The sequence below is a fragment of the Leptidea sinapis genome, chromosome Z, assembly GCF_905404315.1.
Source record: "Leptidea sinapis chromosome Z, ilLepSina1.1, whole genome shotgun sequence".
Classification (NCBI taxonomy): Eukaryota; Metazoa; Arthropoda; class Insecta; order Lepidoptera; family Pieridae; genus Leptidea; species Leptidea sinapis.
In genome coordinates, this window is record NC_066312.1 from 19984508 (window position 1) to 20128686 (window position 144179).

Genomic DNA, 144179 nt, shown 5'->3' on the forward strand with positions numbered 1-144179 from the left:
ATTGGGGAATAAAAGTTTAAGATTACTGGATCCTTGATTTGAGATATTTCTCGTAAGAAGTATAGCATAAAAAAACCGCGTGGTGTCGTGGGACACCGGATAGGAACGAAGTTCCTTATTATAAAAATATTAATATAACTGATTTATTTAAAAAAATAGGCAGTTTCCACTAGATTCCACTGTCAAATAAAAAAAAGTGTGTGTATTACTATGCATGCTATGCGCGCAAGAAGTAATACTTCTTTGGTGTAACAAAACAAATCTTTAAATTTATTTATTCGTCGTGCTATTCTACTATCAGGTCACGTGTCCTGACGTGAGTATAACATTTTACACTTAGCTTAGCTCTTTGAGAAACGCAATTAGGTGTCGATATTTCACCATCTTTCCATACAGTATTGATCGCAGTCATAACTCTTACTTACATTTATAAAATAAACAATGAGAACAAAGAAATACAAGTATATCTATCGCCTTAGGGAGAGTCTACGCTAACGACAAAATCCCAAGAAAAGTGCTCAACGCCATATATAATATACATAGGAAGAGACAGCGGGAAGCGACTTTCTTATATACTATATAGTGATAATATAACTATTATATTATAATAGCATAACAAAACTATTACGACTAAATATAAATTATTATGTGTACTAAAAATTTATGTTTATCATTACGTACATATAAGTGAAAAAATTTAATCTATCACGCCTCTAACTTCGTCTCCCAGAAGGATACGCAGCGGTTACGAACCTCCATTAGTCACGATTCTGACATTATATTTCCCAGGCTTATTTCAATTTTATTCAGCATCTCCTTCATTCTAAGTATTTCTTTCCTAGTCCCCTTAAAGTATATCTCTAATCCAATACGCACTTTAACAGTGGGGGGTTCCTTTGCACAGTATGCCGGCTAGATTATGGGTACCACAACGGCGCCTTTTCTGCCGTTAAGCAGTAATGTGTAAACAATACTGTGTTTCGGTCTGAAGGGCCGGGCACCGTAGTTGTGAAATAGCTGGGCAAATGAGACTTAACATCTTATGTCTCAAGGTGACGAGCGAAGTTGTAGTGCCTTTCAGAATTGTTGATTTTCAAGAATCCTGAGAGGCACTGCATTGTAATGGGCAGGGCGTATCAATTACCATCAGCTAAACGTCCTGCTCATCTCGTCATTATTGTCATATAAAAGAGTCTCATCTACATCAGCACTATATAATATATTATGTAGAGTCAGTCCGTTATCATTGATTCTCGTTTGGGACTCTCTTCACCTTCTACAGCATGATATATCATAGTGGTTTTTTGATGAAGCTATCAAGTTTCATCATCACGTCCGCAGTCATGTTTATATGCAGACTAACATCCGCGTCACTAAATATCAACATGTTTTACATTCAAAAACAGCGCGTTTCGCATAAATGTTTTTGAAGAAATATTCTACCGCCTGAAGTATTCACGAAATGAAACGACTTAGTGACCTTTGAGATTAGAGCATTTTCTTACCTCTGGTGTTTTAAAACAACACATATTATTTAATCGCCCATCATCCCTCAAATCCTCAATCAATCAAAAAGTATTTTGATTACATTATAATAATAAAACATAGTTTATAAGATTTAACAAATAATAGCTTTGGTAAATGTAATTTATATTAGTGTCTAAATAAATACATATAAGTAGGTTAGTGGGGCGACCCATGTTTGGGTGAGTACTTCAACTGTTTGTCACTTGTCAGAACTAATGAGTGTTTTGTAGTGGAGGAAAATTAATTGTAAGAAAATAACAGAGCGTTATCGAAAACAAAGCTAAAGATAAATCTCAAACAAAGCATAAATTATTATGTGTATGTATTAAAATATGGATATGTAATTTGTGTAATCACAAAATCCTTAGATTTGTTTTTAATATTCGCTGAGCTTCATTAACTGTGTGCGTATGTAAATAGGGTTATATTTAGTAATTTTATTTAAAGATAATGAGAAGGTCTTAAGGTATAAGTAACGCCTATTAATATTGATTTTTTCCCGTGTTACGTCAGCGTGGATTACCACCCTAATGGTCGAGTTTTAATAATTTATGTTCGTACAAATTTTCAATCTGTAAAATCGATAAAGAACGAATACATTGCTCATTTAATTATTTTCAGTAAAAATGTGAAACATACATAATTATACTATTGACAATTGCTATCACTCGATTTATAATATAAAATCATAAATATGATAACTTTATACATACACGTATAATTATCAATAATGTTCAAATTTTCAGTAATTTTCAAAGAAATTTTTTGCACTTTTTATTCAATCCATCGGTAGAGCGAACTCAACTCTACACTGGAGGGAATAAGGAATAAATTTAAAGAATTATACTGCGCACAGTGTATCCATGTGGGGAACTTAGGGATTTAAACGAAAGCTTGTTTCGTGAGCAGCCACTAGCCAGCCAGCAGTCTCTCGCAGCTCTCATCGAGTCACGTCGTTTTACAATCAATATTTGCCTTAACTGCACGTAAACATTTTACGACTGTTAAAAACTTTTACTGGAACGCATCCCAGATGATTGAAATACATGTATATAAGAGTGAAGTGCCCTATTTATAAATTTGAATGTTATATTCGTAATATAAAGATTCTATGGCTTGACAAAATATCTTCCCGCGGTTTCGTAAACGTGATTACAAGGTCGGCGATTGCGTCGAGATCTGAGACATTTTGGCAAAGGTGCGGTAACGGTGTCTGTAGAGTCGAAGAACGGACGCGTATGAGTGGAGAGCTATCATCGTCTTGAAGTTTTAGGTCTCGAGAGACTCGTGAGTGGCTTTCCATGCTGAGAATATTATGATAGTGTTATGGATTATCAATGTGTCGTTGTCTACACGATCATCAATATTGAACCACCGAAAGTCGCTTCACAGGTTGATTATAGAGATGGCTGCATTGACTGGATTAAAAATAAAATTAAAGGGTATGGTTATTATTTTCATTTAATTTAAATTATTCAATGTGAAATTATATAGCTTCCTGTGTATTGTATATTGCGCATAATGATTATTGATATTACTACTATATAGTTCTAGTATTATATTTCCTTTAACAATAAATTAATAAATCATTTGTGAAATAAAACTAATAAATTTTATATTGTAGTTATCATAAAAATAAGTACTTATGCTGTAATTAATTTCATAGTTTAGCATAATTGTTTTCTTTATAAAGACCTCATTGCATTGAGTAAATTTACTTTTACCATAAGCTAACAAATATTAATATTGTCTAACTGAAATTTGCGTAGCTTAACAAAGTTTATTCAATTACTACATAAACCACTCGTATATTTACTTTGAGACAATCTTATTTTACTTAATACACATACCATTAATAATAATAATAATAATAACTATTGAAAAATTTAAAAAATAATTTCATACACTGAGAAAAAGTGATGAGACGAGAATAATGTTTACCTGAATTCAAGTGACACGCCCAGCAGTGTCGCTCAAATAACTTGAAAATCTCAATATGCTGAGTGGCGTCTAAATTCCGCTTGTTACTTAGAGAGATAAGATAACTCTCACCATCCCAGTAATTTCATAAGCTACGGGGCTCTTCAAAACGAAACAATACATGCACATTAAGCTGGGGATACACATGCCCCTAGCTTGCACACTAGCATACCAGCTCCTTGCACATGCCAGCTACTGTAATGTGCATACGCTAACTGGTTGCCTGTAACTGGCATACATGTCGCTCACAACTTTTGATTTACTTGCATACCCATTGAGAGAGGGGCCCCGGGGGTTGCCAAACCGGCACGTGTATCCGATGCGACAGTTACGGGCATACCAGTAGCTGACTCATTGATTTTGTTAAATTTACTTAGATTTTATAAATTACTTAAGAAGAGGTACGGGTTCACTCACGAACTGTCCTGTGTATACGCAATGTTATTACTGGCATGCAAGCGCATATCTTGCATCATGCCAACTACTTTTCTGATTTACTGGCTTGTGTATCCCCGCCTTTACTGCTTCATGACAAACAAAAGCCGCTGCTATAGTACACACACATCCGGCATGTAGCGCAAAGAAAATAATTTTAATTAATATTTATACCACAGATGGATACTTACGTACTAATGATTGTACTATCGACTAAATTACCCACCTTAATGTCATTTTCCTACCTAAAGAAAGGATAATCTTTATTATCTCTATCTCTATTTTATTAGACACTGATACACCAATTGTCAACAATATTTTTAGTACAATTATATCTGCAACCTAACTGTTTTTATGATTTAAAAAGAATTATCTGCAAATTAAACACATCTAGTAAATTATTTATATAATTTTATATTATATTAATAATATTCTGCCTCGTACTAAGATTTTCTATTTTACTTACGTTTTTATATTTTTTATATTATTAAATTCTAAACGGGCTTTAGTAAATTTAATGTCTCATGGAAAATAGTTAATACAAGCAAGTGTATCTAAAAATATAACTGATCATGATGTAATAACCAATAAGTGCTGAACTTTTATGAGTGTTAATGAAGTTTTATCGTCAATATAAATAAACGTAACCTTCCACTATTTCTGTTATTTTTCCAATAGAAGAGATTAAAATAGACAGATATAGCGACTTGCTCAAGCTTCGCGTAATTTCCCTCTCTTTTCATATTTTAAACCTACAAAATTATCCCTTTGATAAATTTAAAGTTCTCCGCTTTAATATTAAACGGTTCATCGTAACAAGCTTGGCCACAAAATATTAAATTCATATTTTACCTTTTATTCTTGTCTATGGATAAAACTTTCAGCGCTTACTGCTCAGGTTAAGCCCTCCGGTAAACTAATTCGCCAAGAGTTAATGAGCTGATTTTTATTGCACTTTTATTATAAAACTGTTGTTTATTAGTGTTATAAATATAATTTTATTACATCATTTTGATGTAAGTACAACTACTATTAGCTAGCTAAATAACTACAAGCATGCATTGCATGACATGACATTGTATTACAAACATGTCATGCAATGAAATGCTAAAAATAAAAATAAAGTAAGATCTACAGTATGAGAGTGGCTTTTAAAATAAAGCTATGATGAAACTGAGAAAATTATCAATTCAAAATTAATATAACATTATATATTTAATTATGTATATTTACTTATAACTATTTGCTTTATCTATTACTTACTATTTAATTTTATAAAGTTTCTTATTATAAGATAGGTATACTTTAAAGTCAGATTAATATTGTTTTAGTTGTCAGTTTTAGTTCAATTTCATTCATTATTAACATGAAATAAAATAACATAGCAGTCGGTAATCACTGGTTGGCTCTACACATGGTTTCCTAGTGAGCCATCCAGACGAATTTAATACATTAAAAAAAATAGAAAAAACAGAAACAAAGAGGGACCCTCTTTGTATGGAATTATAATTAATAATAAATCAATGAAAAAAAAAAAATGAAACGCCGGACAAATTTTATTCATTGATGTATATATTATGAACGTTTCAGGACAGTGATGATTAGACGCTCACACTCCGAATTACGTAATCCTATATAAACTAATTTCTCTAATTATATAATCTCATTATATACTAAAATATAACATACAAAACCATTTAAAAGAAAAATTCTTAGGGCGTTCCGAGCATCGAAAGTCGGCTCAAATCAACTCAAGGAAGCGCAAACACTCAAAGCAAACCTTAACAGAGTAACAATAATAAATATTGTAATAAATTTTTACTTCATAAATATAGAACAAAAAAGTTTCATTTGATAATAATAATTAAATTTCTTGGTGATATATTTACTACTGTCGCGGAGTCATAAAATTGATTTGATGATGCACACCATTTGTTTTACATAAAAGTAACTTTATAGGAACTCAAAATTTTAGTGACCTTGTATGATCAGAAAAAGCAAATAGCAAGTGATTAAAAGCTTTATCATGTGATATGAGGTAGTTTTAACAATTAATGTAAGGATAATTACACCATTTATATTATTAAGAAACCATAAATGAATAAGAAATATATTCCTCAATTTTATGTTAGTGTTTTGTTTGTTGCTGTGATTGTAATTTTCTTAAAATCCACATGTTTCCTATTTGATAAATACTAACACTCTAAGTATTTCGAAGTTGGATTTATTTGGACAACATCAAACGCTTCAAAGATTAAAACGCGTGTTGATCATTTGTTTATATTTTCAGGGCGGTAGCAGTATATCTTCAATCATTGAAGCTTACTCCAAACAATGGTTTTATTCATGGAAACTTGGCATGCCTCTACTATAGACAAGGTTTCATAGATCTTGCCATAGAAACATATAGACGAGCAATTGAATTACATCCTAACTTCCCAGATGCCTACTGTAATCTAGCTAATGCTCTAAAAGAGAAGGGCCTCGTTAAAGATGCAGAAGATTGCTATAATAAAGCTTTGAATTTATGCCCATCTCACGTTGATTCATTAAACAATCTTGGTAATGTTAAAAGAGAACAAGGTAAAATTGAAGAAGCTACTAAATTGTATATGAAAGCGTTAGAAGTATATCCTAATTTTGCTGTGAGTCATAATAATCTTGCGTCTCTGTTACAGCAGCAAGGTTAGTAAGCATCTATTTCTATTTAATGAATATATTTTTTTATACATTGTTATTTTTTACCCATTCTTAAAACTGAACATTCAATTTCAATTTTAATTACCAAGTGATAATTGTGAAAAATGTAATTATAACTAATCATGCGAATATATAAATAGCCATTGCAAAATGTAACTTTTTTTTATAATATTTATTTAAAAAACAATATAGTTATAGCTTGCAATATAATAACATAACCGTGTTCGTCAGAGCATTAATCGGACACATGAAAGATACCAGAAGATAATAAATCATCTTATGAATGAGATACACTTCATCTTATATTTATAATAAATTATTACCCATTTTCAAAGTTGTTTAAATAATTGCAGGCAAGCATCATGAAGCTTTATTGCACTATCAACAAGCCATAAATAATCAACCAACATTCGCAGATGCCTATAGTAATATGGGTAATACATTAAGAGAGCTACAAGATGTTTCGGGTGCTCTTGTTTGCTTTAAGAAGGCTATCGAAATAAATCCTTTATTTGCTGATGCGCACTGTAATTTGGCAAGTATATATAAAGATATGGGCAATATTATTGATGCTATATCATCATATAAAGATGCACTCTTGATTCGAGCTGATTTTCCTGATGCCTTTTGTAACTTAGCCCATTGCCTTCAAGTTGTTTGTGATTGGGTTGGTTATGAGCAACGTATGAGTAAAATTATATCTATAATAGAAAATCAATTGCATAGCGAAAAATTACCGTCCGTTCATCCACATCATTCCATTTTGTATCCATTTTCTAATAAGACACGCAAAGAAATTGCAACTCGTCACGCTAATTTGTACCTTGAAAAAGTAAATTCCCTAAAAGGATTGAATTTTAGACACTTCAAAGAAAAATATGAGCGTCTACGAGTGGGATATGTAAGTAGTGACTTTGGTAATCACCCAACATCACATTTGATGCAATCGGTTCCAGGCTTACATAATCGTATGAAGTTTGAAATATTTTGTTATGCTTTAAATCCAAGCGATGATTCAACATTCCGGAGTAAAATAAATAATGATTCAGAACATTTCGAAGACTTGTCTCTTATTAAATGTAATGGTGAAGCAGCGGAATTAATTAATAATGATGGAATTCAAATACTAGTTAATATGAACGGTTATACTAAGGGTGCCAGAAATGAAATTTTTGCGTTACGTCCTGCACCCATTCAAGTAATGTGGTTAGGCTATCCTAGTACGAGCGGAGCAACTTATTTGGATTATATTATTTGTGATCAAATATCGTGTCCAATGGGTACTGAGAGAGACTTTAGTGAGAAATTTGCTTATATGCCATATACGTATTTTGTTGGAGACCACAAACAAATGTTTCCGCATTTGAAAAAAAAATATACACTGAGGACCAATAATGGTAATATTAATGAAACTGCAGCATTAATTAACTGCATACATGAATTAGATGGTATATTTACCGTAACTGAAGAAGACAAGAAAATCATTTATAATAATTGTGAACCGTTAAGTATTATTTCAAGATACATAGACATTCCTGAGTGTGTTATAAAAGCTCTGAATGATGAGAAACAGATAGAGGTAAGTGAACTAACTTTCGCTGTCATTAATTGTAGCTACTTGAGTTTCACTTAACTGTGTTGCTAAAAATTACCCATGTAGTTTACGTCAATGTTTGTTTAAATCAAATAATTTATAATATTATTCTATACACAAATATTATTATAGTGTATCAATTTATAACAGAAAGAAAAGTCAAAATATGTAATCTGTAACTACATGTTACTTTAAATTGTGGTGTTGATTATTAATCTATTGAAATTAATTTATTAAAATATCTACCACCAGATATTATTTGTATTACAATACGTACACCAGACGTGTATAGTACGTAAGTAATGTGCGATGTTCAAAGTCAAACTCAAACTTTATTCAATCGGGCTTACACTAAGCACTTTTGAATAGTCACTATAAATATTTCTTTTGAATTTACTGAATCTACCATATTATTAGGCACGAAAATAGTAGAGCTCGTGCGAAGAACATACAAGTAACTCAACAGCCACTCTTTCTTCAATCAATAGAGTATTTTACAATAGCTGCTATATACAAAACAGATTAGTTTGTAAGGTGCTGGATCCAAAACATGAATTGTGTTCACAATTAAATCCGTTTTAAATATTATAAAATATTTCATAAAACATATAAAAAAGAAAATGTAAAAATATAAATCATCTAATACTGGACGCATCAATCAATCTTTAGAGCTTGAATTCATTTTTTGTGTAAGGATGCTTTGTGAACATGATGGTAGTGATCACCGTCATAATACACTGATTTTTGTTTACTATAACAGGTCGACTTGGCAAGACAAGCTACTGCTTGAACGGGTACTCCCGTTCACGAGTTGACGGGTGGAGCAACCATCGTTCCCTTTGCACACATTTGAGGGAAAGAGACGACTCGGCTGCCATCTTACGGCCATTTTCAATAACGTATCTCTAGAGTCGGATACAGTCATTAATGTCACCGTTTAATGACAGGATCTTATCTATCCATAGTTATGTCCAATATAGTTATACGCCCGTTTTCAATACCCTATCTACCCTTAGTTTAACTTAGGGATACATTGCTGTCACCATTTAATGACAAGATCTTTTCTATCCATAGTTATGTCCAATATACTTATAGTCGAATGCTATCTGTCAATAGGTTATTGTAATGTAAGTAAGCGTTAAAGGATGGATTTGTCTACCTCTAGTTAGTTAAACTAAAGATAGATAGGTTGTTGAAATCGGCCGTAAGTCCAATGCTTTATGTCGACAGGTTATTGAAATGTAAGTAAGCGGAAAAGGATAGATTTGTCTACCCCTAGTAAGTTAAACTAAGGATAGATAGGTTATTGAAAACGGCCGTTAGTGAGCATGACGAACGAATGTTCTAGCATTACACATGATGTTCTCAGTTCTGTTTCAAATACACAGTTCACTGCTATATTATACACATCACACATGTAAACTACACAATCAATGTGCTCCACGGTAAGAATCTTAATAGTTTTACTAAATTTTCGTTTATGTTTATAGATGGAGTTCAGAGAGACGCGTATTTTAAACGGCCTTACAATGATGTGTTATAATGAAAAAATAGCGTCTGGCGAGGAAATATGCGATAGTGCAGTCTTAACAACAAGAGCACAATACGGCCTGCCCGATGATGCTGTAATCTATTGTAATTTTAACCAGCTTTACAAAACAGATCCCGGAATAATGAAGGTGTGGGTGAATATTCTGCAACAAGTCCCGAACAGCATATTATGGCTTCTAAATTTCCCAACGGCTGGTGAACCGAATATACATAATTTTACACAAAGTTTAGGTACTTTGGTAACTAATTATACATTATGATTTATTAAAAGCTTATAGTGCTTTTTATGCTTTATATTTAATTTAATCTTTACTTTTATAAATTTGGTTTGTTAAAGGATTACCAGCTGGTCGTATTATATTTTCAAAGATAGCGTGTAAGGAAGAGCATGTTCGTCGAGGTCAGTTAGCCGATATATGCCTAGATACGCCGCTTTGTAACGGGCACACCACTACAATGGATATTCTTTGGGCTGGAACACCTGTAGTCACACTTCCTGGGAATACTTTGGCTTCGAGGTATAAAAAAAAAACTTTTTTGAAGATATACTTCCTTAGGCACGTTATTACAAAATGATAAGGGTGAAATTTTAAGATGCGTACATCACTGTAACACAAAAGTAACATGTTAAAGTTGGTTATTAAAATATGTCTTTCTCGTAACTTTGGTACTTCATTCTGACTTGCGCTAAATAACTTATAAAGTTTTACAGTGAATAAAGATTTTTTTTTAATTTGAATTTAACTTGTTGAAGTTTTGTATGTTAAGGCTTTGTTGATAGGAAAAGGCATATTATGATTAATTTTGACAATTTATTACGGGAAAGATATCATTCACCAAAACTAAATAGGGCCTCAGCGTCTTAAACAGGGAATATTTTCCTGCCGCCGAATTCCACCTTCGCACGACACGCCACAAGTTAGGATATCATCCTCACCATCTGGATGTGCGGTCCTCCACAGTGCGGTTTTCAAGGAGCTTTCTTCCACGTACTACAAAGCTGTGGAATGAGCTTCCTTGTGCGGTGTTTCCGGGACGATACGACATGGGTACCTTCAAAAAAAGCGCGTACACCTTCCTTAAAGGCCGGCAACGCTCCTGTGATTCCTCTGGTGTTGCAAGAGATTGTGGGCGGCGGTGATCACTTAACAACAGGTGACCCGTACGCTCGTTTGTCCTCCTATTGCATAAAAAAAAATATATCTTTTATAATTTTTATCTGAATTAACAAACATAACGTACCCCAAACTACTACATAGCAATTTATTCAATACTCAATTTAACTAAATGGCTTAAGGACACCGTTGGCTATTTCTTTTTAGTAATTTTTTTCAATTCTTAAATTCAATGTGTAGCGTTGCTATCCGTCTGATTAACTGCTGTAGCCAGATCGCTAACATTTTATAATATAGAATCAATGATATTATAGTACTTTTAAATATCATTGTATAATTATGTAAATATTTGAAAGAAATAGTAAAGTTAAAAAATAATATTATTTCAAAATTTCAAAGGACAATATTTCTAGGTGGACATATAATTCAGTTTGTTTTATAATTATATTTATGAATTAAGTTATGATCAAGAGTATTTTTAATCTCAATAAGTGTTCAAGATTTTACCTGTGCAAAAATATGGAGTCTTTTTAATTTGAATAAATTTTTACTAATTTTATCCACTGTAAATACAATTTACCACGCAAAATTAAAGCAGTGAATATGGACTGCATAATTTAAGTTTTAAAATAATCTTATAAGTGTAACATAATTTTGCATAACGTAAAATTATTACGCGTGTGAAGTACTCGATGGTAAGTGTAATTTATGTAACCAACGGATTTTCACGAGCGCTTCTAGATTTTACACATAATCACGGCTGCCTACTATTGAAGTGGCTAAAAATTGAGAACATCCACTTGCCTCTATCTTAAAGTCATTTCCTGACTTTTTTTCTATTCACGTAAATACTTTCAGACAGACATATTTACTACTCGTTCATTTGAAATAGAAAATGATCAACGATTAGATTCACATTAACTAGTATCGAAGTATTGCTTTAGAAAGCCACATGATGACGATCTTTCGTTGATCTTCTTTACAAGCTCAAACCATTGCTTACATCTGAGATAGGAAGACGTAAATAATACTTACGCCAAAATAACGTCAAATTTGCCGTTGCATTTCTGTAAAATTGCAACGGTATTCTGGTCAGGAATATCAAAAATCTTTTAAACTTGCCCTGTGGGTAGTAGAGTAAAACTTTCTCGTTAAAAGTAAACACCTTATTATTCCATTCTGAGGACTTCCTCAATTTAGTTCTACAGATCTATATAATCTAATAATATTTTGTTTTTTAAAACCATGGAAATATACTGAATGCTTGTCTTAACTGTATAATGCAAATAAATATATTGATAAAAAACCACTAAAAGAGATTGAATGTAAAATAATTCATTTATATTATAAATCATCATTGAATTTATAATCGTTCCAGAGTTGCTGCATCACAGCTTATGTCATTAAATTGCCCCGAGTTAATAGCAAGAGACAGAAATCAATACGAGGAAATTGCAGTACAATTAGGCTGTGACACACAATAGTAAGTAATTAAACACGTTATGGTGCCTTTACACTTAACTATTGCATTCATAATCTTAAAAATTATTTTATATTATATTACATTGATTGATATAATTTTTAATTTTTGCTTTGAATTAAGCTTTATGGGTTGTTTTTAAATTTTCTTAGTAACAAAAAAGGAAACAGAACTAAGACTTTATACTATAAGTAAGCAATTTATTATAAAAAAACTGACTTCAAAATCAGAAATGAAATAACTAAAAATTTTATTTAATGTACCTCTTAGGTAAAGGTTTGTAACCTTTACCTTAAATATTAATAAAATACTATTATTTATATGTGCTACCTATTGATAGGTTTTAAGTCGGTGCCAAGCCCTAAACAAAATAAAACTTAATATAAAAATAAAGCTTTCTTATTGTAATTATTAAGGTTGACTGGCCACGCTTCTCTGTCCGCTTGGGTTGTTTTGTTCTAGACGAAGCTACGCCGCTCAAAGTTACGCGTGGCGAGTGTAGGTACCTACTATTACATTGGGCTTGGCACCGACTTCAAAGCTATCAATATGTACCAATAACGTGATCTGAGACAGTCTCTTGATTTACTTTTCTTAAGTCTTCTCACTACTTCTTCATAAAAATTCAGTATTTTAAAAGAAATATTTATGGTTAATATTCAAAAGCGCATAGTTTAAGGCTAATTGAATAAAGCTTATTTGAATTTGACTTTGGCATATAGGGACTGTAAGTATTTTGATGGAGCCTCTCTCTTCGACTGTTATTACAACTAAGAAGACTTAATTATGTTAAAGCCAGAATTCGCTGAAATCCTAGAAGGAAACAAAACATTTTATCCCAAGAAAATAAGAAGATTCACGCTAGGACTCCTTCGTCTTTCACCAAATCATCATCAGATGAATCAGGAACATGGATTTACAGGACATGCCCTAAATATTGATTTATGTTTAAAAGAGTGCTGTTTTTATGGGTAATGGTACGAAAGTATGGTACTAAACTGAACGGATGTTTCTATAAATGGTTAATTCTAATACATTAATTCACGATTGTAGATTCCATAAAACAGAGCAAGGCTTTCCTTTCTTACTATAAATAAAATATTTGTCTGCAGATTGTCATTGTTAACATCAGGGTATTTTTTCGATGCTACAATTATTATTAAGAGGATAAAAATTAAAATTAATTTTACTTTACAGTCGTGAGTACATTAGAGCTAAAGTATCTAATGCACGTTTAGAGAGTACACTTTTCGATACTAAGCAGTACGTCCAGAGCTTGGAATCCGTATACGAGAAAATGTGGGAACAGCACCAAACTGGGAGAAGTCAACAGCACATAACAGCATTTTCATCATACGTAAGTATGCATGGATGAGAATAACCTACTACCTACCTACTGCATCAACGTTCTGTCTACAAAACTATGATGTGGCGTACCGAGTAAGTATATCTGAAGCACTTAGAAATACGCACGCCTCATTTGATTTCTGGTTTTAGGAAGTGCTATTTCCCTTTGAACTTACAATATAAATAAGACGAATAATTTGGGTATAGTTTTGAATAGTTAGATTCGAACACTCTATACAAAAGTGTACAAACATTTCGCGGGAACGTAACATTACGAACGTAACTTAATTTGCCGTACGCCAAATTAAGTAGATAATATGCACCATACTGGACACAATTTGTTTTACTTTACTGTCGCGTGCTGCACTAAATATAATCAGGTTTAAAAATGCGATGAATCCATTAGCAAGTATACAAATTAATATATGAATGTTACTGTTTATCAAAATTTTTAAAATAGCTGTATTTTACCCACAACACACCAGTTTAGCCCACAACAATGGTTCTTGCACTGCAGAATCTCGTAATCTTTCTTGTCTTATAATATATATCAAAAGTCACTCTACACCGTTTTAGTTTTTGAGGTATCATATTTTATGTATCCATGATTATTTAGTTCTTAAAATAATTCCCACGTATTTTCAGGATAATGAAAACAAAACAGTACAATTTTTATGCGGCTCTTACATTGTTTACTAAAAACTTCATGGTACAGATGATGTAAATACTGCGTAATAAGAGGCGGCACTGTCTAAGTAAAAATTGAAAATTAGTTTAGCATGAAACGTGCAGTCATTTGGCATACGTTTGAAATAGTAGTAATTACAGTTTCGCGATTGGCCACGAAGTATAATCCGGCTATGTTTGAAAGCAAAATGTTGCTTAAAACGTAGTGGCTATCTCCTTTTTACAAGATAATAGCCGTCATCTGACAATCTATCAATGACTGCATATTTCATACGATCGAGTGAATCGCTTTTTACTTATAGAGTTTGGCTAGATTGCTTGGCACCAGATTGTTTTTAAATCTACGCTCTACTATAATACCTCAGATTATTAATAACCGCCAGCTTTTTATAATAAGAGACCAGTCCATTATTAACCATCAATACATCATTCAGCAAATTTGATCAGCTGGCGATCTTCTTTAATTATACTTTACTCGTAGATAATGAGATGAGATTTATTAATATGTTAAGAATTTTGTTATTTGTTAACTTTTTTCTTCTTAGTTAAAACCATATTTTTTTGTTTCAGGTCCATTAACATTATCAATTAATGTAAAGTAATCATCACCTTATGAAAGAATTAAAAATAATGACTATGAAGAAATATTTTATATTTTATATTATTGTGATTGTGAAAAAAAAATATGATAACAATTTGCTTTTTTATTATTTCCTTTGTATACATCGTTCTGATTTTTAAAAGGGTCATAATATTTTATATTTAACTGATTCAGTTCATGTAGATTAGTTAATCTTATATTTATTAGAATAATTAATAAATCTCTAGTTCACCTGATAGTTAGCTGTCTCTAAGCATTACTAATTTTGATGTCCACGCTGAAAAGGAGAAATTGACAGAGCGACACCGAAATAATTTTACATCAGGACAGTTTAAAGTACACAATTGAAATTATTTTTTCAATTACAGCCAAAATAAACTAAGTGAATAAGTTGTCATAACCATCTTCAGTTATAAATTTCCAAGGGCAAAGCTTACATGTGGCCGCTATGATGACCAATATTTTTAAATAAAAACAGAAAACACTGTGTCGCTTCGTAGAGCAGAATAAGTGAAAATTTGTTAAATCCATAATGCCGAAGTGACATTGACCATTGACATGACCAGTCATCGTAGAGGGACAAGAATACGACTAAACGACGCAAAATCAGGCGGTTCGAAGGCGCTTAGTCAATTTCTCCTTTCAAGTGTCGGTATACAAATTTCTTGACATACTCATGGAAATTATGAAGTTAGCCATGCCATATTATCCTTAAAACACCGCGGAAGAATGTTTATTCCATTGTTAGCAACTTCATTCAATACCTACAGATTGTTACGTGTAATAGACGTGATGAAGCGACATCTATGCAACTGTTGATTGCATAGAGATGTCGAAGCTCCCCGTACCATTCACAGAGAACGTCAACAGAGCACGCCATACAGTTTTCTGTCCTAACTGCAAAATATCAGCTATTGACATCCAATATCGCGGTGTCATCGACGGGGCCATTTCCAAAGTTATCCAGAGTCAAAGTTTAAGAGAAAATGGGACAATGGTAGACAAATTTATCCATCAGGTAACCTCTCAAGTATTACTACAATAAAATTGGGGCCATTTTCTTGCCTTAGAAGAAGAAGAAGTGTATGGTGAATGGTGTTCAATTGAGTGTACGCTTATATGTTGGTCGTATTATTATAGCATAACCAAGATGGCGGCTTTATACTTTCAAACTCATATTTCACAAACACCGCTACAATATATACCGTATATTCCGTCATAAAGTATTCATAAAGGAACCTTGATGTTGAGAAACAAATTTGTTTTTGCAAACATAGTTGCTTACAAAGATGTATGTTGATTTTTCTTTTTACCAACTAGAATGTTCGACAACATTCAAGACTTATATAAGAATATATTACAGAAAATAATACATACGTAAGTATCCATCCCACAGAGTATCGATTTGTTACTACATACATAGTTGAGATGTGCTTGTACCTACACGGACGTATGACGTGAAGAGGCGAGAGCGGGGCTGCAGCCGGCGCGCGGGGGGATATCGATTCCAAAAACAACATTAAGTTGTAGAAGAATAATGGTTTTTAGTTAAGTATTATAACTCTGTTGAGTTCAGACACAGTGGTCGAATCTGATTTGTGGGCATGCGTCCCCACTCTTATCAAGTAGAGTTTCGAACGCGGAGCATCTGAGCGTCGCTGAACAAATCGTTGGTCGGATATCTAATTGGATTTCTCAAAGCGACTTTTAACACAGCTATATTATAATATATAATATCAAAAATATAGTTATGTTATATTTTAATATATTTTTTCCAAATTATATTTTATCGACGTTTGATGCATGTGCGGAATTGTAAGGTAACACCTTCGGTTTGGGTCATCACATACTTTCCGCAATTGTATCGAAATGTACCATTATGAGTCAGTTGTTTTAGTTCCGAATTCTGAATCATAACATTAATTGCTTTATTAAGCACAAATTTAATATAGTTCATTCATTAGCCTGGTTTCATAATGTGTAATCTAAATTAAAATTAATTTAGCCAACAATTTTTTAAATTATATCCAACTTATTCCGGCGATCTTGATTAGAATAGTCGTTCATCTTGTGGGGACCCTACCAACGGTACGTCTCCCGATTCGTGGTCACCATTCGAGGACTTTACTACCCCAATGACCATCTGTCCGTCGAGGTCGTATGTGGGCAGCGCAGGACCGATCGTCATGGCGATCTTTGGGAGAGACCTTTGTACAGTGGACGTCTTCCGGCTGGAACGATGATGATGATAATCAACCTATCTATATCGAGCCTCCAATACAATCATCAACTGCCTTAACATTAAAATAAAACGACAATTTACGTTTAGATATATTTAATTGATAACGTGTTAATGAAGTGGAATATTGTCTGTATACTAAAATTTTACAATGATTTATTTAAATCATTATGAAATTTCATTATACCAATAATAGACATTAGGAAGAAAGTTTCAGTATAACCATCTGTATGTAGGTAAGAAAACTAATAGCTCTAAGGCTTACAGTTCATTTCTTAATTTGTATCCACATCTCCATTGCAATATTTAATAAAAAAATGCCGTAGTGCATAATTATTGAATTATATATGATATCTGCTTTATTTCGATTTGGAAGCACTTAATATTGCAAAAATATTGCAAGTAGGAGATATGAATAATCAAATCTGTAATTTTCCTATTTTTACTAATACAAATAATATCATTTTAACAAATATATCTTCCACCCTGTTTGAAGGTTTCCGTACCCGAATTATTACAATAATAATTGCAATCTTCAATAATTATTAAGACTGCCCCGAATATGTTCAACTATTTCTCTCACCATTGCATAATCCGTAATAACTACACAAGTACTGTAATGTGACAGTGTATTCCTTTTGACTTTTTAATAACAAGTAATAAAACCCACGGTGGCTATTTTTTATATTTGCATGGCTAGTATGCACATTAGAAAAAAACTCTCGTCTCACAGAGAGTTGTAATGTTTGAAAAATCTTATTTGATGGTACGGAAACCTTCGAGTGCGAGTTTGACTCACACTTGGCCAAATTTTAGATAGTCAAAAAATTTAACAAGTTAAAACAAATTGAAATAAGAAAATTTGCCTCCCTCCTTCCAATTAGTTGAAGCAATAATATTTAATTAAAAGGCATAATTATTTATAACAACGAAATATATTGTATTATTTTTTATTTGCATTTGAAGTAAAATGTACCAAATTAAGTATGCACCTAAAATTAATTACAACACGAGATTGATGTATTGTTTTTAATAATTCTATGTAAATAATATATTATGAAAGTCAGCCGAGTATCCACAATTTTTTTCAAAATCGTTATTTATATAAGCTTGGTATGTGATAATTTTACATAAGTAGGATTAAAAATTTATCGATTTCCTTAAAGTACCGACATACTTGCTTTTGGCATTTGGAATGGTTCAACGCAAGGCCAAAGTGTAACAATTAGATTTTATACAGTGAGTCAACTCCGCGTAAAGAGACAGAGTAAAGAAAGAGAGGCAACCCCGCCCACCCGCGACGTCCTAGGTCGTACCGGCTCGGTGTATTGCGTACCAGTACTTATAGCCTAAACACATGATCTGATTTGGTACCATATTCTATCGTATGTCGCATTGTCCATCGCACAAAATTATTATCATTGACGCAGACGTCAATAGTAATAATGTACTTACTAAGTACGACGCCAGGCCAATAGGTGCGAGGCGCTCACCGGACTGGCCGCACCAACTCGACCATGTGTTTAGGCTGTAAGGGATGTCACGTTAACGAAATCAGTTGTATGTTTTTCTCTACATGTGCCTGCAAACGTATTGAAATTATTTTTATTAAAACAGTTATCCTTTGGTTTATATGTGAATACCACAGTCTACTTGTTTCAGAATGCTCTGTGTTAAGCATGTTTGTATTTATTTTATATATTTTTGTAACTTTTTAATGTCAAAATAAATTAACGCTAAACAAATACCATTTAAATAGGGTTGTAGGAATTATTCAAACAGCTCAATCAAGATGTATTAATATCCTATTTTAAGTAAAAGCAAATGTTTAGTTTCGACAATAAAAAAAACACTCTCTCTAAATACCTATTCGTATTAAATAATAATAATTCAAAATTATATTTGTTATAAAATAATGTTCTTTGAACAGTAATAAATAGAAATATATATTAGTGTACTAACTAATTATTTTTAACAAAGCAACAACTATGATTCAACGAATTATATAAAATCCATCCTTTAACATAAATTTAACATAATTAGTAATATAAATACTTATTTAAAAAGATAAATTATTCTTATTAGTATAACAATTCTTATGCAACAAGTATTTGTACTAAAACTAAAGTAACATAATAGTGGACAATAATACCTAAAATCATTACCAATATTCTCGTGCGTAAAATTTTAAAATAGTTTAAAAATTATCTCATATAATTAAATACTACATCTTTAAAACGCTTTTAACTCCTTCAAGGGGAAATAAACTACGTTAAATCCAATAAAGCAAATATTTTTTTTTATTAAATAAAATTATAACAGTCGGTGTTGACAAAGTATATTTTTCTACTCTTACAATTTATACTTTATACATAATAATGTTTAAAATTTATATTAATTTATTCACTATTGACTATATTATATAGTTACGATAAGAATTTAAGCTGAAATATACCGATGAATATTATGATTCATTCGGATATTGAAATACTACTCATATTTTGTGCATACACAGCAGTCATTTTTTATCCATATGTTAATGTCATTTTATCCTAGTAATAAAGTCCACATTGAAATGTGCAAATATCAATATGGTGTCAATTATAACTTAAACAACTACGTTATATTTTAGTAGGTTCTTATGAACTATTTACTACATATTTTAGAATATCTTTTCAAAGACGAATCATCTAGGAAACGCCATTTAATATATACCTACTAATAATTGCGATCTTAATTTAACGCTAGGTAAAGTTAAGGATATCGAAGGATAGAAAAGTATATTTTCTTTTAAGAACTTGGCTTATTCGCGAACTCTTTCATACCAAAGTAAATGGTAATAAAAGTACAAATTCATCCAAAGTCCATTTACGTAAACGTCAACATTTTTTCAATCTGTTTTACACATCGGTTTTTGCCTTGCTTCGGCTTTTGTAATTTTTTTCTTTGCTTCGATAGGTCTCTGGTAGAACACCACATGATGAAAAATATACAGTATTCATTAAGCTCTTAAAGTGGATAGTAATATGCACTTCATTAAGAATACCAGATTATAGAATCTTGGTACAAATAGGTACATAATCTGAATAAATTAAAAAATCGCTCCATAGGAAGATCCATCACGTAGGTTAAATAAATTATTAAGAGTTGATAAAAGTTTAAGAAGGATATTTTACTTTGGATAATACAATAATTATATATTATATGCTTTTTAAATGTATTTATTACTCATTTTGTAAAATTACATAATAAAGTTAATGTAATATAGTTTTACTTGTGAGCCTCGATACAAAGAGAGTTAGGCCACGTCCACATCAGAGAATAATGACGAACGAAAACCAGACAAATTATTGCCCTTTATTATTATAATAACTAGCTCAATTTTTAATTTAAATTTAAAAAATACTAATGTCAAGATAATATCGCGATTCCTCGTATTTAACGAAAATATACTTTTCGTTTGATTAGCGGCTTACCTATTCTGAAAGTGAACTCAATTATTTGAAAATGTAACTCAGATATTTAAAAGGGACCAGAAAGCAAAAGTTATGTAGAGACAAGTTATTAGTGAAATATTCTAAAGTTTGAGATCAATAAAAAAGAGTTCGTATACTTAAAAATTCGTAGACGGAAACAGACTAACAATTTTATAGAAGAGTGAGAGAAAAACGTGCGTTTATGTGGGATGTAAGTATTAGCCATATTGTGAACACACAAAAGTTGTTCTTCACGATACTATGTAATAATTAATCTAAGTTATACATTTCCTAATTTTTCCCTACTGGTAATTTATTATAAACGGTCTATTCGAGAAGCGTAAGTTATCTATGGTTATATTTTAATAAATTCAAAAGTTTCATCAAAAATGACTAGTAATTACACAATTAATACAAACTAATCAAGATTTACTTATATTCTGACTAGATAGGATAGTCAACATACTACACTTAAAATATTAAATTTACTTATTTATACACATCCATATCAATTCTTTTATGAAACTTACAATTTCGATCTTTTAATATCAATTTTTCCAACTCAGATAATATTAATTACAGTGTTCTTATAACAATGTTTAATCTTTAACCTTTTAGAGTGAGATGTTACCGTTGAATCATGAATGCATGAATTCAATTTATTTTCCATTATTGGTAATATTTTACATTTACTTTTTCGACTTACTCGTTCATGGCATTCACTATTTGACTTTTGAGTATTTTTGTTGCATTACTTTACATGAAATTAATTACTTGTAGTTGAAATGATTTGTAAGACGATGATTATGTAAATGTTGATTTAAAGAGTGGCAAGAAGCCAATTCTTCTCATTAGCTCAACTCAATTAACGAAATGGCGGTAAATTCATTAAGGAAAAAAAATTACATTCATAAGTGTAATTTCCGTGACCTACGTGAATAATGTGATTTTGATTTAATTATTAATGTCCTATTGAGGCTAAGATACTCCATGACTCGGATTAAAATTTTGAATTTGAGACTGTCCAAGAGTAATGTGTCTAGAGGCAACTCTGTTATATCATTTCTACATACAACTTTATATAAGCATTTGTAATTAAACATTTACAGCCAGTTTGACAAATAAAAGTGAACACAGAAGAATATTTATATGGGAATTAATACAAATGATATTGTAAAGGTGCGTACAAATTACATTGAAAAATAGCTCGAATGTGCCGCGGGTGAACCGCTCGCTGTCGGTTTTTGAAATCGCATCCGGACCGTTTGTAGTTTTAGTGAATTGGTTCGCGTGGCGAATACGTAAAAATGAACAATTGACAATTTAATTGACTCTTTTGGTACTCGAAAAAGGTATTGAAAGGCTAGTATAGGAGTCTTCATGTGCCAGAAATCTAAAAGTTATTACTAATTTGGCTTACAATATTGGACTGATCTAGCTGCCGCTGGCTGTTCAAGCTGGATCGCCTGCCGCGCAAGGCAGTGGCTTTAATTCAATTTATACTAACATATTGGTTAGCGCGGCAAATGAACTTCAACTAGGGTCGCGCCGCTGCCGCACGTAAGTTGAACGCACCCTAACAGTATCAAAAATTTTCAGATATATAATGTGATTTACTTCTGGTACGTCTAGACAGAACCTAATAGATAGCTCATGTTGAAGGGTGCTTTTATTTGAGACAATGATAAAGTGTTTTGCGGAAGAACATCATACAAATACTATAATTATTATACAATCACCATCACAGAGGACGAAGTTGCAGGATTTCGTCAGTATAAACGATTTTTCACATTTCAAATAGTATTTCATTATCAAATAATACTTAAAAATGCAATATTAATATTGAAAATATATTGATATTATTGTTATCTGAGGTTGGAAAAATTGAGGTTAAGCCAATTTACGGTCCATACATTCCTTAACGTGACGTTATATCATGAGGACATGATAAAGTTCCCATTCTGATCCACTTTTGCATTTTTTTATGTCAACCGTAAGACGTAGTGTCTCAAAATTTATCGCAATCAAACTCTGAAGTGCCCCTCAGTCTTTTTTATTTAAAAATAGTTTTTCATAAACTTATTAAGTCTTTTCAAAAAATAAAGTTTTAATGCCCATTTTATATCCCGTATGTATGTTTGTACCAAGAGTTAAATTATAGACGACCATAAAAAAAATCACAATATATTGAAACAGAATTTAAGGTATACGAGCTTGTTTACACAAACATACCAAACCAATACAAAGTAAATAAAAAAAATACTTGTGCGATTTATTATTTAAATCTAAACGCTTTCATGTTAAAGAAAGAAATGACTCCTTTTCCAACAAATAAATATATATTTTGTCACTAAACACTACCTAGAATATTCAAATGTGTTTTATTGAATAAATATTTTCTTTTTTAAAACATAACCCTTAATAAATTAATGCATTGCATCTTGCATTTAATACACTATTATTACTAAACAGTTTATTGATTGTAACTATTATATTAACTCTAACTCTAGACGATTTGTAAACGCCAATATATAATTAATATCTCATAGAGACGCACGATTGATAAGTATTGAACGATTTTCTAGCACTGACTAAGATATCGTACGACGCGCACTAACAACTATGTTAGTAGTGTACTACAATATTTACTTACTAAATTATTGATTTTTCGGTGTATATATGGGGCAGTGATGTTTACTATATTAATATTTATAAGTCGTAGCTGAAGAATGGAGCTCTGCGTTTCAGATAACGGAGGACAACAGACGCTGTTAACAGGGATTAATATTTATTCATTCATGGCATCTATATAAATCAGAAAACTAGAACCAAGAATGAATTCCCTGTAAGAACAACGAATCTAATGCTCAATCGCACCTAACTACATAAAACATTATATAGTGTTAGCGATAAACATAAAACTATTTCTATTGAAGCATTGCGCCTTACTACTGTGCAATATCTATTCTAACTGAACACAACTAAGAAAATGACTTAGGAGCAATGCATTTTAGCATTAAAGGTAGCAATAATTGTAATTATTTCCATGAATAAAGCGATTACTAAATCTTAGTCTAAATTTCTTCTAATCCACGATATCCACGAATATATGTTTGTGTTGATTTAAAACGTGATTATTACATACATATAAATTATGAGTAAGAAGTCATAGCGTGCCTATTGAAAATAAAAACAATGGCTTTATAAGTGCGAACACTCAAAAGCAAAATTTGTTATTATTTTAAAATAAAACCTCTTGGTATTTTGGAACAAGACATAGAAGAACAATGTTAAGGAAAATGTATTTGAATAACGTCGTCTACTTCCTGCTAGAGAAAAAATGTTGAAGTATCATTGATATTGGTGTTAAGATAAACCGTATTGTTAAGAGTGAAGTGAATAAGCTCATAGAGCTCTTCAAATCCTTTTTGAATTTTAAATTTACAAGCGATATTTATAAAATTTACTTGAGCTTCAACGTTATTATTAATCATTCTAGAATTATTTACAAAAAACCTAACGTTTTGCTGAGTTCACTTCTTAATAACGTTTAATAATTGCAATAATTTGTAGACTATTCTGGAATGTAGAAAAGCATATGGAATAACGAAGCTAGTAAGCGATTTAATTGATTATTCTATTATCATGCTTTCATTTTTCTTTCATGCATGCCAAGTTATAAAATAATTAAACAAGACATTTTTTTAATTAGAATTATCATCTATTGATGTAATGATATTAATTGAAATGATAAAAAATTGATCAACATGCATTGAAAGAAAAAGCCTAAAATATTGCAACGTTCTTTGAAAATAATTCGCAAAACGGTACAAAGCTATGATATTTAGTAAGTTATATTACGTTATATGAAATACAGTAATAACTAAAAAATAATGACAACTACAATAACTAAAAATAATCTACATTTATATTACAAAAAAAGAGAAAAGACCATAATAAACTAAATCTTCATACAATAAGGAAAACAATTGTTTCGAAACATTCTATGCAGGAAAAAGTTGAGCATTAGAATAACACAATTTTGATAATAGTGATTTAAATCCACTTATTTTACTTTGCAATCACATTTTTAAACCTTTAAATGTATTAAAATTTTATATTGTTAATAGATATTAATACTTCCCAAAACTAGTTACATTCCCTTTCACAGATTTTTGTTACTTTACTTAGATTTGAGCATCTGATAATTTATCAGAAACTTTACCACAATAATTTAACTGCCTTTATGTCACGTTCAAACATTTAACATGTTAAGCACACGGTTTAAAATTAAATGCATTATATTTTTTTTAATAACGGCACTAAGTTAAAATTTGTAAATTTCAAAGATTACATATACATTTTTAGTGGTTGAGACTTCCCAGTAAGTTGTCTTAGGACACTTGTATTGGGAATATCTCGCAACTTCCTTAGCGGATATTAGAGATATTGACCAAGTAAAATATGCGGATTTAATGTAAACCCTCTATTTATCTTCTTCCAGAAGCACCAAATCATCAGCCACGACGTCAGAAACATGAAGGTAAATGATCCAGTACATGAGGTTGAAGCAGACGAAGCAGACAGGAAATACGATCCGAGAATACTTGTCGATATCCGATGGAGTCATGCCCAGCAACTTGCTGATATCCTGAAACAAAAAGTGTCGTCTATGACATTTAAAACGACTTATAAAGGAAAAATTTGCATAAAGTCGCAAAATGCCACATAAAATTGAACACGAATAAGTGTTAAATGAATAAAACAACACGACAGAAATCACTGGAATAAAGGCATGTTCATTCGCTCAATAAATCCAATTAACGCTCGCAAAATGCACGGCAGGTGATTAATTGTTACAGTTATTAAATTTCACACGAGAATAAATTACCTTTCCTGGTTGGAGAAGTTGTGGGGGCGGCACTGGAGGCTCCTCCTCAGCGTTTCGACCACCATTCAACGTATTTTCCAGAATAGCACCTTTGGAGTGAGCCTTAGGGTCATGAACCTTAAATCGAACTTCCTGAAATATAAATAAGTTTCCGTAAATAATATTTCAATATAACATTTCAATGCACAATGTGTTAACAGTGAAAATACAAATACTCTGCATCAAGGAATAAAAGCAACGGAGTAGGCTTTGAATATTATTTTATAACTTTACATTGGGACCGGCTCATGCAAAGTCACAAAGGCGCAGGGGTACGTTGAAGTGTATGGTTATTTCAAGTTCAGGTTCATAATTTAATTTTAAGTTTAAGTTGAAGAGCAAATATGGAAATTCTAATGAAAATTAGTAATTTTATTGTAAAGAATATGGTCGGAAAATTAAAAAGACACCTTAAAATAAGTGGTTTTAATTTAAAATAACCGACCCCTCGTAGCACAATAGTTTTTTTGCATTTTTGAGATACACACCGCGAGTGCAAATTATCTTATTTTTAATTTAAATACAATAAAACATTTTTAATTTGAATTATTCAGGTGATGAGAAAACATAATCAACATATCGATTGGTTATTCGTGAATTGGTTAATAATTATGTGCCTTGGGATATAACATAAATAAAATTAGTAGAAATTATAATATTATGTATACATGTTTTCCGTTTTTCTTAAAATTGTTTATGAAGTCACATATTATTTTATTGTTCTTATTGCTTGTTACCTAATCTCTATAGTTACCAATGAATCTATTTAATTTATTGCAAAGAGAGATTTGAAATTTTGAAAGTAATGTTCTAAATCCAATTGATTAAATTACATAAAATTTCCAGTGTATTGTAATATATTGCACATATTATTATTATTCCTATTCGTGTAAAAGCCATTTTGATTAAAATAATAAATGAATTTGTTTGTTACGCTTTAACGCTTAGCCAGTGAACCGAATCATGGAAAAATTATAAAAACCTCACACATAAACACACACACACACACACACACACACATTTTATCAAGTTAAACAAAATTCTTACCGACTGACGAAAAATTGGTTTATAATATAATATGCTGACAGATTTACTCAGGCACCCGATATATTTGGGCAATTCAAAGGAACATTTCTTAATTATGAACTGGTCGCCATCAAGTATTTAAAATACATCAAACAAACAGGTTAAATATATAATATATTTGTTCATTTTCGCTATTCAATTTAAAAGGTAGTATTTTCAAGTATTTTTTTATATTATACTCGATAAATGTGTCCTACATCAACAAATACATTTTAGTTAATTATATACTGATATCTATTTTTTCACTAATTATATTTATATTATTATTATTAAAAATTTATTTAAATAAGCGTTAAATCAATAATAACGTGATGGAGTTATAGGGGTACTTATTTAATTTAATTTGTTCATTACAGATCAGCTGATTTTTACCTTAAAAATTTAAATATTTAATGAATGATAAAATAAAAACTATTAGACAATTACCATTTGAATGAATTTTTTTGTATTCTTTTGTTACTCATTTTATTTATATTTAAATATGTTTCAAATAAAGTAACATATTTAATAGCTACTATTTATTAAGATCAGTTTTATTAGAATTCTGAAATGTGTTTTTAGTCAAACGACTTAGGTCCTGCGGGCCTACCATAAACTCTTATTCGATTATTGCCAACCTAAAATGAACTGCTTTGCTATGTACCACGACGTAATTTGAGCTATCTAATTTAGGTTGACGTCAAATCAAGTGATAAAATCGCAATAATGTCAATTGAATGTCAAAAATGATATCAATTGAATCGCAAACTGATTTAGTTCGTTCATTCATTCGTACCATGAGGTAATATTTCCATCTAAACTGGACAGCTTATAACCAAAAGAGCGATTCGAAAAAAGTTGGTACTTCCTTATGGTAAAGTGAATCGTGTTGTTAATAACTTTGAAAAATTACCGGTGTTTTTTTTACATTTGAGTCGGTTCGATTCCCAGATTAGGCAAGATATTTTTGGAAAATCTTTGAATGCAGAATTACTAACTTTTAAAAATAACATAAAATCTTCTTTCAGTAAAATACTCTATCTACGATATTTAAGGTACTTTCCCTTCATGTCCCATAACTTTGGGACATCCTGTATATGTACATATGAATAATATACTTACCGATGGTCTTCCAAGTTGACATCTACCAAGAGTGTTCATTTTAGTAAGCGTGTGTGTATCAACGGGTGGGCATTCAGGTGGAAGCTTTTTCTCTGACGCAATTTTTTGAATTGTCATAAATCTTTGTTTACGCATCTGAATCCTTTTGGCCATGTAACCCACCGTTGCGTATTCTGAAAGAAATAATGTATGTATACTGTAACCATTATCTTCCAAAAGAGTCTCTATACTTATAACATATAAGTATTTTGCATTATAAGTTTTTTTAATAATAATCGCAAATGCAGTGCCTAAAATACGTAGGAATAATTAATGTTAATAGAAATCAATTTGCAGAGCTTGGTATACATACCCAACAGACTGGCGAATACCATCACAAAACAGGTTCCCAGGTATACATCAATAGATTTCACATATGAAATCTTAGGCAACGCAGCGTTTGTTGATGACATTAAGGTGGTCATCGTCAATACAGTAGTGACACCTAAAGCAACACGCGCAGGTGTCGCGTTACGATTTAACCAAAACGACACCCATGATATTATAACAATCAGGCCAGAAGGAATGTAGATCTGAATCAAATAATACCCCATCGAACGTACAAATTGTATTTCACAGGCGAGTCTGGAATAATTTCCTGTAAAATATTAACAATGTTATTATTCAGTTCGTCAAGTGTTAAAAATAACAGTTACATTATTTTATAAATGTTAACGTTTTCAATTAACTTGGTACTGATTGACAACACCTCCATTATAGTTAATTTGCATTACAAAAGTGTTTCAAGTGCAATTATACAAAAGCAGGACGTGAACAGAATCGTGGTTATTTAACGTGTTTTAAGTGTAATTATATTGTTGTCTCATAGTGAACACGAATGTAAACATTTTCATTACATTTGAAAGTTTTCAATATTATCTTCATTAAATACCTGTTGTTAAAGAGATTTCCATAGCTCGTTGACGATGACCAAGCACCTTGAACTGCGGTAGGGACACTTCGCTGGATACACCCACTGAATTGGGTCCCTCATTCCATTTGTAACGGATGTCTCGCATTGTGTAGCCGACTGTGCGTAGCGGATAAATAAATAAAATGTCCCAGGCCCATTGCAATGGGTTTTTCAACACGAATGACTATTCGGTGGGGGCGAGAGTAGTCTCAGCTTCACGCGTTGCCGTGCGATTAGTGTTATGTATGTATAGCATGTGTGCTTGTGCCGCGGTATAGTACTTCTGCACACGGGCTGAGGGAGACGGGGTGAGTGCCGTAGCATAAATGGAAAATGCAAGGATAGCGGAAGAAGATAACAAATTACCTGTAGTCAATGTGACGACCGTTGCTCGTTGCCGATGTCCAAGCACCCGAAACTGTGGTAATTGAACTTCATTACTCATGCCGACGCTGGCCAGACCGTCCTTCCAATGATACCGTATGTCTCTCATTGTGTACCCGACTCCGGAGACATGCCAAACACACAAAACGCTATCACTTACGCTGAGAAGCATCGCGTATCCCACACGTTGCCGGCGACGATGGGACTTGCAGACGATTACTACGATTGAGCTGAATCGAGTTGTGTTTATGAACTCGAATCGGCTTGGTATGGATGATAGAAAAATATAAAACTATATAATATGTATTACTCTATGAGTTTAGATGATATACTACTTTTACAGGTGTACTTGGTAAAAGCTTACAATAAATACAGCATGCAAGTGCAGAGATGCAAACTTTCGACAGGAACATAATATGTTATGTGTTAATAAAAGTGCATGTGAAGTGATAATAGGAGTGCCAAGAGTGCAGAGAAATATTAGATTCACGATTATAGAGATTATGATAATGACTGCGACACGGCTTTCGGTGGTTCCGCAGAATTCGCTGGCAGTCGTACCCCGCCTCCATCGGCCCGCTCAGCGAAGTAGGCGTCGATGTCTCAAAACCAGTTATTCAGCTTGTGAGTACATAGGCTTACTATTAACGGGTCTGCCTTCTGCGGGTGCTGTATGCGAGAAGGAGACACCTCCAACATATTATTATGACAACACGGGGCAAAACACAGCGCGTGTCGACACTTAGTGGTACGGTCGTGCTCTCATGGTATCCCTTAATAGCATCTGTGATACATAAACGTGATCACAACACAACATTTAAAAATTGCACAGTGGTAGTTAAATGACTTCTGTGGTGAGAACACATTTTTTTTAGTAAATATATCATTTATTTTTCTATCATCTTAAATTGATTTTTAATATACACAAGCTAAATGTTTTGTAGTAAGAAATAAAAATCATTTAAATTGTTAAGTCATCAGAATATAGCAGCTTATATGAAAATATTATCAATACAATTTGATTATAACTATTTTGTATAAAATAATAACTAATAAAACTGTAATAGAATAGCAACTTGTTGTTAAATAAGCAAAAATTTATCTCATCCAAACTTTTGAAGATACTTACAACTCTCGATTTCAATATGGCAAAGCTGACGATCCATAGGAAAGTATTGCAAGTTCATTGGACAGGATGCTGTTATAGTTAATCTACAATGAAATAGGAATGATAGTTTAATATTAAATTAAATCAGCATGTGCTAATTGATCGACAATCTTCGATATTGTACCTGATACTTCTTGTAATAGATCCAGAATAATGAATACGTATAAACTCATTACTTGTAGTTGCTATGTGGAAATAAGATTGTTTTTCATTCACAAAAAATGTATCAGGAACCCAGATGTTCTTAATGAATTCGGAACCAACGGATAGTGTCTCTACTCCCGGCCTCTTTTTGTATGCTAGGCGCGGGTCAGTCCAGAACTGTCTGAAGTAGAAGTCCAACGTGAAGTCCTGAAAAAAATACAATAATGTAACGACCTCTGCAAACTTCTCTTATATGGTCAACGATTTTACAATTCGAAGATATGTATTTTCCAATAAAGTTGTATGGCATCTACATCGAGCTACTTTGCATGCTTCCGGTGTTTGGTAAAGCTGTTTCGTTTTTACATTGCTATGGTGAGAATAATGTTCTAAATATAAACAAGCTCTTTTACAATTACAACTACACCACGGTGTTTCGAACAAAAATTGTGTGCAGTCAAATGTAATAAGCGAGAATGTTTGAATGTCATGTGATAAAAGGAAACACAAATGATCTGTGTACAGTGGGGGGCTTTCATTTGTTGTTGATTGATAGGTAATGATGGGTCGATATTGGCGGAAGCTGGCACCCACGGCTCGATAAAACTTCTTTTAATAGAAGCTAGGAAGCCTATACGTACACAAATTGCAAAATAGTATTTAACGATAAAATCATTTTGTAAACATTCAAATCCGATCTAGTCACGTCTCAATGTGACCTTTGTTTGATTTGGTTTTCATTACAGTCATGTATTTATAAGGCATTCGTTTCCATAGAAATAAATATTAATTTTGTTCATATAAAATAAAATAGTATTTTACTAACGAAGCATTTGAAATAAAATCGAGCTTAAGACGAAAAATACCAGTTTTCCAATTTGGTGGAGAGCGTGAAAATTTACAATTACATTGGCAATATTCCAGGATAAACACAGATACATACACAACGAACTACAAACCGACGATAAACATTGGACAGTCATCGCAAATCCACAGGATACAAAATACGTGCCATTAAAATATCTTTAGTTTACTATTCAAAAATCTAATACACTTTGAGGTTACGACAATATTCCAAAATTGAGATTCATGCGATCAAGGTCTTCATATTAAATAATAAAATTTTATATTTAAGATTTTAATAAAATTGTTTCCAACTATGTGACGCGGGATCTAAATCTTGATCCCATGAAGTCAATATTTTTAACTTCATGCTGGATAAGCGTCATCTTTGGAATTACGAGTACTGCTAAACACATATTGTCGAGAAAAACGCATTGCTGTTCTTATTATGACGTCTTTTGTATCTATACAAATCTTGTTGTGCGAGAAGACGCGTAATAAGAAAGCAAACTGGCAGATCAGGGGACTTTCTGCTGGACAAAACGTAGACATGCTCGCAGCCTCGTGTCTAGGGCTGCTCGGTCGCGACGGCTCGCGGCCGCTGCGACCGAGACAAGCGTGAGCTGAGAGTGACGAGTACCATGAGCACTTCGGAGACGGAGCTGATAGAGAGCACATACATGGTGACGCCCACCTCCACTGGCGGACCTGCAATCAAGTCCAATTGTAAGTGACGCGCTCGCCTCGCGCCGTGAAAACCAAACCAAAAACTTTGACGAGTGACGTCAGAGGGGATGAGGTAGGCGCGAGGGGCACAAATGAATAGTTACAGGCACGATTACAACAAGCCAATGCAACCGCTAACTAGCAATTACATTAGGCCTTAACGCGATCGAACCGTGGACACGGGTGCTACAATGAACGGTAATGTTGGTGATAGACTAAAATGCGCAGTGTCATTAGTATTGTCTTGTAAACAAAATACCATTTTCACTTCAGAGAGAGAGCTGATGGAGAGCACGTACATGGTAACTCCCACTTCCACGGGTGGTCCTGAAAACGATAGATTTTCATAATGGTATTTTATGTAATCATTAAGCGTTAAGACCACATGCTTTACGATAAAAACTTGTTACTACAAGGTTTTTGATTTATTGTAACCACCTAGATGTTATAAAAATATCAAAGTTCAACATTTTATTATACATAATTAAGACGAGACAGATTTATTACTTCGTATATATATAGTATATCTTCTTGCAGTATAATATTATCATATTTTTTAGTATCCGTATTTTAATGACTTATTTATTGTTCAAAGACGATAGAGAATATTTCTGCGAAAACAAACAGTTATTAGTACTTATAATGTATTATTCTACAAACTTATCACTGATGTATGAGTAAAAAATATTAAAGATAATTTTGTATATAAAATAAACACACTACTTGCACGTACGAGTTAAAAAAAGGACTCCGTGTCACCGTACATAACAGTGTAGCACCAAAACAAGCCGGAAAACGTATAAATACATAGCCCCACGCTCACACTTACTCTAATACAAGCCGATCGGCCACCATTATGAGATTTGCCATCGTCTGAGACAGATCAGTATGCGTCGCAATAAAATATTTTAAAAATGCCGTCGTGCGTTGTGAAAAAGTGTAAAAACAATACTATAAAAGTATTTGTGGCCATATATGATTATTTATGGGAGAAAAAATGTGTAACTGGTATCCCCCGTAACCGCACACACAATCATAAAGGTGCTTCACTTGCTAATACTTGAAGTAATTTTAAAATATTTTATATTAAATCCTTCAGTTTAATCAGTATTTAATATGAAATCAATTATCTTTATCTGCTCCATTTTCGTTACTTCAACTCAAATTAACTCTTTTGTCAAAATGCCCTGCTATTTTCTAATTTTTAAATTAATTTGTCTCTGTAATAAAATCCGAAAAAAAAAGACTAAAAAACTTCAAAGTCAACAAACCCCGTTATGAGTATTCATGACAAATTATGTTTTTTTAGCCCAACATATAAACAAATACATATTTATTATAATGACATTTAATAAAACAAATTAAACTTAAATACATAAGAAAAAATTGGTAACTAACTATCTACCAAGGCAAAACAAAAGACAATGTGACCCTCATAAGATTTCACTATCCCAAAAATAAATCATTTACAACCAATAAATATTATTTTTATCACCTTTTATTTGTTATTTTTGTTTTATTTAGATTATATTATAACAATCAAAAAGTTTTAATACAAAACAAAGACCTATGTGGATCATCTATTTGCAACAAATTTTGCAATAACTATTATGATATTTATTAAATAGTATCGAACATAGGGCTACTCTATTAATGTGTATGAAAAAGGCTTAATACTCAACTGTAGACTTATAAAAGAGAAACAATCCACTAAACATTATTGAGATATAAATCTCAAATAAATAAGGGCAGCGATTTACTAGGTCCAAGTCAGCTCGATTTTTTCTGAGATCTTCCAGAATGTTAACATGTAGCCATTGATACCTATTCAAGACGATCCGGTATTCGCCTTAATTCGGGTGTAATCACTAATCAGCATGCGGTGCGAAAGCGGGGACAGAGCGATCGCGGAGCAGGCAGTCAGGGGAGAACTATCGAGCGAGGTGCTTGTGTCGCACGCGCATATAGGGAGCATCACGTTCTTATGACGTAATCGTAAATGCTATGTTAAGTAGCCCTACTTTTACGATTATAATGTTTGTTGATAATTATAATACTACTTGCTGTCGCGTACCATGTGACCGAGCTTGCCCCTTCATATATGAAAAAATTGTTCAAAATTAAGTAATTACCAAACTTTATTTATTAGAAAGAGAATCGAGTACTTAATACTTTCCTTAAATATCTTATATAACTCACCAGTCATGTTGTATAATCATCGAATTAGTTCACAGTAAATGTAAGGACCGTGAAGTGATAATTACTCATTATTATCTGCAAGCTTCAGTATGACCGATATGATTAAGGGATCTTCAAGCCAAGAGCATACTCTCACCTTAAAGGCCTGCAGTTAATATTTTGAACTCTGGTGTAGCGGATGTTCATGGGTGGTTTTCACTTTCTATTAGGTGAGCTACTAGCCTCCCCTGATATAATACGGTGTTTGCTTTCCTAAATCACATGAAAAAAATGAAAATTTCATCAAGCCAAGGCGAATAATATGTAATATACTCATTATTTTTCTTCTATATTCAAGAAGTATAAGCAATTAGCTATCACTACTCTTAAATCTTTAAAAATACGCAACGGATTTTGATTCGTTTTTTTTAAATATGTAAATATAGTGATTCAAGAGAAAGGTTTATGTACATGTATAATGATAATCTTAGAGGTTTCAAATGTGATATGCGATTCAAAATATATTCATTTTTTGCGCTTACATTGCAAACGCTGCAAACGCCAGCGCTCTGGCTGAACTCTACGAGATGGATGAAAATCATTTGCTACACTAGTATTGTACACAATCAAAACACCTTTTACTGCTATTTTAGTAAACTGTTAAATAAAATAGCTATTAAAAATCTCATGTCACAATACTAATTTCCATACTCTTTCAAAACGGCTTGATCAATTTTTATGAAATTTTATATCTATATTTGGTAGGTTGTCATATATACCCCAAAAAAAATATTGCAATTTTTTTATTAATTTATAAGGTGAAACAACCTTTTCAGGGTCTGCTATTATTCTAAAAAATGAGTGAATATAAATATTAAAATACTTGGTCCGCTGCCATCAGCTTGCACCCTATTTTTTTCGGAATCTTTTCTCAAGTACGTTTTATATTTTATTACCTCAATTAATGATACTATAATAATCTTGAATCTTACCACACGTTATATATATTATATATAGATATTTATGTCTAAAAGCTTTAAAAAGCACCAATTAAGAGCCTGGATTACTAAATCTTAAACAAACAATAACGTAACACGAAAAATTATATTAAAATAAATACCATGAATGTATAATTTCAAATGAAATGGTTGAACTACACGCCTTTGAATAATGAATTATACAAACATTTGGTTAAATTCAATAGGAAAGCGTGAATACAACGCTTAAGGGCTTAGTCATTTGACGCCCGCTTTTGATGCAGCATTTCTAACGTAAGCAATACTCTCTAAATAGCAAAATGTATCTGTATGGCGTTACTTATCGCAGTTGATGATAAACTAGAAATGCAATTTACAATTAAACAAACGGTTATTCTATGAAACTTTCGCTCACTTTGTTCTGTAAGTTTGCAATATTACATTTAGGTACATACATGGACATTGATCTTTACGTTTAGTCATTACGTCACAATAAACGCATTGTTTTAAATGGTCACAGATTGGTGTTATTAACTTGGTGGTGTACTAATTTCCGTTCGCCATCTAGAGAGTTACAACTACTCGGTTCATAACAATACTAATGGGGCATCAAGAAAATCTAGTAACTTTGATTGATATCATATTTAAAACGGTTCGCATACGATAACGACTTGCAATAAGGTTAGTTCCAAGCTTGGATAGAAGATTATTTTAAAAGATTTTTATTTCAATCCAGACGAGACTTTCAGGACGTTCAACTGATGGTAATTAATACGCCCTGCTCATTACAATGCAAAACCGCAAACATAGTTTAAAGGGATTCCAATGTAAGAGTAAGAATAATTTTATGATGCGAGGTTGTCTCATAGATATCTATCGAGACTCGAGGGTAGATAGATCACAAGGCGTGCATTAACAATCTTCTCATTGAATGTAATATATAGAATGATACTCATACCAGAAGAACAATTTCTAAAATCTAGTTTATGTGTCTATTTTTCAGACTAATACTTATTTGAAAAGTCGTGACGGTTTTAGACCGAGGTTTAGATGTTTTAGTTTTTCTTTTAACTAAAAGTATTTATATTTTAAGAAATAAATATGGTTTCTACGCAAATATTAAGCCGAGTCAATTTAAGGGCGGTCCTTATTGATAGGTTTTGCTGCGTTTTTCTGTGTCTCGGGGTTTAGCAAAATTGTGAGTTAACTGGAGAAGGGATGACAATACCCACGTGTTAAGCCATACTCCAGTGAAGTTGCACATTTGCCTTTAGGGAGAAATATATCATAAATATGTTACTAACCTCCATAATTTGGTCTTACTCTCTTATCGTAACTTATACTAAACGAATCTAGTATTGCAGATATATTCACATCGCCAAACATGCCACCACCGCCAGTGCCCCTGTAAAAAAACACTAACATTATTCATCTAATTTGTTTTAGTCATCAAATTCAAAACAGGAACCTTTACACTTCTTGATACAATGATAGATCACACTATAATTTAACTCTTTTTAAAGTAAGCATTCGGTAAAAGATAATATTTTATTGTCCAACAATTTTTTATCACATCTATTCGAAAAAAGCTAATCATATCATTGAAAACACTGATTTAGATAGCTCTTTAGATAGCGCTTAATACTTTTATTAAAAATTTAAACGTTTAAATTTTTTTTTATCACCAATGAGATCCATTACGACCATTGTTTTAACAATAACAATGAACCAAGCGTAAGCCAAATTAAAAAAAAAAAAACTTTGTGAATAAATAATATGAAGCGCGGAATGCATTCCACTGTCATTCTCAATTGTTTACTCAAATTCGGATTTCGCTTAGTTTTATAAGAAATGAGAGTGTTTTTCCTCAATAAGCAAAATTAGTGAATTATTTAAACTCCAGAGGACATTGTATCGGACGCTAAAATATTACCTGCAATAGATAATTTCATCCTAAGGAAAACGAGACATATTCAGAATTTTTTATCGCCGTGATAAGATAATGGAAATATAAAACCCTGATTCAATGTTTAGAACATAATATTATAATCTCGTTTTGAAAGAAAAAAAAATTGTGTAATATAATACAAAAACAATATATTTACGTGTTTCATTTAGTGCCTTAAATCATTTATTTCGGTCTGGACAATGGTTAGTGATACCTTTATTCATAACTCAATTTATCTTAGGTTGTTATTTATATAACTAATTTATATTTATAAGATTAAAAAATTCATTTCGATATTCATTGGTTTTATTCAGTTCTTAATTGATTACGTTGTTTGAAATATGAATCTGAATTAGGTGTTTCTTTGTGAAAGTTTAGTTACTTTTTTATTAATTTCATAGACTTATATACCTTACCCCAGCCACGTTTCACCGTGCCATTATATTGTTATCATAGATTTAACGTGATTGATATTATATTATATATTTATATTGGCACCTTACAAACTAATCTGTTTTGTCTCATATAGCCATTGTAATACCATATACTTACCCCCTTATTAATTTTTTTTTTATGGAATAGGAGGAATTTATTTATTTAATAGGACAAACGAGCGTACGGGTCACCTGTTGTTAAGTGATCACCGCCGCCCATACTCTCTTGCAACACCAGAGGAATCACAGGAGCGTTGCCGGCCTTTAAGGAAGGTGTACGCGCTTTTTTTGAAGGTACCCATGTCGTATCGTCCCGGAAACACCGCACAAGGAAGTTCATTCCACAGCTTCGTAGTACGTGGAAGAAAGCTCCTTGTAAACCGCACTGTGGAGGATCGCCACACATCCAGATGGTGAGGATGATATCCTAACTTGTGGCGTGTCGTACGAAGGTGGAATTCGGCGGCAGGAATTAGGTAAAACAGCTCTTCGGAACACTCCCCGTGATAAATTTGGTAGAAGACACACAATGAAGCGACGTCTCTACGCAACGCCAAGTGATCCAGCCGTTCACAGAGAACTGGGTCCCCGACAATTCGCGCTGCTTTGCGTTGCACGCGGTCAAATGGATCGAGCTGATACTGGGGTGCGCCAGACCAGAGATGACAGCAATACTCCATGTGTGGCCGGACCTGCGCTTTGTACAGCGCTAGAATGTGGGCCGGCTTGAAGTATTGCCGTGCTCTATTAATGACGCCCAGTTTCTTTGAAGCCAATTTGGTTTTGCCCTCCAGATGGCCACGGAATTGGCAATCGCTCGAGATTTCGAGACCCAGTATTCCAATACTAGGCGAGGCTTTTAGGGAAGTGTTGTCGAAGAGCGGTGATGCGACAAATGGGGTTTTTTTAGCGGTAAACGCGCAAACTTGAGTCTTCTGGGGGTTAAATTGGACAAGGTTCAATTTACCCCATTCCGCGACCTTCTCAAGAGAGGACTCGATAGAAGACACAAGTTTCTCCCGGCACTGGTCGACGATTTCCCGAGAGAGACGTGCATGGCCCGTGTATACGGCATCACCAGTGCTGTCATCTGCATAGCAATGAATGTTGGAGGTGTCCAACATATCATTGATATGCAGAAGAAACAGCGTAGGAGATAGCACACAGCCTTGGGGCACTCCAGCATTCACGGGCTTCGGGTTCGAGCAATGTCCGTCGACAACGACCTGTATGCTGCGCCCAGTGAGGAAGCTGGAGGTCCACTTGCACAAGCTCTCGAGGAGCCCAAATGATGGAAGTTTAGAGAGGAGTGCCTTATGCCATACACGATCAAAGGCCTTCGCTATATCCAGGCTAACTGCCAGGCCTTCCCCCTTGCTTTCAATAGCCGCAGCCCATCTATGTGTTAGGTATACCAGAAGATCACCTGCCGACCGACTATGGCGAAACCCGTATTGTCGGTCGTTGATCAACTGGTGACCCTCTAGGTATACCAAGAGCTGACGGCTAATTATGCTCTCCATGATTTTGGAGAGCAGGGAGGTAATAGCAATAGGCCTGTAGTTTGCCGGATCCGAACTGTCTCCTTTTTTTTGGATCGGATGGACAAGGGCTGACTTCCATGAGTCAGGGACTACGCCTTTGGAATAAGAGTGCCGGAATAAACGCGTTAGCACCGGCGTCAACTCAGGGGCACACGTTCTAAGCACGATTGGTGAAATGCCATCCGGCCCGCTCGACTTCCTGACGTCCAACGAAAACAGAGCTCGCCTAACAGTTTTCTGTCTGAACTGTACTTCAGGCATAGAGCTCTGACACCGCGGGATGGTCGGCGGTGTTTTTCCGTTGTCGTCAAGAGTCGAGTTGGAGGCGAAAAGAGCGAACAGGAGATCGGCTTTCTCTTTTGCCGTATGGGCCAGGGTGTCATTCCTCATGTGCAACGGCGGCATGGACGGCTGGCTGAAGTTACCAAGAGCTGCTTTCGATAACGACCAGAACTTGCGTGTTCCAGTCGGGTAACTAGAAAGCTGCTCGCCGATTTTGACGACGTGCTTTGACTTTGCACGGGCGATTTGCCGCTTAAAAAATCTGGAAGCACGGTTGTATTTCCTCTTTAGAACTATGCAGTTCGGATCCTTTGTGCCCAGCGCCGCAACCCAAGTTCGATACGCCTGTTTTTTGCATTCAGATGCTGCTTTAACTGACGCATCGAACCAGGGCTGTGATCTGCCACCGATCGGTACTACAGAGCTTCGTATAAAAATATCCATGCCCTGTAGTATCACATCGGCTACTGCAACGGCGCAGGCACTAGGATCATCCGAAGGGAAACAAACCCTGCTCCAAGGGTAGGATGCAAAAAAGGAACGCATCCTATCCCAATCTGCTGACTTGTAGTGCCAAACGCGGCGGGTCGCTGGTGGTCTGCGACGTGGGCGTCGTATAGGCACTACACTCCTGACCAGGCAATGGTCGGACGTTCCGAGAGGGGTGTCGACAATGACCTGGTAACCATCGGAATGTGCAGTCAGCAGAAGATCTAATAAGGACGGCATGTGGCTATCCACGTCCGGGAGCCGCGTTGGCGACTCAACCAATTGCGACAGACCATACGCCAATGCAAAATTATGCACAGATCGCCCTGCGTAGTCTGTGGTACGTGATCCAAGCCATTCAGCATTGTGCCCGTTGAAATCACCCAAGACTACGATTTCAGCGGAGGGGATCTGTGCAAGCACGTCGTCAATTGCCGCTTGAACGCAGCCCATGAGATGATGGGTTTCAGCGTTACCACTATGGGACCTGTAGACACACGCATAGATGCGGACGTGGTCCTCTAAATCTACGCGGAGCCAGAGAGTGGACAGGTCCCTACCCTCAAAATTGCCGAGACGGCGACAGCAGATATCCTCCCTAACGTACACACATACCCCGGCATGCGGCAAAAAATTGTGCTCAATTTTGTACCCGGGGTACGTTAAATATGACGTATCGCTAGGTCGAGATATCTGCGTCTCCGTAAGGAAACACAAGGCCGGCTTCGCCGTCTCAAGGTGGTGGTGGACGGCGTTTAAGTTGGAGTGAATTCCCCTGATATTGCAAAAGTCCACGTTGAGTGTGGAGCGGGGTGCCGTGGTGTTACTGCCTCGTTTGTCCTTGGTCATGCGCGGTACTGTGCCCTCCCCAGAATACGAAGGGCAGCCCGAGCTAGAGTGCTCGGGGAGGGATTCTCAGACTCTGGTAGAGCCGGTACCCTCCTGGGGTACTATCTCTTTAGGGACCGCTTTCATAATCTTTGTTGGGGATGGGGGGGGAATGGCCTCCGGCCTCGACACTAACCTATGCGAAACATAGCGGCACTAGGCCGCTACTTCACGCCGGTATTCTGTGCGAGTGTGGTAATTAACCCGGACGAGTCTGGCCCGATTGTGCTGACGTCAAAAGACGGCTGCGTGACTCTCCCACTTCTATTCATAATGGTCCGCTAACTTTAAACAGCCGCTTAGGAGTGTTTTTTCTCATTCTGAATTAGGTCAATAGAAGAAGACAGAGTGAGAATTAGCTTTAAGTTAGAAGACTATTATGAAGAAGGGGGTTAGTATACTAGCGTAATAGACGAACCCTGTGTAAGAATGAGATAACTAACCGTACACAAAAACCTAGGTGTGAGAAAGAGATGGACCGTGAAACCGTTTTGAAACAATTTAGTGTCCAATTATCTCCTCTCAAATTTGACCGCATATTAATTTAACAGTTTTGTGTTTAAACGGATATTAATAAAAAAAATAATGGTGTCGGGTTACGTGTTAGATTGTGTTGTTTTCTACAGCAACTATACAAATAAAGAAACATTTCACAGTTAAATACTGATTCTTCCATACTTACTGCTGTTGTGGTGCTTATTATCCTATATTATTATTAATAATAATAATAGTGAATAATTGCACATATTCACTTAAATATTTGGTATTACAATTTATATAAATTTAAGTAAGTAAGCATTAAGCACTCAATTTTGTAAAGATTAAAATATTAACAAAAAAATATATGTGTTAGAAAAAATTATATTGTATACGAGAATATGACGCCGTCTATCAATATTTGTCATATAGATTGACCAAAAGAAAAATACTACATACTTCACATGAACATTTTAGAGAACGGGACTTGTGGGCCTGATGTTAACATGTTGAAATATACGTTTAAAAAAGGGTATATTTTTCTGATGTGAGATAGAAAAAACTAGATCATTTTGCAATCTACAAATAGAAAAAATATTTAAATAAAGAAAATTTATTAAAATACAATCTAATGAATACTTAATCGATTAAAATAACATTTTAACATAAAATCCAGTTGTTTTATTTAAATAATATTAGTAAGGTGCAAAGTTTATATTCGAATGACAATGTTATGAATAAAATATATAATTATTTTATGAGAATACAGAACTGAACAATTATTTTATTTAATTAATAAATCGATTGACAAAAAGAATCGATACTAGTGAAATCCTTGTTCCTCAACGCTAACTACACTTTGACAACGACAGTCTGACAGATCATTTCATTTCTTCGGCATTGTCACTTCGTTTCTTGTTGTATTCGTTGAGTTACCGACTTGTTAACTACCTACCTAATTGAATTCCAAGGAAAGTTGTCTCTAGTATTCTGTTTTACAGTTCATGTATAAGCTAATGTTTATTTAATATTCTATCTCTTATATCTGAGCAAATAGAACGATCTTTTATTTTAGGTATAATATATTATATCTAACTACTAATTGTCTAATCCTATAATGCAAAAAAATGTGGTTACAGTAGTAGATAGGTAGACGTACATAGATAGTTTTTTTTTTTTAAAAACAAGTTTGGTACCTAGCTAATATAAGTATGTGATAAATTCTTAGCAGCTAGGCATACAATAATCCTACTATACATCAACTGTCAACTTATAGCTCCTAGATTGACAAATCTTGCAAAATTTTCAATCATGGGTTATTTAAATATGTATATAATTTAAAAGTGTTTAAATGGTGCTACTTTTATCTTGTATATCTCCTTTAGTCTCGCCATAATGATGAGAGTGTTTGTCTATTTCGCTAATACTATACTAACTTTATGAAAAATCCACAATTTGAATTAAAAGAGTGGCGATTGAGTTTCTTGTATGTTCCTCTTACGATATTTACTTTTTCCGAACATTATATGGTAGATTCAGCAATTTAAAAGAAACATTTTTAATGCCGATTAAATAGCCTATGCCTATATTAATATAGTATATTTGACTTTGACTTTGAATACTGTTGCATATTAACAACAAGTGGTGGCAAGAAGAAATTCATACTTAAACATGAAATAACTCTAATGAACATGGAAAATTACTCTGATGTATGTTTCATATGAACGCATCAATTACTGTTTTATGAGATTTGTAGCGAAAAACATACAGAAGCTGATATAAAAAAAAAAACTTGTATATTATTCTTACCCATCCATCACAAGAAGAAATTATCAAATAATGAAACTTTATTAATCAAGTTTTAGGAATCCCGAAAAACTAACTTTAAAACAACATTCATTTGATTCAAAAAGCAGTATTGAACTTAACAGCAATCAACAAAGTCTGAATTCAGCGAAGTATTATTAAAAACAATCCGAGCATTGGTTGAGTGAATTTCATATATTAATTTTCGAGAATACTTACTTTGGCATCTCTGGTGATATAAAGAAATCCAGCTGATTTATTTCTTCATCAACCAATTACAAGTTAATTATAATATAATCTACAAAAATGTAAAATGATAACTTGTAAATTACGTGTAAAATTACATGTTAATTTAAATTATTAACGAGAGTGATGACGATAATTTAAATGATATTTCAAACACGGGCGCTATGTGCTCGCTCATTTTATCAAAATAGAAATTTATACGAAGCTATACGATCAAATAAATGTCACTTTCAATGCATAATTCAATATTTAATTTTGCATAACTTTAACATGATTTTCTAATGTAAAATATTATTTACATTATTTGAATGTAGAAATGATGTTCGGTAGGAATTAATTTAGTTATTTAATACATCAATATATACGATTACCTAATTTTTTCCTATGATTATTAAATTAAAATCTATAGAAAAAGATATTCTGCGTACATTGAATAATATTTTTAAATTGATACCTTAACCACTACAGCCGTACATTCTAAAAGCAAATGCAAGTTATCCTACAATATTGTATATTCAGTGCTTTTATGTGTCATTATACCAAGACCTCCACCTGATCCTTGCCTACTATAAAATGCATTGTAATGCGCAAATACATTTAAGAAAATTAGTGCACTGCAATTTAACCTTGAGACATTAGGCCTTGAGTATCATTAAAGCAGTAATTTGACTAGCTGCAGTGCCCTCCAAACTAAAACAGAATTAGTGCACTCTGCTGCTTGCTGTCTAGCTTATTAAATTATAATTAGTGTGTCGCGTCGGTTAGAAGCTGCTCAGACTTCGTGGCAATTTTAGTATAACAACGTAAAATCATTCCACCCGACCTCTCTAGCAGCAATTGAGTATCAAACATTATTTTTACAAGTTGTAATCAAAACACAGTGTTTTTTTAAGTAAAATCCCTTAATTCTTGTACTAATTATACGAATTTAATTGTACCTAAATTTTTGGACGATGCGGGATTCAAACCCGTGCTTCTCGGGTTACATCCCCACCAACTAAGTCAACCGTCCGCTTGCCAAATGATCCGTAAATCTTGATAATTATTATGTATGTTCAATTCTCGCGTTGTGGCTCCATCTACAGGATCTACTTTACAGTTTTTTTTTATGAAAATACGGGACGAGACAAGCAGGACGTTCAGCTGATGGTAACTGATGCACCCTGCCCATTACAATGCAGTGCCGCTCAGGATTCTTGAAAAACTCCAAAAATTCTGAGCGGCACTACAACTGCGCTCGTCACCTTGAGACATAATAATATGTTAAATCTCATTTGCCCAGTAATTTCACTAGCTATGGCGCCCTTCAGAGCGAAACACAGTAATGCTTACACATTACTACTTCACGGCAGAAATAGGCGCCGTTGTGGTAACCATAATCTAGCCGGGATCCTGTGCAAAGGAGCCTCCCACTGGTGGCTTGTTAAGATTTGTGTGGATTGCACTTTCCAAAACACAACTGAATAATTTGAAAAGATTAAAAAAAAAACGACACAGATTGAAACTAATATGAAAAAACTTAGTTTTTTGTCATTATAGGAAAAAATATATATTTATGTAAAAAAGCTTATAGTTTTCAACGAAAGACTAACTAGTTTGACCCAACTGAGTAGTAGATATGTTTATTTTAGTTTTTGCTATTAAAATTTTGATTAGGTATATCAATTTCTGGAAAATTTACTATAGTGAGTATGTAAAAACATTAAATTTTAGTTATATACTATCTAATATTGTGCGAGAACAGAAATTATATAAGTTTTTTTTGTCTTACTTACTATGTTATTGTTTATATTATAAATACTGTGAATTGTAGTTTCAATCGCATTAATATTTTACTCAACAACTCAACTTCAACTTATTGGCTTTGTTATTCGAGGTATCACATGAATATATTAGAAGTAGTAACTTTAACAACCATCTATTAGCCGTTATAGTAATTATACTTTATTGCAATGCAAACTGTCTAAGTTGTTTAAAAGCATAAAGTTATTGGCTTTCATTTGTAGGTTTTAATAAACTTTATCGAGGTATAGAAATTAAAATGTTCACCTGAAACAGAAAGCCAATCTAGATTCTCAGGAGCTGGTCGTAATAAATAGAATATGGCAATAATACTTCAAACCGGCGGTAGCGCTCTACAATACACGGTTCCAGTCAAACTTAGCGTATTCCTTTACGTGCAATGCAAGGCTGCTCATATTGTCGGGGATCTAGTAACTCGATCACTTATCGTTGTGTACGGACGTCCTTTTATTGTTTGTTTTCTACAGCGTTGTCATGCAAAGTTTTCCCTATTGCTCGTTGTGACCTGATTTTTGGCGTCAAATTTCACCTGACATCCTCATCTTGTTAATATGAGGCACTAGAAAGAGACAGCTTGCCTGTGTATCCCTTTCAAACCGATATGAAATAAAATCACTATTAAAGAACTCGTTCACCTTCTTAATAGGTTGGAAATGCAATGGGTGAACAGTTCTTACGACATGTACACATGGACATCGAAATGTGTTATGAATAGTTTATATCCCTACACTCGAAGAAACATTTCTATTACACATGTAGAAGAATGAAAGAATAAATAAATATCGACGGGCCATAAAAACAATCTAGCAAGGAATCAACCGTTAAAATCTTAATAACAATTTCGGCCCCATTTAAACAGTTACCAATGTAATCGTGTATTTCTGAAAACATTAATTGGTCATTACATAAATCAGTCAACAATAATTGTTACAACGCTCTTAATTATATTGATCTAGTCAAAAACATAAAAGTTCAGTAGAACAGTTGGCATCTTTTACGGAGGTATATATATATTAGTATTAATTTATATTAGTATAATTAACGCGAAGTTAAGTTATTCCAAGTTTAAAAGTTTTATCTTTATCTTACTTTTGTCACTACAGAATTACATGACAGCGGGACTTTAACAATAGCTTTAGACTGTGTTTATTGTTAAGACAGAAAGTGCTTTCAGTGTATCAAGTATTAAATTAGCGGGTTCACCACTTCTTTGTTCTTGTGGCGAAATCATATCCAAAATGCATAATTTTTAGTTCATTATGGATGCAGCCCTACGATCGAAGTAAAAGCTAATTTAAGTTTCCATTGTCATAATGAATGAGACATGACATACTTAGAATTAATCAATAAGTGAGTTCCCAAGACAATTTTGAATAAACATATTTAAAATGTTCAATTTTAAAAAAAATCTGTAATTTTTTTTCTTGAATCAAAAGAAAAGTTTTGCTAGATGAATAATTCAGTAGACTTAACACTTATTATGTTTTACGCTGGTTAGTTTTAAGATACTGGAATTATTTTCTTATAAGCGTATGCACAAAACAAGAAACAACTCGAGTATCTACAAAGTACTAGAAGAGAGAAGGTAGAGAGGTATTAAGAGTTATGAGACGTAGGTTAGGGTACTTAAACATTAATTTTATATACAGATAAGGTACGTATTATTGGTAATATTTGATTTTTATGTACTTAATATTACATGACACTTATGCCGGCTCGATTATGGGTACCACAACGGCGGCTATTTATGCCGTTAAGCAGTAATGTGTAAGCATTATTGTGTTGTGGTCAGAAGGGCACCGTAGATAGTGATATTACCGGGAAAACAAGACTTAACACATTGTCTCAAAGAGACGAGCGCAATTGTAGTGCCGCTCAGTTTATTTTGTATTTTATCAAGAACCCTGTGTGGCACTGAATAGTAATGGGCAGGGCGTATCAATCACTCAACGTCAGCAAGGGATGAGACGATCAGGACGTTGCTCGTCTCCTCCCTTGTTTTTATAAAAAAGATATTCCTTCAATTCGTAAAAAGCGAGGATTTCCCATATTGGTGGATATTCTCCCGCAAACATTTATAGGACGTAAGTTTTATTTGAACTACAAATGAGGCTTAAGTTTCTTTAATAATGTTGATTACAGAAATTTGTTAATATTTAATAAAGAAATTTGCTATGCTAATAATTTTGATTATTATTTTAACCATTTAGTAAGAAGTGTTTCCAAAATTAAACAGTATAATATATTACTTATTGAATAACCAACAAGTTTAGTAAGTAATCCAAAAATAGAATGAGCAGCCCCAGGGTGAACCCCTAACCGCACATGCCACCCTCCGTTAGAATATTGAAGGTCTGAAATTTTCAACAATACGACCCTTATTCCACGCTCATATCTCTTACCTCTTCTAGCATATGTCACTTAACAGATGTAGGTAGAGGGCAGGATATCAAGCAACGCTCAAAATATACTGTTTAATATAAACGATATGCTGTATAGAGATTAACATCTCTAAATGTGCTTCGTGAGTTATCATGAATTTTACAAGACCTTTATTTAAAGTTATTCATACTAATGCAGGCATTGTCATGTCAGCTAATAAATGAATTCCACGTGTTGTAATATACCAATTTTAATGATATCTGAAGAACTTTCACGGTAATGTTTCTTTGGTAGCTTTAAGGTAAGTTTTAAGAACTTAACGTCTACATTTGTTTCCCGATTAGTCTTATAAGTAGAAGGCTATTTACTTAGCAAAAATTTGATAGGTATAAATTATCAAATTTGGTAAATTTCACGACTCTAAAGAGGGTGACTTTAACCACTCCTTTGCATAGGATGCCAGCTAGGCTATGGGTACCAGAATTGTGCCTTCTTCTACCGCGAAGCAGTAATGAATGAACATCACTGTGTTTCCATCGGAAGGGTGCCGTAGCTAGTGAAATGCCGAACGAGAGAGCTGAACATCTAATGTCTCAAGAAGAGGAGCACAATTAAAGTGCCGCTCAGAAATTTTGGATTTTTCGAGAATCCTGGGCGGCGTTTCAATCACCTTCAGCTGAACGTCTGTCTCGTCTCGTCCCTTATTATTATAAAAAAGCGGAATATCTAAAAGGATCGGATAAACTGACATTTCGATTTTTTTATGGAATAGGAGGACAAACGAGCGTACGGGTCACCTGGTGTTAAGTGATCACCGCCGCCCACATTCTCTTACAACACCAGAGGAATCACAGGAGCGTTGCCGGCCTTTAAGGAAGGTGTACACGCTTTTTTTGAAGGTACCCATGTCGTATCGTCCCGGAAACACCTCACAAGGAAGCTCATTCCACAGCTTTGGAGCACGTGGAAGAAAGCACTGAAAAGCCTTGAAAACTGCACTGTGGAGGACCACCACACATCCAGGTGGTGGGGATGATATCCTAATTTGTGGCGTGTCGTGCGAAGGTGAAATTTGGTGGCAGGAATCAGGTTTAACAGCTCTTCGTAACACTCCCCGTGATAAATGCGGTAGAAGACACACAATGAAGCGACGTCTCTACGCAACGCCAAGTGATCCAGCCGTTCAAAGAGCACTGGGTCCCCGACAATTCGAGCTGCTCTGCGTTGCACGCGATCAAATGGATCAAGTTGATACTGGGGTGCCCCAGATCAGAGATGACAGCAACACTCCATGTGTGGCTGGACCTGCGCTTTGTAGAGCGCTAGAATGTGGGCCGGCTTGAAGTATTGCCGTGCTCTATTGATGACGCCCAGCTTTTTCGAAGCCAATTTGGCTTTGCCCTCCAGATGGCCACGGAATTGGCAATCGCTCGAGATTTCGAGACCCAGTATTCCGATACTAGGCGAGGCTTTAAGGGAAGTGTTGTCGAAGAGCGGTAATACGACAAATGGTGTTTTTATGGTAATGTTTGCAATAATTGGGATCGTAATGAAGTTGAGATAATTTTGAGAAAATGAATGTCTTATTTTATAGAACATTCGAAGTTAGTAAACTGCAAAAATAATGTGCGCCACCTTAATCTCTACAATTCTGTATTTAGTGTACTCATCTATATATAAATATAAAATGCTAATATTCGTTTGTAAAGACAGGGTTTTCTCTATCACCATCAACTAAAATTAACTTCCCGTTGGGGTGGCAAACACCCCTTGGTTTCACGGTGAAAGTAAGGGAGTTTGGTCGCAGTGGGTGGAAGTGGGTGGTCATGGGTGGCAAAAATGTGAATAAATATATATCTGTCCTTTTCTAACTAATCAGAACTTCTGGAAATTTATGGAAATCTAGAAAACTCCAGAATGTCTTCAACTGTTCCAATCAATCTAGAACGTTCTATAATGTTCTTGAAATTGCTGGAATGATCGAGAAAGATTCGAAATGTCTGCAGCTGTTTGAATTAGTGTGAAATGTTCTAGGTTCTTAAAATTTATGAAATCAATTAATTTATCGAGGATTTCTAGAATTTTCTAGACTTTGTAGATTCCAGAATATTCTAGAACGGATTTACGATTATTATTTTTCTTTATAAAGTCACATGGTGGTCGCTCATTACCGATAATACTTTGATCGTTCTAGAATGTTCTTCAACATTCTAGATGAATATTTTGTGAAATGAAAAAGAACAACCTATTTGAATATTCTAGAGTATTCTAGTACTAGAAATTTCGATATATTAGGATATATAAACCAAAATTCAGTGACTTTTTGTCAGATTGATCGTGTTTGCAGTCGAGTAAAGATCAATTGGAATTGACCGTAAAGAGTTATTATACAAATTCATGTTATTTTGACAAATAAGAAAGAAGTAACTGAATATTCTAAAGCGTTCGTTAGTGATATCGTAATAGTAATCAAGTGATTACTTTTGTGTAACTTTATTACATTACATATACACAATGCCAAAGCGTAAAAAAGTATTTACAAAATCTCAAGTGGATTCTAAGAGAAGAAAAGTAGCACTTCATCTTGAAACGGAAGAACAAAGAGAGAAACGGCTATCAAATATTCGTTTATTCCGAATACAACGCCGGCAGATGAAATAAACGCTTGCTTAAAGAAGTCGGTCATAAGGGAACATGTAAAAATAATTAAATTAACAACAAACATGAGAGCACGAATTTAAGGAGATGAAAAGGCACAAGAATTCTCTGAAAAACTTTTACAAGTAGGAGAGGGCACCTATCTAATAGATGAAAGTACTCGCCAAATTACATTAACTAACGAGTTATGTAATGTTGTTGAAACACTGGAACAACTTACAAATGAAGTCAAATTCAGAATGGTTACTCGAACGAATTATTCTAGCCACAAAGAACGATATTGTTACTGGCATCAACAACATCATCCAGGAAATGATTCCGGAACATCCTGAGAAGAGAAAATTTACATGTCAATTGATATAATGACTGATTAACAAGAAAGCGTCAATTTCGCTACTGAATTTTTAAATTCACTTAATGTTCCAGGAATGCCAGTACACTGCCTTAAGTTAAAAGTTGATTCACCAATTATTTTATTACGAAATCTGAACTCACTGAAATTGTGTAATGGTACGAGACTCTGCATCAAACAGCTACAAAATAACGTCATCGAAGCCAGTATAACGACTGGTAAAGAAAAAGGACAAATAGTATTTATACCACCAATACCTTTAATATCAAATGGATTGCCCTTTACGTTTAAACGCTCACAATTCCCGGTGAAGTTGGCTTACAGAATGACCATATACAAAGCACAGGGCCAAACATTCCAATACTGTGGCGTTAACTTAAAGGAACCTTGCTTTACACATGGTCAATTATACGTTGCATGCTCATGAATAGGATCACCTCGAAATTTGTTTATTTACAGTCCAGACAATAATAAAACTACAAATGTAGTCTATAAGCAAGTACTGTAACAGAAATTTAAAAAATATGTAATAAAAATAAAGTGTGAATGTACAGTATATAATATGTAAATAATACATAAATTTTGGATTTATTAAGGTGTTTCTTAGTCTAACTTATAATTATATCAATTAATTAATTAGGTAATTAATTTGATATACTTTTTACACACCGCAAGATTAATGGTCGACTTACGGCCGTTCCCAATATACTATCTACACATAGAGATAAATTACTACCTTCAACTGTCAGTAATTAACTGTCAATAATCTGAAGATGTCCCAATATACCCGATAAGTCATTCTTATCGGGTATATATTAGGGCGCGTGAAATGCAATTTCCATACATACTCTATATCGCTGGTAAGCTTTACGTCATCCCATTGATAGAAAGCGTGCACGGATGAGGTGGGTTACCGTCGATAAGTTTATTGGGACAGAAAAGTCAACGATAGTTACGATTTTTATCTCAATTAAGAGACAGACTGAATATTGGGAACGGCCGTAAGTCTCTCGATATCTAAGATAGAATCTATATCCTCAAATATTTTTTATACCATTGACCATGCGATATATTTTAACTCGAGCAACGCCGGGTTTCGCTGCTAGTTTTTTAATATTCCTCTCAGAAAACCCTTCGATTTGGGGGAGTCCAAAAACTTGGCTTATTTGTAAAATTTGCTTAGCGCGCTAAATAAAGGTGCTTATAAAATTTTAGACCAATAATAACATATAAAACTATTAGCTGCAATCATAGATTTATACTTTCAAACAAAGGGAAAAATCAAAAACAGCTGCATAACCAGGTTCAAATTGATATCGATTCTTGTCTCTCAAAAAATAAGTTAGTGTCAGAGTGTTAAGTGACGGAAAAAGTAATTATAATAATATTGACACACTTTTACACTAATCATCTTGCCCCAAACTAGGCATAGCGTGTATTATGGGTACAAGACAAAGATATATTTAATACAATATACTTACTTAAACATACATAAATACATATAAACATCCATGACACGGAAATAAACATCCACATTCATCATATAAATGATTGCACTTACCTCTAGCTTAGTAGTCAGGGTCACTAACCATTCGGCTATATGTCGTGTTCACCAGGGACAATGGTGCTAATAAAGTGTTTCAAAAAAGTGGTGCAAGTATAAAGTTGTATTGTCCGAAGCGTAGTGGTATTTCAACGGGATGTGTCACACAAATGCTTGATACATTTAAAAAAAATTAACCATTAGACTATATGTATAATGAACTCCATATTAAAAAAAAGAACTAGATTTTAAAGTAACAAAGTTTTTAGTATTAAGAAGCATCAAAAGTACTTATAATTAAAAGGTTTGACTTGTGCATTTGTGCGAAAATTATAAAATTATTGTGACACGAGGATCTATCTCTAATATATGAAATTCTCGTGTACCGGTGTATTTTACCAAACACCTCCGAAACGGCTTAACCGATTCGTATGAAATTTTGTGTGCATATCGCATAGGCCTGAGACTCGGCCAACAACTGTATTTCATACCCCTAAATGATAAAGGTGACCCAACCCAATTTTTTTTATTTTATTATGATTTAGCATTAAAAAATACATACAACATCAAATTTTAACCCATCTACAATCAACACCTATTTTTTATCGCGATTTTTGTATTATTCTGTTCCATCCACAGGTCCGCAATAGGGATGCAAGATGGAATACAAATAATTTTATGTACGATATATTTGGAAGGTCTGAGAATCTGTCGCCATCTATTTCTTATACCCCAAAAGTTTTAATTATAAATTTTTTTATTTCTTTTTATGGCAATACAACGTTTGCTGGATCAGCTAGTAGCTAGTTCTATAATATTGTAATGTCATCGGTATCCGATTCATGTGGTAATTTTTAAGAAATCGACCGCCTCAAGGTGGGTTATAATCATGTTCAATGGTTACGATACACATAAATACATGGACACAGCAAGTGACTGAATAAGCTGAGACAGGATTGGAAAATAATTTCAGAAAAACTGGAATAAATACAACTTAACAACAAGAAAAAACAAATCGTGTTAACTAATATTTATTCCATTTTAATCCGTTCCATATTTCACAAACTTTATAATGAATTTATGAATTTTAATACTTATTAAAATATGTAAATAAACGCTCATCAAAGTTGGACTGAGAGATTGCCTATCAATTGATGGGACGCATTTTAAATCTCCACTGGAATAAAAATATCATAACCCTACCCTATTATAAATAATAATGACGACAAAGCGAACAAGAGAAAAGAACATCTGTAACGGAGATACAGCAAGATAGAAAAGGTAAGCCACTCTATTGTAACTGTAACCGATTTTTCTTAGCATTAACTACTTAGTGTTTTTAATATTATTAGCTAACGCACATATTGACAAATCACAATTGGTCACGTATTATATTAGTAGTTGACCCGGCAAACGTTGTTTTGCCATAAAATTTATTTTTAGGGTTCGACGGTTTTTTCTCCGACGTATTTTACAAATATAACTACTATAAAAAAGTGTTTTCATTCTTTGGGTTAATAATTATATAAATTTGAATTTCTATTTGTAACAGAATTTTCAAAATCGTTTTAGTAGATCCAGAGATAAAGGCCGGCAATGCTCTTGTCATTCCTCTGGTGTTGCAAGAGAACATTCTCTGGGCGGCGGTGATCACTTAACACCAGGTGGCCCGTCCACTCTTTAGTCCTCCTTTTCCAGAAAAAAAGATTATCCTCTAAAAATTGCGATAGTGATTATATATCAAAGAAAGTATTTTCTTTTATCGTCAATTTATCAATGATATTATATCATTCGACTCGCGACGGGACGGAGATAAATCCAACAAATAAAAAATCATGAAAATCAGTCCAGCTGTTCTCCAGATATAACTGTTCGAACAACTATATTGTGTAATGTATGTTTATTTATACTAAGAATTTTTATGATGATTTCACCAATAGGTAGCGCTATAGTTTGTAAGGATAAATAGGTCGGATGTACGTATATGATGATAGATAGTAATGCAAAAGTTAAAGGTTGTTACTGCAATATATTCCTATATCCTCCTAAATTATGTTAAACAATTTATTTCAGTCAGCACAAACATGCAGATTTTGCCATTTAAAAAAGCGTGAGCAAGTCACGTAGAGTTGGCCTTAGGAAAAACATGGCATGCCCAAATGTATGCCTGCTTGTTTTAGGGTTTGACCCTGAGATTTGTTGATAGTTATTGAAAATGCAAATTAATGGGAACTGCAGATGTTTAAAATTAATAACCCCTCCACCCGCAGCTGTCCCACCACCTGCCGCCAGACCGCACTACAACATCGCGCACTCGGTTGTTTATCGTCGTCGTCATAACTATTCAAATCTTTGTTCAAATAATATAGTATAGAAAGAGATTAGCTACTTTACATATCTGTTATGTTAGTATTATTCTGATATTTAAGCTAAATCCATAAAATCCATTTAGTAGATTTCTTGTGAAATAGCAACAAACATACATCCATACATCCAGACGTCCATACATTCTTACAATCTTTCCTATTTATAATATTAGTGGATACTTTGAAAGCCAGCAGGCTGAGATTTTTACAGGTCCATGCATCCAGACATCCATAAATTCTTACAAAATTTCGTATTTATAATATGAGTAGATACTACTTTGGAAAGCCAGAAAGTAGGGCTGAGATTTTCACAGGGTTGTAAGATTAAGTTTAGTATGTACCGATGTACCTATATATTATGTCTGACCTAAAAGAGCTGTCGTTCTCACTTTTTGCCTCAGGTGGAAATGATGTCCGTCATACACAATTGATTTAATATGAATGACGCTATGCTGGGCTATATTTTTGTAATCTTATACTTTCTCGCGGGAACCAGTCGCTTTTATGGGATTTTTTATTTTTATAATACTTACACATTGCTTTACCGGCAATATAAGGTTGAGAAATTTTACTAAATTAGGTGCATAAGTTGTTGTGTACTACGCTATTTTAGTAAGTAGAGGTTTTCAACTGTCCTACAGGAACTCTTTAATATTCCGGGATGAAAAGTATCTAAGATATTGACGGGGGATATAAAGTATCATCATGCAAAATTTCAATTAAATCAGTCCAATAGTTTCAGAGATTAGCCCGTATAAACAGACAAACAAACAGACAGAGAAATAAGAAATTCCAAAAAAATCGGGACTTGTTTTTTTTTCTCTTCTAACATATTTCCTGACTCGCTCTTGATAATTTTTTTTGTACAGAAATTTGATCTCTGCAGATTTATTATAAGTATAGATGTGGCTGTTTGGTTTTTGATATAATATAAGGACGTATAATATTGTAAATGTGAATGTAAGCTTGTTTGAACCGATTTTGATGAAATTTGGTACAGTGATAGACTAGAGCTTATTAAAGGACATAGGCTACATTTTATTCCGTTAAAATCCATGGGACCCGCGCTATTTGTGAAGAATTGAAATAAATGTCGATGAGCTATAACTATAGCAATAATAGGTGTAGTTTGTCATAGTAATCGTCCTTGGTACGCTTCCACGTAATGATAGTTTTAATTTTATGTAGTCGTAGTATTGTAAATATAGTTATAAGATTTGTTTTGATTAAATAAACATTTAAATCGTCCTTGAAATAAGATTTATATAATATGTTGGGAATGGGAGCGAAAACGGGAACCAGAACTGGAATTGGACATGCGATAATATTCCATTCCAAAATTGCTAATTATTTTTAAAAACCCTTTATCTATGCGGACGAAATAATAAAATGTTGACTTACTTTTACACAAATTATCTTGCCACAAACAAGGAAAAGCCTGTGCTATGAGTACAAGAGATCGGTATAATATTATAATATGTAAGTTTCCAAAGCGGTAGTAGTATCTAGTATATTAGAAATGAAGATTTCTAAAGGAATAATTTTTGAGAAAATAATTGCCTTTTATGCCTTTTAACTAAGCATAATATTGCCTAATAGAAGAATTAAATAAAAGAACAACTAAAACGTAACATTAGTCTTCATAACTTAAGTGCATACTTGTTATGTGAACGGAGTATATTATTATTTTCAAAGATATTTAAAGTTTGATAAGTAGTGAGTCTTTTGAAGAACTTATCATTCAACGGTGTATAATATTACAAGAGGTTTACTGTGAATACAGAATGTATATTCAACTAACATTTGAATCAAAATGTACATAAATTATCATTTGTATGCATAATCCTACAATTTATGGTTTTAATAATTAATTACGGAGTTAGTTGATTCAATACCAACCTGCTTTAGTAATATGTATAGTAATCATGAAATGCCATCCTTAAACTATTTTTACTATTTTGGCGTATAAAAAGCCTAATCTTTTATAGGCCAGCTCAATCAGAGATCTATTGTGGTAGCCTTTGTGATTTCAGTACATAGGCCCGCCTCGTTCAGGAAGTCCCAGATTCTGTGAATTGGTTTTTATTCTACTGTTTCAATTATATCGTTGCTGACAGCACAATTTGCTATACTTGCTATTTCCACCACTTAGACAGGACCTGTAGCTGTCAAAAAACTGCCAAAAATGACTCGTAAGACAAACATTACGTCATCGTACGTGGGAAATAGCGAACCTCTATATCCCTCTCTGAATTTCCGCTTTTAGTGCGAGTCAGCTAATCTATTCAACATCTCACACAACAATACAGGAAGGCATTGCACCGCAGTGGAGCTCTCCAATATGATGATCTCTCATTCGAGTGAGCAGATATAATCTGCTGCGTTCGTTCCTCTCTGAGTGTATCCAGATCAATTGCAACTATGTGAGATTGTGAGGAAGATTACATCTCGTCTCTACAAGGACTTTACAATGATTGACGGCTTTTATACCTAGATAGGGCCGTATTTGGTCACGATAAGACGTATTTAATAACCTCTAAGTTAATCTAATTAGCCTTTAGACACATGCCTTTTAACAAGTCCAGTGCATCACACACAGTATGGACAAAACAGCAAAGCATTAATGTGGATAAAATTATTATACAATCCAGTATGTAGTTAGTAGGGTAGTTATATTAGTAACTCAGTTTATTTTAGCAGGCGAAAATAATATCTAAATTATTTTGCTACTTTCTACACGTCTTCAAAACCTAAAAATATGCAATAAATTCATGTATCTTCGCATCACTTTAATGTCATGATCAATTTAAAGCTTAAATGTTACTTTTCAAAATTGGTAACTGACTTTTTACAAAATTAAGAGATTTTCTAGTGAATATGCACTTAGTCGCACCTTTTGAAGATAAAGCTACGTTAGCTGCACGCTAAGAAGATTAATTTTAAAACGTACTCTTCGCATTCGCGGTGTTTTCATAATATATTGAATTAACTTAAACAAAATACAATATACACAAACTAAGCGGTAGAAAGGCAGCAGGCATCTTTACGCTACTTCGCTATTTAATCCTGGCTTTAACTCGTACGATGACAAAATAAATAATAACCTACTTACTTACCTAATTAGGTTCCTGGGTCTTATGTTTACGTTTGTTTTGTTAACTAAAGAAGATGCATAAACAGAAAAGAAAATATGTTACTGCTGTTTAGAACAAGTTCGTTACGCGGATAACCAACTGAATGACTGTCTCGAGGTCTTTTTTTTTATGTTGTCAGCCCTGAAGGCTTTTACAGCGACATAGGACGTGGGCTACGGACTACGCAACAACAGTCGCAGGGTGTCTCCTAAGGAGACTCGATCCTCGGACCGGCTGTGTGCTTGTGGGAAGGAGAGAGAATAAAGATGAAGATATAAGATGAAAAAATTAGAAGAACACACTCGAGTGCGGTGATGTATTGTGTAATGTATGTAAGTTTGTATATATGTTTGTATGAATATATGAATGTATGTTTGTATGTATGTAGTAGTGTAAATGTTTTTGTGTATGTATATACTTGTTTGTGGAGTGTGTATGTGCTTGTGTATGTGTATGTGGTGTATGTCAGTCCGTCAGTCAGTCCGTGTGCGAGTGAGAGTGGTGAAACGATTACAGGACGAGGACTAACGTCTCGTCGGGTATGAAAACAATGTGTGTGCTTGGTTGTATTAAATTCGCGGCCCGCTGGCAATCGTGAGTGACTTTCTCGATGTCCTCGCGCGCCAGTTGGTATGAAGTGACCGTGAGACCGTCACCTAAGGTGAGAAGTGGCGTACCCCTTGTTTTTCATCGAATTGTTACATTGGGAGTGTTTTCAAGTCAGTTTAGGGATATGGATTTCGAGAATAACAATGTTACTTTAACGAAAATAAAAAGTAGTTGTAGAAAAGAAAAATACAAAACAATAAATAATTGAGTTTGAATAAATTTTGAAGCATATAACAATGTGCCATGATTAAAAAAAATCTTACTATACGTAGATTTTCTTACATATCAAACTAAAATAAATTATTACAAATTAAATCAAATAAATTAGTCTTGATATCAAAGTGTCACGAAGATAGAATTTATTGTATATTTTTAGGCTTTGAAAACGTGTAGAAGTTATCAAAATAATCTCTCATGATGAGATATCTTTGAGCCAGTAAACACAAAATCACGATTTTTTTCACGTAGATTTTTATTACAAATCTAGTTAATATTTAAAGTGGAAATCTTGTATATCCATTCAATTTATTTATTTGAGATAAAAAACCATACAAATATTACCTAGGTTAACTAACGAGGTACTAAAGCTTTTCAAAAATCCATCGCAATATTTTATTTCCGCCGCTATATTGCTCGCTTTCAGCTTTGAATTTTGCACAAGCGCTAGTCAGATTGATACTTTAAAATACTCATTCAGTTTTGAACAGAAAATGCAATTCTTTTTTTTGTAAGTACCAATGTCTTGTTGAATAATAATTGGTCGAAGTCAATAATAGGTAATAAATAGATGCGGTATTCAAACCCTCACTGATTTTGTTCTATAGCATCTCTTATAATTTCGAAATGAAAATTATTTTAGGCACGTAAATAGCCTTATTATGTGCCCTCGGGACATGGTATGTTATCTTTGACATTAAAATATATTTTAAAATTGGATATTAATTTGGTTGTGAGTTATTTATAAATATTTAAGGGTAAAATTTTTTTTTTCAGGATTGTAGGATTTTAAGATCACGTGATTGCTTGATGTAGTTAAAAATCACTTCAGTCGTCTTTCTTCAATGACATTTTTTGAAATGTCAATTCACTTCTTTAGAATCGTTGTGATTTGAATTCGAAGAAACGAAAAAGCGAGACGATAGAGACAAATAGGTAAATGTATAGGATTCAGCCGGCAAAAGAATGAGAATATAGAATATATTACACGTTCTCAGTATCTAAATACGATTTAAAGCGACAGTTTAAAGAGATAGACGACACGCATATACATAAGATTTAACGTGAGAAAAAATGAGATAGCTAGCATTATACTGTGTTTTGGTACCAAGCGATCATCGTTGAAGGAGAGATTGTCTTATGTATGTCGCGAGTATATTTTAATATATTCTGACGACCTTTGTGCGACATAGACACCAGGAGAACATTAAAATGGTAGCTGTGATTGTAAAGTCTTTCATAGCGGTTGAAATAATGTGTGATTCTAGCGACATGTACCAGGGCTTCATATGCAGTTTAGAGGTTTAATAAAAATTCCATTGTTTGAGTTTATGGAAGCCAAATTAAATTTGAAAACTAGCAGCAGTCACACTGTATCTACAACAACATCAAAAAACATTATTGAAGCAGTATTCCAAAGAAATGGACCCTATATCTTTGGAATATTTATTTCATACTTTAGTTACCATAAGCCTCTTGTATCATTTATCGAAAATGTAAGATCTGAGTCTGAATAAATTTATGTAATATATATGAATAAAATGTAAAATAATTATCAAACTTTAAACACTATGATCATTGCTGAAGCCTGCAATTATCCTCTTCGCGAAATTTTATATTTATCTAATTATCTTGAAGCCAAAATTATGGAAGGTTTCACTTCTACCACGTGTGAATTGCACACGTCATGTGTTTTTCTAATCGAAATCGTTAGAGATAATTTAGCTATAAGCAAACTTGATGCTTAAAACAGGTCAGTTTCTTGTACTCAAAAAATAGGCATAAGAGCAAAACTCAAAAAGTGAGAAGATGAGAGAGTGAACTGAAATGACCTCAGGTTCCTTTTGGCTATGAGTACTACTTGTATGCAAGTTCACAATAAAAGGTTCGAATAGAACCTTCCGTAAATATTCAAATATTCACCTACAGTCCAAGCCAAAAAAAATTGTGTTAGTTGAATTTCTGCACACAATGGAACCAATATCTTCAACATTATTATATAAAATATTTCACAATTGTAGTTTATAGCTCGCAATGCAGATGCAAGTCGATATATCATGTTTCTCGACAAGCTGAACTGCTTTACTGCATTGTGAGCAAATACGGACAAACTATCATTTTCACATTGATAGAATCAATTGAGGTGTAAATAGGATTACGGTTTTTATGACTCTTTTCTTTATAATCGATGTAAACATATTAGATACTTGAAAAAAGTCGTAAGAGGTATTCATACAATTTTTTTCTGAAAAATGAAAGTGATTGTCACATTCTCATGCAACACCAGATGAATCATAAAAACGTTGTCACCCTTTCAGAAAAATGTATATTATTTTTGTCAAGGTATTCATAGATCATGTCGGAAAAGAAACAGTACACAAAAAATTAATATACTTTTATACTACATTTTACAAATGTGAGTATGCGAATACAACAGCTATAATTAATGATAGTACAAAAATACATGGTTCAATAACAATTTGTTTCATCAGTTCATTAGCAATTGATACTTTCTTTTGATGAAACCAATTTAAAATTAATTGAATTACAATGGTGATAACGAAATTTTAAAACAAACATGTTGTTAACTTTAAAATTTCGTTATACAGTAGTACATTTCACAGCTTACTGTTTTTAAGTCTGATAAAACTAAAAATTTTCTGACATTATGATATGAAATACAACCGCAGGGGAGCAAGTTAAAGATGAAGTTACAATATCGGTATTGCACCCAAGGACTGTATAGAATTTAGACCCTAAGTTTAAATTTTAAATTACCCAACAGTATACATTCATCATATCATAATATCTTTTAGTTATTATCTTCTTTTCATCTCAGCGATAGATGTGTATGATATCTTAAAGTACCAAATATATAAATCATATACCAACGAATAATAAGTATTTCATCTTGCATTCTTTACACCACACGAGTGTGAATTGTTAAGGCGGAATATCTAATTTATCTCTGTGACTGTGTTCAATCGAGCGATGTTCATGCACAATAGCGTGGAAAATCTCGGAAAATGATAGTGTAAATGGTAAATAAAATATTTTTCTGCTTTATTTCTGGCGGCAGCTTATACGAGTATGCTGCATTCGAGCATTTGATTCTATTCGTGGCTTAAAATTGTGTTTGTCAATGTCAGCTAAGCCAAGCTAAGAGTAAACATGCTCTCAACTCAAATGCTGGCATCTCTTAAGCCTTTGGTATTCTAAATTGCCTACATTGCCTTACATTTAGAATTCTGTGATCTCCAAAAAATAATGTTTCTAAGAATTGCAAAAGTATTTTGCATCAATCATTCAATATTTCTTTTAGAGTGATTGGTACTAGTACATTTGTACTAGTACCTTTGTACTAGTACCAATCACAATCAAATACTAAATAGGTTTGAAGATACTGCCTCATCAATAGAAAAAGAGAATAGCGATCACATAAATTATAATTCTCGTTTCTGTTCTAGATTAAGTGTCATCGCTGCTCCAATTAAGTGCATTATCTGTAAACCAGAGCGGAGATGAGAGCAATACTTAGTGTGGCTGGTACCTGCGCTTATTGTCTAACTCTATAGTCTATAGCTAACAGTTTCTTAATAGCCAATTAGTGTTTCAACGCACGCGGAACTGGCAGTCATTCAAACTTACTTGGTAAGGGAATATTTTCCAGGTGTGGCAGAACTATGATTGGATTTAATTTTATTGTGAGTGGGTGATCATACTTAACAAAATATATTTTTCTCTATTTGGCCAACCTATCTCAAAGAATAAGTCACATCCAAAACTCTTGCGGTAGGGTTCTATAGTTCGATAATCTTAAAATCCTTAGAGACGAAAAAAATTAAAATAAATCTGGAACTGTAACTCCGACCTCCGCAGTAACTCTGCACGGCCGTTATAATATGGTCTCTACCAAAATTAAATACCATCGCTTTTTCTAATGCATTAAAACCAAAATAATAAAGTTCTTACTAATAAAACTTCTTAAATACTTACGTTTTTTGAGTTAAAATTGCAATTTTATGTGCTAATGTGTATACTATTCCGAAACATATGAATTCTCACTCATATTTATAAGACCTTTATCAAAATTTAACATCTTTATGTAGTTGTTGACTAGCTTAAACTATCTTATTGTATAAACGGAGAAGAATAAATTTTCAGAGCACTAGTAAAATATAATATTTTAGCATTGGCCTTCTTACTTATTGTATTTTCCAGCCGATAAATAATGGCAGAATCCATACTATAGGTCACTGACCAGCTCGTATTCATCTATATAGTTATACCAAGTATTGGGAGGTCATAAATCTCTACATAATATCGTAGAGTTCTTAACTAATTGCAATAGATCTGCTGATCTGAGTTGTAGTCTTGTCAGAAACTAAATTTCAGCGAGGAAAGTCAATACAACGACGCATTTTAACATGATATCTTTTAATTAATTTCGCAGTGAAATATCTATTCCGTAGACCTTGACACAGTATCGAACTATGCAATTAATTTGTACGGATCAATTCGTAATAATTATTTATGTCAATTAAGGCAAATTTGCTGAATTTGATATAGTGATAAATTGAATCCTAAGTAGTGGACTACAAAGGTGTCTGTTCTGTTGCCTAATAAATGATTTCAACAATGTTTAGTTCAATGTTTGGCATCAAACAATTGCGTTCTGGTAATGATAAATTTCCGGTGCATTAAATGATATTTAACATTTGGATGTTGAATTTACAATATAAGGTGCTTAGACAAATTTTATAAGTGTATTTTTTTTGTAATATATGCCTATATTCTTGGCATCTCTTGGTTATATTTGTAACGAAAATATCTGTTGTGTTGTTTTAGAATCTCGTATTGGTTATAATGTCCAATTTAACCTCCAGAACACTCAAGTTTGAGTGTTTACCACTGAAAAAAACCCCATTTCTCGTATCACCGCTCTTCGACAACATTTCCCTTAAAGCCTCGCCTAGTATCGGAACACTGGGTCTCGAAATCACGAGCAATTGCCAATTCCATGGTAATCTGGAGAGCAAAGCCAAATTGGCTTTGAAGAAACTGGGCGTCATAAATAGAGCACGGCAATACTTCAAGCCGTCCCACATACCTACTAGCGCTCTACAAAGCGCAGGTCCGGCCACATATACTCCATTGCTGTTATCTTTGGTCTGGCGCACCCCAGCTCGATCCATTTGATCGCGTGCAACGCAGAGCAGCTCGGATTGTAGGGGACCCAGTGCTCTATGAACGGGTGGATAACTTGACGTTGCGTAGAGACGTCGCTTCACTTGACGCACCTGCACGCAAACTATCGAGCCCCAAAAAAAATATTCTAGTGCAATAAAACTTACAAGGCGTATGGTATTTTTTTCTCGGGTTGGGAGTCGATTCCCGGTTAAATCAGGCAGTTATTAAAAAATCTAAATCTTTTCATTAAATATTGACAAGTCCCCAGACAAGACCCGCTTGTCAGAATGAGACAGATGAAAGTACACAGTCAGAAATGAAAACAATAGAGTCGCTCTTTTTAATCGACTTCAAAAAAGGAGGAGGTTCTCAATTCGTCGCTATGTTTTTTTATGTTTGTTATCTACCTCAGAACTTCCGACTGGGTGAACCGATTTTGATAATTCTTTTTTTATTTTAAAGCTGATGCTTCACGTGTAGTTTCATTGCTATTTGCTCCAGATCTGGCAATGGCATCCATGAGAAAACTTATAAAAGTCTTAAATTTGCTATAAGTATGTATGTGCGCAACAAATTTACGAATAACTTAATATCGAAGCAACCGATTTCGTTAATTCGTTTTTTATTGGAAAGGATATACTTCAAAGGTAGTTTGGTGATATTTTGGTTAGGTTCTGCTTATGGCATCAATAACAAAGTAACGGAACTCTTCAATTCTTAGGAGCAAATTATCGATACTAGGCCGACTCTTTTTTATGCTATCCGGATATTTGAATGATCTGCCGTAACGTCGTTATGGTCAAGTAACTTTCGTACTAAAAAATAATGATCAATAGAACTCCTTAACGACTTACAGTAAGGGTGCGATCTGTGGCAGGCTTTCTGTCTGTAATAAAATTGCAATGCGCTTACGTTCATTGCTGCATTGCAAAATTTTGTAGATCTATATAAATCATTAGTTAGCGTAGTTCAGGTTCACTAAAATCAAAAAATAAAATAAAAATTAACAAAAACACAACCGACTTCAAAAACACTATTCCAAAACAATAGATATAATACGCACTAAAAAGTATAAAAATAATTACGTATTTTTATTTAATCTAATTAATAAACCTAATTCTAGTAACGATTATTGTTAATTATTTTGGAGTCGGTGTCATCCAAGATAGATTTGTAACTTAACATACATAGTTATAGGTGATGTGCTTGAGTCGCACACAGGACGTGAGGAGGCGAGATGCAAGAGCGCGGCCGCGGTGGGAGGACACCGATCCAAAAATAACAATAATTATTACTAGAATTAGATTGTATAAAAATACGCAATTATTTTTATACTTTTTAGTGCATATTATATCTATTCTTTTAGAAGTGAGTTGTTGTTTAGTTAAAATTTTATTAAAGGCCTCGTGAACAACGATTAGCAATATTGTATTTTGTGTTATGTCAACGGCTTACAAGATCGTGAATAATTTAATACTAGTGCGATTTACACGTTATCGCGGATGTATCGTTACATAGTATTAATTGATAATTATATATCATCGCAAATATGTTAAAGATAATATTTTTCAGCTTTCCCGTACACGAGATAATGAAAGAGAATTGGCGCCAGTTGGTAGCAACTGAGAGATGTGAAGAAATTTATAAACCAAATAAGCATACTTATATTTCACCACTAAAGGATATATTTTTTTAAAGTAATAAATATAAGCAAAAGCCAATAAATAAACATACAAACTTTCCCCTTTATAATATGAGTGTGATTTTTGATTAAAACCGTAAAAAAACCTCCCACTGAACAGATCTTGAAAGGAAAATAGGGACAGACTGACGAACGAATCTTATAGCAACCCTAGCAACCCTCTTTTTCGTCTGGGTTTAAAAAAATACCTACTCCACTGATGTCATTGTCCAAATCGGGTTCTAAATTCAAAATCGCAGCTGAGACTGAATAAGTGTTTACATAACTGCCTATTGACCAATAAAATTTTAAAAAACTGGAGTAAACGCAGAAATGTATAGACATAGCAGTTGAAGCTTATTATAATGTCATTTGTGGCATGTGCAATATTTCGGCTTTGATTTTGTATCAGGTCCATTGTCTATATGTATAGAACGTCATTAAAAATACAGATAAAAGACGCCACGCGTAATATTTCGATTCAATTTCAACTCTATTAGTTTATTTGATAAGTATTACTTTCTCTCACACATGAGAAAAGTTACACACAGATAGACAGTAAAATTACTAATGAATCTATAATTACAGATACGAAAATCTCTAAGAGAATATAGTCTCTATTTGCAGGAGATAACTTTCGACCGTCTATACAATTAAAAAATTTCCAACCTTCCCGTTGAACATAAGCGCATTAAATAAAGAAAGTTTTGCATTAAAAATATCGTAGAGCTAACGCTAATTAGCAAACTTTGCTGCTTTAACAATGTAAAGCGTAATATTTTATCTTTACTTTGTCGGGGCGGGCTAGGGGTTTATTGTAAAGATGATTTTACAATACGAAAGCTGCAACAATGTAAAAAAATATTAAAATGCAATGATTTTATAATACATTTTCCTAGCTGACCCGACACAAATTGTTCTGTAGATAATAAAAAGAAATACTGTTTTATAGGAATTTGCCAATAACATTTCAAAACATGAAGAATTGTTTCGTAAAAAATGCTCCCTATTGTTATAATGAAATTGTTTCACAGCGGAACTGTCAAACCGTGCGTCAATTAATTCTCTCATAGAAAATATGTCCATACAAAACAATTAATATTGAAAATAAAAATAATTATAGGTCCCAAATCTAAATAATAACTATTCTATCTCTCAACATGGACCAAAATGCACACCATTAATTAATCCCCATTAAAATCCGTTCATTGGTTTAGGAGTCCAAATAATATATATATATATATATATTAAGATAACAGTCACAATAATGGAAAAAAGGGTTCAATAAACCGCTAAAAGGATTACGTGATTATAATATTAAGAGAAATAAATAAAACAAGCTTTTTATAGAATATTTAGTTTGGTTTATTTTATATAGTATTGTTGAATTGAAAATTCTATTTGGTATTCCAAAATATACTAATAATTAGATAAATCGGTTTAAGATAATGGTTGAAAATTAAAATTAACATCAATTCCTGCCATATTGATGATAGACGAAAATTATAAAGATTAACAAAAATCTTATTTCGCAACTTGAAAAATGGAATAATTTTATCAAATTAATATATTGTCATCGGTCCTCGATAGATCTACTAGTTTTGAACGAAATCTGGCCGTTTAAAGTGTGAGACGGTTACAAACAAACATACATACAGGTGAAGCTAATAAAAAGCGTGTAAAAATGAGTTTATATTTATTTGTGTTAAACTTTATGTGGACAAACTTCACTAACCTTAAAATTCGTCACAATTAAGAGTCGCGCGAACGATACACTAATAACATGTCTAGTCCATTAAGTGCATTGAAACAATGATAACCTGATTCAGTGCACTTAATGGGGCTTATTTCTGTTACGTCCAGTTGTCGTTGCATATTAACTTAACAAGGTTCATTCTATGTTACGTGATTGTAACAACCGTTTGTCGAACTATAATTATTGTGTACCCCATTAGAAGTTGATGTGGTTTAAGCGTTTCAACTTAGATAATTTACACGTCTAGAGCCTCTTGCTGCTAGACAACCAATGAAAACAGGCTAGGTTTATTACTTGAGTGTGCGTGACAAGCTACATCTTACACTCGCTATTTGTGTGTCACCTTGTGTTATTGTGCATTGCTCAAAATAGAGGTTAACTGTCAACCTCTATTTTATCGACGTTTTCACAGCTATCACAGTATATCTAGACGTATAAATTATCTAAGCGTTTTAATATACTTTGTTGGGAACTGTTTTCATCTTTATAGAGGCAAATAGAGTTTTTTCTTATAACATTAATTCCTAACAGCTATTTACTAGTTAACTGGAATAAGTGCCGTGTGAACATCTATAGATGCACTGATTAGCTATTAATATTTAGACATTACACATAATATGACTAAAATACTCTTTTGACAAATAACTCTTAATAGAAACAAACAAATATACAAACTATGTATTTTATTTAAATTATGTCTTATAGAAAGATATTCTACTTTGAGGTCTGGAGTTCGATCCTCGGTGATTTTTTTATGAAAACCACGTTTCTATGTTTTTATTGAGTTATAAGAATTATTTTTATTTCTTTAATATTCATACATAAATATAATAAAAAGTTTTGTTATTATTAAAAAAAATTCAAAATTCACGATCTTTTTACTAAAACATCCGTACATTATATGCGAACAATAATTTCGAAATAATCTATCGACATCTATAATATTCTAAAATAAGTACATTCGATAAGATTCCACAGCAACTTGTAATCATTAAATATCTTTAGAGTACCATGAATTACGCATAATTTCTTCAAGTTAACAATTTAAGCGTAAGCCAAATTGAGGTCTGCTTTGTTGTAAGTTGCATCTGCCGGCCGCATTAGTATCAATGGCGCCAGTGTCGCCCCATGCAGTCCTCGTCGACCAATCACGGCTTCGGTGCTGAATCACGCTATTAAAGTTTTTCTTTCGCACAGCTATTATACTATTGCTGTTCTGTAATACGTATGGGATCCGTTTCTACAAAGTGAAGCGGTGGTAGTGAGAGAGCCGCTCAAATTCTCTCACTTGCGGTCCATGTTGTTGTGCGGGCCAACATGAAGATCGTACATTGACGATTCCTCACCTTAGAGTTGATAATTGTAATACACTGACGAGTCCCAAGGAAGTAGATAGCCTCCCTAAGCGGATGATATTAACAGAGATGCCACTACCTTGGCACCTCAAACCCACTTGTGTAGAAGATGCGATTCCACTTTTTTATGTTTCGGGTTAAAATTATTGTTTTTTATACAAAAGTTGGTTAGGTACTTAATATTATTTTAAATATTTAATATTAAAATGAGTTCAGTCTTAAAATTTATTTGAGTACAGACAGTGAAAGATAAATAAATTTGTCTGTTGCAGATTTAAATATAATATATATCACGATATCTCTGTGACCATAACGCGTACAGACTAGTTGAAATTTAGTAGGAACAATCCTTTTGCCAAGTAGAGTTCAGATAAGAACTAATTTTATGAAATTCCACCCACATAATTTTTTTTATTATTATGAACTATAACTATTAATCATATTATAAAGTTTAAATACAAAATCAAATACTTTTTATAAATAACCATTTTGGCATGAAGTCAATTATTATTAAGTAAAATGGTAGTTAATTCAAAAAAAAAATTGTAAATTGTAATAGTGAAAATGTTTAGAAAATGAAAAACGGCTTATTGTAGAAAGTTGCCAATACTTATTATGTTTTTCAAAGTAATCTCCGTACCTCTCTACACATCGTCGCATTCGATGGAACCACTGAAAAAGCAGTGGGCCCATTCTTCCTTAAGGGTCTCTTCTATGGCATTTTCGTACGCTTTCACCACATCTTCAGGGCTCGTAAAGCGATTACCTCGAATTTTTCCTTTACTTCTTGGGAAAAAATAAAAGTCGCAGGTCACCAGGTCAGGACTGTATGGCGGATGACTCATTATCTCGTCACCTGCCATAGTCAAATATTCAACAGTCCGTTTTTCGGAGTGCACAGAAGCATTGTCGTGGTGAAGGTGGATTCTACTTCGAGGGCGCTGCTGACGATTTTTTTCCAAGACAACAGGCAAACAGCGATTGACATACCAGTCTGTGGTAACTGTCCTTACATCTTCTAGCACAACTGTCGCGAAATGACCTTTAAGACCAAAGAATGAGGCAATCATCTTATTTCCTTGACTTCTGCCTTTCTTTACCTTAGTTGGCCGATCCTCTAAAGGAAACACCCACTGAGCTGATTGCCTTTTGGTTTCGGCTTCCTAGCAATATCCAGGTTTCCTCACGTGTGGCGATGTCAAATATAGCATTTGAGTCACCGCCGTTGAACTTATCTAACATTTGGCGACACCAGTCCATGAGAAGGTCTTTCTGGTCGTCGGTTAAAGGATGAGAAACCATCTGGTACAAAGCTTCCTGACGCCTAAATGTTCGTGTAATATTTTTTAAAATTGACTCATACTAATGCCTGCAAGCCTGCACGTATCTGCTGATAGGTCACTTTCACATCTTCCTCTATCATGCGTCGCACAACAATAAATTCTGGTTAACTCCAAAGCAACTGAATATTACACAAAAAAAACTATGTAATGTATTTTAATACAAAATTTTGTCATCTGATATTCTATGCCATTGTTAAAAAAGGGCCGTAAATAAATATTGAAATATTTAATTTTATTTAACATTCTACATTTCATCACCATATTAACATTTATTTTTAAGAACGGAATCAAATTCACATCTGGTATTTTAATACGTGAATAATAAAGAATAATAGTGACGACTTAATTATATAAACAAAACAAACAAACAAATTAATTATATTATATAATATTCAAGCGGCATACATTGTAAAGAAGCGAGCATTTTATCAAATTTAGAAAAAATAATTACAAGAAGTATACACAAATGTTATATTACCAACATAAAAAAAGTATCTGATTTCAAGAATGATCAGCAACCACAAACGGCGCCCGTTCACGAGAATAACGCATGGACCAGCCGTCGCTTCCCTCTCACATATCTCAGGAATATCGGAAGAAGGACCCGCACCACGGTGCTGCCACGAGTATTTAAGCGATATAATAAAAACAATAAAGCCGCAACTAACAAAAAATACCGCACCACTCAGCAATGTTGACACATTAACGCTATTCCGCATTTGAAATGTATCTCGTTCCGATGTTGTATTTCACTCTGCAAGTAGTTAGTTGAAAACAAAAGAATGTCGAGTGGTTGTCAAGCGAGATGAGTCGTGAAGTCAAATTCACTTGGACGTGGAGCGCATTGTTAATTCAGACATAAGGGCTATTGTAAACACGTTCAAACATCTTGTTTTAATCAAGCGATATAGCAGTTGTCTTACGATATCAAATAACGCCCATGAAAGTCATTAACTAGGCATTCAGAGTATACGAGAACATAATTTCGTGGAAAACTTTAAAACAGGTTGCAAATAATATACCGACATCATAAGAGCGTATATAAATATAAATTTGAAGTTGCTCAGAAGTGCATAACCATAATGACTTTTCATGTAAGTGTGAAGTTGGTATTTTGTTTGTAAATTTCATATTAATTTTACACTTTTAATTACATTATTATGTTAATTAAATAAGTGTTTTTGGTACACAGATGGTGGTAGACGACAAATAATAATTATTACATTTTCATTTCTTACATATAAGTTTCCTTGGCTTTGTTCAATACTATATTATACTATATTATGTATAAAATATTTAAAAACATATTTTATATTTGTAATATTGAACTCCCCATTCTAAATTTACTGCTCCCGTAAATATTTATTATTGTTTATTACGCGGGTTGGTAAAATTACCTATAAAAGGTGTCCCATTAAAATTCTAATAACCCCTAAATAAGGCATATACATACAAGGATTTTGAAAGAAGTTTGGAATTTAAAAAATGTAGTATAGAACTGTTCCCTTTGTTTTTCCATTGTAAGGTCCCATTATAAAATATGATCTTAATATTATATTGATAATATTTATGTGTATGTGACGGACTTCTGTAACACAGTTAAACTTATAACAATATTGTTTTTTTACAACTAATCAAGCATTGGAAAGTATCATTTGTTTACTATTATTTTCGTTAAGAATTCGCCAAATTGCCACGGTGAGTTTTGAATATATATAAAAGCATAATAAACGAAATTTATAGGGTTGTAATTAAAATAGTACCATAAAACGGATTTTTTGATGAAGCTAGGCAGGCATCGGTACTATGTTAAGAATGCTTCTTAAGGTATCCCAGCCGTATTTGGGCTTATGAGAATCGGGGATCCAGTGTTTTGTGAACGACTCGATAACCTGACGTTGCGTAGAGACGTCGCTTCATTGTGTGTCTTCTATTGCATTTATCACGGGGAGTGTACTGAAGAGCTGTTTCACGTGATTCCTACCGTCGTATTATACCTCCGCGTCATCACATCGGGATACCATCCTCACCATCTGGACGTGTGGCGTTCCTCCACAGTGCGGTTTTCGACGAACTTTCTTCCACGTACAGCAAATGGAACAATCTTATTTTTGTGGTGTTTCTAGGACGATATGCCATGGGTATATTCCAAAAGAGCGCGTACACCTTCTTAGGCCGGCAACCCTCCTGTGATTCCTTTGGTGTTGCAAGAGAATGGTGGGCGGTGGTGAACATTAGCACCAAGTGACCCATACGCTCATTAATCGTCCTTTTCCATAGAAAAATACCGGGGTATATTAACTACATCTTTTTTTTTTATCAGGAAGATCTACGAGTATTAGCTATCCTATGACTATTATCTAATTGATAATTTAATTCAACCATACGAATAAACACTATAGAATACAACTTAAATACACTGCACATTTTAAAATAATTACAGAATTGAAACAGTTAATATAGAAGTAAAGATTCAGTGTGATTACTACTTTTAATATAGTACCTTAATACTGATTAAAGAAACTCCGCCTTAAACTGCTCCTAGGTGACATAAAGTTAGTTTGAAAAAGATTGATTATGTTATCCGTAGATAAATTATTAAAATTATTGCTTTCTTGCCAAAGGAATCTATTTTATCGATAGTTGGTACTAGTGAAAGGAAGGTATAAAAGTAGGTTGAACCTAAGCAGCCTAGACGGGGTTCTGAGTCTAATTAAGCATAAAAGTTCTGGGGAGTCAATAAGACCAGAGGATATCTTCATGAGATATATTAAATCAGCAATTTCACGATTTTTTTCAAGCGGAAGCAGGTGGTGCCTTTTACAAAGATAATATATATTCAGAAGAGTCATAGCATTGACCAGTGCGAATACATAGATGCCGCAAAAACCTTTTCTGAATCCTTTTTAAATGGTTAACATAAGCAGAGTACACTGTATTCCAGACATCACATGCATATTCCATATGGCTGCGCACAAAATATGTGCAGTACAAGATTTTAAGTGTCTTAGAGCGTTGTTTAGAGAATCTTTGAGTTTTTCGGCTTTTATTTACTAGATATATAACTGCTTTATAATATCTTTGGAATGATCATTTTTAGATTTAAGTTTTCTATTTTATTGTTTTATTGCACCTTTGTACTTAGCAGTAAGTATTGTTTTCAAAAGGTTGTAAATAAAGGGATTGAGAAAAATTCCCAAATAACAGATGTTTAGTTAAGATATTTTAGAAAGCGTGGGAACGTAAATATAGTTTTGTCTCGTGGCAAAAATGTACATAATAAGTACTGAGAGTGTAAGAACGAAGTATGACTGATGCGGGGGTGAGAACCCAGGTAGTAAGTAAGATATAATTGTATGGGACTCAAGAGGGCAGTTCCTACTTAACTTCGATGTACGACAGACCTCTGTCCTTTAACTCTGTCATTGTTTTCTAATAAATATACTCACTTTAAATTAACCGCCCCGTGATTCCTTAATTATAACATCTTAATAAACATTTAGTATCCTATCCAATAAATTCCGGTACTACATATCTAAGCTAATAGACAGCGGAATCCTTTTGTACAATTTAAAGATAATGTTTGATATATTTTGATACTTTTATCTGTAAGATGGTTTTTTGTATAACTCATACAAGATGATTTCTAGAACAGAAATTTAATAGCGTTTCAAAGAATTTAAATATCAAATATAAAAAAATATAAACCACTAACGTTTGGTTAACCGTCGAATTTGTTGTTGGAAATATACGATTGATATTTGCAAACTGTTGATAAATCAATCACTCGCGGTGGCATTTTAAATATTTTGTCTGTTATAACGGCAAGAATTCATTGAAATTGGCTGGTGACATTGTTCTGTTTATATAACAAACATTTTCATCCAATTTCCAGAATAACTTTATATGTATTATTATTTTGATCTAAGAAATATTTTTTTCTTTATATCATTTAGACTAAGGTACCAAATCCTAAAAGTACAATAAACTAAAGACATAATTTAAAATAAAATAAACATACAAAAAAATTCAATTCAAACCAGATGGACAAAGTGAAGACAAAACTTAACTTAAGCTAAACCAAGCCATGGGTTTTTAATTATATTAAGTACGGATTAAATTTAAATATATAAATATACTAAGTAGATTTTATTAGAGAGCTATAATATATGTTTAATGCATCAGATTTTGTTTGCAATCGCATGCTTTATTTTTTTTCCCTGGCATCCAATGTGAATGAAATTTATGAAAGAGGTAAACCGGAAGAAACAGATGGGTAATATTTTAAGCATCATATTTGTCTTATAAATTCCACTGTAAACGTTATAAGTATTTTGTAAAAAGCTGTTATTTTGATATTCAGAAACAGACATAATAATTTTATTTGTATAGATTATCATTCTGTGATTAATACCTTACATTATACATATTTAATCAAATATAGGGAAATTTGTCAGGAAAAAAAAATAGTAACTTAATTTTCTCTGTTTTATTAACCCTAGTTGCGTCCATTCTTTCATTCCTCACTCCACTAAAACAAAATATATTGCTTAATATAGTTTTTTAATGTTTATAATTAATAAAATAATATTGTTTAAGAAGGACACATTGCTGACGATATTGGAGTTTGTAGGTATAAGAGTCTGCCAAACAAAATAGAACTTTGTGCCGCAGAACGCCTGCGACGAAGACCAACTACAGACCAAGACCAAATATTGTTCAAGTCGTTCATCACATAAGTTGGACGCGTAACAAGTAGATACTGATTCCTACAAGGCTGATTACTTCAATTTTCATTCCATTATATTTCATTTAAAATTGAATAGAATTTCTAATCTCAACACAACAATTTAAACGCACTCAAGAACAGCTAGAATGTCGTCTCATATATATTTTTAACGCCTCTTAGATTTTAAAAAATAATCTTATAAAATATAATTTACTTATAAATTCTTCTGACTCTGGTAAGCACTCTCAAAAACTGGCTTGAATTCCAATAATAATGGTTTGGTCGACTTATTTAGAACCACAGGATGTATTCGCTCGGAGTTTGACGGTCCTAAAGAGTAGGTTAGTAAAGGTAGCCTTCAAATAATCAATACCGTAGGGGCGTGAAGCAAGGGCGAACCCTTTACCTAAAACGATACTTAAATTTGTTTTCACTTTGGGTCACTTATATAGACCACCATTTCCTAATCACTTATAACAATTGGTTATAAAATAGTTATGAAATCGTTTATAAATAAAAAATATTTGTACTGACAACTTAAAGAATTACTGTGTTAATTTTTTCAGAAATCATTAACAACATTACTAAACTAATTGACAAACACTTACTAACAACATAAAAATACTATGTATTGATATGGTATCGTTTATTAATGACTATAAAACGAAATCTTTTCCATAACCATTTATTGCCTATGCTTATATACAGTTGCCAAATCTGGGCAACTACTTAGGCATAAGCCAAAGCTCAATGGAAAGAAGTATAATGGTAAAAAATTAAATCGATTCTGGTAAAATTTAATTAACATAAGTAAATAAACAGACTAAAAAATAATGTAATTGTAAGAATCAGGAAACTAAAGGGGATTAGGACAACCATGGGACACAAAAAATGTTCAAAAGCTACTATGTATTCACTGGTTTACAAGGAACAAAAGAAGGAGGCGAGGTATGCCCATAAAAAATTGGCTAATGAAACTTATTTCATGTCCTTGTCCTCATTCGCTCCTTGTGATCATTTTCTGGTGAAAGCACCGCCAGAAAATATTTGTCAAGTAAAGTTGTTAAGATTGGCACAGACAGATGTCCAGGTAGAAAATTAGTGTAAGTTTTAATTTATGATTTTATTGTTATTGTTCTGTTAAAGCCTTATTAGGTATCACAAGCAGAAACGGGAGTAGCTCGCTATAATAGGATCGGCAACACAAGGATTGTCAATGCTATTCGAAAACGATAGCGTTTTTTGAGTACTTTGGTCACTGACTTTTGGTCACTCATAATTTTTTTTTACTCACGGTAAGTAATCTTTGCTTATTCCAAAGCTTACTACTAACAGCAACTAAGACTAGTTTGATCCACAGTGCCTACCTTGCTAGAAAGCCAATGCACGCCCCTGACATCAATATAATCTTATATTAATGACTGCAAAATTAGTATTTATCACGAAGTATCACATACTTAACAACCTGCATGGTCGCATGATTTTACTCTTCAATCAGATTACTTTAATTAAATAATAATGAGTAACTTAAGATACAGATTTAGAAATTTATCATGATCGGCTTAATATTATTCATATGATCGTAATAAAGAAAGATACAATATCAAAACATAGTGGTGACGAGATGGACTATTTTCCGGTGTCACAACTGTACCTACATTTAAACAATGCTTGAATAATGCCTGGCCTTGCCCATTTTTCTATAGTAAAGTGTTGGTTAGCGTGCTTCCTCGACCTCGTACGTGTATGCAAATAATACCAAGCCATAGTAGACCTTCAACAACAATTCGTTGTTAAAAGAATCTGAAAGCTTTTATGGTGCAATTACAATTTTTGCAATTTGTAGTATTGAAAAATTAGTACTTTATGTGAAAAAGTCCGTAAGGCGGGGTCATTTATAATTTCTAGTTTTAACTAAGTATTAATACTATATTACTTGTGGGAATAATTTGCAAGCTATAAAATATAACACTAACATCTAAAAAAACGAACATAGATGCCGCGAAACATTAATTTATATTGCAAACAATTAATTCCACCATTGATTTTTAATTATCTTTTTAGATTATTAATAGTATTAACATATAAATAAAACACTTTTAAGGGATTAAAATGCGTGTAATTGTTACTGTTTCTACATTAGATTTTTGCGAAAAAGTTACAATTTTATTTTAGTTAACCCGTTCAGGGTGACTGGAAAACCGAAAAACGAGATCTGGAAAGTTCTTGAAACGTCGGGCTAAAATAAAAAAATTTTTATAAAATTACAATAACACGCATTTTAATCCTTTAAAAATGTTTTATTTAAATGTGTAACACACGCGTGAATCAAAGAAAATACAGTATTAACATAATATTATATGTCTTATTCATTTGTTAGATATTGGAATAGTAGGTACTTGAATCATTAATTTTGATGATGAATTACAGAATTTACAGCAAGATAGAGTACTTCTGATTTCGTTTCGTAGATACAATTGCCGACACTTGCGGCAGGTGGCGAACATGTGTCACAATACAAACTGAGCTACGCCGACGTGCTCTATACGCTTGAAGAGCGCGTTGGCTCAGGGTGCTCACCGAATGTGAATTTGAGGGGTTATAAAATATGTTAGCGCCGTCAGTTGAGGATTGCAGATTTAACTCCTAATTTTCCTGCAATCTGTTTTTAATTTTAATAACATTTAGTTGGACTTTGAGTATTTACATTAGATACGAGTGGGAGGCTCATTTGCTTAGTATACTTATGGGTACAACAAGGATGCCTTTTTCTACCGTGAAATAGTAATGTATAAGCATATTGTGTTTTGGTCTGAAGGTTGCCGTAGCTAGTGAAATTACTGGGCAAACGAGACTTAACATCTTATGTCTCAAGGTGACGAGCGTAGCCACTCAGAATTTTTGGGATTTTCCAAGAATCCTGAGTGGCACTGCATTTTAATGGACAGGGTGTATAAATTACCATTACTTACTTACTGTCATAAAAAGGTGGTGTTTTTGTTATTATCTACTTTTTCATCAGATTTTGTGGCGCTCGCCATTTTTAATCTTTTGAATGTTGTGCCTGGTTTCTTATTTATTAACTTCCTTGCAAGTAGGTTTGGGTGGTTTTGCATACGCTTCTATAAGTCTGCAGTGAGTCTGTTACATCCATCTTTATCGTTTTTGTATTTAGTTCTCGATGTAAGCTTTCATTTGTAATGTACCAGAAGTATTAATCATAATAAGAATCATCACTAGGATTGCAGTTTACGTCATCAGATTGTGTAGTAATGAGCCCCTAGTGTAATAAGGGTCTATTGATCGAATTTTAATTCGGATTTGGTAAAATAGTCAAAATAAATTAGAAGCATTAATGAAAGATAACACCTTGCGCTATTATAACAGCAAACTTCTGATAATTAACATTGAATATTCAATTTGCGAAAACTGAGTGTTACATTTAACATTTTTGCAAGATTGAGTTTCACACAACTTCATTCATTAAAACTTGTATTCCAGGTTGTTACCTATAGCATTGTCTGTATGTAATTTCATTGCCTCTCCGAAGCAGGATTTTGACATGAATATTTCTTTAATTGGTTTAATGGTGCGAGGAAATCCAGAAAAAAGGTAATAAATAAATCTGAGTATAGATTTCGCCATTACAGCATATTTCATACACATCCAATTTTTATTACAACACTCAAGTTCTTTAATTTTAAGCTATCAATAGCTTAAAAATTAAAGAAGCCGTTACGCTGTGTGAGGCTTGTGAATTTGCCCGCTGGTGGAAGAACTATTAATTTATTATAATATAGCGACGACCTATATAGCCGAGTGTTTAGTGGCCCTGCTTACGGCGCTACAAACATTTATATGATGAATATAGATGTTTGTTTTCGATGTTTATATGTTTTAATGTATGCTTAAGTAAGTACCTAAGTTGTATTAAATATAGCGTTGTCTTGCCTTGTTCGGGGCAAGATAATTTGTGTCCAAAGTGTGTCAATATTATATTATATTACTAGCTGACCCGACAGACGTTGTTCTATACATAATAAATTAAATAATGTTTTGTCTATGAATTTGTCAATAATATGTATTTCATAACAACGAGAATTATTTTGTAAAATATGCTCCGTGTTGCTATAGTGAAATTGTTTCACAGTAGAACTGTCAAACAGTGCGTCAATAAATTCTCTCATAGAAAATATGCCCATACAAAAAAAAATTTTGGAAATAAAATAGGTTATGGGTCCCAAGGCGAAATAAAAACTATCCTATCCTGTCCTGTGACAATATTACAACACATCTGAATAAATTTGGGGTACTCAATGACGCACGCCAAGTACGTTTGAAAAGTTGTTCGTAATTGTTAAATTTACCACAAAATTTTTTCAATTAAAAATCATAACGGCTACTTGGTCTGTCTTTTCTTTGATTTTACATCTATTTGTAAAGTGATAATTTCTCCATGGTATTTTTGTAAATCAAAAGTTGTGAACGTGCAATTGGCGCAATTTATTACAGTGAAACTGTTTTTGTTTAGATTTCAATATTTCAAACAGACACTCCAATTTTATTTATATGTGTGTATTATCACTGTACGAGTAACATATAATAATTTAAATTTATTTTTTTTTTGTCTTGGACGCTCTTATTGTTTTAGTTCTCAGCTTTCAGTCAATCAAATAAATAGTGAGAGAGTAATCTAGTGAAACCCATAATACAACGGCGTGTGTAATCGAGTGAAGCGGGAATTATGGCGTCCGAGCGAATGATACCGCAACCGTACGACAGAGTACATTTGCGATTGGAGAAGATATTATGTAATCTTCCTTCTTTCATGATAAAAAATTAGACACATATTCATTTACCATAGGGAATAACAATAATATAAAATATTGCAAGAATACTTGATAAGCGTCATGAAGTTACATCAGTCATCGTAAAGGGGATATGGCACGAGGAGAAGAACTCATAAGAAACTCTCAGCCCATCTTTTAAATCATATAACAACTTAGTCTATTTAATATAAGATTATACAATTTTAGGACGCCTGCGCACAACCAGACAAGAACTGTGCATTTATTTTAACCTATATTTTTACTGCGGCAAAATTCCTTTCATAGCTTAGTAATACATTTATCTGTACTCTGTGGTTATATCACCGTAGACAACGTAGTGGCTGGCAAACTACGCGATGTAGCCCATATTAAATATATAATATTCACAGTAACGTTCTATACATATCGGGTTCGAGTCCCGGTAGGTGCAAGCATTTATATGATGAATATGGATGTCTGTTTCCGAGTCATGGATGTTTAAGTGTATTAATGTATGTTTTTATTAATTTATGTATGTTTAAGTAAGTATATTGTATCAAATATATCATTGTCTTGTAACCCATAACACAGGCTATATGCTTAAATTGGGGCAAGATAATTTGTGTAAAAAGTGTGTCAATATTATTATTATATTATTAGTATATACATGATATTTCTCGTACTTTTAGTAACACAGGCTGTAATCAAAAAAGTATTAAAATGAATGAGTAAACGTAAATTCATATATTTTTGTTCAAAATAATAATTGGTTAATTGTGTCGCAAATTGAGCGTCAAAATTTACCATCCATTCGAAATATAAGCCTGAAAAGAACAGACGCTAGAAACTCATAGGGCTTCATTTCTTTTTAAATAAAATGGCTTAATAAATAGCCTGAACCTATTGTGCTTTTTCTGGGAACATTTGGAAAAACATGAGATGAACGGGTGCAACAAACTAAGAGGAATATATTTTTTAATAAATTTCGTTGCACTAAAATTTCTTAATAATATCATCTCATTTCAAGTTTAAATCAATGACTTATTCGAGATAAGCATGCAAACATAAAAATATATTTACTATTTCATTAACAAGAGCGCAAAAAAAGAATTATGGGAGTGTTTTCCGCGCCACTTTTTCTCCTTCAGAGCGCCATTTGTTTCCAAAGCGGTAGTAGTATCTAGTATATTAGAAACGACATAAAAAATAATTCTAAACGAATAAATTTTGAGAAAATAAATGCCTTTTATGCCATTCATAGACTAGGGCTACGCATAAATAAATTATTATACATAAAAATAAGTAGAAACTTCGATTTAATGATGAGATTGATACCACAACGACATTTACGCGAGCAAAGTCGCATTCGGTTGTTCGTATTTATGAAAAGCTTTTACATAATAATGGTAATAAAACCACATTTTTGTGACTTCAGTTTCTGTGTAAAAACTGTATATTGCCTGCAAATGAATGCACAACGAAACCAGAAATATTATTTAATACCATTTTGTGGACGTTCCAATGTACAGCTTAATTCAATAGTACTAAATGGCGCTTTTGTCATTGATTTATTAAAATAATTCTCTCATATACAGTTTTTAAAGCTTCTTGATATCAATACAGTATTATTGTTAAAAAATTTTCATAATAGGAACACATTCTTAGTAGATGAACATAATATTATATATTATTTTAGTGATAATAATTGGTGTCATAAGCTAAAAAGTTTTTTTTATGACAATAAGGGACGTGACGAGCAGGAGACGTTCAGCTGAGGGTATTTCATTCATTCATACGCCCTGTCCATTACAATGCAGTGCCACTCAGTATTCTTGAAAAACCCGAAAATTATGAGCGGCACTACAACTGCGCTCGTCACCTTGAGACATAAGATGGTAAGTCTCATTTGCTCAGTAATTTCACTAGCTACGGCGCCCTTTAGATCTCTCCCTTTAGTAATGCTAACACATACCTTCTTGCTTCACAGCAGAAATAGGCGCCGTTGTGGTACTCACTATCTAAACGGCATCCTGTGCAAAGGAACCTCCCACTGGTAAGTCACGTTGTGCACTATTGGGAAGGAATAACGTTCAAAGTCATGTCAAGGACATCTAAGTGTAAATTTGTATTAATATTATCCCCGCACGACTACATGAGGGCAGTTCGCCATATTTGTGACGTCACACAGGTCCATTATACTTACACATCAGACATCCCGTAAGTCCTTTTTGTCGCCCGCCCGTTAATGTTACAAAGACTTTAATGTGACATGGTTACATGCAATTTATAATGCGCGGAGGTAAATATATAATATTATGTAGTCTGCTTAAGATATGTTCGGTTCCTTTACAATTTCAGCTGATTGAAGATTCATAGTAGGTATATTTACATGACATTAATAAATGATAGCTTAATAAATGAGATTTTAATTTTCGTCACTACAATTACGTAGAAAATTTAAAAAAAACATTCTTTCAAAATTGTGATCATTGTTTTAAGTTAACTGTGATTGTTTTGAAAGCATAAGTCAAGAAACTCAATTTAAATCAATTTCAAATGTCTTTATTCACAATAGGATGTGACATCACTTATTCCCAAGAAAGTCATTTATGCTATAGTAACCTTTACCACACAACCGTTTTTTAACAATTCTTTTGAATAACGTAATACTTTTGTTTTGAACATTTTCTGGGATCCTGTTGTAAAAGCATATACATCGCCCCACAAAAGACTTACTAACTCGACTTAGCCGAGTAGTAGGCGGTATAAGCTTATGTCTGTTCCTGGTGTTAATATTATGGTTATGACAGTTTCTTGCAAATTCACTTATGTGCCTATGAACATACATTACATTATCAAGAACATATTGAGAAGCAACAGTCAAGATGTCAATTACTTTGAATTTTGCTCTCAATGATTCCTTGAATAAAATACTAAATAATATGTATGACGAAAATGCGGCTTAAATATAAAAGTTTTTAATATATCCGATACGATAACTTTATACAAAATGTAATGTTTGGACAAGCGATGCTTTATGATTTTTGTTTGTATAATTCTCTCAATGCTCGAAGTTGCGCACCGCTGTTGGTTTTGTTCTTGTAACTCGAACTAATGAATAAAACCGAGCTAAAACTGACAACTTGCTCAAAGGATTTTTGGCAATATTATTCTTTCAGTTGCCGAGGTATGTTTTAAATACACATGTTTATTATATTTTATATATTTATTTATATACTAGAAGTGTCTCTTTAAGTAAAGTTTGATACAAATATAAAAATTTTAGCATTTTACTAAATATAAAAACAAATTTAATTAAAAAAATTATACATTTTTGTTCCGGCTATTCTCCGAATCGGATGGGATCATATTAACAGGCCTTTCACTAGTACTACTTATAATAAATATTAATAATCGAAGTGCCATAAAATTGTTAATGAAATAAGATTGGTAATTTTTTGGTCAGATTATTGGGTAAGCAAAATCTGCGTGAGTAGGTAAATTCAAATTAAATATTTTTATTTAAAATAGGATTTCACATCACTTATTGAAAGTCAAAAACACAGCGGGCTCTTTTTTTATAAAAAAATATGGTTTCAAACTAATATAGTACAATTAAACTTATTATTTGATAGTCTGAAGGTGGTCACAATAATGCCACAAAAAGGCCCAATCTGTGGTATCATTAAGAAAGTCATTTATGTTATAGTAACCTTCACCACACAAAGGCTTTTTAACAATTCTTTTGAATATCGTAAATAATACACATACAATTACTATCAAAATTAAAAACAGAAACTATTGACCTTTTCTCTGATTAATCTCTTCAGTTTTTAAACTATACTAACCACGCAAGAAGTTATCCTTGTTTGATGTAACGAAACAAAAATCTCTTCATCTTATTGACTCCTCGTGATCTTTTGCGTTTGTAGAAATAACACTACCTATCGTAAGAAATTACCTTTATTTTAATATCATTAAATTATTTTAATAAAATTAGAATCAATGTTTGTTCTCACATTCACATTGTGATACATAGCAACTCCTACAGCTCGAACATTTGGTCTATTATTAATTGAACAAGTGCTGACGAGGCAAACGTTATTTTGCAATATAAATTAAGCACCCCGCGCCCGCTCATTGTATGAATTGTCATAATATGTAAGTAAATGTTATTGACCGAATTATTTGTATTTCAAATACAAAGGTAATTCTTTGTAAAAAATTTAAGTAATCACCAAACTTTTATATATATTATATATTTATTTATATACTAGAAGTGTCTTTTTATTTAGTTTCATAAAACTTTAAAAATAACAGCATTTTAATAAATGCAAAAAAAAATTACAAAAAGATTAATATCTGTTTGTTCCGGCTATTTCCGGACCTTTCACTAGCGCATAGGCTATAACAATAAGTTTTAATTCAAAATAAGATTGACCAATTCAAATTAATAATGATATTTATTTGGTCAGATTATCGGGTGAGCAAAATCTTCGTGAGTAGGTAAATTGGTACACAATCTAATGGTATAATTATTATTCTGATCGGTTTAGTAGTTTTTGCTGTATACCCGAAGGAAAAACCGGCTCTCCATTTATAGATAATTATTTATTAAAGTATTCATTATCGTATAATAAAGTATCACTCAATATTTTAATGGTTATACAAAACGATACTTGGTTAAACTAAACAATAAAAGTCCCGGTTCTCATATAATAGAAAAAAAAATGTATTGATGGCTTATTCACCAGTGGGAGGCTCCTTTGCACAGGAAGCCGGCTAGATTATGGGTACCACAACGGCGCCTATTTCTGTCGTGAAGCAGTAATATGTAGAATTACTGTGTTTCGGTCTGAAGGGCGTCGTAGCTAGTGAAATTACTGGGCAAATGAGGCTTAACATCATATGTCTCAAGGTGACGAGCGCAATTGTAGTGCCGCTCAGAATTATTGGGTTTTGAGGGAATCCTGAGCGGCACTGCATTGTAATGGGCATGGCGTATCAATAACCATCAGCTGAACGTCCTGCTCGTCTCGTCCCTTATTATCATAAAAAAAAAAACATTATAGCGAAAATACACACTAATTTAAAAAATAACCCATGCGACCAGAACGCTTTAATATAGATCGTTCACAACACGATCAAATACAGCAAAGTTAAATTAATCAACACATACAAATAAGCTTTAACTCTTTAATTTGTTCCATTTCTCGTTCGATTTTCCTGATATTCGTATTTATCGCAGTGCCGTGCAAATAGACGATGCATTTCAAATAGCATTAATTAACTTGGAAATGCTGATTGAGTGTGTTTGATAATATTATATTTCCGTAGAGAATAATTTATTTTATCTTTGAGATTATTTGTTTTTTCTAATTGCTTTATCAACGAAGGATAACCGACGGAAACCTATTACTATGGCCCCTCTATCTGTCCGTCAGTGTGTCTGTATTTCAATTGAGAAAAAAGTTAGACAGATTTTAATATTTATGTGAAAAATGACAATACGAGCAGAACTTTTATATGCTTTTCTCTTAATTGTGTTCAGAACTCAAAGCAGCATCGCAATTAAGTTCGTCAATTTGTATCAGAAGATGCTAATACACATTAACCCAGTAACTTCACCAGCTTCAGCGCCTTTCAAAACAATACCCATTCGATCGGTGTGGTACCCATAGATGTATCATCGTTCTGAAGCGTCAGTCATCAATGGGATAATATCTATGATGGTACCCAACTCGTCTATATCCTACTCAAAGCCTCGCACTGTTTCTAACGCCCTTTGCTCTTTGATTTACCAAAAATATACGAATTTTAGAACTATTCATTAAAAATAACTTTATGTATTTTAATTATAACATTACTGAACTCTAGCTGTTACCCGTGACTTTGTCTACTTTTACCAGTTTAACCTGTGGGAGGCTCCTTTGCACAGGATGCCAGCTAAATTATGGGTACAAGGTGCCTATTTCAGTAATCAAGCAAGCAGTAATGTGTAAACATTACTGTGCTTCGATCTGAAGGGCGCCGCAGCTGGTAAAATAACTGGGCAAATGAGACTTCATATCTTACGTCTCAACGTGACGAGCGCAATTGTAGTGCCGATCAGAAATTTAGGATTTTACAAGAATCCTGAACGGCGCTGTATTGTAAGGTACAGGGCGTATCAATTACCATCAGCTGAACGTCCTGCTCATCTTGTCCCTTATTTTCATTAAAAAAAAACAGGGGTTCTGATGATATCAAAAATTACTTCATTATTCTGAATGCTCTAATCAAACCGCGAAAATAAATAGTGGTATACTCTTAGAAGGTACCGAGAGGAAACACTGATGTATCTATTTATTATAGAATCATGTAAATAATAACGTGGCTAACATAGTAAATTTTGTAATTTAAGTTATTAGCAGTGATTGTAGTGTACGTGGCAAATGTCTCCATGCAAAAGCAATATCTGGACGACCGAGCCTTGCTCGGATTTTTAAGAAGGTACAAAACTTGAATAAAAATAAACTAATAGGACATCTGAATTCGAACCGGGTTCTTCTGTTTTCCAGATCACCCACTGTGCTATCTGAGCTTTACAATCTTGTTTTATAGTTTGTATTCTAATGATATTGTAGCTGTTTCTCATTAAATACAGATAAAACTACCTTTTTTTTAATTGGAACCTAGCCAGATCAATTTCTCGCCCCTGAAACTACCTGTACACGAAATTTCATTAAAATCGTTGGAGCTGTTTCCGAGATTCAGAATATATATTATATACAAGAATTGCTCGTTTAAAGGTACAACATTATAGAGAAACGCCACAAATTCCGATCGTGAGCATCCAAATTTGGATGGTATCGAGCGACTTTGTAATTTCGCGGCAATATTAATGATACCGGGGTTTCCAGACCAGAGCTGAAAGCAATACTCCATATTATGTGGCTTGACTTGCGCATTGTACAGTACTGAAATCAGAACCGTCTTGAAGTATTTCCTTACTTGCATAGCAATCATTGGAGATTTCGAGACCCAGTATTCCAATATTAGGTGGTGCATTACTTGAAGTTCTGTAAAATAACCAAACTTCATATCTATTAAGTTTGAGGAGTTCATTCAAATACAATTTTATCAGATTTGAGTTATTTATGTTGCGACCATACTCGAAGTGCACAATCTAAGTTTCTTATATGTTTTAGATATCTGAGATAATTTTACAGACCCCAAACATAAAACATCTACGTGCGTACAAAGTACACATATCAGAAGTGAAACTTCTTTGGCAAACTATTTTTTAAATCTCGTTTATAATTTTATACTTATCTGTTCTCTAAATACTAATTAGTTCTCTTATTACTATTCTGTTTTATAAATCTAATATTTTTTGTCAATTTTAGAAATTATTATTTTTTTCAATAAAATTTAGAAACGAATATTTATTAGCAGAGTGCCAAATTGTGGCATTACATGTGGCAGTTATTTGTAAATATTAGGATGTCCTAACCTCCAAACGAATTGACTTAAATATGCACATTATTAAGACTGAAAATAAAAAGATCCGCGTTTACTGTAGTACCAGACGTAATACGACAGAACTGCCATATAAAATTCTCGCTCATGCTATTTGCTTCATGCTACGGTCGCCCTTGCTCACTCTCTCAGTCGGACTCAATCGCTCTCACCCTCTTCTTGGACAAAACGTCCCACATTTTCGTGTCACTAATTTTGCGATTCATCCGTAAAATTTTTACCCTCATGAGCTCAAAGAAGTTTCACTTCAAAAGAAACACATTACTTGATTATCTTCTCCTCGATTTGAGGTTGAAATATTTTCCGCTGCAAAACTGTTATTAATATCTTTAGTTTTGGAATGTGTTCGTTTATAGGTGACAGTTTAGGTCCTTGGGAAAAGTGGGAGATATATTGTATTAGTGCAAATGTCATAGAATCGAGCAGCGATTACTCGAGCTAAATCTGTAATTTCTTTAAAATGATAATATAAAAATTCGCGTTTATCAATAATAATCTATTTTTATAATATATATGTTTTATTTTATTATAATATTAATTCCTATAATAATATTCATCGCCTCGGGAAGGCGCTGGTGAGGGATGCAACTTGCATAGCAGTCTGGCTCTTTCTGATGTCCAAACCACTTTAGTTGGTACTGGGGCTGCTTCTTCGTGTACCAAAGTCAGCAACCGTTGTAAATATCGGTCTCGCTGATGACATCTTGGTGCTATTAGGTGGCGAGACACTAGGCCTTGCTAAGGGTTCAACAGGGCTACTCAAGCTCTGGCAGCTATTTAAGCCAATCGACCAGGAATCCAACATGGAAATGCAGTCAGAATTCTTACACACAGTCGTCAGTCGTTTTTTAAAATAGTGTAATCGTATTAGTATTCTATAAGTAGTTATAAGTATTGTATTGATTTGAATAAAGTATTTAATCGAACACTAAATTGAGTATCCTAGCGGAAAAGGTTATTATATATTGGTGGAGATGATGTCATAACATGGTCAGAATAATGCTGTATTATTAACTTAACGCAACAATTTATGGCGACCACGTTCAAGTGACTGGTCACGGCTGACCAAATGTGTCTCGATTTAACGATATCATATTTTTATTCTATGATTCCATATTTCTATTAGATTGCTGATATTCCTTGCCAATATACTTCAAAACATCGTTATTGGATATAGTTATTGAAAAGCTAGTTGAACCTCTTAACAATACCACGATCCACAACCGTGAATAGCCTTTTCAGCACGACTATAAGATTATTTTATTTTACAAAGGGATGATATATGTTCAAATACAAAATTGTTGCACGATCTCAACTTCTTGATAGTATATTCGATATACTTACCTTAAATTTAACATGACAATAATTCCCTCAAAACCATTGGACCACCTATGGGATGCTACGAGTGGCTACGAGCTCACGTGGCTACATAATCCGAGATATCTAGGATTAAAAATACAGTTCTGTCATTTTTCAGCGTAACTTTATTACTTGAGTAGGGTTTCTCTTTTAAATAATAATGCATGTCATTAAGACTAGTTTTAAATCAATATTAATTAATAAAATATTTAAAAACACGTTGACTTCATGAACTAATCTTAATCTGCTCCGAGCTAAAAATAATATGCTTTACTTTTTTATAACGTCTTTATTATGATTATATTAGTGTTTTGATCTCATTGCTTGAATTATATTGGATTTAGTTTGTTATACAAAATTTGAAGCAAATTGTATCAACATATATATTTATACAACACATATTCACAACACTCAATATTTTCAAAGATAAATTCACAAGAGGTATCCGAGTAATAAAAAAAGAGAATTTTTCATTAAACAATGCCTGCAAATTGAATACCAATTCAACTGCAGCAGCATATCGTGAATTCTCCGCAAAAAGAACAACAGCTTACGAAGAGAATACAAAAAACAATGTTCAATCATAGCGCGTTCTCTCAGCATTCGTATTTTATTGATTCCTTCTTTTCTGTTTATTTTCAATGTATTCAATCAAGATGAAATTTAAACAAGGTAATTTTTTATTTAAAGGGTTCCGTTGCCAAATGTCAAAAAACGGAGCCCTTATAGATTCGTCATGTCTGTCTGTCTCTCTGTCCGTCCGTATGTCACAGCCCCTTTTTTCCGAAACTAGAAGAACTATACTGTTTAAACTTGGTAAATAGACTGTGAACTGTATTAAGATTTTCACAGAAAAATAGAAAAAACAAAAAACAATAAATTTGGGGGTTCCCCATACTTAGAACTGAAACTCAATTTTTTTTTCATGAAACATACACGTGTGAAAAGGTCTTCCAAAGATTTTTTTCTAAACTGAATAGTTTGCGCGAGAGATACTTCCAAAGTAGTAACATTTGTGTCCCCGTGTTACTTCTTAATTAAGAGAATGGTAAAACTAAAACAATGTATGATGTACATTCAAACTTCTACCGAAAATTGGTTTGAACGAGATATAGTAAGTACATTTTTTAATACGTCATAACTCGTAACCCTACAAGAACTTCAGCATAAAATGTTACTTGCTGTTACGGAACCCTTATGGGCGAGTTTGACTCGCACTTGACCTCTTTTTTAAAAGATAAGAGGACATTATAAAGTTAGCAGTACTTGTAATTATTACATTTATTTGAATCTTATTTTGTATCTATTATGGAAAGGTATATATCTATCATAAATTACGTAGGTGGTCAAACATGCCAATATAATAATAATAACATTTTTCTTGGAAATACACTGCAAGGTTATGTTTAGCTAATATACAAATTATTTAAGTTTTGTTTAGTGTTAATTCCGCCAATATTTGTCTTTAAAACAATTCGACACGTGTTTCACCTCTACACGAGGCATCCTCAGGACGTGTTGTCTCGCCAAAATCTGGCACGAGACTCCTGGATTTCCGCAAAGTAACGCCTAATTGCTTGTTTAATACTAAAAGAAAGTTATGTTATATTATATTATATAATCATGCCGAATTACTACTATGCAACGTCTTATACATGTTAGTTTCTTTTGATTTCGTTTATATAGTATACTAGCGGACCCGACAGACGTTGTCCTGTACACACGAGTTAAATTTGAAAAATCGGTCACACGTTAGGAGATCACTAACATACGTTGGAGAATTATATATAAAGAATCTAAACCAATCTCAAATTCACTGCAACACACAAAAAAACATCTAAATTGGTAGTGCCGTTTTGCAGGTAGTTCAATTGTGAATCTAAACCATCCTCGAATCCACTTGAACACACACAAAAAAATCATTCAATCGGTCCAGCCATTTAGGAGGAGTTCACTGTCAACACACATACAGAATAATTATATATATAAAGATAAGATTTAAATGTCACTGCCAGTACATATAGGAAAACCTCCTGTACGCTCATAGCCAATTAAAAAAAATTATGATGTACATAATGTCAATACTCGAAACAAACATAAACTCCATCTACTAGGCTCCGTAAAATTCCTAAATATTTTAAAGTTGTATTTGTTATGTTTTATAATAAACTCCCAAATAATATTAAAATATAACCAATTAAAAAATTTAAATGTATTGTAAGAAATGAATTCACATGTGTGGCCTATAATAATTTGAAAGATTATTTGAATGATAAAGAGAGTTGGGATTAATGTTTCTAAATTTATTGTTAAGGAATATTGATTTACTCATTTTAATGCTTTTGTACTTCATCCTGACTTGCACTAAATAATTTATTAAGTTTTACAGAGACTTCAGATTTTTTTTTTAAATTGAATTTTTATTTTGGGAATTGTGGAGTTTTTATTTATCAAATTATTTAATTTGCAACTTAAATAGTTTTATTATGTAAAATTACATTCAGTTCTTTTGTCTTGAGACTAACCAATATTATAATGAAGCAGAAATTCGGGATTAAAATTTTACTTGAACTAAAGCCAGCGTAACTGACCTTAATGCCTTTCATTTTTCAAACTCATACTTGTCAAGTGCAGCCTGCAGGTAACGAAGCAATGATAAATGTGTAGCGTTTTAGAGAACTAACATCGTAACTGTACGCTGTTTAATATTAAAAAAAAATTATGAATTTAAAATTTTGAAATTAAAATTCATATTTCACAAGTTTCATAATATTAAAAAACGGTGTGAGTTTAAACCAACACGTGTGAAGGGCAAAAAACGAAAGCGATGTTATTAGTGTGAAATATATTGATCTATTTTTTGTTCTATATTCGTAAAGTGATAACATTTCAAAAAAATATAACGGTGTATTCTATCATTGTAGTAATTTGTCCTCTGATTGATCACGCACCCATAAATCAAATCGAGCCGATTTTTTCGGAATGAGCGTTACATAACCGAACGTGACAGGTCATTCCAATTCCGTACTCACAAAATAAATTGAACAGCGCGCCTGAGGAAGTTTTACAAAGTAACGTTTTACACTTAATTAATTTATACGTCTAGATAGAGCCTCATGCTGCTAGACAACTGATGAAAACAAGCCAGGTTTACTTAATAGTGCGTTAAAAGCTACGTCTTACTATTATTACTACGCGATTACACTTGCGATTTATATATATAGTTTTTTTTTATGGAATAGGAGGACAAACGAGCGTACGGGTCACCCGTTGTTAAGTGATCACCGCCGCCCACAATCTCTTGCAACACCCGAGGAATCACAGGAGCGTTGCCAAACAAAAAACAAAGTAACTAAAAGCCTTCTTGCCTGGCCAGTAAAAGTTGCCATCGTAATTTAATAAAATAACTCCATTCCATTGGGTAACTGTGTTAAAGGCACATAATTCTTCAAATGTAGTTATTTGTTGCCAGAATTCTTTCCACAGTTACGTCTGTGATGCACAACTTTATGTATTCGCCATGCATGCGGATTTTTGTGTGCCAAATTGAAGATTCTGGGTCACTGGATAATAGTTTCACGTAATAGCTTATACAACGGTACGAATGATATTACTTTTGCATGCTATCGTGTGACAAGCCTTAAGTCAAACTAATTAATATACGCTCATTTACAAAGAACACTGGCGGTTTTATATTTTATACTTGGTGTTAGAAAAAATAGCAAATGGTTTTATGCGTTATAAATATTTCTGTCAGGTCATAAAAGTATATGGTGATTGAAAACTACGTTCCAAATTCAAAAGGCTAAGGCTTGTTTTAAGGAATAACGTTTTTTTTTACTACAATTGTGATACAAATTACGGTGAGTTAATTAATTGTAAATAAGTTTAAGACATTTTTATTTAGCGGTCCTGTATATAGTGGACTTAATTAAAAATATCCAGCAAAATAATAACATTGCTTAAGAAAAGTTGCAGTCGATACGGCATTGCAAAAAGGCATAATGTAAGTCATTCAAAAGATCAAGATACCGAACAGAGACATCAAGACACCAAGTCTCTGTTAAGAGAAAGTCTGGATCTGTATTGATCATCAGATATTAATCAATCGCAAATCTTCATATTTGGACCTAGATGAAGAAACTCAAAGAAGTAAGAACAACTCAATGTGAAGTCTTTTTACCAACATCGAGACTTTCTTGTAACATCATAAAAATATCTAGAACTTTTCCGGCCTTGTAGGCACTCTTTTTGAAGGTACCCTTACCGTTTCATCCTGGCAATACCAAGCAATCAAGATCATCAGTTACGTAAATAAATAATAACTACGTTTAAAAAAACCGACTTCAAAAACAGAAAAGTATCAAATAACAAAAAATTGTATTTAATACACCTCTTATGTCAATCTTCACCTTTAATATTAATAAATACTATAATTTATATGTGCTAGCTTTTGATAGGTTCTACTTAGAACCTATCAAAAGCTTTATATATAAATTATATGGACTTCCATATAATGGCATCTATTTCGCATCGAACTAAAAAAGAATTACGTAAATCGGATCATAAATCTCAGAGTAATCGATGTAAATACATAAAAAAATACCGATCGAAATGAGAACCTCCTACTATTGGAAGTCGGTTAAAAAATACGGGTTGTACTCCATGAGTTAAAACAGAAAAGAAAACTTGCACATTAACGTTGGGCATTTTTGAATATCTTAGAATGGTTAGGAAATAATTTTGCACAAATTGCTTTTATACAGCATTCATTAATTGAAATACAGCAAATTATTGGTTAAATACAGCATTCATTTATTGCGGTATTGTACACAAAAATGACGATTTATATAACATATACAAATTTAACACTTCACAACTATTCCAATTATTTTACATAACAAGTTCAAAGTAACTGTTTGTACAGGTACTGGACGAATAAATTATATTTATTCGTACATGTATTAATTTTTTTTAATTGTGTATCATCATTACGTTGAAAATAAAATCTGAAAAAAAATATCTTTCATCCATAATTTCATTGATTGAATTTGTTATTTATCATTTGCTGAATTAATATCTTACAAAATATAGATAACACCTCATGTTATACTACCATCGATTTATTACAGAATTAATCAATGGCGCCGTGCGGATGTCGTAAAATTTAACGCTCATTATTTCCATAAGCACTCCAAAATAAGGTCAACAAAAAATATCAACAAAAGCACTTTTGTTCCGATTTATATATGAATTATCACTCATGCAATTAATGGAATAATATGCATTTATATGAATCCAGAAGTTACACAAAAGTGACACATTGAAGCGTGCAAATGGAACTTTACAGCTTATATTCATTTGAAACTGATGGTTCACTTATTTAACTTTAGCACTGAGCAGTGTTTGTACAGAGTGCGGCGCTTTCCGTAAATGGGCAAGTTGAACTTTATGCGGGCGAAGTTACAGAGAAACTAATGCGATTGTCTGTGAAATACTACTTTAAATAAACTTAATATAATTAGATTTTGAATCAGACAACGAGAAGTTGAATATTTATATTTATTTTGCGCACACTTTAATTCATAACCAACATTGTATTTTTTATCTTAACCTTCAACAGACTAGAAGAGGTATCATTTTATTCATCAAAGTCAAATTAAATTATTTAATTTTTATACACTTCTAAAAATATTGGTTAAATTATTGACATAATATTAATTCAAACATTTTTTTTTTTTATGGAATAGGTGGACAAACGTGCGTACGGGTCACCTGGTGTTAAGTGATCACCGCCGCCCACATTCGCTTGCAACACCAGAGGAATCACAAGAGCGTTGCCGGCCTTTAAGGAAGGTGTACGCGCTTTTTTTGAAGGTCCCCATGTCGTATTGTCCCGGAAAAACAGCACAAGGAAGCTCATTCCATAGCTTTGTAGTACGAGGGAGAAAGCTCCTTGAAAACCGCACTGTAGAGGACCGCCACACATCCAGATGGTGGGGATGAAATCCTTACTTGTGGCGTGTCGTGCGAAGGTGGAATTCGGCGTCAGGAATCAGGTTAAACAGCTCTTCGGAACACTCCCCGTAATAGATGCGGTAGAAGACACACAATGAAGCGACGTCTCTACGCAACACCAAGAGATCCAGCCGTTCACAGAGTACTGAGTCCCCGACAATTCGAGCTGCTCTACGTTGCACGCAGTCAAATGGATCGAGCAGATACTGGGGTGCGCCAGACCAGAGATGACAGCAATACTCCATGTGTGGCCGGACCTGCGCTTTGTAGAGCGCTAGAATGTGGGCCGGCTTGAAGTATTGCCGTGCTCTATTGATGACGCCCAACTTCTTCAAAGCCAATTTGGCTTTGCCCTCCAGATGGCCACGGAATTGGCAATCGCTCGAGATTTCGAGACCCAGTAATCCGATACTAGGCGCGGCTTTAAGAGAAGTGATCTCGAAGAGCGGTGATACGACAAATGGGGTTTTTTTAGTGGTAAACGCGCAAACTTGAGTCTTCTGGGGGTTAAATTGGACAAGGTTCAATTTACCCCATTCCGCGACCTTCTCGAGAGAGGACTCGATAGAAGACACAAGTTTCTCCCGGCACTGGTCAACGATTTCCCGAGAGAGACCTGCATGGCCCGTGTATACGGCATCACCAGTGCTGTCGTCCGCATAGCAATGTATGTTGGAGGTGTCCAACATATCATTGATATGCAGAAGAAACAGCGTAGGAGATAGCACACAGCCTTGGGGCACTCCAGCATTCACGGGCTTCGGGTTCGAGCAATATCCGTCGGCAACGACCTGTATGCTACGCCCAGTGAGGAAGCTGGAGGTCCACTTCCACAAGCTCTCGGGAAGCCCAAATGATGGAAGTTTTGAGAGGAGCGCCTTGTGCCATACACGATCAAAGGCCTTCACTATATCCAGGCTAACTGCCAGGCCTTCCCCCTTGCTTTCAATAGCCGCCGCCCATCTATGTGTTAGGTATACCAGAAGATCACCTGCCGACCGTCCATGGCGAAAGCCGTACTGTAGGTCGTTGATCAACTGGTGACCCTCTAGGTATACTAAAAGCTGGCGGCTAATTATGCTCTCCATGTTTTGAGAGAGCAGGGAGGTGATAGCAATAGGCCTGTAGTTCGCCGGATCCGAGCTGTCTCCTTTTTTTTGGATCGGATGGACAAGGGCTGACTTCCATAAGTCAGGGACTACGCCTTTGGAATAAGAGTACCGGAATAAACGCGTTAGCACCGGCGTCAACTCAGGGGCACACGTTCTAAGCACGATTGGAGAAATGCCATCCGGCCCGCTCGACTTCCTGACGTCCTACGAAAACAGAGCTCGCCTAACAGTTTTCTGTCTGAACTGTACTTCAGGCATAGAGCTCTGACATCGCGGGATGGTCAGCGGTGTATTTCCGTTGTCGTCAAGAGTCGAGTTGGAGGCGAAAAGAACGCACAGGAGCTCGGCTTTCTCTTTTGCCGTATGGGCCAGGGTGTTATTCCTCATGTGCAACGGCGGCATGGACGGCTGGTTGAAGTTACCAAGAGCAGCTTTCGACAACGACCAGAACTTGCTTGTTCCGGTCGGGTAACTGGAAAGCTGCTCGCCGATTTTGACGACGTGCTTAGACTTCGCACGAGCGATTTGCCGCTTAAAAAATCTGGAGGTACGGTTATATTTCCTCTTAAGAACTTTGCAGTTCAGATCCTTTGTACCCAGCGCCGCAACCCAAGTTCGATACGCCTGTTTTTTGCAGTCAGATGCTGCTTTAACTGACGCATCAAACTAGGGCTGTGATCTGCCACCGATCGGTCCTACAGAGCTTGGTATAAAAATATCCATGCCCTGCAGTATCACATCGGCTACTGCAACGGCGCAGGCACTAGGATCATCCGCAGGGAAACAAACCTTGCCCCAAGGGTAGGATGCAAAAAAGGAACGCATCCTATCCCAATCTGCTGACTTGTAGTGCCAAACGCGGCGGGTCGCTGGTGGTCTGCGACGGTGGCGTCGGATAGGCACTACACTCCTGACCAGGCAATGGTCGGACGTTCCGAGAGGGGCGTCGACAAAGACCTGGTAACCATCGGGATGTGTAGTCAGCAGAAGATCTAATAAGGACAGCATGTGGCTATCCACATCCGGGAGCCGCGTTGGCGACTCAACCAATTGGGAGAGACCATACGCCAATGCAAAATTATGCACAGATCGCCCTGCGTAGTCTGTGGTACGTGATCCAAGCCATTCAGCATTATGCCCGTTGAAATCACCCAAGACTATGATTTCAGCGGAGGGGATCTGTGCAAGTACGTCGTCAATTGCCGCTTGAACGCAGCTCATGAGATGATCGGTTTCTGCGTTACCACTATGGGACCTGTAGACACACGCATAGATGCGGACGCGGTCCTCTAAATCTACGCGGAGCCAGAGAGTGGAAAGGTCCCTACCCTCAAAATTGCCGAGACGGCGACAGCAGATATCCTCCCTAACGTACACACATACCCCGGCATGAGGCAAAAAATTGTGCTCAATTTTGTACCCGGGGTACGTTAAATATGACGCATCGCTAGGTCGAGATATCTGCGTCTCAGTAAGGAAACACAAGGCCGGCTGCGCCGTCTCAAGGTGGTGGTGGACGGAGTTTAAATTGGAGTGAATTCCCCTGATATTGCAAAAGTCCTCGTTGAGCGTGGAGCGGGGTGCCGTGGTGTTTCTGCCTCGTTTGTCCTCGGTCATGCGCGGTTCTGTGCCCACCCCAGAATACGAAGGGCAGCCCGAGCGAGAGTGCTCGGGGAGGGATTATCCGGCTCTGGTAGAGCCGGTACCTTCCTGGGGTAATATCTCTTTATGGACCGCTCTCATATTTTGTTGGGGGGGTAAGGGATGGCCACCGGTCCTCGACACTAACCTATGCGAAACATAGCGGCACTAGGCCGCTACTTCACGCCGGTATTCTGTGCGAGTGTGGTAATTAACCCGGACGAGTCTGGCCCGATTGAGCTGACGTTATAAGACGGCAGTGAGACTCTCCCACTTCTAAAAAGCCCTTAGTCGCCTCTTACGTACCTTCCTCTTAATTACCATTATTATTGAAACATGTGTGTTCTTTTCTCGTATAGTTTCGTAGTAGTTCTACAGGTTATATGCTATGGTCCTGATGAGAAAGGTCTTGGCCCTACCATATCGAATCAGAAATGAGGAGATCCATAGAAGAACCGAAGTCACCGATGTAGCCTAAATGATTGTGAAACTGAGGTGGAAGTGGGCAGGTCATATAGTTCGACGGACAGATGGCCGGTGGGGCAAAAAAGTCCTGGAATGGCGACTACGTGTTGAGAGACGGCCTCCCACAAGATGGATCGACGATCTGGTCAAGATCGCCAGAATACGTTGGATGAGGGCAGCGCAGGACCGATCATTATGGAGATCTTGGGGGCAGGTCATTATCCAGCATAGGACGTCTTTCAGCTGACGATGAGAATAACGCTACATATTCAGGTGAAATAATGCACAACCAGTACATTGAAGACAACCTTGCCTATATCGAAACAATATCCTTTTTATCAGGTCGATTTTTCTTCAAGCATTTATAACTCGAAAGGAATTCATTCCAACCTTGTCTTCATTATATTTATAGTCATGAGCAACCTTATTGAGACTTCTTTTTCATAGAATTAGCATTGTTACAATAATTGTTCATTGTTCTATTCGTCAATAATTGAAATAAATGCGACCAGAAAATATGACACAAAAGCTAGCAATGCACATTCATTTGGTATAGAAACCACTGTCAACCTACATTGGTACGGATTAAAATAGTCTCGATTAACTTTTAAAGTTTTAATTATCCTTTGCAATTACTGAGAAACCAAGCTTTTTTGTAAATATAATTTAATATCTTGGGAACAGAAAATATTATGTGATAAACTTCACTGAAGAAACTCAGCACCTTTTTAAATTGCTATTGCAGCAAAAAATTATAAAAAGCTGCAAGTTATGCTTGCTCGAGATTAAAATATTATTTACTCAATCTAGCTAATAAAATTTTATTCAAACTATTTTTATTGAGATTAAAATGAGGATACTCCTATTAGATAATATTAAACATAGTCTTTTAAGTTTTGTGTAATAAATTATAATATGCAATGTTTGTTCATTGAATGTATTGTCTTTTAATTCATTTCTACTTATAATAAAAATAATAATAACAGTTATGACGATTTAATCGTATAATTATATAATCATAATTTGATTGTATAATGAGGTAATGGTATTGAAATACGAAATTACAGATAGATAATCAAAAGAGAACTGGAGGGATAGAGATAGATATTCATGTATTATTAAATGGCTGATCATCATATTATGACATCAAGAATGCGATAGTTAATGAGATTCTATAATTAATGAGAATTTAATGAGATTTTGCACAAATCGTATATTTTTTCATGCAAGTGAAAACGTTTGGAAGACATATTGATGCAGCCTCAGTTTCCAAACACAGATAGCTGGAAAATTTCTAAATCATGCAACAATACTTGCTTTTTCAATCAAGCTTACACTTTAACTACAAAAAATCAACTGATTAGCCAAATTACTCTTCGACAACAATCCCCTTAATGCCCCACATACTATCGTATGACTAGCGCATATTCGGAGTCATCTGGAAGGCAATGCGAAATTTGCTTAAAACCAAATAGATTCAGACAATACTTCAAGTTGCTCGTACTCTAGCGCTCTATAATGCGTAGGTCCCACCACAAATTATTTATACCATCCATTAAAATGCAGTACCGCTCAGGATTCTTGAAAAACCAAAAAATATGAGCGTCACTATAATTGCGCTCGTCTCATTGAGACATAAGATGTTAAGTCTCATTTGACCAGTAATTTCACTATTTACGGCGCCCTTAAGACCGAAACACAATAATGCTTACACATTGCTGCTCTACGGCATAAATAGGCGCCATTGTGGTACCCATAATCTAGCCAGCATCCAGTGCAAAGGAGCCTCCCACTGGTAAAACTGGTAGATACAACGTGTGTCAGGAGAGTACGCAAACAGCGGGCAACGCTCAATGCTCTTTGAGACTGAACAAAACAAAACATTGCAATTATTCAAGCTGTTTTTGACGTCGTAATGTTTCTTCTTTACTTATTAGGAAAATGAAAGAGAAAGTGAAATAATGCGTGAAATTACTTATAGTTACTTAATTTTAAAGTTGAGCATATTGCAATAATAGTCTGATTAAGGGTTCGCAGTTGTTCACATAATGTTAAAACTGATGCTATGAGGCTATAACTGACATGTTTACGATTCATGATGGCTTAAGAAAGAATAATAACATAATACGAACTCAATAATATATGGCTAACAACTATTATGATATTTTGTACAAGTAAGAAAAGTGGATCGCATCCACAATTCACACGTTAATTACAATAATTTTTAAAATTCAATGTTTTAGACGCGCTTAGAAAAACAGATTAGATTGTATTTTCTGCGTGTAACAAAATATTACGTGATGATTACTACATACTTATATTAGTTTACAAACATTAATTTTATCAATCTCTTTCTCATATCCTAACGATACATCATTCCTCCTAATATATAAAATATGTTAATGTTATGTTGCTTATCACGCTTTCACTCCTAAACCGATTGTAATGAAATTAAGTATAGAGATACATTAGAGCTAAGGCTATAGGCTAGTTTTTAGTGCGAAATGGTATATTGTCGGATTGAAATCGGGTATGGTAGTTTGTATGAAAGTTCATCATCATCGAAGATGACTCCATAAAACTTTCTATTTAGGCACTTGATAAGAAATGACTATTATTAAATTAAATTAATTATTAATTAATTAATTACTATTAAATTCGTTATATTCGGAGATAAGACCATGAAACTTTATATTTAGTTAGGTACTTGATAAAAAGTAATAATTAACATTTGTTCGAGCATTTGGAAAATCTTACTTTGGGATGAAATAAGAGATTAATGTTCGCAGGGATATATTATTAAAGAGACTGCCCACAATGACAAGGGATATTCGCTTTATCGCAGAAGAGCGCCACCAGCATTGAAAGAGTAGTTTTTGTGATAATTATTTTCAAAGTATCCTTAAGAATAAAGAATGCTACCCACTATTACAAATGACTACTACTACCACGCGGAAAGCTAGTAGGATTATATATTTAGCTTTGTTTATTAGGCGTTTGCTAATATTTGTTTCAATGCATTCAAAAGTTCTCTAAGTAAGCCAACGAAGTCTCAATTCTGTTGTGAGTACTAAGTACACGGATAAAGTTTTTAACATAATACGGTAAGTCTTTTGGTAAAACTTTATTTAATTCTAATTATTCTTATCTGATTTATATATTTTAAATAAGCAGAAACAGTTTGTAGGTCTTTTCGCTAAATAGTAAAAACTTTTCCAAATATAAGCCAGCACAAAAAAAGAACCAATTAATGAAACTACAAATATTTTGTGTTAAAATAATCTGCATATAAAGTGATAACATCACGTTGAAGCACTATTCATACAATATTGATAACAAATAATTGAATCAAGTTGTTAGTTTAGATGACTGAGTGCGGAGAGATTTGTTTACCACAATCGGAATGTGTGTTGCAATAATTTGCAATTGCTTAATTACATTATGCAAAATTCGAGGTCATTAGTATATACTCGTATAATATTTAGTTGCTATTATAATATTTTTTTTCTGATTTTTTTTATATAATCATAAATTAATCATATTTATAAAATATTTGTACATAATTTACATTGGTAAATTTAGTTCTTATTACACTTGGTATATCAAATTTACTATCAGAATACTAACCATTCCTAATATCTTAGGATTTTTAACATTAAATCTTAAATCGATTAATCGATCTAGTTCGAAATCAAGAAAGATTTTGAGAAAGATCTGGATAGAGATGCACTATGCATTATAGGATCTTAAGTAAGCGAAGAATCGAAATGCATTTCGAGATTAATATTATAGATCTTCAAATGTTAGTTTCAGTGAAGGGTAAAAGGATAACTATTGTATTTTGTATTATTAAACTCGCCTCGTCTAGTTCTATCTTCCGACGTGTGTTCACGTTGTTGGCCTACTAGAATGGTGTACCCCTTTGTTTTGAAGAAATTGATGTCGTGTCGTCCTGGGAATACCACACAAGGAAGCTCATTTCACAGCATGGATGAACGTGGAAGAAAGTCCATTGAAAACCACAATTTCAATAAATAGAGGTTCTAAAGTATTAAATATCTTTCAGACACTTGTTAGGACCATCTATAATTATCAATAGCTTAAATACTATTTGCCTTTTGAGGTGTGTATTCCAGTCCATTAACATGGACACTACATTTCCAATTCTCATAGGGACTGGCGCAATATTATTAGATTGGAGTTGGTTTGCGACGCCTTAAGACGCAATGGGATTTGTTAAGACTTGAAGTCAAATAGACCAGTGGGAGGCTCCTTTACACAGGTATCACAACTTGTTTTTGAACAACAATTGTGTTTTGATCTCAAGTGCGCAGTAGCTAGTGAAAAACTAGGCACATGAGACTTAGCATGTCTTAAGGTGACGACGAGTGCAATTGTAGTAGTGCTCAGAATTTTTGGGTTTTTCAAGAATCCTGAGTGGCACTGCATTGTAATAGGCAGAACATATCAATTACCGTCAGCTAAACCTCCTGCTCATCTCGTCCCTTATTGCCACAAAAAAGACTGGTAGTTTCATATTCCCACAGAAAATAAAATACTAATGTCATTCGCACGTAGAACGCTTTCCCATAAATTGATGCTATTTCGTTATTTTATATGCAAATAAGTCTCGTAAGCGTGACAGATACGTCTACACTGCAAACTATATTTCACCGACGGCTGGAAATGGAACGGAACTTAAAAACCTGAACCGTGAATAAACATTTAAAAAATTGCTTCTAAATCATAATTTAGAAAGAGAATAAAAAATAGAAGTTAGACATAGAAGTGCACTTAAGATGATGAAAGATAAAAAGTTGAATCGACCTAGGCATTATGTTTCTCTTAATCTGCGCTATAAATTGATCTTAATTGCAGTATTAACATTATTAACGGGTCTTTGCGATTTTTCTTTTACGACAATATCCTGTATATTTCTGCTCGCTGGATAAGCCCCGATTTATCTAAGCCTCGATTTTACCGTTGGATTGAACCAGTCAATTTAAAGCTCAGTTTACACATGTAAGCGAGTTTGCGGCATGAATTCGCATTTTCCCAACGATAACGGAATGCAGTTATTGCGAAAAGGCGTATAAATACCGAGTGCCGAAATTCACACGTTAAACGTATTTGAACACGTTTTAAAGGATCGTTTTTGTATGTAGAAATATAGAATAATAATAACCAGAGGTCACTCACAGGTTTTATACAATCATATTTTTGAAGTGAAAACTATTTAGCAGTGGGAGGCTCCTTTGCACAGGATGTCAGCTAGATTATGGGTACCACAACGGCGCCAATATCTGCCGTGAAGCAGTAATGTGTAAGCATTATTGTGTTTCAGTCTCAAGGGCTGTGTGTAGCTAGTGAAATAACTGGGCACATGAGGCTTAGCATCTAATGTCTTAGGGTGACGGGTGCACTTGTAGTAGCGCTCAGAATTTTTGGGTTTTTCAAGAATCCTGAGCGGCACTGCATTGTGATAGGCAGAACATATTACCATCAGCTGAACGTCCTGCTCGTCTCGACCCTTATTTTCACAAAAAAAATATAATAGCTTCATTAGCAACGTTGAGCACTTTTCTTGGGATGGGTATACAATGTTAAATTCGCGTTAGGACAGGTGGTCTGTTCGAAAATTCGTAAGACAGTCGATGAAATTATGGATGAAAGTATAATTTCCCGAGAGATAAACTTTTAAATGTAAAATAATTGTAATAGTGTACAATTTTTTATGTAATTATGTAATATAAATTGTCATTTTTGTAAACGATAGCGCAATAAATGATTATGGTAGTTAACCACATAAATGCAAGTACTTTTATGCTGATAAATAAAGCAATTCGTGCGAAATTATTCCCTAACCCTTCCAAAATTCAAGTTTTCACATCTGCTGGCACTCCCGGAGTGCAACCCGTATTTTTGTTTGAACAATATTCATACAGACTTTTTTTAATAAAAGCGTCCTATTTATTACTGCTTATGATATGCAACCCGTTGACATACAGATGGACTAATAGACAGTGGAGTCTTGGCTATAGGTTCGGGTTCCCTTCATGTACAGGGTACCACTAAAAGGCTTAAGCATATTATACTCGACACTCACGAAAACGATCTTATATGAATGAAGTCATACTGATTATTAAACTATCTTAGATGACTATTAATGTTAAAATAATATATTGAATTATTTGTTTTGTTTTATTGTTTAATTCAAAATTATAAGAAAAATCATGGAAAACCTAATAACCTGGAAAAACCAAAAACTGCTTTGATTTTTACGTACCCTATATGTTAGAATTAACTTTTTAAGATGTTAAAAAGTTGCGATCGGAATTTTTTTTCTGTTTCTGTATAAGCAAAGTGTTCACTAAAAGTAACCTTTATTTTTCAACGTACAAAAAAGAACAAAAAATCTTTTGTGTGATGCGTTTTTAACATCAATACTCTAATACTGTAACTACACCTATTAGTTAGATACTTTACTAAACAATCAAGGGTTACATACAAAAAAAAATGCTCAGATTCTAAGCTATTGTACTATGAAATTATACGTGATTCTATTTTTTACAAACCATTGTCCTTTCCCAAGAAAATCTATTGTGTTAACAAAAGAACGAACGTACGAAGACTGCGGTAACGGACGCGTTTGCCCAAATCTTTGCCAAATCAATAAATTCGTTTCCACATCACGCACTTTTCGCCTTGTCATATTTCGGAACCTTGTTATAATTTATCAAAATTTTAAATGTTTATATATAATATTACCATTCTTTGCAATTTCTTTTAAGTTTAAAAAAAATGAGCTTATTTATTTATTTAAGGACAATTCATTAAAATATATATTATATTTGTATATTTTTACTGGCTACTAGATCATACGCTGTTACATGATAATTTATAATTAATATAAAAACTAAACACTGAGAATAACTTTAAAAAGTCAATTTACGGTTTATTTACGAATCACGAAAAGCATGCGCCACGTAGCAGTCCGCTACGTAACAATTTACGAACTTTAACTATCACGTATAAAACTTTTAAAATCATCAGAAAGTCGCTTCAAAGTATTGCATACAATAGATTATCGAATAATTATGAATTGTCAACAAGTTTTACGAGTCTTAAATAACTATAATTATTGTTATTTAGATTGTTTGACGATCGTAAAAAGTTTCTACAACTTTTTAAATTTACGAAATATAAGTTTATATTCGATATTAGCGTCGCAAAAAATGTGGAAAAAAGTGTACTAACTTGACAGAGGTCGCATGTAGCAGGATAGTAATGCCGAGTGCGGAGATTAGCGTTAAGCGTTTCATGGCGCGATTTTTTGGCGCATCGGGTCACAAGGCTGGGAATGTTCCACAGCCACCGAGTTCTGACGACGAACTGACTGTAGTCATCGTAGTCTCTTGCCGAGAGCAATCGTCCTAAGTCGTGTTTATTCGGTCATATCGATCCAAGCATGACCTGGGTACCGCTTGCTATTCCATCCGCCCTAGCGCCATACGGCAACGAGTATTCAAATTCTAATTACACCACGGAACGGTCGCATTAAAACTTCACGGGCGCCGCGAAATGTGTCTTCTAATATTAAAAATTTCAGCAAACTTTTAAAAAGTTTTTGTAATTTTTTTTTGTTTTAATATAGTAATTAAAATATTTTAATTAATTGTAAAAATATTTTTTTCACAAATTATAATATTTTTATTTGTTTGTTAAAATTTCATTTCGTAAGAGACATAAGATTATAAGTTCTTAAGATCTTCTTGCAACACACATGTAGCATTGATATTAAGCTCAATCATCACACTAATATTAGGATGTTATTTATGCTTGATAGAAAATTTACTTATCTTTACCACATAGAAAGTGTAATAAATAAAGTTTCATTATTATTAGGTTTTACTATGAGACACTCAGTATCTTTACAAAAGTCCCCTTGCAGGCAGTAATTTAGAGTATTGTAGCGTTGTTTGGCGTCCATATTATTCTAACGAATACTTAAGACTGGAGCGTGTACAGAAAAGGTTCATGTGGCCTCAATACTCAGCGAGATTTAAAAATGATTTAAAAAATCATATAAAAAAACTTAAATACATTATATCTCTTGATAATAGGAGTGAATTTTCGGATACAATGTTTTTTTAGAAATAATTTAGACTGCGCCAGTTTACTACGTTAAAGTAATTTCCGAGTACCACGCAGATATCCGCGTACTGCTATCAGTCCGGTCGTGCCTCCACGCACCAGAAAAGTCTTCGACGCCAACTGCACTTTCACTCGCTTATGTAAAATAACAAAAAAAAATTGCGGTGGTGGAGACTGCCGATGCAAGTGAAATTAAGAACTTATAGTATTCAAATTTGAAATTTGTAATTATTTAGAAATAATTTAGACTGCGCCAGTTTACTACGTAAAAGTAATTTCCGCGTACCACGCAGATATCCGCGTACTGCTATCAGCCTGGTCGTGCCTCCACGCATCAGAACAGTCTTCGACGCCAACTGCACTTTCACTCGCTTAAGTAAAATAATATAAAAAAATTGCAGTGGTAGAGACTACCGATACTAATGAAATTAAGAACTTATAGTATTAAAATTTGGAATTTTATATTAACTTTCACTAAATCGTTAATTATAAATATAAAAAAAATATTAGTTATGTTAAATCGCTGGAAGACCCAATGTATAAATAAATAAGACATGTGTTGCTTTAATATATAGCTACCATGTCCGATGGACTTTCACTACTTTTTTATGATAATAAAGGACGAGACGAGCAGGACGTTCAATTGATGGTAGTTAATGAATTTTAACATTTTCTACCCATCCCAATAAAAGTGTTCAACACCGCTAAGGAAGTTTTCACTTCAAAAACCACAAAATATCAGCTTGCATAAATAAGATTTGTCTTCAAATATTTCATCTATCTTTTGCATTTAATTACACCAACACCCTTTGATTCGAAACACAACAGAGCAAGCGCACTGTCGTTTTGTGGTAGAAGAAGAAGCTGTGAAGCCAGCGGTGTATAATATTCAATTAAGGTAATGAAAATGACAACAACCACATCTTACGCCATCATCGCATTTCCACTGAATTGAATTCTCTTTGAAGCATCTTCGTGGAAATCTGACGTTCAGATTTCTAGGAGTTCATGAGGAACAGTAAATTTTCCACAAATATCATATTATTCGTTATTTTGTCTGTATGAATCTTTTGCATTTAAATAATTTACGTGCTAATAGAAAATGAAAGAAAATAAGCTATAAAGCTCCAATAAGATCTCTATGGATACTTTTGAAGTGAAATTTTTGAGGCACGGTGAACACTTTCTTTTGAATTAAATGGATCTCAGCCAACACGCTCTCATATGTAACGTTCGGGTAAAGTCAGGAAAGGATGCGCGATGAGTCAGGAAAAAAATTACTAGAGGTATATTTAATTCTAAATTATAATATAGTTTAAATGTAATTAATTTATAAATGTAAACCAACAAAATTCATGAAGAAATATATCACTTTTGTACTGTGATCTTAAACAGCAATTTGATACTTTTTGTTTTTTCAATATTCGCCAATTGAGGTAAAAGCGTTAATCACCTTCCTGTAACATTTTCTTTCTCTGTCTCTCTGCTAACAGTATATTTAATCTTTAGCCAACTTCAAAAAAAGAGGAGGTTCTCAATTCATTGGTATGTTTTATTTTTATGTTTGTTACTTCAGAACTTTCGACTGCGTAAACCGATTTTGATAATTCTTTATGAAAGCTGGTGCTTCCCGTGTGGCATTGCAATTGCAAATTATGCCCTATTGCAATTTGGTCCAAATCTAACAATGGGATCCACGAGAAAACCACAAAAGTCTTAATTTACTATACGTCTATGCGCGACGAATTTACGAATAACTCAATATCGCGCCAACCGATTCCGATGATTTTTATGACAAAGTAACGGAACTCTACAATTCTTAGGAACAAATTAACGATACTCGGCCGAATCTTTTTTATGCTATCCGGATATTTTTGTCACCTACCGTAACGTCGTTATGGTCTAGTAATTGTTATATTCAAATATGATGATCAATTAAACTCCTTAACGACTTGCAGTAAGCGTGCGATCTGTGGCAGAATTTCGTAAGTTTCTGTAATCAAATTGCACTGCGGCTAAAATTTAGTAGATCTACACATATTTTGACAAACTATTAGTTAGTGTACTTCAGATTCACAAAAAATTTAAAAATAAAAAAATATTGTAACAAAAAAAAGATCCGACTTCAAATACACTATTCCAAAACAATATGCTCTAAACAGTATTAAATAAATATTTGCGTATTTCCAATCTAATTCTAGTTACGCTTATTTTATTTTTGGAGTCGGTTGTTGTGGTCGATTTTTTCGGATAGTGTTATTGGAGTCGGTTGTTCTTTGATAAAATATTTTTTTATATATTTTTATCACCTTGACAATGTTAAAACTGAAAAATAACGAATATTCAAAGAGATAAATAAATATTTTGGGAAATTTAAGATTTATTAATAATTATAAATTCGATAAAATATGTTAGCAACGTAAGAAAGTTAAAAATATTTACAATACAAACCTTAGTAGATAATAAATACATAGTGCCTTATAATTCAAAAAATCCTTAGGTAGTAAGTTATAGTTAATTAAAAGTCATCCATCGCTTTGATAGCAAATTTAAGAAGAATTCTTATAATATAGATTTCTCTGAACACTCTTTAGATACTTGATATAATAATATATACTGTGTTTGAAGTAAAACTTATTTAGGCGTGATTTGGGGGTAACTCAGAATATTTTTCTGACGGAAGTAACGTAAGAACTTCAGGCAGAAAAAAGTCAATTGAAACAATTTTTAACCATTATAATTAGATGGTTTAAAAAATTGTTTCAAATTGCTCATCAGTCTGAAAATCTCCAAGTTGTTTGTTCATTTATGACTACTTTGTAATAAATAATAAATAAAAGTTCTCAGTCTGACAATTGCGACATTCGTTAATTTTTCTTCGTCCATCGGACAGGCAAAAGGTACGAGCCCATAGGACCATATTCGTTAATATTCAATAACAACGTTATATTGATATGTGTGATATTAATAATTTGATGTTTTTTATTCAATTGTTTATTAATAACACGGCTTTAATTAAAGTAAGTATATATTTAATGGTATAAATTAAATCTTCTTGTCTTTCAACTTTTTAAGAATATTTGATATATACTGGATGTCCTAGAATATGCGGGACAAATAAGGGCAAACGAAAATAGCATATTTTGTCTATGAGCTTTCAGATAAGTTAAAAAAAGTATATATATGTATCTGTTAATTATTCCTAAAGTTAATTAAAATTAAGTTTTACTTCTACCGCGTAAAGATTACACGCACTCACTTTTTTCTTTTAAGATAAATACCTAAGGTTTATCTTTTTATTTATAATCCTGGTTTAATTTAACTTTAACTTAATTTACTACGTAGTGTAAAAATATGAAAGTGTCCATGAGCACTATTTTACTGTGTCTATTAAGGGGAAGATACAATTTTCTTGTGTACTTTCCACTTAATACACGTTACGATCACTATTCACTATACTACATTACACTATCTTTTCACTACACTAACACAAAACGCTTAGTTATTTTGGGTGTCTTACTAGGACCTAGTCGAGTAGTGTTGGCGAGATAAATATACTCTGATACACTCTTAATAGATTATTTCTACTATTCTACTACTTCAGGTGTATTCACTATTATTTTCTTTCACGTTCTCTCTGTCTCATGCAGACGGAAAGAGATAAGTGTATCACTTCTTAGTAAATTCGTCTCGGTACAAAAATAAATAAATGCTGCGAAAGACAAATATTAGTTTAAAATAGCATGGAATCAAAAATATATATTAATAATGAATTTCGTATACCCAGGGCATATTTTATTATCTTTGTCAACTTTACAGCATCTCTATATCACATCAAATATGCACCAAATTTTAATTCAAATATATTACAAACTCGTTTAAGGAGTGGCTTTGAGCTAAGAGCTTACAAGTTCTGGAAATTGAACCTAAATTGACAGCGCTTTCTGAACTCAAGCAAGTTTGTTTGAAGTCGCAAGAAGTTACGACTACTTCAAGTACTTTATATCACCTAAAGCATTTCTGTAAATCTGTAAACTATACATGAAGTAGAAACTGAGACGTAACAGATTAATGTATGTTAGTTACGTAAGTTAGTTTTGTTAAACTTACTCGATATGGATTTTGTAAGTAATAATTGATTTAAGATATTTTGCAACTTATATGCAATAATATGAATAATGAAGGGAAAACTCCTGGGATGAGTGGAGTGAATGTGACTGAGGAGTCACGCTAAGCTAAGATGCGACTAAAATATAAGAAATAGTTGTATTTCGTATTAATTCTTGGTCTCCATGAGGCGGTCAAGACGAGATTAATAACATTCGGTTCTTTCATATGGTCTTAAATACACCGTTTTTGCAGCGAAAGCTTCTTTAGGTGCCCTAAATATTAATGGAAATTTTGTGAATATTGAATATGACCGAGCTGTCCGTCGGTTACGTAAGGCTCGTTAGTGAAAAAGTGAGAGTTGACGGAATACGTTAAGTCAGAGCCTGAGGTCAGAGTTAAATTAATAAGGGTAATTCATAAATACACAATTTTAATAATTTAATTGTTATTACTTTATGGATATAGAAAAAATCGTATTAATAATAATTATTAACCTCGCCTTATTCAACTTTATTACTTTTCCGCGAGCTCTTAATAGTGCTTTATTGAATTCCGTTGATAGTGATTTTGGATTTTGGAATACAAGTCATTTTCATTTTAATTAACTATGATATTCATACTGTGTCAAAATTTCAGCAATTTAGCTAATGTGTTTTATAAGATACATACCCCTTAGCTCGTAAGGATGATAGACTGAGAGAAAAAGATAGAGAGAGATATATCATCATTTCAGAGCATTTCACACTGGTACTTCCGTGATATAGCTCGATATTAGGTTATACTGCATGTCTGATTCTAAATGCCTCTGAGCAATACTCGAGTCCGCGACGCGGGTTATAAGTTTCAAGTCAGGCGCGGCCTATGAGTTGTCTCTAGTTCACATGTTCATCCGTATAACTTTGAAATCGACTTACGGCCGTTTTCAATAACGTATCTCTAGATGCGGATATTTGCTATCACCGTTTAATGACAAGATCTTATGTATCCAGTTATGTCATATTATAGTTATGTCGATAGGTTATTGAAATATAAGTGAGCGTAAAAGGATAGATTTGGTAACCTTAGTAGGTTAAACTAAGGATAGATAGGTTATTGAAAACAACTGTAAAACAGCTCAAAATAAAATATACTATAATTTAACTAATATTGCACATCTTTTACTTCCAGAAAAAATGTTCTTACGATACACGAATTTTTATGAATATCGTTATGACATATAGACTGGCAGACAGATTTTTAGTTATGGAAACTTTAAAACAGAGTGTTTTAGTCAGTATTTATCAAGTTTTGAAAAAGTCATTGAAATTACCAACAAAAATAGTTATTTCATTATTCGTCGATGTGAGAATTTCTTCATTTTTGTTCTCTCATAGTTAAATACAATCGTCCATTTTGTTTCCAACGGTGGAAGGAGGTGAAGGGGATTTGTTATTTTTTTCTATTTTAAGAATTTTATTTTATTTTGAGTTGAGATGTTCAATTCTTCCGTATGTTTGATCTACTCGGTGTCTTTTTTGGCAAGCTCCTCTTGACTCCTTTCCACGCTGAGAGGAAGTTACCATACTTGATATTGATCGAAAAACAAACTTCGTCTTAGAGTTATTTAAGCTGCTGTTTCAGAATTTGATTTTTAATTACTCTTCTACGCATTTCCTTTTTTTCGTTGGATGTACCTGTTATATTCTCTTCAAAATTTTTGTATAACATATACTATGTTTTGATTTTAAGTTATAAAATATGCTTTAATGGTCGTGTCCATTATTAATGGCTTCACTTTACCAATGTTATTCACAGGTAAGCAATATTTACGTAATTAGTATTGAGGTCAACGTAGCTCTATCGAGCTTGGGTTTTGTAGTGATTCGTTTATACTTTGTACTATTAAGAGGCGCGTTTCTCTTTTAGTACAACTTTTCTTTATATAACACTGCCGTTCCCAGAAAAACCCCGCCAGAGGACCAATAGAAAAGATAGTAGCCGAATGGTTAGAAACCCTGACTAATAAGCTAGACATCCCGGGTTCGAATCCCGGTAGGTGCAATAATTTATATGATGAATATGGATGTTTGTGTCCGAGTTATGGATTCTTATAATACGTATGTATGTATGTAAATAAAGTATATTGTATTAAATTTATCGTTGTCTTGTACCTATAGTTACAGGCTATGCCTAGTTTGGGGCAGGATAATTTGGGTTATTGTGGTATATAATAATAAAATAAATCTAGTGTCAATATTATTACTATATGAATGTAAAATTTTTGTCAACAGAAACTTAAGTGCTCTTCAATAGACTGATTGGATGAGTTGACTGTTACATCCCGCTGAGTTAATAGTTATTAGTTCTGATACTAGCGGTGGCACTTACATGCAATTTAAATTCAAATATTTTTATTCAGAATAGGATATAAAATCACTCATTGAAAGTCAAACACTACCATACATTCCAAAAGGTATGCCTCAGACCTTGGAAGAACCGTACGCAACAAACTCAGCGGGATTCTTTTTTTTATGTAAAAATATGGTTACAATGTAAAATCGTACGATAAAATTTATTATTTAATAGCCTGTGGGCTGTCACTCAATTCCCAATTAGTGGTATCATTAAGAAAGTCATTTATGTTATAGTAACCTTTACCACACATTCGTTTCTTAATAAGTCTTTTGAATTTCGTAATTCATTTGAATTGAATTTCAAATACACCACTATATATGAATGAAATACCCATATTCAAATTCGATTTGAATATTCAAAATAGAATTCGAAAATGTATGCCTCAGTCCTGAGCAGAACGGACGCAAGAATCTCAGCGGACCTTTTTGCTTTAATAAAATTTATTGTTTAATTAGCTTGAGTACGCTCGCTCCATGAAAAATATTACGAACGTTATTAAAATTAACAATTTTAAATTTAGATCGTTTATGATTTTTCATATACTCTTTCGGCCTTTCAACAATAAACTTGGCTAAAGTTGAAAACTGAGAATAAACCAAGAATATGCAAAATGTATACAAATAGACATTTTTTATGATTGGTTTATTCGGAAATAATATAGCGTCAGCAATATAGTGAACATCATGTCAGCAGTATAGTCAGGTATAACTTTATACCAAGTTTATTTGTAAGGCCTTTTATTTATTGCATTATTTCTTAGTTCCTACGTATTAAACTCCTAACTACTCTCACAACAAGTTGTCGGCATATCTTAAAGATCGACAAATGCATGTATCAATTCAAGGCTACGAACAGAAATAATATGATCTACGAATCTCCCTGATGACAATAAGAATAGAGCTTGTGTAAACGATCCATCCATGCAAGTATCAATGCAGGGTTAAGTAGAGTCCATTAGACTTACGGATATATTAGATAGTTAGTGATCTTCTCTCCATCCAGCGAGCAGTCAGTAAGAGGTAGAGTCTTCTTCCAAGATGTCCCGCGCCATTGAGTAACATTTTTGGCCTCCACCCGGCTTCGCTGTAAAAGCCTTTGTGGCTGACAGCATAGAGAAGATTTTTAATCGGTATTAACTCCTGAGCCTGACATATGGGCATAAGTAGTGTGACTAATAAAACTCTCTCACTACTCCTACGAGTGGTTGGTGGCTTGTTTGAAAGATCAAACCATGCATCTCGCTAAACTTGGCTCAGTAATTTTCATTATTACAAGCTATTACTACCATTATTAGCTATATTTTATATGGTAGATGAAGAAAAACGAGCATGTGGATCACATGATGCGAAGTGATCACCGCCGCCCTCATTCTTTTGCAACACTAGAGGAATCATAGCCAGCCTTTTAAAAAGGTGTACGCATTTCTTTAAAGGTATTTTCAAAGTAATATTAAATCTATTTTACAATTAATTAAATTGAGAGGTTTTGCTAAATTGTGCAGCTTGGAATTAGAGTGCTGTATTGTCTTAACAGTCTATTCAGTGGAGAGTTATATCCGGGATTAGAGTGTGCTTGATTAGGTTGGTTTACATTTTGCGAGTTCAGGGGCTCTTTGCATGTAAATATTTAACGTACACCGCAGTTGTGGACATTCCAACACTCCATTACCAATTACAATAATTATATATGATACTATAATATCATAGATACGCCTACAATCCTCTAAATATATTATCTTAAGATATATAAGCGTCCTACAATAGTTGTCATTGTCTAGTCATAAGGTGAATCAATTATTTTTTAATAATCTAAATGTGTTATAGTAACGGTTCCAAGCAATAGAAAAATACTCAAGAAAATTATTCTTATTCTTCAATTGCTTCCGTAGAAATAATACTGAAAGAATAAACTACAAGGGAGAACAAAAACTAATGCATGTGTTATGATAAATTAAAATTGAAGGCAGAAACCAAGAAACTACCAAGAGTTAGTGGCATGGTTTGATGTTAGTATACCCACAATAAGGACTCATTTAACATTGAATTTAAAAAAAAATCTCAAACAATTGCCCTTAATTTTACTGACTTCCAAAGAAAAAAACGCGTTGAACCTTTTAAAATTGCCACTAAGAAAATTGAAATGGCAAAGAAAAAGTTATTTGTTTTACCCCGATTTTCGAAAATCGAGCTTTCATCAGATCTCGTACGTGTCGTTACGCCTGTACGTATATGTGTGTGTGTATGGATGTATGTAAGCCTCTTATAACCTTTGAACGGCTGGACTGATTTCATCGCGGTTGGCGCCACTCGAAAGGGCTTGACCAAACTTAGATTTCGAATACAATTCGGACCAGTAGATTTTAAGAAAGCTCAAAAAACTACAAAAATTTTTATAATGTTTTTTTTTTAATAATTCTTAAACGGCTTTATCGATCGATTTAAAAAAGTAATCGGCTCTTAACATCAAATAACTACGTTGATCGCAATAAATCCGGTCAATATCGGTTGATTTTTTGTGAGTTATCGTTGACGAAAGCAAACCGAAAAAAGTGTTTTTTTGGAATCACTTCGAAATTCCGAGTTCGATAAAATGAAACTCAAAGATTCTACATGAGGCTGAAAAAACTGCGTTGAACGCTGGAGCGAGAAAATCGGTGTATTCATTCAAAAGTAATTGCGGTTTAAAAATTTATAAAATAGGAATTTATTTAACCTTTATCAGACTTTTGAGATCAAAGAACTCAATATGTATCACAAATAAAATATAGACCTCGAAGAGCTCAAAATCGTTATAAGTACAATTTGAAGCATTTAGTTATAAAATTAACGGGAACTTGCAGGGATGGCCATTAGGGTCAACCGTTTTCCTCATATTTTTATGGAAAAGGAGGACAAACAAGCCTACTGGTCATCGTTAAAATGCCAGTCAATTATTTTCAAGGTGAATTATTTTATTATTTCACGGTTAGAACAAATTAATATAATTTGATGGATGCCATAAAACATTTAAGAAGAAGACGGAAGACGCAGTGTTTGTAGGCCCCACAAGATAGACCGACGATCTGGTCAAGATCGCCGGAATACGTTGGATGAGGCCAGCGCAGGACCGATCGTCATGGCGATGTTTTGGAGGCCTTTGTTCAGCATTGGACGTCTTCCGGCTGAAATAAAGATGATAAAACATTTTGCAAAAATTACCTATGGACGGATGGACGGTAAGGACTAGGTAAGCGATTACTTATTCTTAACATGCCGATGCGTAATTATTTATGAATATTTTATTATACTGTATATATATTAGCAAAATATATATATTATTAAAAAAAGCGCAAAAAATCGCCATTTATTTTCGAAGCGGTAGTAGTATCTAGTAATTCTAAGGGAATCAATTTTGAGGAAATAAATGCTTTTTATGGCTTTTACGCCTTTAATGACAAATCGAATCTTACCCTCAACACCTGCTGTACCAACGCCCTAAAAATTTTACTAAAATTACGATGCATATAAATGTATAATAAATTTATAATATAATAAATTTCATAGAATAAATTTGTTATATTTATTAAAAACCTTTACCTACCTTGCATGAAATGTAGATAATAATTAGTACAAGTAATTTACGATTTTTATAGCAAACACTACCTACATGTTTAATGGGAACTCGAGTCGAACAAAATATATAAAAGACGAAACAAACAACTGCACGTGGTTTCATGTTTGGTTCTTGGTAATTCAGGTTACCTTACATACTCCAGAATTACTTTCCTTGTTCTTTGAATCTGTGGTGCTTTCATAACCGTGACATATAAATTATTAGAGAAAAGTTCGTAGGCGCGCGGCCCGTAGCGAGTTTCTATATAATAATTATTTTTAAAATGAATGACTTTTTGCATTTAGGTTTTGTTTATTACAAAACCAAAAGCAAAGCAAGCAAAATGGGTAGGGGTAGCTGAACGTCCTGCTCGTCTCGTCCCTTATTTTCACAAAGAAAAAAAAAAGATAAATGAACCAATACATCGCACTTAAATGCGATTATATCATACAATTTAATATACCTATTAACAATTTTAATTATAATTAACAATTGATAGACCGAATCCTTAAGCAATATGCTATTCTTTTATATCGCCTCTTCGAATACAAAATCTTGTACTTACTAAAAAAATATTATTCAATTAAAATATCATATTATACCTTTGTATGATAAATAAACAGATCAAGTATTGAAACACTTGGCCCGTGGGGCACGGAGTGTTTCGCTTCTACACGAGGGATCCTCAGGAGATGTTGACTCGTCAAACTCTGGCACGAGACTGAGTGGTCTCTCACTGATGAATCTCATACTACATTCTGGATACTTATCGTTTAATTTTTAAAAGGTTATTGATTTCATTTTAGTGATTAGGTAACGTACTTTCGATATCAGTTTAAAGTTTTTTGATATCTGTTAAATTGTTACCCCGAGTATACACCAAGGTATTATACACGTATTTGACAAGTTTGATGCAAATTACAAATACAAGTTGTATGCAATGTTTTCAAAATACAAAAACATACAACCCGTGGTAGACAATATTTGTATTAAACTTGTCTGATGTAATTGTTTGTCACCTATTAGTTGTCTACATGTATGTGATCTCATGTTTTATACTTGTTGTAGGCTTGAAGCTAAACTTGTTTAAAACATGTCAATGCGGAATTTAATGAATTTGACAACACAATTGACTACTGGTACAGACAATAGAAAGTGAAGGTACTGCGTAACTTTGCTTCATGAGTGCAGTATACTTGTACATCATACAGAATGAAGGAAATTCAAGAAAACCACCCAAGTACTGGTCGCGATCATTTTTAAGGAGACGACAGCAAGGAGGGGCCTAGCGTTCTTTATTGAATGTTTTAAGAATAGAAGACATAAATTCAGATTCAGAATTTTTTTAGAATGAGACCAGTAAATTTGGATAATTTACTTCAAAAAGTTGCACCATACTTTTCTTAGCAGAATTCACAGTATCGAGATGCCATCACTCACCGTCACCTGGTGATACATGATCACTGACGCACACATTTTCTTGCAATACCAGAGAAATCATAGGAGCGTCGCCGGCCTTGATGGAAGGCGTCGGCGCTTTTTTTTTGTTACTTTAAGCCGTTTATTTAAAATTTCTAGCTACCTGAGACTCTTATTCTGCTTTGTATTTGCATCAGATATCAATCGTAAAATGTAGTTAATGCATTACCTCATGCCTGCGAGACGATTATAAAAGTATCGAAAGAATATCTTAATATAAGCCGAGATAAATATTGCTAATAAAGCTTATGTCTTTGACCACTCCATTGATTTTCTTCTTTTCCATTAAAAAAAAACGGTCTGTCCGGTAAATGTTTAAAACTTTATCCAACAAGCATGGATTGAGTATAAAACCTGTTTTTAATAAGTATTAAACACAAACTTCCATAAAATTAACAATACTTGTTAAAAACATTTATGTTTTATGTTGGTGTGAACGCTGTCAATGTATCAGACTGTAACAAATAAGTCTCAGATCTATATTAGAACGTCAATGTGTTTTATACTTGTATAAAAAGTTTTTGGCAACACAATGTGAATGCAAGAATGTTTCAGATAATTACAATACATGTTAATAACAAATAATTATGTATTCACAAGTATTCTACAAGTTTTATATAAAACAAGTTTTTGACTTGTTTCTCGGTGTAAAGGAGGGGTAACGGAATAATCGCTTGGTCACACTTAACGATTACATCCCGTATATATATTGAATAAGACTGGGCTGTTAGGCTCGGCGTTGTATCGCCTGTTCGGTTACCCGTCTTTATCGACGGCTCAGGGGGTCTACTCTCTTTGTCCGAATCGAAACTTCATAAACAAGCGAAATTTAAACGAAACTTCGATAGTGACCCTACTCTATTTTGTTTTCGGATGTTTCCGACGTACTTCGGAACTATAGACAATATTCGCGAACGAATGGTGAACGATTGAAATGAATTTTAATTGTATCTGACTAATATGAAGAGTACTATCTCATGGCCATCAAAAATATCTGTATTATAAACGCAATGTAAACATGTCAAATTAGTACTTCAGATTTTTCTTTGAATTCTTTAAAAAGTCTATTAGAAAGTTTCAAGTAATTATCAGTTATATTCTTATTTGTTTTTTTCCCTAAAAATATTGCCTCTACATATAACCATCCTTTTCAAGGTACATCGTGCCAAAAACATATGCACATACGATGATGAAGCTATACCTTTTAATTTATATGTCTGAGTAAATACTCTTAGTTAGCTGTAAGTAAGTTTTTTGTTATAATAAAATAAAATAAATTATGTTCTTTTTATTAATAAAAATATTAAACTTTTTTTAAAATTTCTATCCTTTCTAACAGTTGTACTAATGTAGCTCATGCTCTTCGACCTACCTGTAGAGGTTTAGGTGAAGATGCAGCTGATTAAGAGGGTACCCGTGAACTCATCCTCTGTGAACTCGGGAATAGTAATACCACCCTTGATACAAAACTTATGTAAAATACAGCATGCTATAATTTATTTTATTCTGTAATTTCTTACAAACTAAGTCGGGAATTTCAATAATATTAAATTGATTGCATAAGCGGCGACGATTTCTTCTAATGTTCGTAAACGTTCGTAATGTTCTTCACGTAGAGCAGCCTTGATCAATAGCATTCTTGAAACCATTTCATGCTTATTTGAAACAAAATACACACAAATGAGATTAAAAGGAATAACATCTTTGGTTTCGTCAAATTGACGTTAAAATTGTAATATGTAATAAATTAAAAACAAACAGCTGTCATCTTCATATTTTCGTTCGGAACGTAAATGAATTAGAGTAGGTTGAGAAATTCGAAATGTTAAGCAATGACGTTCGGGTCGAAACTTCAAAACGATTGGAACCGTAGCAGGAAACATCCGAAACTTCAATCGAAACTTCGTTGTTCGTTGAATTAGAGTAAACCTACAGGTTAACTGATGCGATACATTGTATGCAATACTAACTACAATATGTTATACACAAACATGTATCGTAAATAAATGTATTACTACATTATATGAATATGAACATAGTTTCCACTTCTGCCGTGCGGTAACCACACACTGTTTTTACATGGGTGAAAATTATATATTAACTAGCTGACCCGACAGACGTTGTTCTGTGCATTATAAATAAATTACTGTTTTTTTATGTATTTGCTTTCTTCCTCGTACCACGAAGCTGTGGAATGAGCTTCCTTGTGCGGTGTTTCCGGGACGATACGACATGGGTACCTTCAAGAAATGCGCGTACACCTTCCTTAAAGGCCGGCAACGCTCTTGTGATTCCTCTGGTGTTGCAGGAGAGTGTGGACGGCGGTGATCACTTAACACCAGGTGACCCGTACGCTCGTTTGTCCTCCTATTCCATAAAAAAAAAAAAATTTCATAACACCAAGAATTATTTTGTAAAATATGCTCCCTGTCAATGACGTTCTATATTATGTATAGAACGTCATTTGCTCCCTGTTGTTAACTATAACGAAATGGTTTCTCAGTAGAACCGTCAAATCGTGTGTCAATAAATTCTCTCACAGAAAATATTTCTATACAAAACAAATATTGGAAATGAAAATAATTATTGGTCCCAAATCGAAATATGAAGTATCCTATCTCTCAAGTTGGACTAGACTACACTCCATGAAGTAATGCCCATTTAAATCCGTTCATTAGTTTAGAAGTCCATCGCTAACAAACAACGTGTCTGGTAATTTATATATATTAAGATTATTGAATTAGATAGTTTTGTACAGTTTTGAGTAAGTGAGCAATAACAGAAACACTTTAATGCTACCACCGTACTGCTATCCTATAAAGTACGTATAAACAAATGACAGTCGTATAAGTATAAAAACCAGACATTTTATAATAATGGGTAAGAAAAAATAATACGTCTATTCGCACTTAATGTATCTAGTAGTCAAAGACATTTTATTTAATACATTTCATGAGAAAAGAATCCGTACTTATTACAACAAGCTCTTGCAATTTTACTTAGTTTGCGCTGAACATGGCTTGGAAATTCACAAGAGACTCTACTTTTCCAAGTTGGATGATAAGTAATATAATAACATTTTTACTGTCACTAGAGCTTTATAATTGCAGCACTAAGCTCTGGTGTCTTTCTATATTTGTCTAAATGAAGTTAATGCAAAATGGTAAATAATAATACCACAATGCTGCCTATTTTTGTGTGTGCGTGTTTCGATCTGAAGGGCGCGGTAGCTAGTGAAATTACTGGGCAAATAAAACTTAACATCTTATGTCTCAGCGCAGTTGTAATGCCATTCAGAAGTTTTTGGGTTTTTCAAGAATCCCGAGTGGCACTGCATTGTAATGGACAGGGCGTATCAATTACCATCAACTGAACGTCCAGCTCATCTCGTCAGGTTCACCATAAGTTAAGTTAATACAAATATAGTGATAAGTAAATTAATCAAATGTTATTAATTTAAGCAAAATTGCATATTCTATCCCTAAGCAAGGTTGATTAAGACGTCAGTATAATATTGTTCTCGTATTCCTGCCCTCGATATAATTTGATATACGTTATATATATTGATATATACTCGTATAAGTTTGGTAAACGAGTAAATCACTTCGATATTATTTTATTTCGCCTATTTGTTGTTTTGGTTTCAATTGGTGCTGCAGCGTTATATTTTAGCGATATTTCAAAAAATAATGTGCAGTGAGGTTGGTACTCTCAAATAAATACTTAATATTATATTAACATTTATTGATATAGGATCCTTTTGAACTATAGACGTATTTATCTATTAGCCATAATTTTAATTATGAATAAAAGTATTAGACGAATTAATAAAAATTACTTAAAGGAATATGGTTAAAGACCTGTATACATATAACATTAACATTAGCATTATTTTGATGAAGCACTGATCTACAGTATATTACTCTTAGTACAGCGTAATGATAACAGTATTTTCATTCTTTTTTCAAATTAATCAACTTGCTATTTACATTTTTTAAAATATTACTTGCTATATATGCTATCATAATTATTATAATAAAAAATTTTACTTCCCGTATTTTTTGGTTTTAATAATTATGCTCCACTGCATAACAGCAATGAAATGAAATGTTCAGCCAAGCGGCAGAACCCTTGGTTGTGGGTAAGCATTGTCATATTATATTAAATGAACAAACACATTAAGCTCTGCTATCCCTAGTGCATAAACAGTGTATTCAAAGTTTGACAAATGAATATTTTTAAAACATTACGAGGTGTATTATTTTCATTATATTAAAGTTTTGAATGTTAAATATAAGAAAAACCAGTGAAAAACTACATTTGCAGATACTCAATATTATTAAAATGATAATGATAATATTATTTTTATGATGATATACCTTTTTAAATTATTAGTTTACAATATGTAATTGATTGTTTCTTGCATATACCCGACTTATTTACAGTGAATGCGAATTGATTTTAATACTGCAATCGTTAATCTTTTGAGCTTTTTTACACGCTGTTTATTAGCTGTATGTTTGTTTGTAACTGACTCACTTGGGTGCGATTATGATCCAATTTGAATGGCCATATTTCGTTCAAACTTCGGGATTGTCTTTCCGAATTCGTCCTTGGGATAATACTGCACCTACGGCATAATTACTATATTATCAATGGTTACTATCAATGGTTGACCGCCAAGCGATTTAATTTCTTTCGGATTTTTGGGACCGGAATATTTGGAAACGAACTTGATTTAGTCTTAATTTTGTAAGATACCATTATCCGCTATAGATTTACCTGAATAAGTTACTTCGCGGCGTAAATACTCGCAATTATCTGGTGAAAGTTTTTCATTACATTCCCGAACATTTTTGAATACTTAATTTAATTTTTCTATATGTGACGTAAGAGTTGGACTATGACGCAACCGTCGGAATAAACACAGAAATGTTGTCCTTGTACACCTGAAAGTACGGTATTTATAAGGAGTTCAAACTTAGATCGTGTACTTTTGAGTCCAAATGGCATTCTAGTGAATTCTTAATGACCCATAATAATACAAATGTATTAATATTGATGAAACCAGTTTTTTTTGCATCAACAGGATATAGTTTAATTTGATGAAATCCAGTTACAAGGTGAATAGTAAAATATTTCTAATGACCTAATTGATATAAAATATCTGTAATTAATAGAATAAGAAAACTATTTTCTTTGATTAACGCGAGAGTTACACGCACGCAATTGTACTGTTACAATACAGTTACAATTTTAAAAGTGTTTTATTCGAAGAATTGGACAAGTTTCATTATCATTGAAGTCGTTAAAAGGCGATGATAGTCGATAACTACGCGCCATTTCTTTGGACCAGAGCCATCTATCATTTTTGGAACAACACAAGCAGTTGCACTCCACGGCGAAATTAAATTTCGGGTAAAATTTTGATCAAGCATCTTCTTAATTTAATAATTTGTGAAATTTTACGTTAAGCAGCTGATTTCCCCGTATTAATTGAATGTTCTAAGGCATTGGTATGCGTTAAGGGGTCACCATCATGATAAAGAATAGCACAATAATTTGATATAAATTATAAAAGAGATTGCCTTCCATCATTAATAAGGTGCTCATGTCTAATTTGACTTAGTACGTGATTAATACAACCTGAAGGACTCTTTGAAATCGAGCTAACAGAGCTATCATTTTAATAGTGATCAACAGGGGTTAAATTTACCTTAAATCCTTTCATAAATATATTCAATTATAATAATATTAAAACTGACACAGTAACCGTATTATTTGACTTTAATGAACAAATCCAATTCGATATGTATAATGTATAATATTCCATCGCTTATATTATTTTGATCTAAAACGAGAGCTTTGCGTAAAGTATGTCTCTTTAACTATGCTTATTTATATGAAATAAGGATTTATATGATATAAAGTAGGAATATTAAATAATATCAGCAAAGAATGCCCATGTCAAGATATAAGGCCTGAAGTATAATAAATTTTTGGAATTAAATATTGCAAAAAGGCTGTTCCAATTATTCCATCATATATTAAATTTATCTCGTCCTTAATAACGTGAAATTTATATACAAATGATTCGTAACACAAATTAAACGATTTTGTGATTAATATAAATTAATAAGAGTGTAGATAGAAAAAAAATGTATTTTATTTTAAAAAAGCGTGGGGTGCTTTTTAAAAGTTGCCGCTTTCCGCCTCCATCGAGGATAATAAATAGCATCAGCTGAACGTTCTACTCGTCTCGTCCCTTATTTTCATAAAAAAAAAAAACAACTTTATGTAACACTATTCGTAATCTAAATTTATTAAAATTTATTTCCTATTTTTTAGTTCAGTTTTGTATAAAAAGCGTGTTTATTAGTTATTTTAAACTATTATTTATTAGTTTAAATCCTTAACTATTCCTCCTATATATTTCCTTGGCATCACCGCAAAAATGTACACGCCTGATGTCATCTGATAAAGGCATACTCGCGGCATGGCTTTGAGCGGCCCGCTACGGCTCAGATGTCGAGACATTACTGGAATTGCTGTCGTGGTTATTGTTTGCGGCATTCGCGTATACTATAGATTTTATTCTTACTTCGAAAAGTAATATTATAAATATGAATATTCGATTGAGAGTTAGAAATATTATAATTATTATTGTAACTTTTATGAAATAGGTTTTTTGATGGATTATTTTGAATATGATAGGCCCTATGAGAAAATTCATATTAATAAGTTTTATAACATTCTGAATGACTATGGCCTGATTTCTTACATATTAAAAAAAAAGTTTGAAGATTTTGAGAATGTTTTGCAAGATTATAGAGATTTCCCTCTTGGACGGCTAAGGTTATCGCTCTATTTAATGATTTCAATGACTGTTTTCGCCAAACGTAGAGATTTTAAATTCTTTCAAATTAAGCCATGTATTAAAGTTTTTAGACAACATGCGATTAGGGCTTGATCTTTTAACTGGGATATTATAAATTTACACAAAATATATTGCTGATCGGTTGTGGAGAGTGATACGATGAAATTACGATAATGCTTATAATGATTCCTTCTAAAATCTATACCAAAGAACAAACTCCCAAGAAGTGAAAGACGTAAGTAACGGAATAGACTCTGAAGATATACCGAAAATACTAGAGGCTGAAACAAAAGACCGGGAATTGATCAAGTAACAAATGAAATACTTAAATCTACTATTTCGGTAAGTGCTCCTATATTAACGGACTTATTTAATGAAATTATAGAGACTGGAATCATTCCCAAAGACTGGATGAAATCAACAATAATATTGCTACATAAGAAGGGAGATAAAGGTGAAATAGAGAACTATAGACCAATTAACTTGATGTCTAATATATATAAAGTATTCTCAAAAATAATTCTATTCAGAATTACCTCTACACTTGACCAAAATCAACCGAAAGAGCAGGCAGGCTTCAGAAGCAAGTAATCAACAGTAGATCACATCCATGTTCTTAGACAAGTTTTACAAATATATAAAGAATATAACAAGACATACTATCTGGGATTTGTTGATTATAATAAAGCGTTTGACTCCTTGGAGCACGGATATATCTGGCAAGCACTACATAGACAGGGAATACAAGAGAAGTATATACAAATAATTAAAAATATTTATTCAAAAAGTACAGCGCAAGTTAGGCTCGAAACAATTGGTGACGAGTTTCCTATAGAGAGAGGCGTCCGCCAGGGTGACCCAATTTCACCGAAGTTGTTTTCAGCGGCCCTAGAAATGATCTTCAGAAACCTAGAATGGGATATCAATGGAATCAACATCAATGGCGCAAAGCTAACTTACCTTCGTTTCGCAGATGATTTAATCTTATTCTCTGAATGTCAAAAAACCCTTGAGCAAATGTTACAACAACTGTCAGATCAAAGTGCCATTGCAGGTCTTTATACAAATAAAACAAAAATTTTGACAATGAACCAATGGTTCGCAATCCTATAACATCAAAGTAACAATAGAAATACGAAACAAATAGAATATGTGAAGGAGTATATTTATCTAGGTCAGCTTATAGCCGCAACTGACACCATGCCTAAAGAAATTGACAGAAGGATAGCCAACACCTGGAAAAGATTTTGGTCTCTTAGCGAGATTATGAAAAATGTAGATATGCCAATTAAAGAAAAAATAAAAGTATATAATACCTGCATTTTGCCATGTCTAACGTATGGTTGCCAAACATGGGCATTAACAGAAAAGTTGTTGAAAAAAATCGAAAAATGCCAAAACGGAATTGAAAGAAGTGTTATTGGAATTAAAAGAAGAGATAAAATAAAACTAACAAAAATTAAGAGGAAATGGGCGGGACATATGCTACGTGACAAAAGCGAAAAATGGACAAAAATCATAACGGAGTGATATCCACGACAATGCAAAAGAAGCAAAGGGTGACAAATAAAACGATGGGAGGATGACCTTAAGAGAGTGGCTGGCCCAGAATGGATAAGAATGGCGAGAGAGAGAGAACGATGGAAGTCTTTTGGAGGAGGCCTATGTCGAAGGACAAGCTGTAAAGAAAATAGTAAGCAATTAGTTAAGGATATTTATTTAAAAAATATTATTATTAGTAACAGCAATAAAGGCTTATTTAATTTTATTTTATATTTTATTATAAATTTACACAAAATATAGTGCTGATCGGTTGTGGAGAGTGATACGATGAAATTACGATAATGCTTATAGTGATTTCTTAAAAATGCAGGGAGGCTTTTAGGGTATCCAAAGTAGAGTTTAATAAGTTTTTTCAATAAGTATAATGTTACCTTCTCCTGTTTTTCACTATCCGACTTTCCTCCTTGTAATGACATTTTAAATTATATTCACTCAAAATCAGTGAAGGCTAAAATTAAAATAAAAATACATTATAAAACAAATAAAGAAGGTAATACAAGACTTACATAAAAACGTGACACATAGATACATGAGGGTGGGTTTGCGACGGAGCACGATGGGCGCTGGGCTTGATGACCACTTGCTCGGTATCGTAGAGGAGCGGAAGTCAGATGTCTCCGATGTCCTCAAATAGGACTCAGTTGTGGGAACTTGAACTGGGTAAGCCAGACAGGTTTGTGGGCACTGTTATACCTTATTACAGTAGGCAGGAATTTGCTGACCTCAAGATTTATTTTAATATAAACCCCGACATTAGTGTCGCTCGGACAGTTGTATTCCAAATTCCTGACGGCAAGAAGTGAAAAGTAAGGTCCTTCCAAATTTAGTATTTTTACATTTTGGAAATTAAAATTTGGTAAAGTGTGGAGTTACATCTTAGTTTTTATTATACTCAAGCGCATCCACGAGGCCACCACCTAAGATTCAGCCTCACGTGTTGGGCACGCGCCTCCGGACAGTCACACCGCTTCACTTCCAACGGAAAGTATAGTTGTTTCTTCTAGTCAATCTAGTCTCACGTTATTGTGAGTCTGTAAGAACCGTTTTCCTCAGAAACTCCTGGGGTTGTTAATTCTAAATTAAGATTAAAATGTCCTCTTCTGTTCCTTCAAGGTACTATGCAACCAAATGAAAAATAAAGTCCAATTTCTTCTTGTATATAAAATGTTTGTAGGATAACTGAAGCGAACGTTCACTGTACGCTTACAATAATATATTGATAACAAAACTGTCATTCAGCGTCGCATGTTGTTGTACTATTTTAATACTTCTGAAGTAAATTTTTTTTAGACACATTGAGCAACTTATTTTATTAGTATTGTGCAAGACCACTGACATGTATAAATACTACTGGACAGGCTGTTCCACATGATTGACAGCAAATTTTTTGTGCCTATTTGAAGGGCAACTCGCGAGCGTCCAGATAACTAATTTTGACGTATAATACAAATGGCTGCGAAGGAACGTATGCATTTTGAATTAATTTCGTTCGTTTTCCGTGTTATTTTATTTATACTTCAAGAGTCAACGCAATAAAATACATATTTTTTTTTAAATAGTTTCCCACAATCTATCGATGTTTGCTGAGGCCAACAGCGCCAAAATGGCGTATATCAAACAGGCACAAAAGTACTTTGACAGCTGCCATTCCAATACCAATATATATACCAATATATATAGCAATACCCCTGAGCCTAAACGTTACAATATACCGCTTATGTGTGGACTAGCAGACAAATCAGGGAAGCTCAAAGCGACCCTCCGTATTCGTACTAATGTGCGAGAACATCGACCAGTATCATTTCCAATTTTATCACGCGTATAAAACATTTGCTATGGCTACCAGGGAACGGGTTCCTCAAACGCTCCGTGTATCGTAACTCCGTATAACGTACTTTAACGTATACGGACTCAAACTACAAATAGACTTGGTTCAGGAGACACTCCTGAAACCGAACGTTCGCGATCCGCGCATCGCAAACTAAAATCTAATTAGGTATGTACGTGCCACCCAGCGGAACTCTCCATTGTATATTTATCGATCCTCTGGCGTTCACTAGCATAGTGGCGTCCTCCATCCGATTCAGTATGGCGAATCACTAGCCGATCACTGCGATATCAGCATATTTACATTAATTTAAGATACTAATATTAAATTCCTTACTCGACGCCCAGGCCGCTGATATTGTAGGAGGCGATCTTAACGTCAAGCATGTCAACTGGAACAGTAGCTATCCAAATAGAAATGGCAGATTATTAGATATATATTATATATTTCATTGCTTAAATAGTTTTTTTTGTTTGATTGATACATTATTAAAAATGAGTTATAAATTGAGGTCCTAAGTTTCCACCTTATCGGAAGTCTCTACAACTTTAGTTGCTTTACTATTTAAAATATAGTTAAGGTAAAACTTGTTTTCCATAAACAAATCTAAATTACATAATGTTAATAAGATTTACAGTTGCAAAAATACACACATCAAAAAAGTCTTAGCAACATGCATGATATTATAAATTTACCATTTGTATAAATTAATTTCTAAGTCTTTATTCACTCAAAGTGTATAGGTATGTAAACATTTTTGTTATTGATGACATACTGGCTGGTTGTAAAATAAAATTCGATTATGTTTTGTTTTTTTTTTTTTTTCATAAAATTAAATGAAAGGGAATTTGTTTGAATTTAAGTGCGTTTTGATTGCTACGTTTTGTATTGATTTTATAATTTTACCGACCATTTAAATAAAGTTGGCGACAAAATTGAATTGTTTTATATTCTTCAGGTCATGGAGCGACGTCATTTGATGGCAAATGAAATGCAAAGAGCTGTAGGGATGTTGCAAGCGGCAAGTAATCAATCTCAGGTATCTCGCCATTTTGGCATTCATAGAGGTGTTAGTTGTCGTCTTTGGCAGCGCTACAATAATACAATGTAACCCGCTGAACAGCATTCAGGCCGTAAAAGAAGTACAACCACTCGGCAAGACCGGTACATACAACTGACTACAAGACGCCAGCCGATGTTAACCACTCGAGAGATAAGTTTGAGGCTTCAAAATTCAAGTAGTGTTGATGTAAGTCCCCAAACTGTGCGAAATAGACTGCATGACTACGGCCTACGACTCGACGCCCAATTAGGTGCCCACCGATACGTCACGGAAATCGTGCTCGTCGATACAAATGGTGTAGAGAACGCAGAACATGGACCCAGGAACAATGGGATAAAATTATGTTTTCCGATGAGTCGCGATTCGGGTTTAGGCCTGATACAAGAAGGGTGCGAGTGTACCGTTGGCCCGGAAATACTGAAAGCTGAGCCTTTGTGCATACAGGAAGTTCATCCATACAGCGGTTCAAGAGTTATGGTATGGGCGGGTATTATGAAGAACAGGCGAACTGAGCTCGTTTTTGTAAATGGAAACATGAACACTGAAATTTACGTTGAAGATATTCTCAGACCTTATGTCCATCGATTTGCACAAACCTTTGGCTCCGATTTTACGTTACACGTTACACATACAGCTCGGCGAACCAGTCAATACTTGGCAACGAAGAACGTCCGGGTATGGCCCTGGCCTGCACAATCGCCAGCCCTCAATCCCATCGAACACGCAGTTATTTATTATTATTATTAATTATTTATTATTTATTTATCAGTTTCATGCTCCAGAGACGTGTTTTGAAGGACTAGGACGGAGTGACAACAACCCAACAGCTGAAGCATTTGCTACAATTCTATTAGGAGCGAATCCCGCAAGATGACACAAAACAGTCTCATTAATTCAATGAATTGAATTGAAAAGTTCTGAATAGCAGAGGAGGCCATACTTTGTATTAAATTATACTATTCTTTCACAAAAAAATTCATTTGCTTTAGAAATTTTATTTATGTTAAAAAAATGTTTAGCTGCTTATGTACCTTAGTTTCTGCAGTATATTCTAATATTGTTAAATTCAAAAAATATTATTTTAAAAATAAAATACAACGTTGTAATGTGAAAAACCATCCTTAAATTTAAATTTGTACATGTTGCTTAGACTTTATTGATGTGTGTAGTATGTAATAGCACTAATTATTAAAAATCCAAAAGAATCATACTGGATTTTCTAGATATGAGCATTTCAGTTCATATCTAGAATATATATTCTCGGAATAGTCTCTTAGTAGAGCTATTTCTGATAACAGATGTAGAGAAGCCCATGAATAATGCTATCAGACCGCAGAACGAATGCCGTTTGCTATTTGCCTATCCATTCCGTTTCCCGTTGCGATATTCATAGAACAAATATTTTAAGCTAGAATCTAAACAATAAATTATTCATGCAACCGTTTTTTCTACGATTCTTGTATTTAATATGTAGTAAATTACCTGTATTAAAGCACTATTTTAGTATACTTCTAAAATACTTATGTGTAGCAATAATTGTTAATTATTTGTCATAATAGCCCATAACAATATAATAATCAATTCCCAATATAACAGTCATTACATAATATATAAGTAGTAGAATACATTATTAAATAAAATCTAATCAACCATTTATTGGGGCAATATGGGCTATTTGGAAGGCTTCGAAACAATTTTAGTATTAAGTGGCATGGTGTGAATAGTGTAATATAGTTAAAGTACCATATTACTACTACCAAAAGGTCCGTTGGTATTTAAAAAACAGTTCAAGATAAATTTTAACTGCATTGGTAACCAAACAATTAAATATTTTATTTATTTCTGATTGCACATAGTAGAATAAATTCTAAAAACCAATTAAAGGCAACCAAATACCTGCATTTTATTGTAAACATTAATTTAATGTTCAGTCGGTTTTAAAAATTTAACCCGTACTTGTTGAGTCATATATAATACCATGGAAATATACTTTTTGTAGAGCAAGCTGCTTCATCATCAGAACCACGATCATCTTTTTTTGATGGCTTTGTTTGATTTTTGTCCTTTTACTTTATAAGATAATTTGTAACATAGTTCACTGGAAACTGTACATTACTTTGAAGTAACAAAATACTATCTTCAGAGCTGCATTTTACCCAAATTTTTGTTTCTCTTGACTTTTAATCTAAAGCCGTTAATGTTTTTTGGAAACCTACAACTATGCTGAATAAACACAATCTATATCTTTACGATATTTTGAATATTATATCGATACAACTTATTCTAGAAATTCCGAAAAAGCTATAACTTGGTCTTGCTATAAAATTCCGTTTCAAGGCGTTGTCAAGAAGGCAAAGACGAGCTTAAGTCTTAAAAGGAGAGGCAAGTTGAAAAATCGCCTGCGGAATTGCGGAAAAATAGAATTGCATTTCATAACAATATATGTTTTTAAAAAAACTGGTGATAAAATATTCCTGTCGGAGTTGTTTTTGAATACTGATGTATCAGTATTAAAATTCATTTTGTTGTAGAGTGCCGTAGAAATATATGGGTAGTTTTCAAATATTAGCAAAATAACCTGCAACACAAATAATATTCTTAGAAACACAAGAAAATTTTCAAGACGTGACGTCACCTCTCCCCACTTGCAGCCGACAGACCGCAATATAAGCGGTAGCAGAACAGTTGTTCGTCGTCCGACTGTGAACATCTCATCGAATTATATATTCTTTTGTAACTTACAAAATTTATTAACATTGTGGTTGCGCGCATTGAAAATGCAATACATCTCGGTTACGCCTAAGTATAATCGAGCTGATAAAGACTCTCTGTTGCTTTGATGCCAATTACGCTTTACTTACCAGATTGTAACAGTCAATCACTTGAACCTTCGAGACCTTGAATTACGTTTTGGGCACAATTAGTGTAGTCTAACTCACATATTATTTTAATTTTAATTCAGATAATAGGGAAAGGTTGCGTTATTTTTGCATCGACATTTAAAACAGGGTTTGCTTCTTTCCTGATGATCCAGGGTACTGTTACAATTTCGAATACGAAACTGGATATTTTCTAACTAAGCTCTGTTGTACTAATCATATCACTACTTAGTTGCGTCAATTCACTAGTTAGAAGATCTGAAGGGCATCGTAGCTAGTGAAATTACGAGGCAAATGAGGCTTACATCTTGTCTCAAGGTGACGAGCGCACTTGTAGTGCCGCTCAAAATTTTTGGGATTTTCAAGAATCCTGAGCGGCACTGCATTGTAATGGGCAGGGGATATCAAAATTACCGTCAGCTGAACGTCCTGCTCGTCTGTTCCCTTAATATCATATATCATATGAATCGAAGCATCAGCTAATTATAGGCAACAAGCATATCGAACCCGTGCGCTTGAAAAAAAGGTTTCAAATTACAATGTTCAAAAGGGAATAACAACTGCGCCTTTAATAATGTATGCGGCCAGCGAGTGAAATGGACCTAAGTTTTTAACGAGGATTGTGTTAAGAGCTTACTCATGAAATGGTCACGTACGGAAAAAGGAATAAAATGTTACGCTTTCTCTCGATAAAAGCTTTTATTCATACATTTCAACGATTTTGTTAATTACATACGGTGTTGCAATTTCTAGTAATGGATGAAAAGTGAAGGCTTACACGGGCTTCTAATATGTTGAGAAATTGTTTTTTTTATTTATGTAACACTTCTTTTTGCACGACGAACACACGACAAAACATTATCAGAGTGAACTTTTTTCGATGCGCTCTCACCGTCACGCAAATTCAACACCCTTACGTTAGCTGGTCAACTAGACCATTTATATCAAACTTAAGCTACCAAGTCTATTGTAACTCATATGTCTACTGAACCACAACCAATGAACGAGAATTATAAACATTTCAATATATAATTTCCATTTATATACAAGTTTGAAAATAAAAAGATTTATTTCTAACTGTATAAAAATAATTTTATGATAATTAATTACACGATATATAACTAATTAATGCGCTATAATATTGTTTTTTCTACTTATGTAAACAGCAAGAGGAACAATTTTTTTTGGGTTTTTTGTTTTATACATACCAAAGAAGTCCTCTTACTCGCAAAGTACACAAACGCTTGCTTTAACTTCAAATGATAAATTATTTTGAGTTTTTCTATTGTCCGAAATATTTATGGCAAATTGTGTATTTATTGCAAAATATTCTCTTGCATTGCATTGCAAGAGAATATGGACATCAGAGGAATCAAAGGCGCGGTGCCGATCTTTTACCTAGTAGTGTACGTTTAACTTTGCATTTTTGACTTCCTCGTGTCAATCATGTCGTTGTCATCATCTTTTCATTTTTTATTTTATCACTCGAACATTAATGGATCATTCCCAGAATATCTGCAAGACATCCTTAATCTTCACATATTATACCCTTTTGGGCGGACAATAGTATACAAAATTTGTTGCGCCATTGTCAACCCAGAAAAGAAAAAAAAGACATTACGCATGTATCGTAAGCGAACCTTATTAACATAAATATGGATATAAACTATTTGTGCACCTTTACATTATTCCTAATTATAAATAAACTACATTGAATAAAACCGTGATCTTCGAAAGAACTTAGATTTAAGTCATACTGAAGCGTGTAAAAAATAAATGGACTTGACCAGTTAAGTTTTTAAGCAGTTATCGTCACCACGTCAGTTTTCATGCATACATTTTACAGCGGAACGTCCCCAAAATGATATTTTTTTTTTTTTTTATTTAATTAAAAAGCAAAATGTTTTTTAAAAATGTCGTAAATGTCGATACTAGTGTTTTTCTATTACATTTACATGTAAATATTGTTCTACAAGTACGATAGAAAATAAATAGAGATAATTTTAGTTCAAGAAATCGTTGATTTTTGTAAGGGGAGTATAGTGCACAAGCAATTCCGCTTCGCTTTTGACTCGTGCAATATTTTATTATGCATAATAACTAATCTTTTTTCTGTCTTGAGTGTTATTCTCTTATTTAGCTGAATATCTTATTTTAAACATATTAATCCATTTTTATGTATCATAATAAATGTGCATCACTGACCTGTATAAATACCACTGGACAGGCTGTTCCATATGTTAGACAGTAAATTTGTTGTGTCTATTTGAAGCGCCCCTCGCGAGTGTCCAGCGAACGAAGAGTTAATTTTGACATATTACAAATGGCTGCGAAGCAACGTACACTACTCTGGAGTATTTTTGCATTTTTAATTAATTTCGTTTGTTTTCCATGTTACTTATACTTCAAGAATCAACGTATTGAAGAAAAACATTTTTTTTGTAAATAGTTTCCAACTACCTATCGATGTTTGCTGAAGTTGTCACCGCAGACTCTCGCTATATGGCCAAAAGCGCCAAAATGGCGAAATTAAACAGGCACAAAAGCATTTTGACAGCCGCCAGTCCAGTGGTATTTAGTAAAGGTCAGTGTTGTGCATCAGTCATAAAACAAGTGTGGATGACAGGTTACAATGTCAATACTTACAAAGAGAACAGTCGGCAAAGAGGATGTAAATGAATACGAAAATATTACGTAAGAAGAGGCGGGAGGGACTACCTAAGTAAAAATTTTAAATTCAGTTTAGAATGTAACGTTTCAGTCATCTGACATAAGTTTGAAATAATAGTAATTATTTCAATATGGTATGTATGGTAGTATTAGTTTCGATTGGAAGTATAGATTGTAAGCGAACAGTTGCTTGAAATGTATTGGATTAGGCTATCTCTATTTTTTACAAGATTATAGCCATCATCTGTCATCTAACAATGAATGCACGTTTCACACAATCGAGTGAATCGCTTTTTTCTTAGAGAGTTTCGCTAGGTTGACAGTAGTTAAAATGATTCTTATCAACAGATGTTGCTTTCTTTGCAAGTGACATCGGGAGTAATTCAGTATGTAATTGTATGAAATTGTTTACATTTGACTTTTTATTTTTAAAAATAAATTATGGCATTATTTTCAATATCTAGTTTTTCAATCAAAATTTGTGTCTCGGAAGACAGACGCGTCGTAAGACTTAAATATTTGCCTCTAATTACAGTCCGATGACTACAAAAACTGTAAATATTATCTTAGATTTCAAAATATTGCGAAATAAGCTTTTAAAATATAAATGTTTAGGTTTCAGTGTTCCACATAATATCACTAGCGGAACAAAAAAAAGGTTTCAATTCATTAAAAAAAGCTTATGTTACTGTAAATAGTCTCTTTTTAATTAATTTTATTTTTTTTTCGATACAGTGGGATAAATTAATAATATAAGGTATCAATTTGTTTCTTCTGAGAAATAAAATAATTAAAGTATTATTAAAAGTGTTCTAGATTAAAATCAAATTATGATATTTGACAAAAAATTATAATGTTAATTCTAACGATTATTATGAACGATGACAATGAATATTGCTATGTAACATGGGCTGTTTTTTATTTAAAAATATTAATGATCTCCATGTACATCAAAGTTGTTTAAAAATAGGTCAAAATTAAAAAAAAAAAATGCTAACAACACATCATTACTGTTATAAATAGTGAGGCGTTAATGAAAACCTTATTAATCCCAGCGGAAACTCCATAGGGAGTGCCGCTTGCGCCTCTCTCTCCCCATGAGAAGGTCGCCTTCGATGTAGGCTTAGAGGGCACCTGCCCAAAGCCAACTGCAGGTGGTGTTTAGTGGGTAGGCACCTAGGTTTTCACGTGAGTCCCACATAACCAACGCAGACTTAGGCTGCGTTGGTATGCATGAGCATTCACCACCTCCCTCCCGTCGTTATCCCGGAGGGTAGCCCATTCCCTTGCTTGGGCGCAAAAAAAAAAAAAAAAGAAAACCTTATTTAAACGCTAAGTCCGGGCGGGGGAATAGTTCAAATCAAATCAAAAATATTTTTTTTTATAGGTAAATCATATTACACTTGAAATATTATATTTTTTTCATACAGCTCATTCGGAAGACAGATTTCCTCAGAGAAGTTTTAGCATGAAACTCGAAGGTTGCTCTTCAAAACAGATTAGGTTTTACAAGTTCTTATTGAAGTAAAACTTCTTTAGGAGCGACTTGCGGGTAACTTAGAATTTTTTTCTTACGGAAGTAACGTAAAAAAGGCAATTGAAACAATTTTTAAGCCGTTATAATTTAAGAATCCCAGGAACATTTTTCAAAACACACAACTCTTTCATCAATAAATAAGCATAAAAGAGAAAATCAAGAACCTGATAATGACCTCCAATGAACCTGACCTGTAAAAAGTTTAAGTGATTATTTTCTGATGAATAATAATATCAAAATATAACATTATAATATCATTCTTTCTAAAATATATTAAATTTCACTTGATTAAAGAATATTATTAATTCTTTTATTTTAGGTAGAGAAGATGCCAGCGATGCTCAAAAGATGAAGTTATATCGTTAACGTTTCTGTAAAAAAAATGGCAATAAATCTAACAAAGCTCTTTAGTAATACGTGAGAGCTTTTTTGGTAAGAAGGCTTTTTATAAATGTATCTGTGAATTATTTCTTAAGTTAATTATTATTAAGTTTTACTTCAATCGCGCGTAAAGATTACTCGTACACACTTTTTTTAATGCAATTTTCGAATCATTTCAATAACAATACAAGCCAAGTGACGCAACAAAATTATTCAAACGTAAAAACAGAAAGGCTTACATGAGTAATTAAAAAAAAATCATTAACAATTGTAAGCACAAGAGTTATTAAGTACAGCAGATGCATCAATCCACACATACCGTAAATAAAGATAGGCATTATGCGAGCATTTTTTTTTAAATAAAATATATAACTTTAACATAATTAAATAAAGGAAATAAAACTAAATGGAAATTAAAAAAACATTGAGCAGACTTCGCGGTAACAAGGTCATCCAGCCACCACAAGTAGCGCCCGTTCACGAGCATGACGAATGTCCAACCATCACCTCTCTCGACCATATTTTAGGGATGAGAACGACCCGCCCCACGTCGTCGCCACAAGTAGTGGCATTTAAGCGAGCAAGACGATGCCTGTCACGAGAAATCTACCGAATAACATGGGAATGTTCATCTACATAATAGTACGCAAATAATTACAAGACATGTAACAGCCCAGCAGTTCAGTCCCAAGGGTACCTTAGACCCAGATATTCAATTTTTTTTTATGATAATAAAGGACGAGACGAGCATGACGTTCAGCTGATGGTAATTGATACGCCCTGCCCATAACAATGCAATGCCACTCCGGATTCTTGAAAAACCCAAAAATTCTGAGCAGCACCACAATTGCGCTAAAAAGATGTTAAGTCTCATTTGCCAAGTAATTTTACTAGCTACGGCGGCTTCAGACCGAAACACAGTAATGTTTACACATTACTGCTTCACGGCAGAAACAGGCGCCGTTGTGGTACCCATAATCTAGCTGGCATCCTGTGCAAAGGACCCTCCCACTGGTGAATTTTATAGTACACTTTTGATACAACTTTATCTTCAGCACAGATTTAAATTCATTTAAAGATAAGTTCTATATGTCAATAGGGACCGTATTATAAAAACGTATACACAGACCTCTGAATGAATTTGTGACTTTTTGAAGTCGACTAACATGATCATCAAGACTATCCCTATTTCTAGTATTGATATCATGAGTATCACAATTTTTTTTAAACGAATGTATATTTTTTTTTTATATAAACAAAGTTTTCATAAATTAACGGTGTAAATTTAAATAAGGAAAAATATTGCTATGTAAAGTTTACTCGAAAATCGAGCAATTTACGAGCAAAAAACATACTTCAGAGACTTTGGAAGTTATTAAGGATTTTGGAGTGACTTTCGATAGAAAAATAACTTTTCTTCCCCATTGAGAAAACATATTAAAACGTGCTTCTAAAATGCTCGGGTTTGTTATACGTAACACAAAAATTTTTAAAAGATTAAAAATTAAAAAAAGCTTCTTTATTTCAGTCTGGTTAGGACTATCTTGGAGTTTGGTTCAGTTGTCTGGCGTCCTCACTATGCTACGCATATCCTAAGACTGGAACGTATTCAGAAGCGATTTCTGTAGCATGTGGCATTTAGGGCCGGTAAAGCCAAGAAAATTTCTTTGTGACCATGAGCTTTCATCATGAACAGAATATAATATAAATATTTTTAAACATAAGTAGTGCATGATAAAATTTTCAAATAAGTTGAATTTTAATAGCAGAATTCATATTAATTTTAATTATAGTTGTGTTTGTAAGGGCATTAACACACACATTACTTTTCCTACTCTTCACATATTACTTTCTAGCATTTATTTTCTAACATGTTTAAATTGAATTAAATAAATTACATGAATGTCATGTAATGACAATTATTGTACAATTCACATCATCTGCAAGAGATTTTCTACTTCATACATTATTTTGTTTTGGTTATTGTAACTAGAGGTTACTTTTTCCTATGTTTTGTTGGAGGTATTATAACCTAGACTTGAACTGAACTAGTAATATTATATTTTAGGCTTTATAATTGACTGAATGAATATTTGTTTGTATTATTTTATAAATAATTCTGAAAATCACCTGATGGTGAAAATCACAACACCATATTAGGTTTAGCGCTTAGGCTAAAAATATGCACTTTTCATGAGGATACGTTATTCCTATGTAGCCTATTTCAATCTGGAAGCCCAACAAGATTATATTTGTTCCAAAGTTTATCTGAATGTTGACGTAAGTTCATTGATAATTTTCCAACTCACCGCCAACCACGTAGTCCTACTTTTGATACGACCAGCACTCGCCACTAGCAGATTAACGTCGTACAGGTTGACGTCGTTCTACGTGATCGTTTACATCACCTGTATTATTTTACTACCTTTGTGAAGTCCTAGGTGCGTGTTACCATAAAAATCCATAGAACACTCGCTTTCAGTTTTTAGAATTCGTCGTAATGATAAAACATCATATTTACAGGAATAAATATTGTTTGTTAATAAATACTACATACATACATCCTCTTCTTGATAAATCTCTTGAAATGAATAAGAAAACCCGATTTTCTTTAACTTTAAAAAAATATCTGAATGTAACTTCACAAGTATTGTCTAGATGAGACTTTAGTTCGACCACTTTCTATAAAATGACTCATGATTCGTGTTTTATAACACGCGAACATGCAACTGTTGTAATATTAATGTTAAAGGGTTTAAATTAGGTCAAGTACAATATTGCTAATTATAAAGAAAACAAGTTTTTTCTATTTTACACTGATGATGACGATAAAATAGAAAGACTTAAGAAGAAGACACCGGAAGACGCCCACTGCTGGACAAAGGCCTCCTAATAATCGGTCCTGCGCTGGCCTCATCTAACCTTTTCCGCGATCTTGACTAGATAATCGGTCCATCTTGTGAGGGGGCTACCATTAGTGCGTCTCATAGTACTAGGTTGCCATTCGAGGACTTTTCTGCCCCAACGGCCATCTGTCCGTCGAGTTATGTGCCCTGATCACTGCCACTTCGGTTTCGCAATTATTTGAGCTATGTCAATGATGCTGGTTCTCCAAAGGAGCTTCTCATATTATTATATACCACCTTTTTCTATTTATTAAATAAAATCTCAAATAGCCAAAATATCAGCTTAGTGCTTTATTTAGGTACATCATTAAACGTAAATAAAACAAGGAAGTAAAAATATCTGTCCAATGTTATTATGTATACAACGTTTCAAATCTGAATATTGTCACCGAACTATTTTGCACCATAAAGTCCAGAAGAGACTTAACAAACTAAAGCTTTCAACTGTTTGCTTGCAGGCATTATCTGGCCCGAAGGCTCGTACATAAACTTTCCTGTTAGCGACAACGTCAAACTAAAACACCGGATCTATCCAAAATGGTTGACAAACTGAAGCCACAGCGAAGCCAATCTTGTTGACAATTATTAACTCTGTGATAGTGTGCAGATCATATTGTTACATTATATTCCAAGTCAGTATATTTTTAATAAATGAAATTGAAATGTCTGTTTGTTAGTCAATATAACAACTCCAACAAAGTCAACCCTAATATGACTTTTATTGTACGTGTTTGTTTTAGTATACGTGTATACATACAAAACTTTGGAAAATCCTAAAGTGCTCGCCTCATAATCTTATTTTCCGCGTCAGAAAAAGAATACTAAATAAAGAGTAATATCTACAATTTCAAAGTCCATCGTCAATAAACAACTGTCAGTGTAATTGTGTAGTTTGTCAACGAAATTGTAAAGAGTGGAATTGATGCCAGTTAAAAATATAGCTTTTTAACCGAATTCAAAAAATGGAGGAGGTTTCCAAATTCGTCGGTATGTTTTATTTATGTTTGTTACCTCAGAACTATCAACTGGGTGAACCAATATTGATAATTCTTTTTTTATTTGAAAGCTAGTGCTTTGTGGTCCGATTGCAAATTGGTCCAGATCTGAAAATAAACTCCTTGATAAAACCATAACAGTCTTAAGTTTGCTATGAGTATGTGCGCGACAAATTTATGAATAACTCTATCGTCTCTAGCGCCTCTATCGTCTCGCTGTTTCGTTTCATCGAGTTTCAAATCACAACGATTCTAAAGAAGCTTCACTTCCAAAGCAACTAATATATATATATAAAGCCACTTAAGATCAAACAAAATTTTATTAAAAATAATAGCACTAATCCAATAAATTCTGCAGAAAGGGAACTAAAAGTTAGAGTGAGTCTCTCGATAATTCCAAAATTAAGTCCAAACATGAATAAATTACGTCATGATTAAATAAATATTTTCGAATGCCAGATCAAATAAGTTGTACTTTCAATTTTCATTACAACCCTTTCAAATTAGTGGGCCGCCCAACTATCATGTTGCCAATCGTTCAATACTAATTATTCACGTTTCGGTGTCCATTTGTGGGTTTCTTCATCAGTTTAATTTACCAAATTTTGTACCTTTGAAGTTATAGGCTTGATTAGTTTATAACCCTTTGTTAAAGTTGTATAATTTAATGGAGTTTGTTAAGGTCATAAAATACCGAATTTTCTCGTTTTGTTAATTGTTTTGGCTATTATATTGGTCATTAAAAACTTATATAAACTGTCGTGCATCGTAACTGTAAATCAGTCTTATATAATGCATACATAATATACATCAAATTGTTACAAAAACTACTCTAAAATCTAAATTTATGGTTAAGGGACATCGAAAAATGACGGCAATAGTTAAAACCAGTTCAAATCACGAGAAATCTATCCCTATATACCGTGTAAGTTCTAGGCTTTGTCTAACTTACCTGGGTAATTTTAACCTGCTGACCGTGTCGCCGGAATGCCTGGCATTACCTAGAATGGTAACGATAGATACCACCAACCGAAAATATTTTTTTTTCTTAAGGGAAAGGGGGATTTTTTCGTCACCTTACATGGGATCTTTGGGTCTCGCCATTATATGCAATTATTAATTTCGTGGTCATTTGAGAAGCAAAGAATCTAGGGTCATGAATCGCAAATAAATGCTAACGTTTTTTGACTGATTTAAACTTACTTACCTATTTTAACATTATTGTATTGACTCGGAGCAAACAGAGTAAGAGGCTCGAACTACCCTCTCCCACATTCGCTGTGGACTATTGCAACAACAAAGGGCTTCGCTCAAATTGAAATGTCATCCACTTCCACTTGAAGATGGTGAAGCCTACCCTGCTGCTTTTGACCGAGACGCAGATATCTAGTAGTATACCTCGGGTGGGAGACATAATCAATAGTATTCATTACTATGCAGATGACAGCAGAGGATATGCTTTATACCGGCTCTGCCAACATCTCCTGGTGTCTAAATTAATACTATGTCTTTCAAAGTTTCACAATTATTTTAATTCAACCCTAAGAAAACTGCAACGCATCTCTTGACTCTGTTATTGCGGAAATCCATGTGTGGTTTCCTCATCACTCCCGACCACGTGAGCCTCTTGCCTCCTCTTATGTATAAAAAGCTCCAAGTAAGAAAAAACTGAAGTTTCATATTTTAACGCTCTATAAAGCTTAGGTAGAGTAGAGCTTCGTTTCCAGTCAATGAACTGACCACGAGTAATGGTTCCATTCGATTTCGTCACAAGATGGACTCCTCCAAGAATGTAGTGGCTATATAAGGCCAGCAACGCTCCTGTAAGACCTCAAGAGTTGTATCTCAGTTTATTAGTAAGGATTAAGACGTCGAGGAAACCTTACTCCCGAGTAATTCTGTTTATGACCTGAATAAAAATATTTTTTGCTGTTAAAATTATATATTCAAATTTTCCTGACGCAATATTTTGATAAAACCGTTTGATATAAATGAAAGTGTGATTGTAGCACCCTGATTTTAATCCTTTCACCCTGTTTTAAGACTACGTAGCACGCAAGCTCATGTTTTAAATTTAAAATTCGTTTTAATTTTATTTTGAAGTTATATCCCATAATAATTATTTATATAGCGTTACTTGAATATAATCTAAACCAATTCTTAAGATGTTAGGTATTATTATCAAGGTCATCTTTTTCATCGATCGAATGGACAATGGCTGACTTCCATATTTCTCTGACTATACCTCTTAAGTTAAGCTAAGATAAACGCGTTAAAATCCCACTGATCTAAGAAGACCAGACGCATGAAACACAACGTTTCACTATTTTGTTTTTAAATTGTATTAGATACAAACAATATAGTTAATGAAAAATCCCTATCCTAAACTTTTTTCCTGCACATGTAGATATAATTTAAATGCAAACAGGCATAACAGACATATCTGTGTATCTACACAGATATATCGGAGAGCAGTTTGTGGTACACTATTTTTAGGCTCACATGGGTTACAAAATGAAAGATCATATTGAATTTCACCCAAAAACTTACATTAATTATTATAATATTTTCACCATACGGGTGATATTTGATAACATCTTTTTTCCTCATTATAATCACACTAGAAATCGTGTATATATCGTCTGATGATGATTTCGAATTGGTGGATTACACAATAGCACTGTTTTACATGAAAGCTAGACACATATATATATGTATCAATACGTCAAACTTAGATATTATATACACAGAGCAGCAAAGATAAATTTTTTGTCTTCTGTGTTGCAAAACCGTGCATATTGACATGATTTTGACCGTATTTTGACTTAATAGAAGAGAGAAGGCAATGTTTGGTTTAATTGTCAACAACTTTCTTGTTCTATTTTCATATAATACCAAGTATAACCATACCCAGTATAACGATGGAATAGATTGAAAACATTTTTATTTGTAAGGCCGTTATAGTTCTAACCAATTAAAGTTCGGCTATTTCAAATTAATGATGATACGGACTTTGGACCAGTGGTTGAATCGTGATTGCGAAGACGAAATACCGCGAGTTCGAGGAATCGAATGTCGGCCGTGAAATATTTTAACATTTTAATTATTTGGTTTTTAAGCTTTGTCGTTAGCAAAGACTCTTCCTTAAGAGATAATCATACTTGTCTCAAACAGCTAAGAGACGTCGGGAAGATAGATATATTTGAAGTGAAAATATTTTAGGGGCGTTGATCACTTGTATTGGGATGGATATAAAATGTTAAATCCGAGTCAGGACATGCGGCCTTATCAAAAATTCGTAAGACAGACGTTGAAATTATGGAAGAAATGTTTATACTTCTAACTAATTATAGTTCGGCTTTTTCAAACGAAATATTTATGTTTAGATTACAATAAGTACTAATCGGCGTACCTCAAGGTAAGTAGTCCTACTGTATAAACTGTGGTGCAACTCTTGAGGAATCACATAGAATTTTCTAAATTACACGTCTGGTTACCAAGGTATTTGATAAACTTTCGCCTTTACCACTAAAATGACCAGCAGATATTGTAGATGATAATGGATTGAATTTATGACATTAATACAAATGTTTCGAGTAATGCGTTTGATGGGGTGCGCGGACGCCACAAATACATTTTTTGCAATCTTAATAATGTAACAATATGAGAATGTTTTGATTAGTGGAACGTGCGCTTCCGCTGTATACCTGTTTTAAATTTCTTTCTTTCGTCATTTCTTGCCTGTTCAATACGGCACTGCATTTCCAGACTGTGGTCAACGGTTTCGTCAATTATGGTTCCCAAGTATCGATCTCGTTGGACTCCTTACAAGTTTCAACGGTTGAGATACAAAGAGGTGTTTTACACAGGGTATCGGCTGATTATCACATATTTTGTCTTCATGAAATTGATATTGTTGCCATATGCGTTGCTAGCAGAAGAAACTACGTTTACTAATAATTGCAAGCCTCCTAGACTATCCACTATCAAGTTTGTATCATCCGCGTATCGAATATCTAACAATATAACAACTACGCCATTTACTGTTATTTCAAAACCGTCGAGAGCTTCAGAAAATATTAGTTCCGAGTAAATATTTAATAGCGCGGGAGACAGTGTACAACCTTGCCGCACTCCGTGCAGCACATAAATGTAGGATAATGTGTGACCGTCGACCATAAAATTGGCTGTGTGCTCCCAGTACAAAATCTTGATAAAACATCCTTGTAGACTAGGCAGGCTTTCGCCAAAACCTCTATAAGTTTTATATGACGTGATGATGATCGAAGGCCTTTTTGTAGTCAATAAAACAGATATAGATATACAATTTATGTCTAAGCATCTCTGCATTTCAAATTCAAATATTTTTATTCTAA

The 144179-nt window shown here is 33.5% G+C and overlaps 2 protein-coding genes across 5 annotated transcripts; one reads left to right on the forward strand and one right to left on the reverse strand.

Moving 5' to 3' along the window:
- The first annotated feature begins 2436 nt into the window (after positions 1 to 2436).
- On the forward strand, positions 2437 to 15111 carry LOC126978967 (UDP-N-acetylglucosamine--peptide N-acetylglucosaminyltransferase 110 kDa subunit-like). Of its 3 annotated transcripts, XM_050828099.1 has the most exons (9): positions 2437 to 2725; positions 2801 to 2969; positions 6233 to 6627; positions 6996 to 8221; positions 9727 to 10018; positions 10125 to 10305; positions 12281 to 12385; positions 13580 to 13739; positions 14987 to 15111. In XM_050828099.1, the coding sequence occupies exons 2-9, from the start codon at positions 2854 to 2856 to the stop codon at positions 14993 to 14995; spliced, it is 2484 nt and encodes an 827-aa protein (XP_050684056.1). In that variant the 5' UTR covers positions 2437 to 2725; positions 2801 to 2853; the 3' UTR covers positions 14996 to 15111. The 3 variants fall into 3 exon arrangements, with proteins under 3 accessions (XP_050684056.1, XP_050684055.1, XP_050684057.1); XM_050828098.1 differs by having other exon boundaries at positions 2437 to 2969; XM_050828100.1 differs by lacking the exons at positions 12281 to 12385; positions 13580 to 13739; positions 14987 to 15111 and having other exon boundaries at positions 2437 to 2969; positions 9727 to 10026; positions 10125 to 10299.
- A 9522-nt stretch (positions 15112 to 24633) lies between these two features.
- On the reverse strand, positions 24634 to 104759 carry LOC126978690 (gamma-aminobutyric acid receptor subunit beta). Of its 2 annotated transcripts, none has more exons than XM_050827697.1 (10): positions 104634 to 104759; positions 36526 to 36626; positions 31981 to 32048; positions 30478 to 30704; positions 30315 to 30397; positions 28781 to 28918; positions 28202 to 28486; positions 27850 to 28022; positions 25624 to 25755; positions 24634 to 25383 (listed from the first exon to the last, which is right to left on the reverse strand). In XM_050827697.1, exons 1-10 carry the CDS (start codon positions 104696 to 104698, stop codon positions 25219 to 25221), a joined length of 1437 nt encoding a protein of 478 aa, XP_050683654.1. In that variant the 5' UTR covers positions 104699 to 104759; the 3' UTR covers positions 24634 to 25218. The 2 variants fall into 2 exon arrangements, with proteins under 2 accessions (XP_050683654.1, XP_050683653.1); XM_050827696.1 differs by lacking the exon at positions 31981 to 32048 and adding an exon at positions 32326 to 32393.
- Between the last annotated feature and the right edge of the window lie 39420 nt (positions 104760 to 144179).

Coding starts and splice junctions, on each gene's coding strand:
- LOC126978967 (XM_050828098.1), top strand. CDS start 2,854: ATGGATTATCAATGTGTCGTTGTCTACACGATCATCAATATTGAACCA. Junction 8,222..9,726: donor ATGATGAGAAACAGATAGAG/GTAAGTGAACTA, acceptor TTATGTTTATAG/ATGGAGTTCAGAGAGACGCG. Junction 10,019..10,124: donor TAATTTTACACAAAGTTTAG/GTACTTTGGTAA, acceptor GGTTTGTTAAAG/GATTACCAGCTGGTCGTATT.
- LOC126978690 (XM_050827697.1), bottom strand. CDS start 104,698: ATGAAACGCTTAACGCTAATCTCCGCACTCGGCATTACTATCCTGCTA. Junction 36,627..104,633: donor CTACATGCGACCTCTGTCAA/GTTAGTACACTT, acceptor GTTTTTTTACAG/GGGCACTGGCGGTGGTGGCA. Junction 28,919..30,314: donor CCATATTGAAATCGAGAGTT/GTAAGTATCTTC, acceptor CGCTACGCACAG/TCGGCTACACAATGCGAGAC.